Source organism: Epinephelus lanceolatus, chromosome 2 (assembly GCF_041903045.1).
Source record: "Epinephelus lanceolatus isolate andai-2023 chromosome 2, ASM4190304v1, whole genome shotgun sequence".
Lineage (NCBI taxonomy): Eukaryota > Metazoa > Chordata > Actinopteri > Perciformes > Serranidae > Epinephelus > Epinephelus lanceolatus.
Window position 1 is genome coordinate 49,157,094 of NC_135735.1, and position 124,564 is coordinate 49,281,657.

Consider the following 124,564-nt stretch of genomic DNA (forward strand, 5'->3'; position numbering starts at 1 on the left):
TCTCTCTGTCTATGTAAAGGAGGAGCTGGTTTCCTATGACCTGCCCACCTCCCTGGATGGCATTATAGAGTTGGCTTCCCGCATTGATTGCTGCATCCAAGCCAGACAGAGGGAGACGCCGTCACCTGCCCTGACGATCCCCTTGACCAGCCAGTCCCAGAGAGTCTGAGCCCATGCAGGTTAGCCGTAACAGCCTCACCTCAGAATTAATGTGAATTAATGATATCACCTCCTGTTGTTTGTAACCCAATACATCTGCTTTCAGAACGTTTTATTATGAACCTTAAAGCCATGGTCTAGTTTAGAAAGATGATGAGAAAGATTTGAAAAAAAGCATCCCCAGCCTGAGTGTGTCAACATCACGCAGCTAGTGCAGCTAACTCAGGTGAGGCAGCTAACGCAGCTAGCCCAGCATATTATAACAACAAATAGCACGCAAATCAGCTCAACTGCCCTCATCTTACCATCCTTGGTGTTCCCATGAAATCCGACAACAGGAGCAGGGATGCGCCGAAGCTCCACAGTGGGCTAGCAGCTCCAGGGAGGCTAACAACAACAGCGCCCCGCCCACCGTCCACCTGGAGCGGGGATGCGCCGAAGCTCCACAGTGAGCTAGCAGCTCCAGGGAGGCTAACAACAGCTGAAGTGAAGCTACGGTTTTGACCGCTTCTGTCTCTCCGCCATTACGTCTTCTTTGTTGTTGAACGGGCTGCTGACTGACGAGCATAGATTCGGCATAATGAAAAGAATCGATAAGTGAATCGTTAAGCATAAAGGCTAATGATGTCGATGAATTGGACCAGTTGGAACCGGTTCTTAACAGGAACCGGTTCTCGATTCCCATCCCTAATCCACACACAGTCCCTCCCTCTCTCATACTCCACACACATCCACACAGTCTCTCCCTCTCTCATACGCTCTCCACACAGTCTCTCCGTCTCTCATACTCCACACACATCCACACACAGTCTCTCCTCTCTCCACACACAGTCTGTCCCTCTCTCATACTCTCTCCGCACACATCCACACAGTCTCTCCCACTCTCATACTTTCTCCACACAGTCTCTCCCACTCTCATACTTTCTCCACACACAGTCTCTCCCTCTCTCATACTCTCTCCACACAGTCTCTCCCTCTCTCATACTCTCTCCTCACAGTCTCTCCCTCTCTCATACTCTCTCCACAGTCTCTCTCTCTCATACTCTCTCCACACAATCTCTCCCTCTCTCATACTCCACACACATCCACACAGTCCCCCTCTCTCTAACACAGTCTCTCCCTCCCTCTCTCTCTATTCCCCTTTTCTGTCTTCTCTCTTCCCAAAATATAACTACAATACTTAACAATAGCATGTGTCATAATAACAGAGTATGAAATGTTTTTGTCTTACTGATGCTTCTTTTTGCCTCAGTGGGACTTCTGGCACTCCTTGTGTACCGTGCTTTGCATTGAAATGCCGCTTGAGATTTGAAACTTTGAAATGTCCCAACGGTGTCTGGCATATCAGACAGAACGGCTTTCCATTATGTTCAACAAAGAAAAAATCACTCTCCCACTCTGCTAAAAATGTCCTTTGTTCGTCTTCATACTTTCGCTTAGCCAAGCATTTCTTTCCTGCCATTTTTTGTTGTTGCCACCGCGCTTTCGTCCTGTATTCCTCCCGAACTCCACGCGCTCTCACCTGCCCATGTGCACTCCTCTCTCTCTCACTCACCCCTGCCGTCTTCCAGGCCCTGGTCAATGATGTGCTCCGAGACATGCTTAACAAGTTTGTTCCTCTACAAATGATAGACGCTTATTTCATGTTGCAAATCTCACTCAGTTAATCAATGAACCTACTAAAGTCGATCCTCGGTCTTCATTTTTATTAGATTGGATACTCCTTACAAATCCTTAAAGGATAATTAAATCTGGTATAATGTCTGACTGCTTTAGTGATCATTGTTTTATATATTGTGTCTGGAAAATTAAAATTCCCCGATCTCCCCCTAAGTACATTCAATTTAGGCAGTGTAAAAAGATGAACATAGACTTCTTCATTCATGATCTAATCAATATTAATTGGGACAGATTTGAATTAATTCCCTATGTTGATGATGCTAGGACTTCTTCTGTTGTGAAGTGGCTAATGTCATAAATAAACATGCTCCCATGAGAACCATTAGAGTTAAAGGTTCACATTTACCCTGGATCAACTCCGATCTTATAATTCTTCTTGCCCAGGCCAAACTCCTCAATGGTTAACAGCATGTACTTCCACTCCACCTGATCAAATGCCTTGTGTGCATCAAGTGCGAGGACTCCACGTTTTGACTCATTTTGTTTACTATATACAATGTTTAATAATCTACAAACATTAAAGAAAGGAAAATCTTCTGGGAATAAAACCGACCTGGTCTGGGTGTATTATGGTTGATATATGCTTATTCAGTCTATTAGCTAAGATTTTGGTGAACACCTTTAAGTCACTACAAAGGGGGGCTATAGGTTGATATAGTGACAGGTCAGTCTCTTCTTTTTCCTTTTTCAAAATTAAAGAAATATTTGCTGTATATAAAGACTGGTAATTTTTTGTTTTTAATTGACTCTTTATACATTCTTAGGAGAAGAGGGGCCACGTCATTTGCATATGCCTTGTAAAACTCTATACCAAGGCCATCAGAGCCAGCTGCCTTACCATTTGGGAATTCTTTTATTGCCGTGAGGATTTCCTGTAACGATATTTCTGTATTAAGCTCATCTCATGCATTTGAATCTAGTTTGGGAAGTGGCAGAGAGTGCAAAAATTGAAGGGTATCTTCTTTTGCCAGATTTTGAGAATTATATAATTTCCTGAAACTGTCATTAATTTGAAAAGGGTCCACAACTAGAGAGCCTGAAGGAGCTTTAATCTTATGAATGGCCCTACTGGCTGGGGCACCCCTCTACTGTCGTGACAGCAAGGGTCCAGGTTTACCACCCGATTCGAACTGCTTATGTCTAACTTTCAGGAGCAGAATGCAAACTTATTTAGAACTATGCTATTATATTCATGTTTCAGTTTTACAATATCCTTAAGTAAGTATGAAGATGGAGCTGTTCTGTACTGCTTTTCAAGCAAGATGAGTTGCTTCTCTAATTCTAACAGCCTGTTTCTCCTTTGCTTTTTTGTATAGCTTCATATGATATCACAAATCCTCTTTTTACTACTTTAAAAGCTCCCCACAAAGCTGAGCCTGAAACATCCCCTGTATCATTGAAAGCCACATATTCCTTAATAAAAACTGAACATTTTTCAAAAAATATTTCATCATTCAGTAAGTTAGGGTTAAACTGCCAATTGTAATGGGCCTTTTTCCATCCAGCATTGATGCCAATAGTAACAGGACTATGATCTGAGATTAAGATATTGTGATATTTTGATGAAGAGATGGCTGGTGCCAATCTAGAGTCAATTAAAAAGTAGTCAATTCTTGTATAGGTGCTGTGAACTTGGGGAATAAAAGGAATATTCTTTTTCAGTGGGATGCTGAATTCTCCAGATATCAACAAGTTTAAGAGATTTCATCAAATTGTTGAGTACAACAATGGAGTCTGAAGGATTGATCGGGCGTGAGGAAGATCGATCCATAAATGTATCTAAAATAGCTACAGTTAAAGTCTCCACCAACCACGAATGAGTTGGTTGTGGATAAATCAGGAATAAGACTGAAAACACCACGGAAGAAGCCTGGTTTGTCAAAATTTGGTGCATATATATTAGTACATATAGGGTTACATTAAGTGTCAGAATAGTGCCAGTCATCATTATGAAGCGACCATTTGGGTCAGTTTTGGTGCATATGTGTCGACAAGGAATGTTCTTTTTAATTAATATGGCTACACCACGTGCTCTAGCTGAAAAAGTTGACTGAAACATATGCCCTATCCAGCTGCATCTCAGTTTCAGGGCCTCTGTATGTTTAATATGTGTCTCCTATAGGAACATAATATCAGAATGAAGGCACGTGAGAAAATACTTTACCTCTTTTAGCTGGGTCGTTTAAACCTCTAACATTCCAAGAACGTAGATTGATCATATTATTTACATTAGAACTGTTAATAATAATAATAATAATAATACATTTTATTTGTAACACACTTTACATAAAAAACAAATCTCAAAGTGCTACAGAAGGCAGTGCAGATCAGTCAATCAATCAATTTTATTTATAAAGCCCAATATCACAAATCACAATTTGCCTCACAGGGCTTTACAGCATATGACATCCCTCTGTCCTTAAGACCCTCGCAGCAGATAAGGAAAAACTCCCCAAAAAACCCTTCAGTGGGGGAAAAATCGGTAGAAACCTCAGGAAGAGCAACTGAGGAGGGATCCCTCTTCCAGGACGGACAGCTGTGCAGTAGATGTCGTACAGAACAGATCAGCATGACAGATACGCTATGTTATGCTATGCTGTTGTTAGGACCACTCATGATACCTCCACACAACAAAAATGCAGGATACTATGGTAGACAAATAAGGTATTGTGAGTACAGTACATACGACTAAAACAAAAAAAAAAACTATACCCTCCCCTCCCTATTCCCGCTTTCCCAAATAAAGGGGAATAATGAGCTAGCTCATACGGCAAGCTGTCACCCTCGCTCCCCGCAGGGCTGCCTTGTCTTTTGAGTCTGTCTTCTGCTTTTAACCATCACTGAGACCTTTATGAGTTACTTGCCAGCGTCAGTACGGGTAAAAAGTGAGCATCTATTATCTAAAATTAACGAGGGTGGAAGAGCGGAGTAAAAAACACGACCTACTCCATGGCCTGCTCACTAGTGTAGGGATTTAAATTCGGGCTTCACACAGAGGCACCAAATATGTTGTGGTAAACAATATTAGGGCATCACACGGAGGCACCAATTATGTTGTAAACATAAATTAGGGCTTCACGTGGAGGTACCAATTATGTCAGGGTCAATTGGCTATTGGAAATAATTAATAATTATTAATAATAATTATGTTAAATAATGTGACTTAATTAACATTAAATCACCTCGTGGGGCACCATTCCCATAAAGGGAAAATGATAGCCAGTTAAAGATATCAGTCTCATGAAATATACTAAACTATTAATTTGGAGTTTTGATTAATAATTAAATTAATGACAATAACCAAAATTAACAGTAAAGCCTGAAGGATTTCGGAGTTCTTGAGGCAGCAGAGGTTGACTGTTCATTTACTCTTGTGCAACATTAAACAGACAGCAGGTATGATTCCAAAGAATTATATTTATATATGTATTCCCAAACTAGCAAAGCAAACGAAAACACACAAATTCTAACTATATACAAGCTTGGTGTGTGTATATATGTGTGTGTGTGTGTGTGTGTGTGTGTGTGTGTGTGTGAGGGAGAGAGAGAGAGAGAGAGAGAGAGAGACAAAGGCTGGTGTGGTGATCAAAGAGCCATTTGGCCTACAAAACAAAATGGCTGACAACAGAGAACTACAAGATGGTCGAATCAGGTCGGGGGAGGTGTTTGTCCGACCGTGTGGTCAGGACTAAGACAAAGGAAAAGAAGCGGGAACTTTGAGATGCCTGTTTGGGTGTAGCTCTGTTGAAAGCCTATTTGTTTATGAGTCTATGTGAATGTGATTTGTGTTGCAAACAGTCTGGATTAGTGCAGAGATTGTTTAGTTGTGTGCAAGAATCTGTTGTGAACAGTATTAGCAAACTAAACACTTAGCTTTGGCAAATCCAACTAATCAATGACCTAACTGCCAACAATCACAACAATAACTCAATGAACAGCATCAAATCACATACAACAAATCAGACAGTCTTGCTTAGCCTGTAAAGCTGTGATAAGCTATGCCCAGTTGTTACTTTACCGATCCTTGAGTGGATGGGAGAAAGAGTCATTTGGTGGTGTACTGCTTTGTTAGTCAGCAGAAGAAGGCTGGGAAGAGCTGTGATTCCAGCTGCAGTTTTTACTGTGTCCTTACTCCAAAGGTTCTGATCCGAGGAAGCCAGTCGCTCGGGGTCCTTGCAGAGTTAGATGCTGGATGCTAACTCACTTAGTTCCTTGTTGCTGGAAAGCTAGTTGCAAACCTTGTCCTTGCAGGTCTAACTTCTCTGGTTCAGGTTTGCCTCAGCCTTGAGCGTGGGCAAGTCATGGTCCAAGAAAAAGAGAGTCTGTGAGCAATTGCCCCACCTTTGATGGTTCAGGGCAAGGAGCAAGGGCCTGAGCATCTGGGCTGTTCCAGGCCCAGCAGGAAAGAGGTGTGGGCTGCTCCACAGTTCCCGAGTAAGACAGCAGGACTGTCTGAAGGGAGCAGACCTTCTACAGATGCCTGTGACATCACAGAGTCACATGTCACTGTAAAAGTCCAGTTTAATCAAGTTGTGAGACTTGTGTCTCACTGAGGTGTGAGGTGAGACATCCTGGAGATGCCGCCTCCGACCAGAAGCTGCACCCCTGCGCCTTCTTCTCCAGATGCCTGACCCCGACTGAGAGGAATTATGACATCGGAACAGGGAGCTTCTGGCCGTCAGGCTGGCTTTGGAGGAGTGGTGCCATTGGCTTGAGGGGACCAAGCTACTGTTCTTGGTGTGGACCGACCACAAGAACCTTGAGTACATCCAGTCCGCCAAAAGACTGAACTCCCACCAGGCTTGGTGGTCATTGTTCTCTTATCGGCTGGGGTACTGCAATATCAAGCCCAATGCCCTGTCCGGCAGTTTAAGAAGAATGAGGGAGATGCAGTTGACCCTGACACCATTCTGCCGTCCTCCCGGCTGGTTGCCACACTTACCTGGGAGGTGGAGGAGAGAGTCAGGGCTGCCACTCAAGATCAGCCAGGGCCCAGCTCCTGCCTTCCTGACCGCCTGTTCGTCCCGCCTGGTCTCCGGTCTGAAGTTCTCCATTGGGCCCACAGTTCTCGGCTTATTTGTCATCCAGGTATCCAGCATACCAAGGAGGTCATCCAACAGTACTTTTGGTGGGCCTCCCTGGATGAGGACACCCGGGAGTTTGTCAATGCCTGCGGTCTCCAACTGGGGCCCCAGTTTGCCTCTATCTTCTGGATAGAGTTCTGCTCACTCCTGGGGGCCACCGTTCCTCGGGATTCCACCCTCAATCCAATGGCCAGAATGAGCACATGAACCAGGAAATGGAAACAACCCTCCTCTGCATGACATCACATCACCTGTCATTCTGGTCCAAACAGCTCCTGTGGTTAGAATATGCCCATAATACCCTGACCAGCTCTGCCACAGCCCTCCTTCCCTTTCAATACGCCTATGGGTTCCAGCTGCTCCTGTTGAGAGAGCCCTTGAGAGAGAGGCCTCCTGCCCATCCATCCAGGCTTTCATCCACCATTGCCACAGGACCTGGACCCGAGCCAGAGCTGTCCTCCTCCGAGCCGCAGGTCACTATGCCACTGCATCCAACCACCACTGCTCCAAGGCTCCGGAGTACCAGCCTGGACAGACGGTCTGGCTCTCTACCCATGATCTTCCCCTGCAGGTGGAGTCCAAGAAGCTTGCTCCCCAGTTCATCGGCCCTTTTGAGATCATCATCATCATCAGAAGGTCATAAACCCTGCAGCTGTTCGGCTCAAGCTCCCCAGATTCATGTGCATTCATCTCACATTCCATGTTTCCAAGGTAAAGCCAGTCCAAGAGAACGCCCTGGTCCCTGCTGCTCCACCTCCTCCCAGACTCATTGACGGGGGTGCTTACTCAGCCCGCCGTCTCCTGCGGTCCTGCCGGCGCGGGAGAGACCTCCAGTACTTGGTGGACTGGGAGGGCTACAGTCCTGAGGAGAGGTCCTGAGTCCCTGCAAGGCACATCTTGGACCCCTGCCTCATCCGGGAGTTTCACCAGTGCCACCGTGATCAGCCGTCCAGAACCAGCCCATCCTCTAGACCGCAGACACTGCCCTCCCAGCCACCCCTCCTGTCTGAATCCTCTCACGGTCCTCCTGGTTCTCGTCTGCTTGGCTCTGTTGCTGCATGGTGCTACGCCAATCCTACTTACCTCAGCTCTCCAGGTTCAGCTATCTACTTCAGTCTTCACTCCACTATCAGCCTCACGAGAAAGCCACCTGCACTCTCAGCACAGTCCCCAGCTCTCAGACTGCTCTCAAGTGTTGAATGCCTGCATTCGTCACACTGCTTAAACTACAATCAAGCTAAACCCAAAGACCCCAGAACTGTTGCATATTTGTGTGAGCAATAAACGTCATTACCAACTGTCTGCCTGCCTCAGTGTGCTGAATTTGGTCTGCACTTGACCCTTGACAAATGTGGGTGCAAGGCACTTTTATCCAAAAACAGATTTTAAAATTATACGATGCTTTGTAGATATCAGGGGTGTAAATCACCAGTTTCCTCAAGATGTATCAATTCTTTGGACAATGATATGATATTTGCTGATATCACAAAGTCTGATACGATTTCAATAAAATGCAATTCAAGGGCCTGCGATCGATATGAGGTGATATTATATGCCCATTTAACATAATATGTTACAGAAGAAGCTGCCACCCCTTTCTTTTTTACTTTTGGTCATAAAAGAAAAGAAAACCATAAATAATATAAATAACTGTAACTGCTTAAGTGCAGCAAAGTTTATACTGACTCCACTAACACATATAAAACAGCACATGGGATAAGTTAACCTTCAGTCTTTCTGCCAGAAAGTCCTCTCTGAAAGAAATCATTTCATTTTAACCCAAACCATCATCTATTTCATAAGACTTCAGAGCTATCTGGCTTTAAACCCTGAAGACAAACTTCTCCCAACAGCCATAAAAGATGGACTGTTAAAAAGGCCAATGCCTCATGTAATCTCTTGTTTTTGGTTAGCAGTTCTCTTATTTGTTAACACAGCTGTCAGTCAGTTATCACAGTCAACCAATCACGTTGCACTCCTAGCTGTCTGTCCCCGCCCACCGCTGCTGCCATTTCTTATCTTAATCACAGAGACACAGACGGCCTTTCGCAGTCATCAGGAGTGCAGAAAGTTTCCTAAAGTGTTGTGCGTGCATGAAAACTGTGAGTAGTCAACTGTGGACATTGTGTGCAATGTGACTGCAGCTTTATGTCATGTAACATGCAGGATTTGCAGTTATTAGTGATAGTCACGTTTTTGCTAGCTTGATTGTGATGTTAGCTCTATTGTAATGTTGATTGCATGCTGATGGCTGCTACTGCTAACATTAGGTGTAAATGGGACTGGTAATTGCTGTATGTGGGTCCTATTAAGTGAAGTTTTATTTGTTAGTTCATTTATTACGTTTCTGGAGCCTGTCACTCAGTTTCTTAATATTGTGTGGAAGTTTTTATACTTTTCTATCTCGATGCATCCACATGCACAGTTTATGTTTGATATCAGGTAGATCAAGATTTCTTATTTTTGGATGTTATATCATTGGCTTAACATTGCTCTAATGTAAATATGCATATGGGTGAATTTGTAGTTATTATGCATATTCATAAGTAATTACCCAGACAGCAGCTGACACTGAACCAGATCCGCCTACAAGTCGTGAGATCCGCGTAGCAGTCACACCACCAAGCGCCTCTGACCCAGCTTTGTGCCAAGTCTGGGTGGAGAGACTACGCTGACAGTCGTAATGATACATTCAGCTCCAATCCGTTTCAGCAGCGCAGCCCAGACGCGCCGAAATTCAAATTTTAACTGTCCTTTTTTTAACCACTTCGGCGGTAGGGAGCGGAGCACAGCACAGAGCAGAGCGACAGGACACCGGCAGAGCGTCTGTCATTGGAGTTCTTGGTAAGTACATAACACAATATTAAAATGATTGTAACAGCGTTGTTGTATTTTTTTTTAAATCAAGCAGTAGTTTGCAGCGTTTGTACATAACGTCCTCATTCGTTTCTGTGATAATATTCTAGCCAAACATGGTAATGTAGCAAGTTTAGCTAATAGCCTAGTCGTAGTCGGCAGTGTTTTAATCTAGACAAAGTAAATAATGTTGAATGTAGACTGTAACATAATAAGCTGATATATGATCACCCGACAGGAGAAACATGTGCCCACATTAAGCACAAACACGGATATAAACCTGTAAGCGGAGCTGCTGCTGCTGCTGCTGCTAGCACTGCTAACATTAGCCAGACTGTGTAGCAGACTTGCAGCTAACGTCAGCACCGGGTCGTTACCTGCAGACGCTGTGATCCTCTTCAGTCTGAAACGGTGAAGCATTTAGTGAGTTGCTGTAATGTTTTGTAAGTTAATGTGTACGGTTTGAATTGCATATTTAGCACGCATAGCGCACATTTCAGCGGCATTTAAAGTACGATTTGGCGATTGTTGACTGTGATTAACGGCTTCAGATGGCTTTAAACACGCACAGTATTTTTTCCGGACAGTGTTTAACATTTTAAATTATTATTATTATTTATTTATTTATCACATATTTATTTCCAGAACATAAAAACATTTTTTTAGTTTTTCAGATTGTGTCAAAATAGTCAAACAGATCCATTTTTTTTGTTTTTCTGTTTTTCTGAATAATATTTTTGCCCTTAATACATAGATTATAGTGGTTGCCATATGGTTTAATTTCTTAAAATCCATCGTGGAGTTTTAAAAAGTCCTATTTCATGATTTGCTCTCTTTTCAGTGTTTCCTCTCTTTGTCAGATTCTGTGAACCTGACACAAAATTAGTCAATAAATAGAAATTATGCACTTTATCATGGGTAATGTTGCATATTGTACATTGTGAAATACTGATTCCCACTCCTACTATGAAGTTATTTTTGTCTGTCACTCTGTGACCTAATATTGAAGATATACTTAATACATGGGCACCTTCTGCGTGGAGACTTGAAACATCATCCAGCAGAAATAATAGAACTCTCCCCTTCCCTCCTCTCTTCTCTTCTCTAGTGCTAATCACACTACTACTTCCTGCTCCACCACTTCTCCTCTGACCACCCAAACTGTCACGTAAGTTAACTGGTTTTAATTCTGTTACACTTTGTTTAACCAAGTAAATTCCTTAAAGCTTTGTTAAAATATTGTCCCTCTTATTTTCCTTACAATTTAACAGCTTGGCTGGAAGAATATAAGTGGGGATGGATTTGGGGGTACTCTCTGATGCCACCATTAGATGGAGAGTGCGTAGAGATGTTGAGAGACGACTCAAGGAAATCAGGACCATGCACACTGAAAAATTTGCTTCCCAGTGTTGCAGTCAGGAAAGACAGACTGAATGTAGTGATAGAGTAGCTGAGGCAGTCATAGAAAATATTGGGAGTGACAGAGAGGAGGCTGGAGGGTTGTTGGAGGAGGACATAGTAGAGATGTACACATCACATTTTGACCAGCAGTCCTTTTCGATGGATGTGCCTGAGGAGGAGAGTGACTCGGACCAGGATACTGATGAGACAGTGGATCAGTCATGTAATCTAGGGGCCAGTCTTCATAACTGGGCATTAACATTTGGAGTTTCCCTAGTGGCTCTCACGGCTCTTCTTGGTTTGTTAAGATTGTACCATCCTGATCTTCCGAAGGATGCAAGAACCCTCCTTAAGACAAAGATTACTCACAACATACAGGAAAGATGTGGAGGACTATATTATTACATTGGCATCCTGTCATCTTTCAAACAGAAACTGCACCAGGCATGTGAGTCAATCACTAATGGCTGTACCTTAAAACTACAGATCAACATTGATGGGTTGCCTTTGTTCAAAAGTAGTGGGATTCAGGTGTGGCCTATTTTAGGACTCCTCGTAAGTGTTCCAATTAAGGAACCAGCTGTGATTGCATTGTTCTGTGGACCACATAAACTAAAGCCAGCAGATATATTTTTGAGAGACTTTGTTGTCTTCTGAATACCTTTGTCAAAGCCTCTAGCAAGCTTTGTACAGACATTGGGATCTGACGTGCTGACGTACTGCGGTAAGCGAGTTGTGTCATTTCCGGTGTTTCTGTGACAGCATCTCTGTACTGCTCTGGTGAATTCTGCTAGCCTGCTTTCTCACTTCAGTTGCTTTAACGTCTACTTCAAGTCTTAACCCACAGTGGTTCTGTTTAAGCACTTATAGCTCTCCTCCTTTCTACGACTTTCTCGCTAATGTCTTAGCTGTTGTTTGCACGTTACTAGCCTTGGTAGCTACATTAGCTTTACAGTTAGCGATGGCTTCTCCTTCTGCTCTTTCTTGCTCGGTGTGCCAAATGTTCAGTTATGCCTCTGCCTCCTTTAGCGACAGTGGTAATTGTAATAAGTGTAGCTTATTTGCTGTGTTGGAGGCGAGGCTTAATGAATTAGAAGCGCGGCTCCACACCATGGAAAACCATTCAGTAGCGGTGCGGAGCCACATAGCATAGCCTTAGCCTCTGCTAACTGTCCTCCGGCAACTCCCGTGCAGCCGGGAGGCTGGGTAACTGTTCATGAGAGGCACAGCTCCAAGCCGAAGCCCACGGCTCACCACCAGCCTGTTCACGTTTCCAACCGCTTTTCCCCACTCAGCGACACACCCGCTGAGGATAAAACTCTGGTTATTGGCAGCTCTATTCTGAGGAACGTGAAGTTAGCAACACCAGCAGCCATAGTCAAATGTATCACTGGGGCCAGAGCGGGCGACACTGAGTCAAATTTAAAACTGCTGGCTAAAGCTAAACGTAGATTCAGTAAGATTGTTATTCACGTCGGCGGCAATGACACCCGGTTACGCCAATCGGAGGTCACTAAAATTAATATTGCCTCGGTGTGTGAATATGCAAAAACGATGTCGGATTCCGTAGTTTTCTCTGGACCCCTCCCAAATCTGACCAGTGATGACATGTTTAGCCGCATGTCATCATTTAATCGCTGGCTGTCCAGGTGGTGTCCAGCAAACGATGTGGGTTTCGTTAATAACTGGCAAACTTTCTGGGGAAAACCTGGTCTTATTAGGAGAGACGGCATTCATCCCACTTTGGATGGAGCTGCTCTCATTTCTAGGAACCTGGCAAACTTTATTAGTAAATCAAATCCCTGACAACCCAGAGTTGAGACCAGGACTCGGAGACACAGTCCTATACGCCTCTCTGAGCTTCTAGTTCAGTTACCCAGCCATAGTTTCCATAGTTTTATACAAACGGTGTCTGTCCCCCGACCACCTAAATTATTTAAATCTAAAATTAAACAAAGAGGAGTTGTGCATAACAACCTCATAAAAATTAAAACCTCTTCTGTGACAGAAAGACAAAACAGGAGAATTAAATGCGGACTGTTAAATATCAAGTCTCTATCGTCTAAAGCAGTGTTAGTAAACGAATTAATATCAAATAATCATATTGATTTACTCAGTCTCACAGAAACCTGGCTGTGTCAAGATGAATATGTCAGTCTCAATGAATCCACTCCTCCCAGTCATAATAATAACCACATTCCTCGAGGCAGCGGCCGAGGAGGGGGAGTTGCAGCCATTTTTAACTCTAGTCTGTTAATCAGCCCTAAACCTAAACTAGATTATAATTCATTTGAAAGCCTCGTTCTTAGTCTTTTACATCCGACCTGGAAAACCTCGCAGCCACTTCTATTTGTTATAGTGTACCGTGCTCCTGGCCCGTATTCTGAATTTGTATCTGAATTCTCAGAGTTTTTATCCAGTTTAGTTCTTAAATCAGATAAAGTTATTATTGTAGGCGATTTTAACATTCATGTCGACGTTGATAATGACTCCCTGGCTACCGCGTTTATCTCATTATTAGACTCCATTGGCTTCAGTCAGGGTGTACATGAACCCACTCATTGTTTTAACCATACCCTCGATCTAGTTCTGACGTATGGAATTGAAATTGATAACCTAAAAGTCTTTCCACAGAATCCCTCTCTATCGGATCATTATCTGATTACTTTTGATTTCTTTTTACCCGATTACACGCCACTCAGCAACAGTTACTATACTAGATGTTTATCAGATAGTGCTGTCGCAAAATTTAAGGAAAAGATTACTCCGTCGTGAAATTCAATACCAAGTCCCTCAGTAACAGAGGTTTCCTGTACCGACTTTGATCATTTTGTCGATAGCGCCGTAGGCTCGCTGCGAACAGCACTTGACTCTGTAGCTCCTCTTAAAAAGAAGTTAAAAAAGCAAAGAAAGTTCGCTCCTTGGTATAACTCTCAAACCCGTAAGTTAAAACAAATATCACGAAAATTTGAAAGGAATTGGCGATTGACCAAACTGGAAGAATCTCGTTTAATCTGGGCAGACAGTCTCAAAACTTATAAGAGGGGCCTCCGCAATGCCAGAGCAAACTATTACTCAGCATTAATAGAAGAAAACAAGAACAACCCCAGGTTTCTTTTCAGCACTGTAGCCAGGCTGACTGAGAGTCACAGCTCTATTGAGCCTTGTATTCCTTTAGCCCTTAGCAGTAATGATTTAATGAGCTTTTTTAATGACAAAATTCTAACTATTAGAGGCAAAATTCATGACCTCCTGTCCTCAGATAGTACCTATCTAACCTCAAACACAGCTGTAAGACCTAATATATATTTAGATTGCTTCTCCCCAATTTCTCTTCAAGAATTGACAACAGTGATTTCTTCATCTAAATCATCAACGTGTCTCTTAGACCCCATCCCAACTAGGCTACTTAAGGAGGTCTTTCCTTTAGTTAACACTCATATATTAGATATGATCAATATATCCTTATTAACAGGCTATGTACCACAGTCTTTTAAGGTAGCTGTAATTAAACCTCTACTAAAAAAGCCCACCCTGGATCCAGAGGTGTTAGCCAACTATAGACCAATATCTAATCTTCCCTTTATATCAAAGATCCTTGAGAAAGTAGTCGCAGACCAGCTGTGTGATTTTCTCCATGATAATAATTTATTTGAGGAATTTCAGTCAGGATTTAGAGTGCATCATAGCACTGAGACAGCACTAGTTAAAATTACAAATGACCTTCTGATTGCTTCAGACAAAGGACTTGTCTCTGTACTTGTTTTATTAGATCTTAGTGCGGCATTTGACACAATTGACCATCAAATTCTACTGCAGAGACTGGATCACTTAATTGGCCTAAAAGGTTCTGCACTAAGCTGGTTTAAATCTTATTTATCTGATCGTTTTCAGTTTGTTGACTCAGTTGTATTTATCGATGAAGCCAGAAGAAAGTAATCAATTAACTAAACTCCATAACTGCCTTAAAGACATAAAAACTTGGATGAGCACCAATTTCCTGATGTTAAATTCAGACAAAACTGAAGTTATTGTTCTTGGCCCCAAACAACTCAGAGACTCTTTATCTGATGACATAGTTTCTCTAGATGGCATTGCTCTGGCCTCTAGCACTACCGTAAGAAACCTCGGAGTAACATTTGATCAAGATTTGTCTTTTAATTCTCATTTAAAACAAACCTCACGGACTGCATTTTTTCATCTGCGTAATATTGCGAAAATTAGGCCTATCCTGACCCGAAAAGATGCAGAAAAATTGGTCCACGCTTTTGTTACCTCTAGGCTGGATTACTGTAACTCTCTATTATCAGGTAGCTCTAGTAAGTCCTTAAAAACTCTCCAGCTAATTCAGAATGCAGCAGCACGTGTACTAACAGGAACTAAGAAACGAGATCATATTTCTCCTGTTTTAGCTTCTCTGCACTGGCTCCCTGTAAAATCCAGAATTGAATTTAAAATCCTACTGTTAACTTATAAAGCTCTAAATGGTCAAGCTCCATCATATCTTAGTGAGCTCATAGTGCCATATTATCCCACCAGAACACTGCACTCTGAGAACGCAGGGTTACTCGTGGTCCCTAAAGTCTCCGAAAGTAGATCAGGAGCTAGAGCCTTCAGCTATCAGGCTCCTCTCCTGTGGAATCATCTTCCTGTTACGGTCCGGGAGGGAGACACCCTCTCCACATTTAAGACTAGACTTAAGATTTTCCTCTTTGATAAAGCTTATAGTTAGGGCTGGCTCAGGCTTGCCCTGTACCAGCCCCTAGTTAGGCTGACTTAGGCCTAGTCTGCCGGAGGACCCCCCCCCCCCATAATACACCGGGCACCTTCTCTCCTTCTCTCTCTCTCTCTCTCGTATTCTATTACTGCATCTTGCTAACTCGGCCATTCTGGATGTCACTAACTCGGCTTCTTCTCCGGAGCCTTTGTGCTCCACTGTCTCTCAGATTAACTCATATCGCAGCGGTGCCTGGACAGCGTGACGTGTGTGGTTGTGCTGCTGCCGTGGTCCTGCCAGATGCCTCCTGCTGCTACTGCCATCATTAGTCATTAGTCATACTTCTACTGTTATTATACACATACACCTGCATCTCTCTCTCTCTCTCTGTCTCTCTCTCTGTCTCATTGTGTCATGCGGATTACTGTTAATTTATTATGCTGATCTGTTCTGTACGACATCTATTGCACGTCTGTCCGTCCTGGAAGAGGGATCCCTCCTCAGTTGCTCTTCCTGAGATTTCTACCGTTTTTTTTCCCCGTTAAAGGGTTTTTTTTGGGGAGTTTTTCCTTATCCGCTGCGAGGGTCATAAGGACAGAGGGATGTCGTATGCTGTAAAGCCCTGTGAGGCAAATTGTGATTTGTGATATTGGGCTTTATAAATAAAATTGATTGATTGATTGATTGATTGAGTTGAAAGAGTTACAGAATGGCATTGATTTCGAAGGCAAAAGGATTTTCTTTAAATTGGATTCTGTAATCTGTGATGCCCCTGTCTGGGCTTTTATAAAAAATATTAAGCCTCACAATGGCTATTTTGGATGCGACAAATGTGTGCAGAAAGGACAGTATGTGGGAAGAATGACATTTCCTTTAATCACTTGTCCACTGAGGACAGATGAATCATTTGCAGAAAAACACGATGAAGAACATCACCTAGATGGCCCTAACACTTTCCATGACTTAAGTATAAGGATGGTATCTCAGTTCCCAGGTGATTATATGCATTCTGTGTGTTTGGGTGTTGTAAGGAAACTTCTGAACATTTGGCTTAGGGGGCCTCTCAAATTCCGCTTACCCGCCAGCATTGTCAACCAGATGTCTGATTGTTTGACAGGTTTACGCAATCATATTCCAGTGGAATTTGCCAGGAAGCCCAGAACACTGAGGGACCTTGATAGGTGGAAAGCAACAGAATTTAGGATGTTTTTATTGTACATTGGGCCTGTCATTCTGCCTTCCTACCTGGACACAAACATTTACAATAATTTCATGCTGCTGTTTTCTGGCATTGCCATTTTAGTCAGCCCAACACTGTCTTCATTGTACTGTCAGTATTCTGAGACATTGTTGCAGATGTTTGTGACCCATTTTGGCCAAATATATGGCAAGGACTCACTTGTGTACAACGTTCACTCATTAGTTCATCTTGCTCAGGATGTAAGGCTGCATGGTTGTCTGGATAACATTGCAGCCTTTCCCTATGGGAACCACCTTCAAATGCTCAAAAAACTTGTCCGAAAGCCTGAACGTCCACTTGCACAAATTATACGTCGGTTGTCTGAGAAAACTACTTGTCAGACTGATCAGATGTCATACTCTTTAAAAAGGCCTCACTTTGTTGGACCTGTTCCTGATGAACTTGCCTTTAGAGGGGTTCGAGGGCAATACAGCCAAATGATTACTGACCAATGGACTATCAAAGTTTCAACAGGGGATAATGTGTTCATCATTGCAGATGAAATTTGTATGATTGTTAATATTGTTGAGTGTCATGATGGAATCTATGTTGTATATAGAAACTTTTCAGATAAGTCCACCTTTTTTACATATCCCTTTAACTCTGACTTCCTAAATATTTATAGCGTCTCACAAGTGTCAGAACAGTGCATGTATGCCAAAGTTTGTACAGTTAAGCAAAAATGTGTCCTAGTCCCCCACAGAAGAGGTTTTGTAACCATACCAATTCTGCATAGCCTAAAGAAGTAGATGAACTGGTTTGCTATAGTGGGGTAAGTTGTGGTTAGTTGAGTCGTCTTGAAACATCATTCTACGCTGAACATCGATGTACTAAGTACAAGTAAGTTTATTTCTTTTTGTCGATACTAAAAAATCTTGGTGGAAAAAATAGCAATACAAATTACTCTTTTCTTTTATTTCTCTTTTTTTCTAGGATGTTTCATGTTGTTCAGTACTTTGATGCAGCAAAGTCTGTGGCAGTAGTACCTCAGTCATGGTACAGTGCTGGTTTCACCCTCTGGCCAAATTACACAAGTGATGAGCGGATCAATAAAGCTGTGCGGTGTGCAGAGGCACCTGGACAGAACTGGACAAGGCATCCTGTCAGAGTTTTGAAGACATATGGTAAAAAAAAAAATATTTAAACATCTGGTTATTGTTAAAACTTAATATCTTCCAGAATTTAGCTGTAATTGTGTTTGTCTCTCAAATTAAGATTATGACCTGTAATTTACTAATGTCAATTTTGTTTTCGATGACTACATGTCAGCTTGGCGTGGTATGAAAAAGTCTTTGACCTGTGACACATCTGAGTTGGATTCACATGATGAGGATTCACCGGTTGGCCATGTTAGGAGAACACCTAAACCAATGTAAGAGGGATTCGATGTATTTGTTATGTTTAAATGCATGCGATTTGAACATGATGTAAAATGTATTTTTGTGTTTGTGTTTATCCAGCCACTATTATGGTGATACAGAACAGGAGAGTGACACTGAGTGTGTTCCTAAAAAAAATCCATAAGCCATATCCCAAAAAGGCTCAACTCCAATAACACACCCTCAGCAGTCATCAGCATCCCCATTGTCATCACGAAGGTAAATATAACCACTGTCTGATTTATCATATTAGATTAGGGTGTTTTCTAATCCTGCAAACCAATCTTTTGTGTGCATTTAAAAAAAAGATTTCTAAACTGCTGAGCTGTTAATTTTTGTTTTTTTCTCTGCACTGCATGATATGACACTAATATAATAGGTAGGAAAATGTACACAACGCCATTTATTTTTGTCCTTTCAGCAATGCACCCTCTACAAGGCCATCTTCCTTTGCTGCACCTCCACTTCCACCACAGCCACCTCCAGGGCTATTTTCCATTGCTGCTCCTCCACCACCACCTCCAAGGCTATCTTCCACTGCTGCACCTCCACCATCACCATCTCCTCCAGGGCCATCCGCTCATGCTGCACCTCCTGAGCTCCCTCCTCCTGAGCCGACACTCACAGAGCTGACCTCCTTCGTGACTTCTTATACATCATCCTTCCATCCATCACCTCCTGGGCTGTCCTCGTTTGCACCACAACCTCCACTGCCATCTTTTGAACATTTCCATTCATCTCAGTCCACAAATCCTTTGGAAACCGCCTCGGAAGTGTTCATGCCCACTTTAAGAGCTGGCCGGTCTGGGAGGGAGCCAATTCCCTGCACACGTAAGTGTTAACTAATCCCTCACCTGATGCAATATTGAACTGATCATTTAAACTCATACAATTCTGAATCCTATCAACAAAAATGTCATAGATGAATTAAACACTGAAAAAATAACTTCAAATTTAAAAAAAAAAACATTCAAAAACTGATTCTAAAAGAAACAGCCTAACTCAAAATTAAGTCAGTGAGATTTTTGTCTATAATTTAAAATGACTTGTTTTCCATAGAATTGTTTTGTTTTGCTCTTAGTATCCTCATCGTGACCTCTCTAAATTTTGATGTTCTTTTTGTAGCTGCCGAGCTCCACATGCTCACTCTTTTGGAGAACCTAAAACACCAGCTTAACCAACAAAGTTCTGTGATGAATCTCCTCATGTCACGACTGAACGCTGCACGTGAACCAGCATCAGAGATGCCAGACGACATCTCCTTTCCTTTGAGTTCACTGGCTGAGGTGGACTGTTTTGAGGACTGGCTCAATGACCCAGCGAATGCTATGAAGAAGAAACAAATGGTATATATCTTGCAAACACCACATTAGTTTATATTATGTACTCTCTCAGTGATTACTTTCTTACTGTTTTTTTCTTCGTTGCTAATTCAGTGCCTTATTTTTACAGGTCGCTGTGCTGGCCTCTTTTGGGGGACGTGACATAAAGCATGTCACCTGGAATATCCTGGCACACATTTTTTCATCTAGTGTTGCCAAACAGATAAATTGGAAGGGAGTTAATAATAAAAAGAAGTTCAGTGAGATGGCAACCAAGGCTCTCCTTGCACGTAAGTGTGAATTATATACATATTGCTCCTCAAAATGTCAAATGTCCTCAGCAAATCTAGCCCTGTGTCTTTAGTGGACTTGAGACCAGAAAAAATTAATTCTGTTATTGTCTAAGTAAGGTATAATGTATGTAGTGAGCCAGTGATTACTAAAAAAATAACTCCCAACAGGGAAATGGAACCCCGATGCATATGCATTGTCTGTTTTCCATAATTTTACCCAGAGTGTCATTGACAAAGGTGTGATTGGTGTGAATGGTAATGACTCAGGCTATATCATATGAGAATACTGAGCAGCTTGAGTTGTCTGCCTGAACCAGCTTGCGGGGGTTGCCTGGTTTCTAATACAGAGCTTTTAACTTCTCCTAAAGTCACAAGATATTTGTGTAGTTTACTATTTCATACAAAACTGCATTGTGGGATAAAGTGACAGAAATCAAAATGTTGAGTTGGTCGTTTCTGGACCATAACCTTTTGTTTGCTCTGTGTGTTTTTCTTATTTTAATGTACTGTAGGGGCTGTGCGCAAGAACCATCAGGGGGAAAAGGCAACGGACATGGAAATAAACCACCATTCCATCAGGTGGTTTAATTTGGCTTCTGACCGTGGGGGTGGCCGTAGACAACGGTCACAACAAACTATGTCCCAATGAACTATTCCTAAGTGCCCATTCTGGACTGTTTGACTGTTTGACACCCTTGTGACTAAGTGCCGGTGGACTGTTCCTAATGGTAATGTTTCCTCTGTGGTTCGTGCTCAGCCTCAGCTTGCATGCATGCATGCATATGTGTGGGTAATTCTGACAAAGAGAGCTGTTTGGTGTTTTCATGTACATGTAAGTTTGACAAAGAGCTGTTTGGGTTTTAAATGTACATGTAAGTCTGATGGAGAGAGCTGTTTTGTGTTTTCATGTACATGTAATTCTGACAAAGAGTGGTTTGGTGTTTTTATGTACATGTTCTGACAGAGAGCTATTTGGTGTTTTACATGTAAGTCTGACAGAGCTGTTAGGGTTTTAAATGTACATGCAAGTCTGACAAAGAGAGTAGTTTGGGTTTTAAATGTACATTTAAGTCTGACAGAGAGAGCTGTTTGGTGTTTTCATGTACATGTAATTATGAAAAAGACCCTGTTGAGTTTTACAAGTACATGTAATTCTGACAAAGAGAGGTTTGATGTTTTTATGTACATGTAAGTCTGACAAAGAGAGCTATTTGGTTGGGGTAAATGTAAACCTATAAATAAACATTTTTTGAAGACAAATGTGCATTTCTTTGTGCTGTATGTGTACACATTTGGCCCAGATGTAAAATAACGGATCTGTGCCAGATCCGAACCAAATGTCATAGAGCTTTATTAATTATGCAGGGCCACAACTGGCCCAAGTCCGTTCCAGATCAGTAATCCGTATCTGCGCTGGTATCGGGCCATTGTGAATAAAGACCCCGGTGCAGACCCGTTTGGCGGATCTGCACCGAATGTTATCCACAGTCTGGCGCAGATCTGCCACAGTGTCATTTTGCTGTCTGGGTATGTACATATTCAGCAATGTTTATTATTTTATTTCAGAACCACATTAAGGCACCTTTGGAAATTGCTGTGGGTGATTGTGTGTGGATGTGCTGTAAATGGTGACGAAGCCTCTATATAAAGTTCTTAAAGTCAGCTTCAACTGCATCTGTCTTTTACTGGACATCCTGCAGCGTGTTTGAATCCTGTACTAACCAGCATTAGTTATAACGGGTGAGGGCTACATCAGCCAACCATTCAGACGGGCAAGAGCTAACCGTATTTTTCACGGATGACAACATGATCATTTAAAAAAGTAGCAAATTCAGCTCAATAATAACTGTCAAGTTGCAAGTCACCCATTATTAGCTTGAGCATGTTTACATTGCAAAAATTAGCCTAGCGGCTAGTGGACTTTTTCTGTACTCATAGCTTAACAAATGACATCTAACATTATACTTTTTCTTACTGTGGCAGAATGGCTCATAGATCAAGTAAAGCAGCGTGCACCTGATGGTTTACTTAACGCAGGGGTCCTACTTCGCGACCAATTCATGGAGCATGTCCTCGACAGCAGAGTTGGGTACTTTGATTACTTTTTGCAGTAACGAGTAACCTAACGCATTAGTTTACTGTTTGAGTAATCAAATACTTAAGTACATTTTCAAACAAGACATCAGTTACTTGCGTTACTTTTATATGTGCACTTGTATATGTTTTCAACTCTGTTGATTAAAAAATAATAATAATTATCTGTGTTGATTAAAAAATGATAATAATTTAAAAAAAACAATCTATTTCCTCTTCCTCCGCTCCGGCTACGCTATTCCGGTGGCGGTCAGTTACTTACCAACATGAGTGCCGTTGACGAGGCTGCGAAAGGTGCGTTTCAGGCTTGGAAATATTCCCATTACTTTACTGTAGTCGGGGAAAAGACAAGAACTTGATGGTAAAATGTAAGCTGTGTGCTGGGAATAATACCCTCTCGACGGCAAAAAACTCCAATTCGAATCTAACCAAGCACCTTAAAGCGAAACGCAGCGCGACCACATTGGTAGCCGCCAGGCCTCCCCCTGAGCAGAATGCGGGTCCTTCAGCTCCCAAACAGCAAAGAATGTCTTTTGCTTCTAAAAACAGAGAAAACATCAGTTCAAAAGAAGTCATGAAGCTTGTCACTAGCTATGTGGTAGAAGAAATGCTGCCAATGTCTACGGTAGAGTCCAAAACTTTCCACAAGATCGTCAGTAAAATCCCCACAACTCAAAAGATGGAGGGCAAGGACTTGCTGACAGACAGGTGAGGTCAGACTCAGGACTTGCATTATGCCTGGTACACACTACAGGACTTTTCTGCCCGTTCTGAAAGTCACTATGTCACATTACACGATAAAATCATGCCGTGACTTGGCCGGCAGACATGACACACTACACAATGGTCCATATCAATTATCCCCGGTCGTCTTTCACAGTGTGTGTGTTGTCATCAGGTTATTCTTGCTCTATTTTTATTACTTTTACTATTATTTCAGTCACTGTGTCTCCCCACGTGCCAGCCGACATGTTGTTGTAGTCACCTAAAAGCGTCAACAGATGGCAGGAGCTACATTTGAAGCACCGTATGTAAACATTCAAGCTACTGTCTGTATCCTCCACAACCAAGTTCATACAAATGTTTCAGAATAAAAGCCTAATTAGAAAATGGAGGGATTCTCTCAGCGGAGGTTATAAGCTTTTAATTTGAAGGAAATCAGGAAGTGTTTAGTTTGAAATGGCAGCGCGATGCATTCACTTTATGAAGACAACGGGAGCAGATAAAAAGTAAATATATAAAGATACAGAGGAAATAATAAATAACGGACCGTCTATAATGTAGTCTGTTTCACATAGTTGGTAGCCTCTGCAGTTGTGGTGAGTAAAAGCCACTATTTGTTAATGTTATTATTACACTCATTGTCCTTTATTCATTCTGATATCATGTAGTGTGTACCAGGCATCACCTATTCTAGAATGGACTCTGAGATTTGTTTCACTTGTGAAGTGTAGTACTAGTAACATACCAATAAATTTCATTATTATAATTCTTTACAGGAAAACATTTGCTAAGTACCTGGAACGAGAAACAAGAACTATGATTACCCGCTGGATTGACCCCTCCACTCTGCAGCACAAGAAAGCTGCTCTAGCGTGCAGAATAGTGAAAGGGAGACATACGTATGGCAAAATTGCCACTGAGATTGAGCAGATACACCATTCATATGGCCTGGGCGGTAAAGTGACAGCTACTGTCACTGACAACGGTTCCAACTTCGTTAAGGCCTTCCAGGAGTTCCGAAAACCAGATTCCAACTCAGATGAGGAGTACGAGGAGGTCGCTGATGAAGATGTGACATTTGCAGACCTAGACAACTTGCTTTCCACCAATGACGACGACACATGTACGTGTGTTCTCCCTCCACACCACAGATGTGCGTCGCACACACACTGAACCTAATATGCGTTGCAGACATAGAAAACTGGTCATCAAATGGTGAAGCCAAAGCAGTGTACCGAAGTGCAATCGCCAAATGCTCTACAGTCTGGACCAAAGCCAGTAGGTCAACTGTGGCAGCAGAGATCACGGAGTTTAGCAAGCGGTCGCTGCTGGTGCCATGTAAAACCCGGTGGAACTCTTTCTATAATGCCGTGCGCAGGGTCACCAACATGTCCCTACCAGACCTGAACAGCCTGTGCACCCGGCTAGGCATCAGGTGCGTCACAGATAAAGAGTACCAGTTTTTGAAGGAGTACTGCATAGTCCTTCAGCCACTCTCTAGAGTCTTGGATATTCTCCAAGGGGAGAACAACTGTTACTTTGGAACCATCCTGCCAGCTCTCGAGTCCCTGATGACCAAAACCCAAAAGCTGAAGGACAGCCTCTCCCGCATGGCATCAGGCCTGGCTGATACCATCATCAAGGTAGGCTAAATAATTTTGATCATGCTTGCCAGATGGCAGCTATATTCTAAAAATAAAATGTATGATTTATAACCTGTTTTCATAATACTACTGCCATTTAAATTTTAGGTTTAGAAGCCTATGCAGTATAAAAATACACAAATATAGGCTAGCCTAAATAAATAAATAAACATGCATACACTTTTTTGAAGTTTTAGCCTAACAATATACTATTGATATATTTTGTAGGCAGTCAAGAAATGGTTCGCCTCCACGCTGGAGAGTGAGGAGGCCTTGCTTGCTGCTGTGACCCGTCCCAAGTTCAAGTTGCGCTGGATCAGGGACCAGGAGCAAAAAGACAAGGCCAAAGCGCTGCTCGCTGCTGAATGTCATGCCCACCTCTCGGGGGAACTACTGCCGTCAGCTGCACCCACTGCGTCCGTGAGAGACCCAGAGGATGACTTTTTCACATTTCCAGAAGACACACAGCAGGTTTCTGCCTCAGAGGACATTGAGATAGCGGAGTATCTGCATTCTGGGCATGATATAGACGTGTTAAACAACCATCCAATGATCAAGAGGATTTTTCTCAAATTAAACACCCCAACTCCGTCCAGTGCGCCCGTAGAAAGGCTTTTTTTTGTCAGATAAACGCTTTCAAATCCTCCTTCTCATGCACTATAACCACTACTTTATCAAAGAAGGCCAGTAGGCTTAAATAAGATCACTGTGATAGCCTACTATCAATAGGCTCTAATAGTTGGTTGGTGAAAGTTTTGTTTTATTTTGGTAGGCCCAATCAATAAGGACTGTATTAGAAGAAAGTCAAAGTAGCCCACCATTATTTGTGTGTTTTAGGCTTTAAGTAGCCTAGGCTGTCTTTTTATTTTATTTTAAGGACTTCTGAATTTGATGCATTTTGGCATAATTTGTAGGCATATTTTTGCGATTGCAAATGTATGTGTTTTTAGGCCTAGTTGAGAGACATCCGTGACCTCTAATAGACAGTTTGATTTTTCATTTTCTTAGGCCTATATTCAATAGGAACGTTTGGGAAAATTGAAGTTTGGCTGTTCTGAAATGCCATCTTGTTTCTGCACTTTACACATGTGCACTCAGTCACTCACTGCACAGCAGCACTGAGTTTGCCTTGAATGTTTAAAAAATGTAGGCCTAGGCTACGCCTGAGCCTTGCATCCTTTTAGAGGCAGCTGTGATTTAGCCCCTTTATCAAGCTTTTGGCATGTCTGTCAAATGTTTATGCCACTTTTTATTATTTAGAATAATAAACGTAAAGGGGGTATCATATTGTGTCAGTGAGTCAGTCTTTCTTTCATGGTATTCATTGTTATGCTTCCCCTGGAACCTTTGGCCAGCAAGTTTTTCCGCCCGGATTCATTTGAATGAAGGACAACAATATCACGGTGAACGGGAATGAAACGTGATTTAACAGCAGAATGCCCTTTTCACGGCGAAAATAATAAGGTAAGAGAGAGATGGAAAAGATTTCTGTTGTCTTTGGGCTGTAGCTCTCTGATGCTTTGTGGTACAGTGCTTTGGCGCATATGTGTGGAAAAAGCGGAGTCTCAGCTTTCATCTGAGAAGAACGGCGTGTGTTTTGCATAACGTCCGGTCGAGTTAGGCCCGAAATATACCGAGTGGGTCGGGATATTGTAGCTGTATGGAGTTGGATTTGTTGTTGTTTATTTAGTTGTTGTTTGAGCTGTGTTTGGAGCATATTTTTACAGTCTTGTAGCCCAGGTTCTGCTGTTTAATTTGATGTGCAACATCAGTATATTCGTCGTGATCAGTGTATTGTTTCACACTGTGCTTGCAAAGTCGCTCTCAAAGTTCCTCAATTGGGTGACTTTCAGACTCAACAGGTTAAAAGTACTTGAGTTACTTTTCTCAGAGAGTAACGTTGGAAGTACTTTTAAAGTAACTGAGTTACTTTACTCAGGGTGTAGTAACCGGTTACTTTATTTGAAAGTAACGCAGTAACGTACTTTGATTATTTTTAAAGTAACCCTTACCCAACACTGCTCGACAGTGCTCTTTGCAGAGAGTTAAAGCGGTTGGTTCATTGCCAGCCCTCTGCTACCTTGTTGGAGTTGCGTACCGAAGCTATTAGATGGGAACGAGAGGGTCTTCCAGGGGGTCCAAGAGAGCGTAGCCATTCTCTCCCAGCCGTGTATGGTCTACAGTATGGGGTGCAAAGCGGTCCTCGCCCAGCTCCTCCCACCACCTCAAAGGGGTCAGAACAGACTGTGGTTTCCTTACAACCCCTCTCACTGCAGTTTCGGCCCAATTGCAAGGGCCCTGTGATTTGTCGAAGGTGCCAACGGCTGGGTCATTTTGCTATGGAGTGTGATGGGGAACGGGCATTCCCCCAACTCACGCTAGCTCCGCCCTTGGTCTGAGCTCTCAGGTGGCTAGGCCTTCCCATTCTTCTGGTCAGTCGGAAAACTGAAGCCCACTGAGCTATTGAGCCACAGCTCAGGTGGGGAGTCGACGGGCTCACAGGAAGGGACTATGGATAAGTTAATGTCATCTTGCCCACACCTCGATGTCTCAATGGGTGGTGTCACAGTCCCGTGCTTGGTGGACACTGGATCCATGGGCAGTAGTCCCTGCACCTCCCCGATTGTCTTGGTCAGGAAGAAGGATGGCAGCCTACGCATGTGCGTGGACTATCGCCTTCTTAACAGCAAGGCTAGGAAGGATGCCTTTGCCCTACCTCGTATTGAGGAGAGCCTCGATGCCCTTTCTGATACCTGCTGATTCTCCACTCTGGATTTGGCCAGCGGGTACAACCAAGTTCCTGTAACTGAACAAGACAAGCCCAAAATGGCTTTCTGCACGCCTTTCGGTCTTTTTGAATGGAACTGGATGCCGTTTGGGCTATGCAATGCGCCAAGCACCTTTCACTGGTTGATGCAAAGGATGTTTGGGGACCAGCAGTGTCAGTCTTTGCTCCTCTACTTCGACGACATCATTGTGTTCTCTTCTTCCATCGCCCAGCACTTGCAGCGACTGGAAGTGGTTCTTGCCCGGCTTCAGAAAGAAGGTTTGAAAGTGAAATTGGAAAAGTGTGCTTTCTTTCAGAAAGAGGTCAGTTACCTTGGGCATGTCATCTCAGGTGAGGGTGTGTCCACCAACCCCACAAAGATCGAGGCGGTTGCCAAGGGGAGCGTCCCCACCAGATGACTGAGCTGCGTCCATTCTTGGGGTTCGCCAGCTACTACAGGCGCTTTGTGGAGGGGTTTGCCCAGCTGGCTGGCCCTCTGCATAAGCTGGTGGCAAAGCTTGCAGGCAGCCAGTCCAAACGAGGGCAGAAACAAGATCTGGGTTCTGCATGGACACCGCAGTGTGAAGACAGCTTTGAGGCCTTGAAGGCAAGGTTGGTTTCTGCCCCAGTGCTGGGGAGACTGACGCTAGTCATAGTGTCGCGAAAGGTTCGGGACCATTGTCACACAGCTTTATGGGCCACCTGCTTGCATCTAGGCCAAACGAAATTGTTGCACTTGATTTCACCATGTTGGAGCCCTCCCGGAACGGGCTAGAAAACGTTCTGGTGATGACAGACGTGTTCAGCAAGTACACTGTAGCTGTCCCAACTCGGGATCAGCGTGCTTCTACTGAGGCTCAGGTTCTGCTGAATGGTTTTTCAGGTTTGGTGTTCCGAGTTGTATTCACTCGGACCAGGGTCGGTGTTTTGAGAGCTCTTTAATCCAACAGGTCTGTTGTTTGTATGCCGTAGAGAAATCTTGCACCACCCTGTACCACCCTGCAGGCAATGGACAGTGCGAGCGGTTCAATCGGACCCTCCACAACCTTCTACGCACACTGCCAACGTCACGGAAACAGGATTGGGCCTCCTTTCTTCCACAAGTGCTGTTCTGCTATAACACCACACAGCATCAGGTCACACGGGAGTGTCCATTCTTTCTGATGTTTGGTTGCAAACCTAGTTTACACGATTGCCCCAGTGAGTGACTTGCAGAAAGTACGCCATGTGCATCATGACATGTTGAAGGCCCAAGTTGGGCCCACGCCTGCTGCTCCGCCTGTTACGGATCTGCCGCCATCACCAGCTCCTATGGGTAACTCATCCAGTGATGATGATTTATGGCTGCTAGTTCCTGAAACTCCTTTGCCATCTGCTGTGGCTAGAACTCCTGGTCCCATGGAGCCCCCTGCTGTGACTCCAGTCGGAGACACACCTATTCCTGCTACCCCCTTGGCACAGGGCAGACCCCCCTCAATGGATCCTTCCCTGCCCTCAGCAGGTCCACCCTGTGATAGCCAGCCAGCTGTGCATCGGACAGGACAAATCACAGCTGGTCAACATTCTAGTGTTCATCATCTTCCCCGGCCAGTTGGCAACGAAGCTGCTGGACCGTCAAGGGCTGTGTCTAATGTCCAGTCTGCCTTCTACCGGCCCTGGTGCTAGCTCACTGTTCTGCCCTCAGTCCATTGTCGGGGTGGCGATGCAAAAGTGCGGGGTAGATGTGGCAGAATGGCTCATTTCAGCCTCTTAATTGTGTGGCAGGATAGGTTTTTACTGTCACTTTCTGCCCTGCCCACTGAGTGCCACCAGCTGGAGGCAATTACTCAATTGCACGTTGATTGCAGGCCACACCGTGCCTTGCTATATGTAGGCAGACCTCCCCTTTCCTCGGGTTGGATCTTCCTAATCTGCACTGGAGCCGGTGTCCACGGCAGTGGCGTGGTTTGGCATGGTCTGGTGTGGCTGTTCTGATGCCATTTGGATCGTGTCTCCTCTGTGGTGTTAAGCGGAGCTGGCCTGTCTGCTGGCTGGAAATCTGTGGCTGGAGTGTGTGATGCGGCCTGTGCGCTGCCTGGGCGTAACGAGCCCACGGTCACAGTTGCTGTGCTGAGTGAGTGAACATAGCGTTCCCCTCCCTTCACCTGGGAGACTTTACCTCAACATACCTGCCAGGCTGCCCACCACTGTGGGCGGCTCGCTCTCCAAACCGGGCCTCCGCTCTGACATCTATTGCTGTTCTGTCTCCAACTAGTGTCACTGTCTCCAACTGGTGTTGCTGTCTCCAATTGGTGTCGCTGTCTCCCATTGCCTTCGCTGTCTCCGCTGTTTCCAGTGTGTCGGCTGTTTCCACTTGTTTTCCAGTTTGAACCCACTTTCTCTACGCTGGCCTGTGACGGACAGGTTTCAGCACAAATTAATGAGACACCCACCCAGCAAAGTTAATTTGATTTAAATTATTTTTGTTATTTCTTTTTGTGTGTTGCGTTTAGGGTTTGTGTAGATTTATATAACGTTGTTTTGTTTTGCAATTATCGTGTCTGTATTTAATCTAATTTGATCATTATTTAGGGCTTAGCATAGGATTTGTTTATTTTGGGGTAATTCTGAGTCATCTTTTTGGGTTGCTAGCCCTGCATTGAATTTTATGAGATAATTAGTGTTTAATTTTGGGTTTGTGTATCTGTACTATTGAGTTACTGCTTTTTCATTGTTAATTCTTGTTTATTGTTTTTGTTTTCTTCATTTCTGGTTGGGTTAACTGGGATAGGAGTAATTCTTTGAGCACTGCTCACCCTAACCGTAGTAGTATTGGCTTAGTACATGCCTGGTGAACAGTCCATTTTTTGCCCCCCCCCCAGTATTTGTTTGGTTGACGGTCTGCCTTCTCTGCCGCAGAATAGGAGCTGCTGGGTCCAAGCTGGTGACGGACGGTTTCCCCTGGTGGTGGCCCCTCATTTTTCCTTTGCAGTGGTGCATTTACGGTATTATTTGGTGTGTGGTTGTTTTCACGTGAGGTGTGTATCATTATGGTCCCTGCCCTTTACCTTAGTCCGTCCCACTTGCTAATAACCCTCAGTGCAGCAAATTGTATGTGAGTGGCTGGCAAACCTTAGTTTAAAGGGGCCCTTGGGACTGTGCAATATATTTTCATATACTGCTATTTCAGATTTTATTGTATTTGTTGTTTTTACTATCATTGTTGTTAATAAAGTCTGTCTATTTTTGGAAATACACGTCTCTGCTCAGCGTTTGTTTGAACTTGCGTGACCTTTTCCTGTTTAGTATCAGAGGTGGTACTTACTAATAATTTCCTGGGGGGGAAGTTCCTCTAGGTGGCGTTGTCGGATTCTAGCAGAACTAAATTATCTAAATTTAACCCTCGCTGCCTTGCCACATTACTCACCATTGGTTTAAGTCACTGTATCTCCCTACAGAAAAGTTCAGGTAACATTGCGTCGTGTTTATCTGGTAATGGCATTGTTAACATATGGCATATGCTTTGTCCACTGACCATATTTTCTCCCTAATCGAAAAATATTTCCATTCTGCTGATTTAATAATAATTTAATAATTGTTATCCTCATCGTCTTTCTATCAGCTGCTTGCTGTCTGCCTGCCGCCTTGACTGTGACATACAATTTCAAAATAAAGACGTAACCTAAAGATGGATGATATGAATTGATGTTTTTACTTTGCAGCAATGATATGGGATTGTTGATCGTTGGATCGATGGATCATTACACCCCTAGTAGACATATTCATAGTCAACCCTTCAATGCATGGGTGTTTTTTCAAACATTCCCACATACCTTGGGTCTCCAGCAACCGGCTTTTATGCAGATTGAGGCATATATTACAATCAAGTATTTTCACCATTTATAAATGTCAGAAAAATAGTTTTTTTTTTCACTTATTCATATATTCATATATATAATCATCTTAACCCCTTACATTTCATATTTCTACTGTATTATCTGACACATAGGCCACTGTAACTTCTCATACACTGACATCTACCAAACCCAAATTAGTCAGCACAGTAATGACAATTTATATTGTGGTCATTGTAACATAGTTGTGCGTGCTGCATACACTGCTACACTATTTTGCCATCAGATTAGCATTTTCAGATTTTTGTGGAGATTAAATGGTTCTGACTGCCTGTTAGAGCATCCATCAGCATTTGGAAGTCTGTGATGTATCACTGCACTATAGGTTTACTGTGTGAGAACAGAGCATGAGTGGAGCGGGTGAAAATTTCCGCTCCTAGCTCGCAGACCTGTCACTTTGCGCCGCTCGTCCGCTCCCCTTGGTTCTGCGCATTCTTCGCTCCGCTCTGCTCCATCATAAATTTTATCCCGCTCCACTCGCTCACCACTCCGCTCAAAAAAACTGCGTCGTACTACCCTAACCTGTAATCTTCTATTCACAAATAAAACGGGGTCTGCCCATTTTTCCAACAGCCCATTGGTCCGACATCCCATTGTTCCGACCATATTAAACCCATTGTTCCGAAGTCCCGTTGTTCCGAAATCATCATGATGCCCTGTGGTTAAGGTCTGGTTAGGTTTAGGCACAAAAACCACTTGGTTAGGGTTTGGAAAAGATCATGGTGTGGGTTAAAATGAAAAAGAAAGTGGCAAACACATAAGCTGTGAGCCTACTTCGCCTCAAGCCTTTCCCAGCTGACCCAGAGCCGGTCGCAGCGCACCATCAAGGCAGAAATACGCCCGCCGGGAGCTGTTCAGCACCGCGGAGAGCTCCCCACACAACCCCGACCCCAGAGTTAATAACAGGAGGTTATGGTGTTTCATTCTCTCCTCTCTATGACGCTTGTATCCTGACCAGTAGCCTACTTTTGTTGCGTTGCTGATCCTCTATGGTACACAAATAGGCTACAGTAATAATCACATATCGGAACAATGGGACGTCAGACTAATGAGAGGTCGGAACAATGAGAGGTCGGAATAATGCTACGGCACCAATAAAACATGAGCTTGGTCGATTCTCCGGGGAAGCCCTCTCCCCGCAGTTAGGGACCGTTCTACACGGTACCGCTGGCAGGGTGGAAATAAGTCAAAATCTAGAGGAGACGGACCAGGTTAAGCGGCCGACCTCCGAAGCCCTCTCGCCTCTCCCCGCAGTTAGGGACCGTTCTCCAAGATACCGCTGCTTCTCTTCTCAGTTTCTTTTCTGAAGTACACAGTAAACTCCATAGTTTTGAAAGAAAATAGTGTGGGTGTGCGCAGGTGCAAAGATGCATTCTGGGTGGGGCATGAGCGACTGGAGCGAAATTGGAGCGAGAGATAAGGCTCCACTCCACCTTTTAAAAAAACACATGCTGTGTGAGAATAAACAATCCAGTCACCAATCGTTGGAAGCTTAACTAAGATCATTCGCCTGTATGCAGTTACACTGAAATAGAATAAAGATATTTATACCCATAGAAGACCATCCACAAATATGTACCACAAAATAACTTAATACAAACTTGTATTTTAAAATTATACAAACAAAAATATGGTGATTTGCAAATACACATAACATACGCTGTAAACACAAATTTTAATTTCACATAACAGTGTTATAGGTTTTTTAAATGTAAATGACGGTGGGCCTAAGTGCTCAACGCACTACAAATAGCCATAAAGCCACACCTCTGTGCGATTTAGCCAACCACTTATAGACTCTGGGATTCCCATGTTTGATGAAGCTTTGTCATGGAAACATTCTTTGGGTTTAACAATTTTGACATGGGTTCTATGCACATTCAGTTTCTTTTGTTAAGAGTTGCTATGACTTAACAAATTCCAATACTATAAAACTTCAATTAGTAGCCTGCATTATTATTGCTTGAATCACTGAACTTATAATTGGGGCAGACATCTATATGGGGCACGCCTTTCATTCCTTTTACATAAAACTGTTGCTTAGCAAAGATGGGAAATATGAACTTGTATGAAACTTAGGCTTCGAATAGCCACACCACTTTCTCTTGTTTAAACAAAGTTCATAATTTGGATTAATTTTTTAGAAACGTTTTTATGAATACAAATAACTTACAAGGTAATTGACGACTGGACACATGTTCTGACTTAATCACAGCTTCAGAGGAAGAGAGTCACCACCTGTTTTTTTTTTTTGTCATGCTTCTCTGGTGCTCTTGGTTTTAGTAAGAGAAAATGAAGTGGGCTAAGGATGTGTAGCATCTCCACACTGACAAAAGTTCAAACATTTATATTTGTATGTGTGATCTAAACAGTTAACTAATGTTAGCTCAAGTGGGTAGTCAACAATCCACTTTTATACATCCAAAGAACTTCTATAAGGGCTAGTAAAAGGGACTAGGCGTTTTACTGGGACTAGGCTTTTAATTGAAGTTTCATGGCATTTAAATGTAGCTCTTAAAGCTCTGGCTTCTCATTGTGTTTGCCATGCCAGTGGTGCTAGCTGGAAATGAACTGGGTTAGTCTGGTATAGTGCAAATTGAGACTTGCTTAATTGACAATAAGAAAAGAGTCAACTTTGTCTTGGCACACATGACTGAAGGAAAGATGACGTGAGTGTGCAACTTTATTTTAACTAAACTTTTTTTTTTTTTTTTTTTAGATACTGAGAAGTTATGTTTTGTTTTTGATACATGATAGGGTAAATTCTAGTACAACGTGCACAAACCTGGCAACCTACTAGGTCACAATCATGGAGGGGGCAGTCTAAATATAACAACATTTGGATTCAAGGATGTGATGTGATGATCACCTTATACTCATTCCAAAGTCCTCAAATACCAACAGTTTGTCAGTGTTTCAGCATTAGACACTGACGCCAAAGCTACCTTTCGCAATGTTATGATTTGCCATTGGTCAGCTGGACAGCACCTGTCACGGCAGTATGATATGAGTCAGTTTGAAACGTTGCCAGTAGCAAGGTAATATAAGGAGTTAAAAAGGACCTATATGGTGGATGGGAATGGTGGTGGATGGATACAACAAACCTGGACTTTTACCAAGGAGGCTAGTGTTCGCCTCCAGTATGAATGTAGAGCTAAACCATGATGTTTTTTGTCAACCTAACCACATACCGATGTTGCAGTATCTGGAAATATCAACAGCACATGGATAACTAGTGGATAATATGTAAACATGAAAGACCACTGAAAAAGCAGCGATATGTGATGACTCAGAGTCAACGAAGGATCCTCAAACAGCTGAATTTCAAGGAGGCTATGTCATCGAACCCTGTGGAAGGACTGTTCCAATGTCAAGGATCCTTCCGAATTTCACCGAGGACAGAGTACTCCTTTCAGAGAAATTCCAAGGATGCATATGTGTATCCTCAGCGGGTATAAAATCCTCACAATGCTTTGCACACGATTTGCTGGAAGTGAAGGTGGGGCCTCTTCAATGACACTTGCTCGGCAGAATTTAGGTAAATATGTAATTTATTTGGATTAATATCGCTAGGAATTTTTATCATAAAGCATGAAAATACTGACAGAAACCTCATAATGCACACTTTCCAATGTGTCCACTGCCAAATAATGAGATTTTTAAAATAATGTGATTTAGATAAATCAAAAAAGTTTTTAAATAAATCATTTACAGCAGAGATGGAGCGTCCATCTCCCCTCTTCCCCCACTATTCACATGATAACGACATGATAATTGCTTTCATTCTGTCAGCTTCAATTAGTGTATTTTTCGGGGGAATCGTGGTGAGAACAGCCACAGTAAAGACATTAGAATATCCTGCAGGTCAAAGCATCACTCATTTGTTTTGAGGTGAACATATTTCAGAAGATTACACATCGGTATCATGTATAGGCAGCGGGTCAGCTGTTTCAGAGCAGCTCGGCTCATCAGATCAGATCCACTATTCATATTACTGTAGCAGAGAGTGTGGTGATACACCCATAAAATAAGAAACACTTTCTGATTCTGCATCTATGTAAGTATTGTAAATGATAATTTAGCACTTTTTTCAGCTGCTGTCTTTACTTCATTACTCCACTTACTCTTAAGTGTAATCCAGAAATATATTCTCCCCAAATGTGACCCTGATAATACTGTTTACATTTGTTCAAAAGTGCCAAAATTATTACAGTACCCTGAAACCTCCTCAGTCTGCTGTGGGTTAGTGACACACATCTGGGGACACTTGTTAGCCTGTTCCAATGTGTGTTCACTGAATGCTAGGAAAGACAATTGCCTTGCCTATAGAGGATACTTTCTTGGAAGGACTCATCCTACCAAGGAAGGATCCTTGATTTTGAGAGACAGAAGAGAAAAGGAGTACGCAAGGTCTGCAAAAATCAGTGGCATGACCACCACAATATCCAACTTCATGCAACACTACAAACCTGCAAAGGAAGGTACATGAATGTGTCTTCTCACCACAGTAACTTGCTTGAGACCTGAACAACAACAACTGATACACTGTCAAAGCTTTCTGGGTCCTTTCATTCTGAATTTATGGTCCAGTGTATTGAGTGTAATTAGACTGTGATAGACTAATAACACTGTAATTATTTGGTTCATCAAGTGAAACAAACCAAACACCTTGTGCTGAAAGGTCACACATAACCCCGTGCTTTGTATACATTCATATTGCCACTATATCTCCTCACACCCCCAGGCTAAAATATACAATGTGGCATTCATAACATTTTGTATAAAGAACCAGGGCATGATTTTTTTCTCTTGCTTTGGTGAACAGAGTTGTAGAAGCAGGGAGATGACAGAGGGCTGTTTTTCCTCTCTTCTTACATACATTGGACCCTTTTACATTTGACATTTGTGGGAAATCACCAGATTCCCAGAGATACACATTCATGTGAATGTGGCCTCAGGCATGTTGGACATTTTCAGTGTGTCGCAAATCACATACTTCTGTACTAAACACTTAATATTTTAAGTGCACAAGTATGCCAAGTGTATTCACACTGCATGGGAAAATGCAGTGTAGTACTGGCGCACTCAACAGTCCAAATGTTGTGTGGAATGACGGACACTACCTTCAGTGGTTGCAATCTTTGTGACATAGTTTCCACTACATAACAAATTTCTCAACTTTTGACAAGGTGGCTGGGGACAACAAGGAGCCTGTTAGTTATACATGGTAATTGCACTATATACCAATACTGTTGAGAAGCCATCAGTAATGTTTGTTGGGTCTGTAATGATTTGGTACAATAATGCATGCTAATGTTAGCTTGCTAGTTAACGTTAGCTTTCGCTAGCTGCCCAACTTGCCTCTAGCTATGGTGGCACATTTTAATCAGCATTGATGTTGTAGCATAAGTTTGTGGGCGGAGATAGCGGTCAAATGTTGGCAGTATTGCTCCATCATCTGTTTTAAAAGAAGACAAAAAAGAAGAGATGGTTAAAAAAAGAAAAGAAAAAGCTTTTGTCACTTCCAGTGAGTGCTGAACAACAGAGCATGATTTGAGGCAACACTGCCCTGTTAAAATTAGTGCACAATGCAAGAAGTACATAGTGCACATACAGAGTGTACTATACTGAAGTGTACTAACGAAAGTGTGTTTGAGTTTGAGACACACTCTTTGTGATGGCTTTTGTGAGGATGTCATGGCTTTAGTCCCTCAGTCATCTACATGACTCAACATATGTATCTTCTTCCTCTCTCTGTGTATCTCCAGTCAGATTTACAGGATGGCAGCAGGGTGTGTAGGCGTGTCTGAGGACAGCAGCAGCAGACAACAGCAGTCATGGAGGTGGAGGCCACTGAAGAGCCAGCCTCTGTGGACGTGGACCAGGGCTTGACTCTGGCCTGCATTGCCTTCCTCTGCCTGCTGCTGGTAGCCATGATCATCCGCTGCGCCAAGGTCATCATGGACCCCTACAGTGCAATCCCCACGTCTACATGGGAGGAACAGCACCTGGACGACTGACATGACAGACACTAAACATACATATGCACACTATGTATATGTTTTTCTCTATGATAAACCAGCAGTCTCTGCCCAGAAAAGGAGGGTGCTTCAAGGGTTTTGTAATGTGGCAGTGCCTCTGTTATGACTCCATAGTGCATTTCATTTCCAAATTACGGCAACAAGTAAACAACAAACAAACTGGTAAATAAAACATAAATATGATGTATTTTCTTTAAATAATCTGTTTGAATACACATTTTCAAATGGTTCTTTTCTGGTGCCAACCTAGAATAACCTTTTCCTGATACTTAGTGAAGCTGTTTTTAAGTCTATGTATGCCAAAAGGGTTCTTTGAAGCACCACAGAGCATTCTGCAGTGGTTATGGTAGAGAAACCGTCTTTGGTACTATGTAGAACATTTTTGTCAAAGAAGAGAAACGGAAACAAACCAGGCATGAACATGAAATCTACACATCCAGTAAAATGTTTAAGGGAGGAATAAGCATAAAGATTGCTTTATCAATGCATGGAGCACATACTGTAGGAGGAGAAAGAAAGTGTGGAGCTGCTGGTATCCTGTCTGTTAACAAAGCCACAATAGAGTAACACTCTTACAATGACAGAGTAAAGCACATGAACCTGGCTTTTTGTATCTACCCACAGATGTCTCCTGGAGCCCCGGGGCTACCTTACACTCCTTTTGGACTAACAAACGAATTCAGTAAAGGCAAGTGGATGCCACACTTGACTGACCGCACTTTCCCTTTACATCTGTACAGACTGGAATGATGAATAAGAGGAAGATCAACACAAAGAGGAAAAGTCACATAACTTGCAAAGTAATAGTCTGAAATAGTTGGCATCACTTGTTAGCCTAATTTAAAGCATAATTCGGGTTTATTACTCACTCACTCACTTCATTATAGTTTTGGTCATCATCACTCTGCTCAGATATATTATACACATCAAGTTAACTGCTGACTATCTGGCAACACAGCAAATCACGATAAAGAATAATAAAACGGTCTGATGTTTAAACATTTATCACAAGTTATAAACTGACTTCTCGTTTCCATTTACAGTACCATACTGATCTTATTGGTTTTGATAATCGGGTTAAACTATTAGCTTGTCTAAAAGCTGACTGATTGTCTGACTGCTTGTGTTTCTTGTTATGTCATGGTGTCCCACGACAAAGGGACAATGTCCCATGACAATTTATAATAGAAACAGTGGCCAAAGTTGTGATAAACCAGAATCATCCTATAGGGAACACATATACGTTTTGAGGAGATTATGTGCTCACAATATACTGTATACATTAGCACGACTGTGTAACACACATGAGCATAATACTATGTTGAGGTTGACCAGGTTAGGGTAAATGTAAAATTGGACACTGTGTTTTTGCTGTGTTACCACTGACCCTCTAGGGTGCTGCACAACTTAAAAGAAACAGAGGCAACAATCACAATCATTTAAATATGTCATATTGTCATCCTGTAATGGTTAAGTCAAACTCCAATTTCACACGTGAGCTGGCTGCTGTTTCACTAGCCTCTGTAACTCAATGCATTAAGTAATGCCGGGTTCAGACTAGGCTTGTGCCGATTTCCAGTTTAACTGGTTTGGTCCGCATTGCATTGTAACATGTATTATGACAACTTAATAAGGTTTATGTTTGTTTATAAATAAAGTGGAGGAGCCTACAAGTGTTTTGTTTAGTTTGTCTCAGAGGCTGCAGAGGGACTCAGCAGCTCCGCTCAGCTGTTTGCTGCTGCTGCTGCGAGAGATCAAATTTCATTAGGGGCGGGGAAAAGTGCGAGGGAGTCAGCAGTCATTCAGTTTGTTGCCCTAACCAAAGATACTGGATTACTACTGTACTATACAGTATTCTATACTGTACTATTACTACTATTATAACTGGTTTATCCACCGTCTTTGCCCTAATGTCTTGTGCTGTGTTCGAAACCGCATACTACATACTACATACTGCCATACTACATACTACATACTCAATCAACAGACAGTATGCAGACCGTTTACACTGTAGCATACTACATGATAACCCACAATGCATTTCGCTCCTGCCCGAGCCGAAATCAGCCGGCCTTAAGCTGATTTCGCTTAAGCTCTAAACTCTGTAAATATATAACTTTAGCAACATTTGAAAAATTTTTAGGCGAGAAAGTAGCTGTTTAGATCCACAATGTGTTGAAAATCTGACCAAATACCAGCTGTTTACAATTTTGTTCGGACGATTTCGGAGATTTCGGCGCTACTCAAGCTAGCCGTAGTGAGCAACGCACTTCCGGTTATTTTCACAAAATAAAACACCCGTTGCCCTTTCTTATCAAGAAAACCATAATGATAAAATTTGTGCTTTTACTTTGAAAACGAGAGGCGAACCTACCCTTGATGTAGCTAGCTTGAAACCGCCGTTTTGACCGATCTCGTCCCGTTAACGGAATTTGACCGTTCAAAATGCCTCACCGGAGAGTCTTGTCAGCTCTGAGACGAAGATCAGCCCGCCGTCTTTGGTACATCATGCTCGCAATCAACTTGGGATTGTTCTCAGATGTAAGTTTCCTTTTTAATCAACTATAAATCTAATCATAATATACAACGCAATATAACATACCTCAAAGCCTGAAAACTGGAGGGAAAAATGTACATCATTGAACAACAAAGTCGTTGTGAATTGAATGATTTCATAAAGTTTCATAAGTTATAATATACAGTAGTAATAAATATAAATAAATAAATAACTTCTTCTTCTTTTTTCTTTTGTCCTGTTCACGGCAAGGAAGTGACGATCGATGACGTCACGTTAAATTGCATCTTGGGTAATTTGAGTGTGAGTAGTAAGCTCATGATGTATACTCATTTCTGGCGAATCTAGTATGCATCCGGGAACTTCTCGCATACTCAAAATCGCATACTGCGCAGTGTAAACACACTACATACTCAAAGAGTTAGTATGAGTAGTAGGTAAGTATGCGGTTTCGAACAGACCCTTGGTGTCCTGCTTCTTCTTCTTCTTGTGTAACCTTGCGTATTGGCGGTTAATACAGCATCACCGCCACCTAGTGGATTGGAAGCGCATCACACCTATAATGGGCTTTTATTGGGAAAAATAGCTCAAATGCGACCCCCAGTGGTAAAATTAGATATATAATTCGATCTATTGGTTCGGTTAGATATTTGGCTTTAAATCAAATGGGCTGTAAAATTTTCAAACCGGCACAAGCCTAGTTCCGACTACAAGGTATCGGTACAATTATAGCCCAACGCAGCCGTCCTACAGTGTCGGCTCGGATCATGAACGACAGTGAGTGTCATGCGTGTTAATCAGTCGTTTTATCCCGTGTAGTGTGTCATAGCAGATGACAACGCTGCGTCAGGGATGCCTCGCAACATTTTTTTAAAAAGACTAGCATGCTTGATTTTATTTATTTGTTTTTTACCATCACTTTGACTCATATGAACACAGAGTGATCTGCTGCGCAGACAACTGTATGATAACACCACAACCTTTCTGATATTTTTGCTAAGCACTACCACGACAGAATGCAAAAAGAAAAATGCTGGCATGAAACAGCAGAGGCACTTGAGCAACCTGGTCAATTCTGCAATTAGCATCAAGCTAGCAGAAAATGTTCTTCATACTGGAGAAGGATATAAAGGAATACAATTTACAAATAGGGGCTGGGTCTTTACTTAACACAACTACAGAGGGTGCCAGCTTCATTTGAAACAAACAACATTAAGCACAGGCCTATATTTTTTCTCATTCCCTCTATTTTTCGTTGTTATCTGCTCCTGTTTGTCCTGTTAAATTTAATGCATGATGCAGCCATTTCAAAATTAAAAGCCTCTTATCATTGCGGCGGAGAGAATCCCTTCATATTCTACAAAAGGCCTTTATTGCGAAACATTTGCAGGAAGTTGTTGTGGAGGATTCAGTGACTTGACTCCTACTATCTGGTGGTGCTCATTACATTAATACAATAACAGTTTGTCTGGGACATGAACAGCCACAGTGAGTGAATTAATAATAGTAATTATAATAACAATACAAAAAGATGATTGGTCATGGACCAGTATGTAGTCTGTGATGTCTGTTGGTCAAGTAACGCAAGATTTTATGACTCCACAATGGCCTATTCAGACATACTGACTGTCAGAAGAGATGTTGTGTACTCTGAACCTGGCATGAATCGTTTTTTTTTTTTGTTTGTTTGTTTGTTTTATGCATTATTTTCTGAGAAAGTGAAAACGCTGTTAAAAACTGAAATATGAAATAAATGATATTGTGGGATTTTTAGGGTTCAAGCCCTGAAGGGAAGAACCCTACTGAGTTAGTGCTGGTTTGTTCTTCGGGTTCAAGCTCTGTTGTCACGATTGATGTTTTTGGAGCTTGAGCTATATTAGGGATAAAAAGTAAGGATATGAGCCTCTGCTGCTGTTTATGGAAATGTAATATCAAATAACTGGAGTGTCCCTTTAAATCACAAAAGATCAATAAAATGTAGGGAGGCCTTTGTCTAATGGTGCTATGCTAAGCCACACAGGCAGGGTTTGTATGTTTATGAAGAATTAGGACTTTTTTTTACAAGACTTGATTGGCTTGTGATATTCAGGGCTCTAGTTTCGGAGACCAGGCGAGGCGGGGGCACAGCGCACCTGCGCTTCGCCAGCTGTGTGTGGCCAGGCGGATTTTGCAAGTTTGGCACACTGTGCGCCTAGCGCAGCTACTCCTCTATCCCACCTCCATCCCTCCTACCTGCGCAAGTCGGAAAGAGGGAGGAGAGAAGGCGTGGAGTGGGTTTTACACACATCACACCAATCAAATGAGCCCCTCTCCTCACCCTTAAATGCGCCGCGCAAAGGCCTAATGAGAGTTTACTCAATTCGCCATGGCAGAAGAGAGCAGATACATTTATGTGCTGATTGCAGATAGTTGCATTGAATAGTGTTTTTTTGGGGTATTTATTGCATTGTTAATGTGCCTGACATTCTGGAAACCTGCCTGTGCGGTTTTGGTGACGTGTGCGCACTGTCCGCTGGTCAGCCAAACTTCGGCTTACACCGGCTGCGCTCCGGCTGCGCTCCACCTGTGCTGACAGTAGACCTGGTTTCAGCTGGCGAGCTTTTAGCCTTTTGGCATGAAACTGTCAATGCGCCAAGCTGGATCTGTCGACACCTCCCCCTGCTACGCCGCCACACCCATGTCAGCGCACCTCGGTCTGCCAAACTACCAAACTGAGCGCGCCTCGCGTTGCCCTGCTCAAAACTAGCTCTGCGCGGGGTTCGCCACCCTGCGCTGCGCCGGGAAACTAGAGCCCTCAGTGTCTGAGTATACATAATGAGCAGCCATGCTCAGACAATCTGTAGCCATTCAGCCTTTACAGTAGCAGCTTGATTGTATGTTACTGTGACAGCATGTCTTCACACACATACATGCACACACATTTTATGTCACGACTCATGGCAATATGAACTATAACATCCAGACACCATTGCCTCTATTCATTAATGGGCCTTGTTTGCTTTGCCATTCTCAACCATTAGTTTGGAACAAACTGAGGTGTTCTTGTTGCTGTTCATTGAAACCATCATGTATCTGCATAGACAGCATTATAATCTCACGATTGTCAGTTGCATGTTATGATGTGCCTATGCTTAAAGTAAACCACAGAAGAGCCATTTAGCACAATGCTGAGTTCTACATCAGCCCCCCAGTTCTCTTTACCTTAGATTTTTGGGACAAATGAACACTTTATAGATGGGAAAATGGCACAGTATGCTTCTCTAGAGGCAGCAGGGTTAAATAACTGTGCTTATTCCTTTTCACTGATTCACCGTTTCTCTGGTTTGCTATAGGACAAACAGTAAAGGTGGTGGCAGGGGTCACTGTGTTAGTCTACAGATGACTGACATGTTTGACTCCAAATCTAGTGAAATAACCTTGGGTTTAATATGCTGTATAACAGTGAGGTGAAGTAAAGGAAACGGTTCACACCACAAAGTAGAGAAGAGTGAAACTTCCTACACTACCACTCCTCCTACCTGTTCACAGTATTTGACTAAAAAAATATATGCATCTTAAAATCAGTTTGGACCACTCTAGCTAGTAGCTACTTTATAGTAGGCTGTACATAATCCTATACAGTGAGGTGATAGTTTTTCTATGGCAGGCTACTACTAGGTTTAGTACAACAATAATGATCTTATGAGAAAGAGAGGAGGGAGAGAGATTTTCTATTATAAGGACTCTAGAAACTCATTTTCACTGAGACATATTGAGGTGAGAGGTAAAAAACATGCATACTCATTGTCACATGGCTGAGATTTTTTTTAAACAAATGAATCTAATGTTTTCTGGAGAAAATGTTTTCTTTTTGACATCTTTCTTTCCCTCATCTGTGACTTTCTGACTTGCTTTTTCTGTAGGGGGGGGATCAAGGAGGTTGATTAGACCTTATTGATTACATTACATTATAATGCTTGAAGATAATTTGGAATGAAGGTTTTGAATTACTGCATGTGATTATTATCAAATTCTAGGCTAGCAAAAGTAATGCAACAACAACAAATAAATTAGTAGATGACACAAACATGTGAGGTCATGTACTCTTCAAATAAGTGAATAAAGCACTGCATAATGTAACAACATACAACACATTATTTTGATATTTAATCTCTCATTTCTGTGCCCCGGAAGTTATTCAGCCTAGCACGTACTTAATTTACTGTCTAATACTGATCGTAGGCTGTTGTTTATTATGGCTGCCTTGGAGTCCCAAGGATTATGCACTTGTTGCCGCAACGTAAAACATAACTTTGACTCCGTAACATCACCATTGCTCTGGAAAGCTCTGGTAGATCTGCAGTGATCCCATTCACAGCTTCCGATTGGAATTTCTTGGTCCACCTTAAATGTCGCATAACGCCTGTAGATGGCGGTATTCAGTCATTTTCAAGCTAATTCATGAACTGAAAAATTGAACAAATACAGGGAAAATTTAATGAGAATGATCAGTAGAGTGCAATTGTCCTAAATTTCGAGCATTTTAACTGTAGCATATTTTTCTTATTGTCCTTACTCATGGTAAACTGCTTTTCAGTCTTGCTATTTCTGCCTATTTGCTGTGGTCTTGATTGCTCTGTATTAAAAAGTCTTATGAAACTAACACTCCAGTATGACAGGAGATGTCAAAGGTTATCATAATCCTGATTTTTATTAATTTTACTGTGGTATTTCTTCTTAATGATCTCAATGTCAATTGAGATCATTAAGAATTGATCTGAATTGAATGGTCCAGATCACAAACCACTATACTTAGACCTGTCAAATCTGGACTAGATTAACATAGAGACTCCAGAGACTTGTTAAAACACAGTTTCAGATTCGTGAAACCTTTACTCTATTTGTCAAAATGGCAGTGTTAATTATTTATAGTATTGCCACAACCCAGCCTTTGTTATCTGAAATTTAAAGTTTAAAGTAGAAGAGGCTGACATGAATGGGTTTTCCCACTTGCTGCTCGTGATTGTGGTTTCACCAGTTTATCTATAGTGGTTTGTGATCTTGTGACGACCCTCTCTGCCCTGCCTGCCTTGTAGTGTTGTCCCTTGCAGGTAGCAGTGGATGTGGCCAAGGGTAATCAGGGAAGTGGCAACACTTGAGCTCAGTGAGCCTTTAAAAGCGCTGGCTGCTCACTGCTCTTTCTCTTCTCCTTCCTGAGGCAGCATTTGGTTTTGGGTTTGGTTTTGTCTTAGTTTCTACACCCTACAACATCACACACATACATTGTTTCACTCATGCCCTCACCTGCACCACTGGCTTTACTGATTGCACACGCCATGTTTAGTTAGGTTGTTTTTCTTATGTTTATTCTTTAGTAAATAAAATCCTTCGATTGGCTTTCGTTGTATATGCGTCTCCCTCTGTGTCATGGCCATGCGGCCCGGTCCGTGACAAGTGGGGGCTCAGATTTGATTGGTTTGAGGCTTTTGTTTGGTGCCCTTATTGATTTAGGGTTTTGTTTGTTGGTGCATGGGGTTGCCTCAGGCATAGGGTATAGTGATAGTGATATCCATTGTACCTTGTGTTTGGGAGATGCATTTTGAATAGGAAAGTTCATTTTGTTTTTTGGTTTGGTTGTTGATTCGGTTTGAGGAGTTTGATCCTGCGCTCAGCGTGTTGACTGAGAGGGCAGGTGTGGGCTATCAGCAGTGTGGCAGGGTCCTCTAGTGTATTGAGTGTTGTTTTTGTAGAGTTTCCCTTGATGGGTATAGCAACGTGGTCCTTTTGGGCTCGTTGGTTTGTTTTTTTAGTTTCACGCTACACATCCGTAGCTGTTGGGTGAGTTACCAGCTTGGCTGGGCTAGGGTTCAGTGAGATTAGGTTAGTTTGGTATAGGCAGTCTAGATAGAGGGGAACTTCACATTAACTTGGGGGGACACTAGTAGTGTCTCTTTTGTGCACTAGTTGGCCTGGGCAGCACTGTGTGTGGCTCTGTTGTCCTGTTTTCTTTTGCTGGGCTTAAGACAGTGTTTACTGTAGGATGGCAGGGATAGAGGAATTTGTTGCTCCCCCAAATGATGGTTTTTTGGATCGCTGCACTAAGGATCAGCTGACGAAAATTGCATTAGAGTATGAAACTGATCAGAGTGATCTTAGTGATAAACATAAGGACAGTGTGAAGGCTATGCTTAAAGCCTCAGTGTGTAAAAATGGTGAGTAACAGTGACATCAGCGGTCAAATTCTAGATTGCAGCGCTCACTTGCTCGCTCACCCCTCCCGTCGGGTAAGTGACGGTGGCCTCATAGGACAAAAAGTCTTGCACTAGTTTTTCAGGAGTATCTAGCAACGAGGTGAATATTTATTTAGGAATCTAAATCATGTTACGATATGTTATAGCTTACCAGTGAGATATATGTTAGGAGTGTTTTATTTCTAATTGTTTTGGTAACACAAGCAAACATTAGCACAGTAATGCTAAAACTAGAGTAGCAATTTCTGAAGAAATTGCGGGTGTGAATGCTGCGAGCTGAAGCCACACTGCAATGCTGTCTTGAATACAATGAAGTTTGAATGATCTGAATGTTTGAAAGTTTGTTGAAAAGCTGACTCCACACTGAATAGCTGCCTTTAATAAAATAAAGTTGGAATGATTAGAATATTTGAATGTTTTACTGAGATTTATGAAATCCAATATGGCCGCCGCCTAGTGACGCCACAATATGCAAATTAGATGAGTTAATTTACTCCCATCACAAACTTTGGGTCATGATGAATAGTTTTCTCATTTACAGTATGCCTTTATCTCTCACCACTTTCAAGCGAAAGCCTTTTGAAATGTTGAAATGAATATTTTCCTCAAATAACTCTACAACTAACTAACAACTAAAGGGTTAAAATGGAGATTCTACCCCTGTCATATCTGCATGTAAGATGTAGACACACACACACACATCATGTTTCTGTGAGTTTGTATGGCACAGCGGTTGCCATGGTAATAAACTAGGTGCACCTGGCAGAAGAGCAGAGAAAGACAGACAGAACACAGAGAAGAGAGCTCTTTTAGAGGAGATTTAACTCCTCAAACAAATTCTTCCCATACCCAAACCGTTGGTCCAATAATGAAAATAAAGTGATTGTGAGAGAGAGCCACTTCTCGTGAACGCACGTGTCATGTTTTATATTTCTACAGTCAAAAATGGGGTCACCAGAGCGAGTTACAAATGTGTTGCACCTCAGCTGTTTCCAGAAATTTGTCCTCTCAGTTTACATGGGAGTGAATGAGAAAAAAATCGGCGCTCCCTTCGCTTTGGAGCCACTCAGCAAAAATGTGTACGTGTCACAGATTCCATGTCAACATTTCTGTGACCAGGACAAATTTTCCTACGTTTTGTGGTATAAATTGTGTATGTACAGTGAAAATTGTGGCCGTATGAGCGAGTTGAAGAGAAAATTTCTTGATGAGTTTACAGCTGCTCTTCACTCTAGTGATGACATCACCCACTCTATCTCACGCAATACACACCCATTATAAAGTCTGAGAAGGGCTGAAAACTTCATGTATTTTAAACTGACTTTGTAGAAAAACTAAAAGAGATATTGAAAATTTGAATTAGTTCCTGAAAGTCGACGGGAGCGTCAACGTTTGAGAGTTGGAATGGAGTTTCTACGTCAATGTATGAATTCATGATGTGTGGGTGAAGATGAGTGAGTTTGAAGGATTTTCTCATTGACTTCCATTATAACAAAGTTTCAGAAAATGCTGAATATTTTTGAAAGTTTGAATGGGATTGAAAAGTTGAATCATATGTAAAATGTCAGCAAAATGATGAATATTTTCCATTTTGAATGGAGTTTCTAGCTGAAAGTATGAATGGGTAGTCACAGTTTGAAAAAAGGTGAAATTTTTAGATTTTTGAGGATTCCGTAATGCATTCCCAATGGGAAAAGGATTTGGGAAAAATCGGAAAAATCTCGGAAAGTATGAATGTTAGGAAAAAAGTGAATACATCCGTGAATGTCCTAATTCAGCTGAACGTTTTCATGTTTGAATGGTTTGAATCGGTTGAAGTTTGTGGAACTAGTAGCGGTCCAACCGTTTTCGCTCCATCCGCTTTAATAGAAGTCGGAATTTTAACGTTGAATTCCCGGGAAAATATTAACGTTATGGAAAAATCTGAAAGTTTCCGATAATGTCCTAATGAAGCCGAATCAGAAGAAGTTTGAATGGTTTGAATCGGTTGAAGTATGTTGAAGATAATTGATGTTGAAAAACGCGGCGGAAGAATAATAATAAGAAGAAGAAAAATAAAGAATTTTGGTAGTAGAAGAACATAGGTTGCGAATGCTTGCAGCATTCACACCCAATAACACATATTATGTGATAGTCATGGCACAGTGCGGCAAATATAGGTTGGTACGATTATAATATATGTGTTTCCAGAGTGTTCTTCCACAGGACACAGGTAGAGGAGGAAGAGGGAGAGGGAGAGGAGGAAGACCAGGGAGAGGAAGGGGGCGAGGGGGTAGAGGCGGTGCAGGAACGGCCTGGCGAGGAGTTAAAGTTAAAGTCCCACTGATTGTCGCACACCTGAGTGTGTGAAATTTGCTCTCCGCATTTGACCCATCCCCTGAGGGAGCATTGAGCAGCAGCGGTGCCGCGCTCGGGAATAGCATAGAGAAGGTAGTGTCTCGGCTACCCAGAGGGAAGAGGAGGAGGAGAAGGTGGCAGCCTTTGCAGCAGCGCGAGAGGAATCAACAGATTAGGCTGTAGGCTAGGCTAACCATTTAGCTGTAGCTCTGGGATAACGTTAGCCAAGGCTAGGATAACGTTAGCACGTAAACGTAGCCGTCACTTGAACTTAGACGAGAGGGAAAAGTAGTTGCAAACATGAAGCCAAAATGATTTTAAAATATCAGATTGAATTACCTGTCTAGCAGAAAGCAGGCAACCTTTGCATCCCTTGTGAAATCCTTCTCCTTCAGGAGTTCTTTCCACCACTGGAATAAGCAATGCCGTTATTCACTCGCTCTTTGTCCTGTCCTCACCCTCTAAAGCACTATTCGGACGGGATTAGTTTTACATGGGCACGTGGGGTAATGTCACTTTACCACAAGACGTCAGTAATATTAATGGCCGATTCGCACGGGATAAGAAATATCAGTAAAACTACCACAAGTGGGAGGGGTAAATCTATTCACGCACTGCCGTGCCCTCCTGCCATCATGAGCGTATGATAGGACTGTCAAAAGCACCATGAAATTGAGTTCGAATATTTTCTAATTCATTTAGTACAGTTCGAATAATATTAGAATTTATTATTATTATTATTATTATTTATTTATTTTTACAAAAAAACCCACAAAAAATAAGATGCTTATTGCTGACGCAATATGAACGTGACACTCGGATGAAAACACCCGTTCTGACCTCACTGAAGTGCCAGGTATGATCAACTTCTGTCTCGCTATCTGAGCAATGTTTGGATACTTTAGTGCGTAGTTTTCCACCACAAGAGTGGATCCTGGTCGGCTCGTAGTGGTGTCTCATTCTGGTAATGTTTCATCTTTTCTTCAGAAAGGGTAGGCAGGGAGGCAGCAGGTGCAACACTCTCCCTGTATGTCTCCCCCAACAGGTAACACATCACCGACAGCGCAGTGGGTGGTGTTGGTGCAGCGGGCTCCTCCGTGCTCAGCGGCATATACCGATCCCCAGACTGGCATAAAGATCCCTAGACTGGTATATACCGATCCCCAGACTGGTATAAAGATCCCTAGACTGGTATATACCGATCCCCAGACTGGCATAAAGATCCCTAGACTGGTATATACCGATCCCCAGACTGGTATAAAGATCCCTAGACTGGTATATACCGATCCCCAGACTGGTATAAAGATCCCTAGACTGGTATATACCGATCCCCAGACTGGCATACAGATTCTCGGAGTGGTATGCTGCTATTATGCCGCTGTTACTCCACCGACACACGACGGTATGTGCCGTTTGAAATTGTTATGGCACTGAGAGACGGTTGGATGGGTACCGCCCCCTGATGAATATGCAAATATAATGCCACTGGGCTGGTTTGACAAGTACTGCCGTAAATGTATACATTTTTTTTTGTCTTTATTGACAATGCTAACATGACACTTTACCGCAAGTAAAGGAACGTATGTATGTTATGTTGTTGGGATGTACGCATATAGACAGTAATTACACGTGGGACTCTTACTATATGATAGTAAAGTAATAGGCCTATGTCTAAATGTCCGCCTATAAACTACTTAAAGCTAATGAAAGCGCTAGCCTTAGCTAACATGGCTAATGTTAGCCCAGCCACCGTAGCCAGTCTGACTAATCGATAGCAGAAACTTTGAGCCAGCCAACAAAACAATACTTAGTGACAGGTTTTCATTATTAGGAGAACACAATAATACATTACTTCATATAAAATTTCCAGTCCAAATTATTGTGTCAAACAACTATTATATTAATATATTGGGGTATTTTTTTATGGTCCATCTTTGGATAGTCTGAAATGACAATCCACATATAAAACACTCACCAAAACTCACCTTTTTAAAATTGCTTTTAATGTATAATTTATCTCTTTCTTTATATTTTCAGTGTGTTTTTACATTTCTGTTTTTAACTTGTAAATTGTCTTTGTGTACCTGAAAAGTGCTATATAAAAATAAATGTATTATTTATTGATTACACCACATATAGTTTTACTATAAATTCCAGAGAGTGAAGATATAGTTACATAGACATAGGCAGTATTTCCATTACTCGTATATGAAATGTGTTTCTATGAGTATTTTAGGCTAAGTGGTATTTGACAGGGGTGAAATACATAACAAACATTATAGGGTGAAGTCATTTTTTATTTTCTAAATATTCTCTACATGACTCAAAACAGATAACCATAGTTTAAAAAAAAAAAAAGAAAAGAACGAGGCACCATCAGGCAGGAAAGAGGTGTTCCTGGACGGGCAGTGGTCCAGCAGAGAGACCTGGTGAAAAGAAGAGGAGGAAGAGGAGAGAAATGAGAGAGTGAGAGGGGCAGTCTTGCTAGGTACTACACTAGGGTTAAGAGATTCATTAAGCCTGACAATGAACTGAAAGGATAATGATAACAGATGTGAGGCATATTAAAAACAGTGCCTTCAAACTGCAAAAATGTAGTGTAGAAATGGTTGTTTTGGTGTTAGAGGGTTATTGACACTGTGACTGATCTAACTATTCATCACAGTCATGGCCTGTGAGAAGTTTCGGGCCAATGAAAACCCTGACATGTGGACAAACAAAAAATTCTGCTGCAAGCACAGGTTTGGAGAGGTGACCATGACCACTGGGCTGAATAGTGCAGAAGTAATTTAGACTTAACATTTTGAGAAACACAAACCCTGCTATTGATAATGCATGAAACATCAACAGCTAAAAAGGTAACTCATACTGAGTAGCATTTGAGAAGAATGCATAGTACTTCTACTCAAGTATGATTTTAATACCAGTAGTTTTACTTGTAATTGAGTAATATTTTAGTAATGGGACTGTACTCATACTTTAATACAGATTATCAGTATTTCTACCACTGGGTTTCTCGTACAGAGCACATAGCACTTACCAGAGGGGAGGAGTTTGAACAGGTTGTTTCCAGTTGTGCACAAATGCTTCCTACCTGTTTGAATCATCTGGTTACTCTGTTGGAGCGCAGATTTGGCTGCAGTAACCTGGGTGAGGTGGCTCACTGTAGCATCCTCGTTTCTCTCCTCTCTTCCCTTGTCCAGTATATCCTTGAACAAGAAGAGAGATATGAATATTTTAGGTTTACATTACAACACAAATGTTTGCTGATAGAAAATTTATCTCAACAAGAATTAATGTACCAAAGGCCATAAAACTGCAACTGAGCACACTGTTATGAATCAGAAAACTGTCTTTTATTCCTCCAGGGAAGGATTTGTAAAGTGAACCACAGGCATTACAAAGTTCTATTGTATACATGTGTTTCAGCTCCTCCTGAAAAGCACTGGAGAACTTTTCAAGTTTCACAACACCTTTTGGAAAGAAAAACAATACATTAATACATAATTAAAACACACACAAATACAGTGACTCATTGAGCATCCCCAGAAGTTCAGTTACATTCATCATTAAGAAATGGAAGGAATCTGATCTGCCTAGAGCAGCCTGCTCTCACAAAGTGAGTGGCCGTGCAAGAAGGAGACTAGTGAGGGAGGCCACCAAGACACCTATGACTACTCTGAAGGAGTTAAAAGCATCAGCAGCTGAGATGGGAGACTCTGCAAACAACTGTTGCCCGGGTTCCTCACCAGTCAAAGCTTTATGGGAATACTTTTTATAGGCACTGCATATACATTTGCTTATGTTATGATTACTTACTGTTTAGCCATCGATAATGTGCTCTCTTTCGGAACCTTTCCGTTGACACAATGTCTTTGAACCTTTTGCATACAAGTGCAATCTTTGTAATTGCCTTGTCTCCTTCCACGAGGACGGTTTCAACAAATATTTCCTCAAGAAGGTCATCACCGAGCTGTGCAGACAAATTAAAAAAAAACAAAAAACATTACTGCACCAAAACGTTACTTGATTATTTCTCCGAATTGTAACAATGATGTATTTTGTACCTTTTAGCATGTATGTGGATGTGTTGGGTTGCACACAATGTGAGTGAATGACCATGATCTCTTATGACTGGTATTTACTATGCATGTAAAAATTGTAGTTATCATTGAATAATAAAGTACCTCCTCAATCTGTGTTGTTGGAGATGCTTTGGTTGTCTGCACATATCTTTGGTCTGGGGCAGTTCCACTTTCTGACCTGCCAAGTCATGGAAAAGGCATTAAGTTTATATGTGGAAGCTTGAATATGTAAATGCAATACTTGAACTCTTAAGTGATTAGTGGAGAAACATGACATGTACACTAGTGGTGTGATGATACACTCAGCTCATGAGAGAGACAATACATGATATTGGGTTCACAGGAATGATACATTTTTTAAACACTTTTTGTAAAGAGAACTTCTATGATGAAATATGTGACTGGAAAATTAGTGTTTTCACAAAATGCAAAACAATGCATTGTGAAATGTTTGAACTAGTTATTATCTTGTAATGAATGTCATTTCAGTTCTAATTTGTGACTGAGTTTGAATTATTATGTGCAGTAAAAGACACAAGCAATATTGTAACGTGTTGGGGAAAGCCCATGGATGTTCGACTCCAAAGTGGGCGTGGTTTGTGTGTGGTTCTCGCACCGTCAGTGAGGTGGTAAATCACCCCAATTATATGGTGAATTGTTATAAATGTTAATAAACGGTAGAGCTCGAACCTGGAGCTTGCCAACGTTACCTCTGCCTACTCCTTATTCCTGCCGCTCGATACAATATGTAAGAACTGTAAAAGTCTTTGCCACATTCTCAACTGCCTGGCTTGTTTCCTGTATATCTCATGATTTTTCTTCAGACCTTATGAGTGTGCACAAACTATGTGTGAGCTTCTAAAGTCTAATTTAAGTTGTGTGTGACGTTGTTATTGAACTTTCCATAAATTCAAAGTAAAAAATAAAAAGCAAGTAACATACAAAAGTTGTTTAGTCTTTTTTTTTTTTTTTTAGTGCAAACCGTAATAATGCAGTAGTCTCTCAATACTTTAAGTGCAAATAAAGACTGAAAATTTTTGTTCAAGCATGTTAAAGACAGCTGGCTACAAATACACTGGCCAGTATTTCTCAGTCGCAGTAGCGACACAATGGTTTGGCCTTGGAAGCTCGCAGTCACTCGCAGATGCTTGTAAAACTTTGTCTATGTTTGCACCCATAGACATATATACAAGTATGTTTGCACCTGTATAGGACTCTGTCTGCAGTAAAACATTTACCATTTTCCTGTCATTTGTCAGCGTTGTCTGGACTTTCAATGTTTTCTTTTAATGGTAGAGAGCTATGGTGGCTCTGTGAGTGTCTTAGCATAGTGCTCGTGTTAGCCGCAGTGTACGGGACTATTTTTTACCGCTTATAATGTGCTTTAATAGTGCTTACATCTTGTTCCTGCCTTTTCTGTCACTCTGTCGCCGCTTAGTGTTTCCACCAAGTACCCTGAATGCTGCCAGTTGAACGTCAGACTCCGCTATGCTGGCTGCAGCTCTGCGTTTGTTCTGTACTGATATCGCGAGACGGCTTTTAACTTCATATAGTCACAATTTTATATTGCGATATCTTGTGGCACAAGATGATTGTTGATCACGATATTGATTTGTGACATTTATGATGCTGCAATAATGTCATTGCTAAATCTATTAGAAAATGACATACACTTTATTTTCTTCAAAATTGCTCTAGGGGCTTCTGTTAGAATTTTTTTTTTTTTTTTTTTGAGATGTGTAGTTTTGTGGCATTTTTAGACGTTCTACTATTTTACAAATATTGACACTTTTACACAGTAAATGTATTTCTACAAAAAGATAAGATAAGATAAGATACACCTTTATTGATCCCACAATTGAGAAATTCCAGTCTTACAGCAGTCAAGGGGAAAGAGTCAGATTAAAGATTTCAAAATTTAAAAATGTAAAAACAAACTAGGCATGCAAAAAGAACAGCAATAAATAATAATAATAATAATAGTAATAATGAGCAGTGAATAAAAAGTGAGCAGTGGATTAAAGTGAACATATTTAGTGCAAAGTGAATATTGTATGTGCAAATAAACAACAACAACATGGGGGACAGTTATGCTTATTATGGTGTCCATAAAGTGTCCATAGTGTCCCTAAAGTGTCTATGGTGCAGTTTACTGTGAGCAGTGCTGGTTATGTAGTCTGACAGCAGCAGGCAGGAAGGACCTGCAATAGCGTTCCTTCACACACTTTGGGTGAATCAGTCTATCCCTGAAGGAGCTCTCCAGAGCTTTTATCTCCTCCTGCAGAGGATGGGAGTCATTAGTCCTCAGAGATGACAGCTTGGCTGTCATCCTCCTTTCTCCCACCAACTGCACAGAGTCCAGAGAGCATCCCACGACAGAGCTGGCCTTCTTGATCAGCTTGTCCAGTCTCTTCCTATCTGCAGCCGAGACGCTGCTGCCCCAGCAGACCACTCGGTAAAAGATGGCTGATGCCACCACAGTGTCAAAGAAGGTCTTCAGGAGCGCCCCCTGCACTCCAAAAGACCTGAGCCACCTCAGCAGGTAGAGTCTGCTTTGGCCTTTCCTGTATAGTGCTGTTATGTGATTAGTCCAGTCCAGTTTATTGTTAAGATGAACACCCAGGTACTTATAAGATGTCACCATCTCAATGTCCTTTCCCTGGATGTTCACCGGTGTTGGGGGGAGGAGTCTGCACCTGCGGAAATCCACCACCAGCTCTTTGGTTTTCCCTGCGTTGATCTGAAGGTGGTTCCTCAAGCACCAGTCCACAAAGTCCTGGTTCAGTTCTCTGTACTCCCTGTCGTCCCCATCTGTGATGAGGCCGACGATGGCAGAGTCATCAGAGAACTTCTGCAGATGACAGGTGGAGGTGTCATATGAAAAGTCTGCAGTGTAGAGGGTGAAGAGGAAAGGTGCTAGCACCATCCCCTGCGGGGCCCCCGTACTGCAGACAACCAAGTCCGATACACAATCCTGGGTCCTGACATACTGCGGCCAGTCCGTGAGATAGTCCAGGATCCAGGATGTGAGGTGATTAGCCACCCCTATGTGCTCCAGTTTGTCCCTCAGAAGTGCAGGCTGTATGGTGTTGAAAGCACTGGAGAAATCAAAGAACATGACTCTCACAGAGCTTCTGGGCTTCTCCAGGAGGGAAAAAGATCTATACAGGAGGAAGATGACAGCGTCGTCCACCCCAATGCCAGGCTAGTAGGCAAACTGCAGCGGGTCCATTGAAGGGCCTACTGTTATCAAATATCCACTTGACTTGACAAATTTGGATAGGTAAGGCTACATAAATGGAAGACAGATTTGAAATATTGCCCACCTATGCTTTACCACTCACTAGAATCTTTGTTTCACTGACTTACAAATACTGCTTCTTTATGCTAATACATTACCATTCCATCTTGTTTGACCAGAAGGTGGTGCTTAGCAGAATACATTCTGCTTCATACCGGCAGATGCTGAACCGCTGTGTCAGCCACCTGATGTTTACCTGGAACAATTTTTTTAAAATTTGTTGGTTGGTTTTAATATGTCACAATTCAATTTAATCCACGGGCAAGAAATAATTAACTTTTTTTATTTGTCTAATTTGGAAACAAAAGTATATGTTCTACTTACCTCTGGCAAAATGACTTCATTTAAGTAGGCATCTCTATCAGCAACAGCCACTTGTTTGGCAACAAGCCCTTCTAATCTGTCAGTGAGTTCTCCTGTCTGAAATATTGATAATGACAACATTAATATTTGCCTTTATTTTCAGATCGTATGTATTTCATTTGTAGAGACACTGTGAACTTGTATTTTTACTTTTCAGGTGCTTATTAACATATTAGCATTAAATGCATGCATAATCTTTACCTTTATGTCGTCAAAAACAGACAGGTGCTCAGCATAGTATGCTTTTAGTGTCGGGTCAAATCCTGTGTTTCTGAACAGGTACACTCTGTTTGACAGAATGACAGCTGACAGAAGATCTATCTCCAAACACTGAGAATACAACATAGTTTAATCAGTCCAAATACCTTTAAAAAACAACTCTGAATCTCTTTGTCAGTCAAAATGCTGTCTGCCTGGGTGGATTCCACAATATCCCTGCAAGAATTAAAAGCATGAACTATGAGGTCAGCTTTTACAGCAAAGACATTTATCTGAAAAAATGTTCCTAATTGACTTTTGAGCTGGGGGAAAGGAATTTCTTTGAAATTCCGTACTACTAACACAATTAAAAAACATCACTGTTAGACAAATTATGGACTGTCATGTTTCATACAGTAATGAAAGAGAACGATAAAATTATAGCAAGTTCTTTGAGAGTATTCTTTAGTTTTATTTCTATTTTTTTTAGGTTACTTAACAGAACAGGAGCATGTGTCATATACTTACAGATATGTACCCATGTCTCGATCACAACCACAATGGAACTCTGTGGTGGTCACGTCTCCTTGCACACCTGCACATTCAAAGTGGATCCAACCTCCACAGCCTTTACACTCGAGCCAAGAATAGGTTTTAACTTGACTGTGTAGTGTTCTACAAGACAAATTGAAACTGTCTTATCAGCTTATTTGACTATATTTACCATAAAATTGGAGAGACCTTAATTATGCTCTACTTTTGTAACAAACACATGGCATGCATCATTACACAAATGCTGCATATTGCTGTTCGATTTCTTTCTTCAATACCTCTTTGTGCCAGTTACCCTCTGAAACACACAGGCTTGTTTTTCCCAGGCCAAGCAATGACAGTTGGAGTCACTTTCTTTTTTTTCCTGTTGATGAATCCTGGCCTCCTCATATTGTATTATTTTGGAGGTCTTCTTTGGGGAGTGGGAAAGTCTTTGTGAATGACAAAGAAAACAAAAACAAACAAAAAAACATTACTCAGAATTCTCTTTGTGTAAACATTGGCTTTAAGCCAAAAGTGTAATATATCTGACCTGAACACTCAGGCCTCTTATCATCTCAGCCGCATTGTGTCTCCTTAGAGTTCGACACTGGTTGAGGGAGAGATCGTCATTGCTGACATCTCTGTTTTGGACCTCATTCTCAGCTGCCTTTTTTGGGATAAAAACATAGTCACAAAATGCATACAAGACAGTTATTTCTTGTTGTTATCCAGTTTGTGTGTTTTACAAATGATGAAATCTCCTAACAAAGCTTAAAGAGTTTACTTACTGAGCACACAAAGATCCCGCAGTTATCATGGTCTCTCTGCCTCCACTGCTTTGGGAACGTGACCATCCATCCCTTAAGTCCTCCGTGGTTTCTGAAAACATTACTTTCATACATTACTTTCATAACAAAACATAAGGGGTCACATTTCTATGACAGTAATTCCCTTGCCTAAATTTTTGAACCACCCTCAGAATTATGTGTCTTAACTTCTCACCTCAAAAAAGCCATGCCGTCATCTGTCATTGTTGTGTGAATCCTCAAAGAATCGTACAATCTGAATTCTTTGTCTGAAAAGTCTAGTACCTAAGTCATAAAGATACCAGAAGCAGATATATCTGCAGTTACATCTTTAGTTTTGTCTAACAGAGAAAAGGTAATGCTTTTAATAGCCACAATGATAACTTTCTGAGCCGAGTTATCGTTATGCATTTATATATCGTCCATCACTCTGTCTTATTACACCATTAAGGCTATACAAAATAACATATCAATTATACAGTAAAGCATTACAAATGAAACCACATGTTCTATGACTTTTTTATTGAAGTATGTCCTTTGCGTGAGAATTATATTTCTATGCTGGTAAATATCAATGTCCTTCAAAACATAAAAATGCATATTTGCATGTCAAATATGAGCTCAACTACCATGGGGGGATGCAACACTACCCTTTAGTAACTGATCAATTTAAAAATTACACTTATTATTCGTGTTATTTATTAATATTAGTGTTAAAAATGTCTTGCATAATATTTGAAATATAGCATCACATGTTTCTTGCAGTCTTCATTCTGAGTGCATCTTTGGGTGGTAATTTTGACACCACTTTGGCTACTGCTTACCTGCTGTTCACTTTAATTCTTGGAGGTACACAAAGTAAAATAACACACAAACTGAACATGTTGCTAAAACTGTGCTTCAGCAGACATAGTCCAACCATTTCTTTTGAATAATTACAGTGATATACAGTACAGGCCAAAAGTTTGGACACACCTTCTCATTCAATGCGTTTTCTTTATTTTCATGACTATTTACATTGTAGATTCTCACTGAAGGCATCAAAATTATGAATGAACACATGTGGAGTTATGTACTTAACAAAAAAAGGTGAAATAACTGAAAACATGTTTTATATTCTAGTTTCTTCAAAATAGCCACCCTTTGCTCTGATTACTGCTTTGCACACTCTTGGCATTCTCTCCATGAGCTTCAAGAGGTAGTCACCTGAAATGGTTTCCACTTCACAGGTGTGCCTTATCAGGGTTAATTAGTGGAATTTCTTGCTTTATCAATGGGGTTGGGACCATCAGTTGTGTTGTGCAGAAGTCAGGTTAATACACAGCCGACAGCCCTATTGGACAACTGTTAAAATTCATATTATGGCAAGAACCAATCAGCTAACTAAAGAAAAACGAGTGGCCATCATTACTTTAAGAAATGAAGGTCAGTCAGTCCGGAAAATTGCAAAAACTTTAAATGTGTCCCCAAGTGGAGTCGCAAAAACCATCAAGCGCTACAACGAAACTGGCACACATGAGGACCGACCCAGGAAAGGAAGACCAAGAGTCACCTCTGCTTCTGAGGATAAGTTCATCTGAGTCACCAGCCTCAGAAATGGCAAGTTAACAGCAGCTCAGATCAGAGACCAGATGAATGCCACACAGAGTTCTAGCAGCAGACCCATCTCTAGAACAACTGTTAAGAGGAGACTGCGCCAATCAGGCCTTCATGGTCAAATAGCTGCTAGGAAACCACTGCTAAGGAGAGGCAACAAGCAGAAGAGATTTGTTTGGGCCAAGAAACACACCAGTGGAAATCTGTGCTTTGGTCTGATGAGTCCAAATTTGAGATCTTTGGTTCCAACCGCCGTGTCTTTGTGAGACGCAGAAAAGGTGAACGGATGGATTCCACATGCCTGGTTCCCACTGTGAAGCATGGAGGAGGAGGTGTGATGGTGTGGGGGTGTTTTGCTGGTGACACTGTTGGGGATTTATTCAAAATTGAAGGCACACTGAACCAGCATGGCTACCACAGCATCCTGCAGCGACATGCCATCCCATCCGGTTTGCGTTTAGTTGGACGATCATTTATTTTTCAACAGGACAATGACCCCAAACACACCTCCAGGCTGTGTAAGGGCTATTTGACCAAGAAGGAGAGTGATGGAGTGCTGCGGCAGATGACCTGGCCTCCACAGTCACCGGACCTGAACCCAATCGAGATGGTTTGGGGTGAGCTGGACCGCAGAGTGAAGGCAAAGGGGCCAACAAGTGCTAAACACCTCTGGGAACTCCTTCAAGACTGTTGGAAAACCATTTCAGGTGACTACCTCTTGAAGCTCATCGAGAGAATGCCAAGAGTGTGCAAAGCAGTAATCAGAGCAAAGGGTGGCTATTTTGAAGAAACTAGAATATAAAACATGTTTTCAGTTATTTCACCTTTTTTTGTTAAGTACATAACTCCACGTGTTCATTCATAGTTTTGATGCCTTCAGTGAGAATCTACAATGTAAATAGTCATGAAAATAAAGAAAACGCATTGAATGAGAAGATGTGTCCAAACTTTTGGCCTGTACTGTACATGTGTTTAACAACATTTTTATAACATTGTTGATGTGCTGTAAGGTTGGCCTACCCAAAGGATAAAATGATTTCCAGTCTCAGGAGTGCTGTGACCAACAAGCCTTGGCAGTAATATTCGGTCTGCGATCTAGTGCAGTGGAGACAATATTGATTTCAGTATTAAATGTCCATGATAAAAAGACAGATTGTAAAGACAACGTATCTTTCAAGAATGGCAAAACACACCTTTAAATGTTTGAGAGTCTTGTCCCGGACATGGCCATGTCTTATCCAGTCCTGACTCCACAGAATATAATCAAAGTGAGCCAAACTCACAGACTGTGCAGTGGGGATAAAGATTTATAAGTATTACTGTCTCCTAGTTTTATTGAGGATGTTGTGTTTGTTCAGAATTAACCAAAAACATACACACAAGTACTACATATTACCTTACTGCAGCCCTGTGTAATTTGTGCCACTCTGAAATTGACAGCCTGAATAAAAAAAATGGTGATATAACTTTTTGCAGGATTTAGCACACAAAAATTGGCACCATAAACGTGAGTAAACATATACATCTTAATAGATTTAATAATGTTAACAGTACTGTCATACTCACATGATCTGTCAGCCATGGCATCATCAATGAGGTGTCCTCCAGTAGATCCAGAGGGCAAACACTCTTAATGTCCTTAACTGAAATCTGGAACTTTCTCCCGATTTTTGTCAAAACTTGATTTTCGTCCCGAGATCCAGTTAGAAGAGTTTTCAAAGTTCTCTACAAACAGCAGTGCTTTCTATTAGCTTATACAGTTCATAGTGATTATGGAAGTACAAAAGGACAAAAGTTATGTTCACATTGTACTTATTTTCAAACTGGATTTTTGTGAAAAACATCAGATGCAGCTACTAACCTTGTCCTCTTCAGAAATGCTATAGTTGCTGGCCTGAAAACTGCTGCCTGGGACCTTGTCTGCTGGAACAGCAGTAGGTGGCGGTGGAGGTGGCACTGCCACACTGCCAGATGTCTTCACTGAAAATATATATATATTGAAAGGCATATATTTACTGTCTTTTGTCTTTACACAGGTAAAAAGGCACTATTCCTTAACACCAGTGTTATTTATAATGTAAAGGGTCTATTGCATGCCCTCGGTTGTTAAATAATGGAAGAGCAATGCAATAGTGTGCATCCTGTGTGCTGTGATAACAAAAATACAGATACTTTTAAGTTGTGTGACATAGTGTCACAATACTTTGTGTAATACAACTCCTATATTTCTACTCACATATACTAAACACACCACTGTCGAAAAAATGTAAACAAACCTGAAGACGAGTGTGCCCAGCGGACCCAATGTCAGGGGCACGGATGACTGTTTTGTGATGTCATCAAGGAATTTCTTGTTGATGCTGCAGTTGTGCATTTCCAAAAGAATCCTGATAGTTTGTTTGAAATGTACTTTGCTCATTTGAGTAAGCGAGTACTTGGTAGCTGCTAACTCGCGGTTCATCTGTTCCGCAACGGATGAATTGATTTTGGAGCGTAAACTGGGGCACAAGTTTAAACTCCTTAGGCTCTCCTCAGGTCTCTTCTGGTTCTTCTGGTGAAAACGGTCGTACAGTGCATATCTCTCAGTTGTTTTGGTAACTGGATGAGGCAATATCCATGGATTATATTTTTCTGCTGGTAGTTTTAAGGGGGGATGTGTATTTATGTTTTTTACCCAGGCCATTTCAATTTTGAGTTTCTTCTCTGCTGCTGTTGCCAAATTCTCCTTGGTTGGTTCACACAATCGCCCGTCATTTTGGCTGGAAGAACAGTTGTTGGCTTCGATTGTTCATGTGTCTGGCAACTTGACCTGACACATCCGAGATAAAGCATGTCGGGAATGCTTTAAAGCTCAGCAAACCATCAACATGGTCCCTGGCAGATTCAGTCCAAAAAAGAAATTCAAATAGTAAACCACTCCTTGAGGGCGAGAAATGCAATACACCACCTGTAAATAATAAAAGAAAGCATAAGCAGAGAAAAAAGACCAACAAGACATAATCATTTCATAAAGACATCTCATTTTGAAGTCTAACCTCCAGTCTTTTGCAGCTTCAAAAAGCTTTGGATACAGTTCCTTGAAGTTGAGGAGCTCCTCCAACCTATTCACGAGGTCAGTGATGGATCCCTCATCACTGACACCAAGTGCATGACAGGCCTCCTGCAGGTCTTTCTTTTGAGGCTGTGGGTGTTTTGGACAGTATGGGCCAGATCCTCAAAAGGATTGCACTGCTTTTGCAACCGCTAAACCTGTGCAAATGAGAGAAAAAAATAGCGTGCAATCCACAAAGCACACGCAAAGGGTGAAATGCACGCAAACTGAACACAAACTGCACTGCCACTCCTAGCTGCGCCGGTCCAATTTGCATGCATGTAAATTAGGGAATATTCATAAATTCTGCGCAAAATTGCCCCCTTCTTATGCAAATAATCCTCATTGCAAATACCACCTAATCCACAAAGACCAAGCGGTGCTATTTAACGCCAGTGAGACCCGTGTATTAAATCCGCGCAATTTCTCTTTCTCCCTCTCTCACTCTCTCTCTCTCTCTCTCTCTCTCACGCAAAATGATTGCAAATTTCACTCAGTTGGTGGTAACTGTGGAGCATAGCCTATGTAAGGGCTGTCATGCCAGGACTCCGGTAATCATGGCAGCAGTGATTGTAGCCAGGCGAAGGCACCCTTATGGCAGGCGCGCACCAGAAAGGATTTATCGGAAGAGAGTATCACTTTTTGATTTAAGTGACAATGAAATCATTTGCAGATACCGGTCGCCAGGCCGCATGATCCTTGCGCTACTAGATGACATCAAGGATGACACTGAGCCTGCCACCCAGAGGTCCCATGCTTTACCTGGCATTGTCAAATTAGTGTCTACTAGTGATGCGCGGATGGGCTCTGACGGCACCCGAATCTGCATCTATCCATCAATCATCCATCCACCACCCATCCGAGCAAATTAATTTTCTGTAATTACAGACCCACATCCACCCGCACCCGCATGTTTATATTATCAGGAAAGATTAGATCCTGACCGATCCCGTCAGCTGACTGACATTAAAATAATCAACAAAATGGCGCCGTTACTCCGTGCGTAAAGGCGCACATTGGCACTCTTAATGAGGAGACACTCATTTCTGCTGCTGCGGGGATCACTGTGTTAAATAAACCCTTCCACATGACACATTTAAAGAGTATGCTTGCCCAGCCAATCATACATTATTTATCAGCGGGATATAAGCATGATGATATAGAGGGCCTATTGTATTGTACACGACACAAGTAGGTTCATTTCACATTTTAGAGCATGCAATACATTTTCCCCTCATTAATGTTTGTCAAAACAATTTGTAAACTTTGTTTTTAAAGGGTGCGATTTAAATAAAAGTTATTATTAGGCTATTATTTTCACCCGCCCATAACCCATCCGCCATTAATCAGATTGTTCATTTTTATCACCCGATCGACCTGGCGGTTATAACTGCCATCCGCGCATCTCTAGTGTCTACACTACAGGTTCTTGCATCTGGCTCTTTCCAGAACCCCACTGCAGGCGTCTCAGGGCTCTCACAGTCATCCATCAGCAGGGCCATGTGCCGCAAATTGCGCTCAGCTGCCAAACTTTGCGGGCGTGTTAGCGCCGGCATATGATTAGAGCAAATTCTTTTGAGGATAAGGCGCTAAAACAGGGCAGATTGCGTGAGCTAATTCTGCGCAAATAATGGCGCTATTAGCAGGAGCAATCCATTCTTTGTGGATCTGGCCCTATGTTTTTTGAATGAAAATCTTTAGACAATATAAATGACAACAATAACTACTAACATTTTCAATATAACACACCTTCTTCAACTCAAGCAGGGTCAGAATGGTGTCTTCATCCAACTGTCTGGCTGGCACTTTTGAGTCTTCTTTACTTTTTTTCATGCCTTTCTTTACCTCTGTTTTGGGAAGTGTGTCCTCCTTTCTCACATCCTCCCCCATCCAAGGAGCCAATGTCGAGTACGATGTCTTGGACTCATATGGGTTTCTAGTTGATGTACCTGGGGATATTTTTAAATGATAAACATAAGTTTCATTAACATTAATGTCATACTCTATCTAATTTACAGATATGCAGGCCTGTGTAATGCGCGTGATATGTAAAACCAAACTGCCAAAACAAAAAAAATCATACTGTTTTCCTGGTTACTCTGAATAACGCATTTTTTCTGTAGCTTACTCACAGTCCTGGCTACAAAATATGAAATTGGGCTGATTTTAAATGACCATTTATAGCAAAAACTGTACTGGAAGCATTCATGATCGGAATTGTAGGGCTTCATTGCTGTGGACTGATGACTGTGATCTGTATCCACTTTTTATATCAAATGAATTATGTGGAAAAAAAGTTTACTCTACACAGAACTGCTTACTTAAGGGTATACTCTCTATTGTGGCATAAGTGAGCAACATTGTGGCGCCTTAAACTTTAATAACAGGTATGCATGTTCCTGTCTAGCTTTAATTATAATTTTGGCCACAGGACAGGCAAGTGATGACAGATCAGTGTCAATTTTCTGTGCAGGCCATTCAGTTCTTATGGATGCAGACTTACAATAAAAATGAAGGTTGTGGGTGAAAAGTCAAAAAATCGAGTCTTACCCTACAAAATCTATTTTGTATTTTGTGAAAATGCGTGGATATCCCCAAATCATATTGGTGACAAACCGTAATTAAAAGAACACCCTTTTTTCCAGATTTCATTTCAGAATAGGCAATTGATAGTTTTGAAGGTACACAGATTAGCAATTAATTACATTACAAAAAAGCACTTTTCAAGTTCATTTGGAGCTTACAAAACCATATCAAAGTTATGCCAGAAGTGTTTTCAAATTTCTATACAAGAACAACTTAAATGTAGTTTGACAAATCAATCCCCTTTCCATGGGCCACTTTTGTCTTGTCATTCTTTGTTGAAATAAAACTTTAAGCATGGACAGGCAAGATTGTTTTTCTTTTCAATACAGCTAGGGTCAATCTGCTCCTAAACATTAATATTTACATTGAAATTTCCTATCAAAGTGGATAATGTTACGGATTTCCTTTCATCAGTAGTGTTTGCAAGGCCACAAACCACATTTACATTTTTAAATAGTATGGATTTAAGTCCTCCAAAGACTAAATGCAAAAGTATGTGTGGAGTAGTAGTTTGTAAAACCTTTTTACTGTAATTGTGAAGCCAAGCTCGTGGAAATGTGGTTATGGGGCCTAGGATAGGAACTTTAAATTTCTAAAGCAATATACAAACCTGATATAAACCCCTCAGCTATCATTTCGTTGTCTAGCATAATTGCAGACATCACTAAGTGTAGTTAGATGTTCATGTATATGTTGTAGGCTCACCTGGTATGTCAAAGGCTACCTTCCAGTTTGCATCTGCAATTATAACTGGAGGGCAGCCACCACACTGGTCGCAACTGAACTTGAATGTGAAGTCTGTCAATGACAGAAAGTGATGAAAAGCTCTTCTGACCATTTGGTGGTGGAAACGGCTGTCATTGAAGAATGACAGGGTTGAGAGCATTCGTCCAGGAGCGGTTTTGTTCTGAGAAATACATAAAAACCTGAGTCAAAAAAATATGTGTAATTGCTCTTGTCACACACGACAGTCCTGACACATTACTTTTCTGTTACCATTAACCTCAACAACCAATTAAAATAGTGATTGTGGGTAGGAAAAACTATACAACCTACATCTCCCAGAAAATTACATGCAAACAAAACACTATTTAGTTGTTTTATCAATGTAGCACTACAGACATACAGAAGATATGCGGCCTAACCACTTATTTGATGTATTATCTACAAAATCCATATCATCAAGCAATATTATAATCAAGACATGCAAAATTAGTTATATTCTTTGGAAGAAAAAATAATGATTGATACCTAGAGTGCATTAAGTTGTCAAGTAATTTCATTTTCATGTACATTTAATTACAGTTTTGCACCGTATCAGTTTTTATTTTCTCATTTAAATTGAATATGTACACATCATCATTACATTAAATGTCAAAAATTTCTTGGCCTTATATGAGAGCATCACAAGACTCAAAACTGAAGCCAGTACTGTACCTGGAGTCAGAGTTCATTTCAAAATCCCATCCCAAAAATGACATTAATTCAAACTGAGTTACAGTAACACAAATGTTAACTAGTTATAGACATACAGTCACCATTATTATTTTAGTTTTTTTGAGCAGTGTTGTTGTGTTTATATATAGGCAGGCTAATAAAACTATTTTTCTGATGTCATACCCCTTTTTCAACTGATGTGCAACAATTTATAGTTTTTAAAATTATGTTTACAATGATAACACAGTTTGACTGAAATAAGTAAATAATTTCTTACCCGTTATCACCTGCATAAATACATGTAATTATTTATCGTGGTGTATTCCACGGGTACACCACATAGAGGTTTGATCCAAAGAGGTTCACATGCAAATTTTAAAAAATGTTTTCATAACAGTAACAATATTATATGTATTGCCATACCCTTCTTTTTTTCTGCAGCAATCCCTGTGAATATAGAGGGAAGAAATATCACGTCATGTTTTTTATTTTACATTTACAATGTACAATGGGGAATGCAGCTGCCAGGGCTCGTTCAATGAGCATTTACTTACTTTAATTAACCAGACCATTCACAGTCACTGAAAATCAGCAGGGGAGGCATGCAGAAACACCTATTTGCATTGGTCTACCTCTCTCTCTCTTGTCCCATGTCCTCCTTCCTTCCTTCCTTTCTGTCAATTTTTTACACTGGGGGCAAATGTAATTTGGGCAGAAAGTGTATTTACAACCACCCAAAGCAAGCACACTTAGAGACCAAACTAAATGGTATGCTTGGTGTGTGTGCCTCTCCCATCTACACAGGCATCCTCTTATCAAGCCACATTAACGTCAGGCTTATTTTCTTAAGCGGGAAACAGTTATCATTAGCCAAAAAACACCAAATATTAACATGCAAGCGCACATCGTGTAACTTGCACAAAACTCAACACACAAAACAGAGGCTTCAGTTGTCACTACATGACCTGAAGGCTCCCTCTCTCTTTCTAATTTTTAATCAGATTTTAAATGCATCCAAAATAGCTTCCAATAATGATATACCAGCAACTTCAATGGGAAATAAAAGAGAAAAATATGTAACAATAAAGATAATTCAATATGTATTGTGGCTACATATATGGTAGCGGAAAAATAAATTCTGTATCCAATCATTTGAAAAGGTCCCAGGATTAAGCCCTGGGTGTATATTTCAATGTGCCAGGGCTCAGCCCAGGCCCAATTTAACCCTTGAATACAGGCTATAGGCCTAAGTGTCTTACCATGAATCTGTTGCAAGTGGTACTTGAAACTGAAGTCCCTGGTAAAGGGCTGATATCCGCAGAAGGGGCAGTGGTAATGGCTTCTTTTAGAATCTGCAGATTTATCCTTGCAGAAGCATGCCACCACAAACTTTTCTGTAAATAAAAGAAGAAAATCACTTGGCTGACTCTTGTTTTTTTTTTTTTTTTTTTACATACCCTTCATAACCACAGACGTACGTCAATGTGTCATGATACCTGTGGTTTGATCCAAGAAATAGATAGCCTCTTTGAGGTGCTTTTTTCGGAGGTGGTCCTCATTGGCCAGTTGTTTGGTCCGACAGAACATACACTCCTCAGCAGTGCAAGAAAAAAATGTGTTCAGGTCCGTAAAAGCCTGATGGGAATCTGCAAAAGGCACACCTGTTGTTATTATTATTGACGACTAGGCTAGAACACGGATAAAGGCTGTCAGCGCAAATTTAGTAGCTATCTATCTATTTGACGATAAGGAATAAATGTTTACATATAGACCACATTTCTCCAGGAGTTGCTGGCTTACATGTGAAATGGTGGAAACGTATATTGCTTGCTGGGTTGGTACAGTTGCAAGAAAAAAGCGTCGTAACCGCCATTAGGCGTTTTTACGATGGCGCAGCAATTTCTAAAAATGTTGAGGGGCCACAACAGTACAACCGGACACATGTTTTAAGGCTTTTATGAAAAAGTGAACGGTTCCACTCAACTTGGTAAAACTTTTCTGCTCTTCAAGAAATTCCAACTCGAACACAGCAACTACAACTTGGCCGTAATCTTCGGTAATGGCTTCACGTAAAAGTGCTTAGGCCTACATTTCATTACAACAAGGTGATTCGGACTTTTTCATTTAAAGTCATTTTATTGCCAGTCTAGCATAATACTTCAATATTCTAAGAAATAGGCTACTGTAAAATCATGTAAACCACTTGTTTATTTTCCTTGTGAGAACTGGTATGCTAGCAAAACTTACCAGCCATGTCCTCAAGTCGTCAGGTAAAAACTGTCGCTTGTATCAGAGACTGGTAGGCATACTGACCCACCCACGCAACACACTTGAACTGTGGGTAATCTGTTAGCGCTGAGCTACTTTGCTATAGGCTACATTCACATCGTATGTCGTATGACGTAAGGCAATTGATATTGGGGGGCACATAGAGGCGGTGGGTGAGCTGTAGACACTACCCAGAAAGCAACTTTCTGTGTAATAAACGTCTAATAGCCGTCAATATATAAACCTAACGACTAGGCTAGAACGAGGCTAAATTTGGGGAATACGACCTATTTGAGGATGTTGATTAAATGTTCACATATAGACCACATTTCACCAGGATTTGCAATACTGGCTTACATCTGATAAATTAGAGAAATGAACTCAACTCAACTCAACTCAACTTTATTTATATAGCCCTTTAAAACAGCCACGGCTGAAACAAAGTGCTGTACATAAATGAAGATAAGATCTTATTTGCACATTTTAAAAGATAAAAGGTGTGTTTGTGGCACAAAAGAAAGAGAAGGTTGAAAAAGGTAGCCCCTTCGGATCAACGGATCTCGTGCCTAGTAAAGTATTCTCCTGGGCGGGCGGTAACGCTACTACGCAACAGTACCCCTAGTCGGGTCGAGAAGTGGAAATCATTATAATTTTTTCGCTCGTGTATTTTGTTTCACAAGTACGGTCTCTGGCAATAAGTGTCCGTGTTTACAGTGTCTGCGCATGCGCTTTCCAGCTGTAAAGTGTAATTTGTTGTTTTACATTAATGTATGAACATAATACTGTAAACCATTTCTGGTCGAGTACTTTTATTTTGAAGGGACATAACGGAAATGTGTGTGGTCTGAATGTTTTTTGATTGTTCAAGGCAAAAGCGCTGAAGACTGAAGTGCGACCCATTCAGTGAATAGAGTTTCCCTATCTTTATTTTATTATCCCTAAGTAGCCTATAGGCGCAATTACACCCGCTCGGTTACACTACCATGATCTCCGGGAAATGTGTTGCCGGCTGCACACAGTCACTTATCAATATCACATCTCAGCCTAAAGAAATGATCAAAATGAATAAACAAATTTAATGGTGACTTGTGACACATTCATTTTATAACCGCATCTTCAAATCAACATTTGCATCCCAGTTGGTGGCCACTGGCATCATATAGGCTAAACGACATATTCCTCTGGCTCATCAGTGGTATGTCCATGCCTAAAGGCTTATGCCGCTGGAAGTAAAGGCTTATGCCGCTGGAAGAGTAGTGGTATGTCCATGCCTAAAGACTTATACCGCTGGATCAATTGCTATATCGATGCCCAAAGGCTTATGCGCTGGATCAGTGTGTCGATGCAGGACATCATATGGTGCTGAAGCAGGAGTGGTATATGTAACATATGCTGCTGCATAGACATGTGTAGAATAGCATGATCCAAGACCTAGATGAAACATAGGAGTAACAATTAAATTGAGACACTACATTTTCAACTTTCTTATCACAATTAGCCAGACTGTAAACAGGTCTGGGTTCAGTAGCTGTTAGACCATGAATTAAAACAAGTCATCAAATATCTACAGTGCCACCTCCTGGCAGATATAGGAACCTGCGTCTGTACATTGACAGCAGTGAACTACTTCAGGTGTAGTCAATACATTTACACATCCTCATTTCTTAAGCTCATGAGCAAAAAAACCCCAGATGTTTACAACAATCCTCAAGACAGCATTTTTCTGTTAAATAGAAATCACTAGCAACACGACGTTCAACTGGCTCAGACGTGCAAATGTTTTATTGAGTATATGAGGACAACAATGGAATGTTCACATTTAGAACATTTTTCCACCAGGATTTGCAATACTGGCTTTTTTATAAGACATTTCAATGTGTTTTTTAGTCAAGCTCCAAAATTAAGACATTCTCTTATTTGCACATTGTAGTGGATAAAGGATGTCTTCATTGCAAAAAAGAAAAAAAAACAATGGATAAATAACGTTCACATGATCAGTTAAAACTTCCACAGTTCTCCTGACTGTAAGGCCGCTGCACTACTTACTGCATCATAACAATGTTACTTGCCACAAAGGTGGAAAGCATCATATAGCTACATGTGTTTAGCTTGTGCCTTACACACAGTCACTTATCAATATCACGTCTCAGCCTAAAGAAATGATCAAAATGAGTGAACAAATTTAATGGTGACTTGTGACACATTCATTTTATAACCGCATCTTAAAATCAACGTTTGCATCCCAGTTGGTGGCCACTGGCATCATATAAACGACTATATTCCTCTGGCTCATCAGTGGTATGTCCATGCCTAAAGGCTTATACCGCTGGAAGTGTCCATGCCTAACGGCTTATACCCCTGGAAGAGTAGCGGTATGTCCATGCCTAAAGGCTTATACCGCTAGAGGTGTCCATGCCTAAAGGCCTATACCACTGGAAGTGTCCATGCCTAACGGCTTATACCGCTGGAAGAGTAGCGGTATATCCATGCCTAAAGACTTATACCGCTGGATCAATTGGTATATCGATGCCCAAAGGCTTATACACTGGATCAGTGTGTCGATGCAGGACATCATATGGTGCTGAAGCAGGAGTGGTGTGTTGGTAGTAGGGGAGCAGTGTTGGCTGAATGAGACTTGTGATATTCAAGGACATATGCTGCTGCATAGACTTGAGTAGAATAGCATGATCCAAGACCTAGATGAAACATAGAAGTAACAATTAAATTGAGACACAAAATTTCTTATCACAATAAGTATACAGTAAAACTACCAGGTGATTATTTAACTACCAGGTGATTATTTATTTTTTATATGTGTGTATATATACATACACACATATAAAAATAAATAATCACCTGGTAGTTTTACTGTAACAAGCACATGCACACACACACACATACATACATACATACATACATACATACACACACGCACACTCACACACATTGATTGACAATAGTTAGAAAATATCTCAATGTATAGTAAACATGATACATAATATGCCACAATGGTTAATGTTCTGCGAAGTAGATTTTATATGAAGTAATGTATTATTGTGTTCTCCTAATAATGAAAACCTGTCACTAAGTATTGTTTTGTTGGCTGGCTCAAAGTTTCTGCTATCGATTAGTCAGACTGGCTACAGTGGCTGGGCTAACATTAGCCATGTTAGCTAAGGCTAGCACTTTCATTAGCTTTAAGTAGTTTATAGGCGGACATTTAGACATAGGCCTATTACTTTACTATCATATAGTAAGAGTCCCACGTGTAATTACTGTCTATATGCGTACACCCCAACAACATAACATACATACATTCCTTTACTTGCGGTAAAGTGTCATGTTAGCATTGTCAATAAAGACAAAAAAAAAATGTATACATTTACGGCAGTACTTGTCGTCAAACCAGCCCAGTGGCATTATATTTGCATATTCATCAGGGGGCGGTACCCATCCAACCGTCTCTCAGTGCCATAACAATCTCAAACGGCACATACCGTCGTGTGTCGGTGGAGTAACAGCGGCATAATAGCAGCATACCACTCCGAGAATCTGTATGCCAGTCTGGGGATCGGTATATACCAGTCTAGGGATCTTTATACCAGTCTGGGGATCGGTATATACCAGTCTAGGGATCTTTATGCCAGTCTGGGGATCGGTATATACCAGTCTAGGGATCTTTATGCCAGTCTGGGGATCGGTATATACCAGTCTAGGGATCTTTATGCCAGTCTGGGGATCGGTATATGCCGCTGAGCAGCAATCGACATACCCTCAGCCACTTTTCGATCTCGGCATCACTCTCTCCCTCCCGCTGCGTCCCTCTCTGGCCCGGCTCGTGCGCGAGCCATCTCCGCCCGAACGGGATTTGCCGTGATATACAACATTATTGATAGTATTAATTAATTATTAATGATATTCAAATGATCAAATTTAGGTTCGAACTTATAAAAAAATAAATAGATTTGAATATATTTCTAACTTCGATTTTTTTTTGACAGCCCTAACACACATGTTTACTGCTGGTCTATTCGCACGGGATTAGTATTACCTGAGGTAATTGTCCTGGACCCTTTTACAGAAGGTAAAAGTCGCGGTAATCTTTACTAACATCGTGCGGTAATGATTACTGACATGGCACATTCGGACGGGACTAAAATCTCTGGTAATTATTACTTTACCCCTCGTCCCTATGTAAAACTAATCCCGTCCGAATAGGGCTTTAGGGGGCAAAACATATGTGTGGTCCTCCATTTAAAGTGCAACAGAATCATAAAAGTACAAAGCAGGTTCACGCAGAAGTGCCCCGGATTGATCTTCACCTTAACCGTCTCCAGTGATGGCAAGTTCTAGGTAAACGCGAAAGGCGAAGCGCGTATATCCCTTTTGGCCACTATATTCAAATATGGCGACGCAAGAGGGCAGCCTCCAGCAGACTGCACCCTGCCTGTGTATATATAGAGAAATCATTCTAAGCCTATGAGAAAGCTTCCATTTGTATGTGAATTGCATTACACTTTAGTAAATATATATTTATGAAAGCAATAGTTGATATTTGCTAATAAACAACCACGTAAATTACACATTGTAACTTTAAGCTGCAGTTAGTTGAGAAAGGGGTGTTGGGTGCAAAGAAAGAGGGACTTGGTCATGCACTAGCAGCACAGTCACTTTAAGTTCCAGTGGGAATTTTGACTTTTGAGCAGCAAAAAGAGTCGCTTTTGTTGCAACTGTCTCATGAGAAGGAGAGGCAAAAGGCTGAGACAGAAAGGCATAGACTGGAGGTGGAAAAGCAGGTCACAATTGGACGGTTGCGGCGTGAGACAGAGCAGGCAAAGATAGCACTGCAGACTGCTAGGTTGGGTTTAGTCAGAGATGGTAAGCTTTCTGGGGATGTCTTGCAAGGGGAGGAAGGTTCATCTTTGCTCTCTGGGGCTCCTGATGTTGTGAGGAATTTGCAGCTTTTGCCAAAGATCAATGAGAAGGATCCAGATGTTTTTTTCTCTCTGTTTGAGCGGGTTGCACAGGCAGGGGGTTGGTCAGACTCTGAGCAAATGTTGCTGTTGCAGTGTGTGTTGTCTGTGAAGGCACAGGAGGCTTATGCATCTTTAAGTAATGACAGTCTAACTTATAAGTCAGTCAAGGCTGCTGTACTAAAGGTGTATGAGTTAGTCCTGGAAGCCTATTGCCAGCGTTTTAGGACGTGGGGAAAAAAGGGTTAACCAGTCGCATTTGGAGTTTGCGAGGGAGCTGACTACCCATTTCAATCATTGGTGTATGTCCTCTGATGTTGAAGATTTTGAGAGTTTGTGTGATTTGATCATCTTGGAGCAGTTTAAGAACTCTCTGCCCAGTCTGGTGGCTACACATCTTACTGAGTGTAAGGTTAAAACTGTGGCTGAGGCTGCAGAACTGGCGGATGAATATGTCCTCATTCATAAAAGCCAGTACAGTGAGCCTGTGCGGGAGCCTGTGAGGCACAAGGATGCTAGTGGTAGGTCGTCTGTTCGCTTTGGGGGTTCTTCGGGTAAGGGGGGAAAAGGTGAGAATTTGTGCACTTACTGCCATGAGCCAGGCCACTGGAAGTCAGACTGCCCAATGCTTAGGGCTAGGAAGCAGCACGCAGGAAGCGGCCGTCTAAAACCTGCTGCCCTGGCTGCAAGTGTTCCTGGTCCTGTGGATGTGGGACTGTGTCAAGTTGGGCAGGCAGAATTTGGTGTGGCTGATGACCCCAGTGTGTCATATCGGCCTTTTGTCTCTGATGGGTTTGTAACACAGGCTGGTAGTGAAACTAAGATTCCCGTTTAGATCTTGAGAGATACTGTGCTGTTAATTCTTATGTTGTGGAATCTGTTTTGCCATTTTCAGAGAAAACTGATACTGGGGGTAGGATCCTTATGTGAGGAATGGGGTTGGGGTTGGTACCTGTCCCAGTACATAAGATGACCTTAGACTGTGGCTTGGTGCAGGGCAAGGTGCCTATTGCTGTGAGACCAGCATTACCAGTTGAAGGGATTGATATCATTCTGGGTAATGATTTGGCTGGCAGTCGTGTTTGGGTGAGTGAGTCACCGCCTCTAGTGGTCACTACTTCTCCTTTGAGTTCAGAGCAGCTTGATAAAAGTGCTGTGTGTTTTCCTAAAGTTTTTCCAGCATGTGCGGTTACACAGGCAATGAGTCAGGCTGAGTCGAAGGAGGGGGAAGGGGAGGTGGAGACTGCGTTGCCATGTTTGCCTGATTTCCCTTTGTCTGTGTCTCACAGTGACCTGCAGAGTGAGCAGAGAGCTGATCCGTATTTGAAAGAGCTGTTTGGGTCTGTGTTGTCAGCCAGTGAGGTGAAAAATGTTGCCAGTGGTTACTTTATTCAGGATGGTATTTTGCTGAGGACGTGGTTGCCCCATGGTGAGGATTTTGTTGGTGACCCCATTTTTCAAGTAGTTCCATCCAAGTTGCGTAGCCATGTGTTGGAGCTTGCTCATGACAGGTCGGGGCACTTTGGGGTCCCGAAGACCTATGACATGATTTTACGACTTTTTTTTTTTTTTTGGCCTCAACTGAAGAAGGACGTTTCTCTGCACATTAAGAACTGTGGTTCTTTTCAGCTAACTGGTAAGCCAAACCAGGTCATTGAACCAGCTCAGTTACAGCTGATTCCAGCTGTTAGTCAACCATTTGAGTACTTAATCAGGGATCCAACTTTTCTTCCCATCTGATGGCCTAAGTGTTGAAACTGTTAGGGATCAGGCATAATCAGTCAACAGCTTATCATGCTCAGAGTCAAGGGGCTCTGGAGCGTTTCCACCAAACTCAAGTCTCTTTTGGAGGCATATTGTGTTGAGCTGGTTGGGGACTGGGAGGAGGGGCTACCCTGGTTGCTTTTGACTGTGCGGGGGGTAGTGCAAAAAGTACAGGGTTTAATCCAAATGATTTAGTGTTTGGCCACACTGTCCTTCCTGAGGCAGCATTTGGTTTTGGGTTTGGTTTTGTCTTAGCTTCCTACACCCTAAAACATCACACACAATACATTGTTTCACTCATGCCCTCACCTACACCACTGACATTACTGATTGCACACGTAATGTTTAGTTACTGTATATTTCCAAATAGTCGCCCGGTGGCAAATAGCCGCCGGGCACCTAATAGCCGCCGGGGGTTTGACCCCATTTTGCGTGTTAAACGCTGGTCCGATTAAATGCCCGGGCGATTATTTCCTCATTCGTTGCCTCATGGCTGTCCCTCCTTGAGGGACTGTTTGCGCTTTTACACATGGGTCGGTGGTGAAGTGGTGCACATGACTCATGCTATGGACGGACGGAGGGACAGACGGACGAACAGAAAGCCACGTATCTAAAACAGGTAATACATCTGGCTACATCTTTCCCACATCAAATATCTGTGATCGCTTTGACCCACGTGCGTAAAAGCGCACACAATTCTGTGTCCTCTCACCGCGGATGCTGTGATTTGATGGCCTGGTACTCATTGTAGCCCACTCTTATAAGACCCAATAATAATAATAATAATAATAATAAGTTACTGCGGACCTATATGCCATGCTTTTTAATAAAATTACCAGAAGAGTTCGCTGAAAAACAGGTAATGTCAGCCTGAATTACTCACGTGAAAATCACTGACATGCATGGGGAATACGGCTTCTACAGGTTCGCCATAGCTTACTGTCAGGACTCAGGGACCAGAATTCGGGATGGCGGACCGTCGGGATGGCGATATTTCGGTGTGGCGGCCTCTAACTGTTGGTTAAATGGCCCGTTCGGTTGGTATTCGGATAACTGGGGCTTTACTGGTATAATGCAATAGCACCACCCAGCGGTGAAACCCGTGTACATGTGTACACGAAAAAAATGACCCACTCTAAATGTTTAGAGATTTTTGTACACGAAGTCACCCCTACATTATACAGTATTTTTGCACTAAAAAACATAGTGGACAGGAACTGTAACCAAATAACGGCCTGGTGCAGGTCAGTGCAAAAAAAATAAAAGCCTTGAGCAAATAGCCGCCTGGTTCTTTTAAAAGCCTGGGGTCAAAATCGATTTTGTGAAATAAACGCCCGGGCTGCTATTTGGAAAAATACGGTAGGTTCTTTTTCTTATGTTTATTCTTTAGTAAATAAAATCCATTAATTGGCTTTCCTTGTGTATGCATCTCCCTCTTTGTCATGGCCGTGCAGCCCAGTTCGTGACAATTTGGACCTAGTCTAATGTGGTCTGGATGAAAAAAAAAAGCAGTGAAATCACCCTTTTTTGCATTTTCACAAATAGAGTAAAGGTTTCACAAATCAGAAGCTGTATTTTAATGAGTCTCTGGATTCTCCATGATAATCTAGTCCAGATTATTTTCCCACTATGGTGTAACCTGCTGCTATTTTACACATTTGTGCATTTGTGTGCGGGTGGGTGTGTTTTGTCAGGGAGGGATGGGAAGATGTTAGACAGTTGTGTGTGTGTGTGTGTGTGTGTGTGTGTGAAAAAGAGAGAGTGAAGTGTATGTAGGGGAAGGGGGGGTGTCACATATTTATTATTACTATTTATTCTTTTTAAAGCACTGATCAGGAGTGGCACCTTGAATTTCGTTGTGTTAATACACTGTATTCAATGCAATGACAAATAAAGCTTCTATTCTATTCTATTCTATTCTATTCTATTCGACTAGTCTAAGTATAGTGGCTTGTGATCTGGACCATTTCATTGAGATCATTAAGAAAAATACTACAGTAAAATGAATAAAACTCAGGATTATGATAACCTTTGACATCTCCTGTCTTCTTGGAGTATTGGTTTCTTAAGAGTTTTTAATACAGAGCAAACAAGACCACAGCAAATAGGCAGAAATAGCAAGACTGAAAAGCAGTTTACCATGAGTAAGGACAATAAGAAAGATATGCTACAGTTAAAATGCTCAAAATTTAGGACAATTGCACTCTACTGATCATTCTCATTAAATTTTCCCTGTATTTGCTCAATTTTTCAGTTCATGAATTAGCTTGAAAATGACTGACCGCCATCTACAGGCATTATGCGACATTTAAGGTGGACCGAGAAATTCCAATAGGAAGCTGTGAATGGGATCACTGCAGATCTACCAGAGCTTTCGAGAGCAATGGTGATGTTACGGAGTCAAAGTTATGTTTTACGTCGCGGCAACAAGCGCATAATCCTTGGGACTCCAAGGCAGCCATAATAAACAACAGCCTACGATCAGTATTAGACAGTAAATTAAGTATGTGCTAGGCTGAATAACTTCCGGGGTACAGAAATGAGAGTGATTAAATAATTAAACTTGGTGATTGATGGGATCGAGGAATCACCCGGGGAAACCTGGGCTGAGACGGAGGAGAAAATCAAGAGGGTCCTAGCCGAAAAGCTACAACTTCGGCAAGAGATCAAGATGGAGAGAGCCCATCGCTCAGGGAAACCTGGAGGCGATAGACCAAGGCCCATTGTTGTGAAGTTCCTCAGGTACAAGGACAGAACAACCATACTGCAACGCACCAAATCTCTTAAAGGAACCAAAATTTACATTAACGAGGACTACACTGAGTCAGTAAGAAGAAAGAGGAAGGAGCTGTTGCCAGAGTTGAGAGCTGCCAGAGCCAGAGGAGATATTGCCTATCTGCGACATGACAAACTGATTATTCATCCCTGCATCAGTACACCAAAAACTACCTAGAAACATTAATCTCCGACCACTGTATTCTGAACCTTAAAACTCTCATATGACTATAAACACAACACATACACATCCCGTAGCCAATCATATATTACAAAGGATTGATGAACTTGATCACCTGAAGATAAACACTCTTCAATACACTGAACACCAGCCACATGATATTGAAATGGACATTGATCCAGAAAACAATTTTTTCCTGAATGTCAACAACTGCCACTACTATACAGATGAACAGTTCAACAACACAGTTAATACTGAAAACAAACTTTCAATAATCCACTTTAACAGCAGAAGTTTATATGCCAATTTCTACAACATTAAAGATTATTTAAGTCACTTCACACGGCCATTCAATATAATTGCAATATCTGAAACTTGGTTCAACAATGAAAAAGGCATGGACTGTGAAATTGAAGGATATGATTTGATTTGTATGAACAGAAAAAACAAAAACGGTGGTGGTGTAGCCTTGTTTGTTGATATGAGCTGCAATTATAAGGTGGTGGAAAAACTGTCAACAGTGGTGGATAATGTTCTTGAAAGTCTCACAATAGAAATTTGTGTGGAAAAAAAGAAAAATCTCATTGTGAGTTGCATATACAGAACACCAGGATCTGATATTGGTTCAACAATGAAAAAGGCATGGACTGTGAAATTGAAGGATATGATTTGATTTGTATGAACAGAAAAAACAAAAACGGTGGTGGTGTAGCCTTGTTTGTTGATATGAGCTGCAATTATAAGGTGGTGGAAAAACTGTCAACAGTGGTGGATAATGTTCTTGAAAGTCTCACAATAGAAATTTGTGTGGAAAAAAAGAAAAATCTCATTGTGAGTTGCATATACAGAACACCAGGATCTGATATTGATATATTTAAAAACTGGATGGAGGAACACTTTTCTAAAACAAGCCATAAAGTTATGTTTGTCTGTGGTGACTTAAATATTGACTTACTAAATCCCAATAATAATATAAAGACAGAACAATTCATCAACACGCTGTACAGCATTGGTCTACATCCCAAAATCACCAAACCAAGATGGATAACTTCTCATAGTGCTACATTAATTGACAATATATTTACAAATGACATTGATAATGATACAGTAAGCGGGCTATTAATAAATGACATCAGCGACCACCTTCCAGTTTTTACGGTATACAAGAGCAACTACACAAAAAAACAGCAGGACAATAAACCACATTACAGACGGGTTAGGACGGACGAGGCCATGATTGCTTTAAAAAATGATCGATTAGCTCAGAACTGGGAATCAGTGCATAATGAAGTGGATACTGACAAAGCTTATGATGAATTTTTAAGAATATTCAAACAGTTATATGATAAAAATTGTCCAATTAAACGTTACTACAGAAAACAAAAGTATAGAGATAAGCAGTGGATCACCAAGGGTTTACAGAATACCTGCAATAAAAAATACACTATACAGAGAATTTGTTAAACATAGAACCAAAGAAGCAGAAGATAAGTATAAGATATACAAAAACAAGTTAACCAACATCATGAGAATCTGTAAGAGGGATTATTATAATACACTACTAGACAAGAATAAGAAGGATATCAAGGGAATATGGAATATATTAAATGGCATAATTAGAAATGGCTCAAAACAATCTAAATATCCAAGCTACTTTATTGATAATGATAGGGAGATCAATAACATGGATGAGGTGGTCAACAACTTCAATCACTTTTTTGTAAATGTAGGACCCAATTTAGCTAAAAAAAAATCCAGCTCCAGTGAACAACAATAGTGATACTCTTATAGCAATAAACCCAAGTTCAATGTATCTCAAACCGGTAGAAGAAAAAGAGATTATAGACATTGTCAAGAAATGCAAAAATAAAGTATCCACTGATTATAATGACACTGATACCAAACTAGTCAGAATGGTAATAGACGGGATATCCAAACCACTAAACCACATTTTCAATTTGTCTTTCCAAACTGGTCAATTTCCTGACAGCATGAAAATAGCCAAAGTCATCCCATTGTACAAAACTGGAGATAAGCACATCTTCACAAACTACAGGCCTGTTTCTCTTCTCCCACAATTTTCAAAAATTCTAGAAAAACTCTTCAACAACAGATTAGACAGTTTCATAGATACACACAAATTACTCTCGGACAGTCAGTATGGATTCAGGTCAAACCGGTCAACTTCTCTAGCTCTAACAGAATTCATTGAAGAAATCACAAACACCATTGACAATAAGAAATATGTGTTCATTGATTTAAAAAAAAACATTTGACACCATAAATCATGAAATACTTATCAATAAATTGGAACATTATGGGATTAGGGGTGTGGTATCAGAGTGGGTCAGAAACTATTTAAAAAACAGAAAACAGTTTGTGAAGATGGGGGAATCTCAGTCATCGTGTTTGGACATTGTGTGTGGTGTACCTGAGGGATCAGTGCTAGGACCAAAACTATTCATCATATACATAAATGACATATGCAGGACATCACAGCTATTGAAATTTATATTGTTTGCTGATGACACAAATATACTGGGGTGTGGTGAGAATTTGCAGCAACTTTTGGACTTAATCACATTAGAACTAAGCAAAATAAAAATATGGTTTGACATAAACAAGCTTTCACTAAACTTGAGTAAAACAAAAATAATGGTATTTGGAAACAGAAAAATCAACAATCAAGCACGGGTGCATATAGAGGGTGTTAGTATAGAAAGGGTACACAAAATCAAATTCCTTGGGGTGATTATAGATGATAAAATTTGCTGGAAACCTCACATCAAACATATCCACACTAAACTGTCTAGAAGCATCTCAGTCCTAGGCAAGGCAAAGCACTTTCTGAACCACAGGTCACTCCACATTCTGTACTGCTCACTAGTATTACCGTATTTGAATTATTGCACAGAGGTTGGGGAAACTCATACATAAGTTCTTTACAGCCACTCAGCCACCTCAGTCTACAAAAACGAGCTATTAGAATAATTCACAATGTCGGATTTCGGGAACACACCAATTCATTATTCATAAAATCTAAAATAATTAAACTTTATGACATGGTGCAATATCAAACAGCAGTATTCATGTATAAAGCAAGAAATAATCTTCTACCACATAACATACAGGAAATATTTCAGGAAAGAGAGGGTGGGTATAATTTAAGGGGGGGGGTTAAACTTCAAAACTCCATAGTCTCACCTGCTGGGGTGAGACTATGGAACAGTCTGAATGTGGAGTTACAACAGTGTCCAAACATGAATCACTTTAAAAACAGGTATAAACACATGGTTTTCACTAAATACAGGGAGGAGGGATTACAACAGTCATAATTAATATGTTATATGTAAGTGAGTGTATCTATATGTTGTTTTCGTTGTTACTGTTGTTGTCGTATGTCGTTGTCATTATTGTAGTCGTTATTGTTGTTGTTGTTTGTTGTTGTTTCTTGTTCTTGTTGTTATTATTAGCATTACTATTGTTGTTGTTATTACAGTATTATTATTATTATTATTGATATGAATATTGAGTGAACAAGGGGTAGGACCAGATAAGTTTATACTTCTTCCTACTCCTTTTGAACATGTAAATGAGATGTGAATATATTGTTTTCTTCTCTTTCTAATTGTTTTAATCAATTGCTTATTTTTATTTAATTTTTTTTTTACATGTTCAAATAAATAAATAAATAAAAATAAATAAAATAAAAATAAAAAAATATCAAAATAAAAAAAGGGATTGAGACCTTCTATTTCTGACCTGCACACTAAATGAAATATTTGAAAAAGAAGTCAATCTGTTTTTTTGTTGGACATTGAAAAACAAATAATGAAATAACAAATAGTTTTTCCATTTTATTTTTTTTTTTAGTTCTTAATTGAAATTCAAATGAACAAACGGTACACGGATCAGTTTAGAAAAAAATATTCTTTGGTTTTTGGTTTGTTTGACCTATCCACCACTTCTCCTACCTGCCCTATAATGACTTTCAGCTCCTTATATTTCCTCGTTACTAGCAGTGTTTCAAACTGATGCCTCCAGTGGCATATCATAACACTGCAAAAGGTGCTGTCCGGCCTTGTTACCAACTGATGCTGCCCGTCACAAACAGATGGCTTATGGCGTCAGTGTCTGATGTCGAAATCACTTACAAAGAGATTAAAGATTAAAGTTCCACTGATTGTCACACACCTGAGTGTGTGAAATTTGTTCCCTGTGTTTGACCCATTCCCTGAGGGGGCGGTGAGCAGCGGTGGTGCGTGATCTAACCCCCCAATTCCAACCCCTGATGCTGAGTGCCAAGCAGAGAGGCAATGGGTCCCATTTTTATGGTCTTTAGTATGACCCGGCCGGGGATTGAGCCCACGACCTCCCAGTCTCAGGGCGGACACTCTACCACTAGGCCACTGAGCTGGCACTATTTGATGACTGCGGAATGAGAATAGGCTGAATAAAACAATGTTGTACCTGGGGTAGCCAGGTACAACCTAAAAATGTCTATGCATCTGAATAAGTTGCAAACATGTGCTATGCTAGGTAGTGCTATATGCTTGCTAGATACATGTCTGCTGAAGAACAAACACTGATATTGGAACACTTGCAATGGACATTGAAACTGACACTGAGCTGCATCATATCATAAACAAAACACAGCCAGATTCAATGGATGTAAGAACACAAGAGCCTTTATTCAGTGTTGCATCTATAGACTTTGCTAAGCCTCTGAACAACCACCAGTGAGTGAGGACTCTTTTGGATCCTTGAAGTGCCTCACATTTAAAAAAGACTGGACGGCAGCACAATAAAGATGATTGTGACTTAGAAAACTACCATTAGTAACTGTCTTTTGTTTGCTTTATCGTTGAACACAAATGAAACTGGAAGCTAATCTCACATTATTTTAGACATATTAATTGGGTTACACCAAAAGCCTGATGAAATTTCATTTACCACTTCTCCATGGGGAAGCATCTGCCAGCCCAAAGCCCTTTTTCATCAACTTCCGTCTCACATAATAGGCTAAATGGTACAGAGATGAAAATCTCTAATCATGCTTAGAGTCAAGGGCATATTCTGCACATTCAACCATCCACAGGGCTTTGAAGGTCAAGTTCAAGGTACATCAGTATATTATGATAATGAGGCTGGCTCTACATTGTGAGAATGTCAAACAGTGATTTAATTTGCCTTGACAGTTAAATTGTGTCTTGTTTCTCACTTGCTGTTAACCTTGGCTCTGTGCTGGCAGCCTCCTGTCTGCTTCAGCCCTGTTTCTATATAAAGGTCAGCCTGCCTCTCATGTTGAGGATGTCTATGGGGGCACAGGGCACTGTTTAAGACATTAAGTATGCAACTGGGTGTGTGAGCGCCTCCTGCTAATATTTCTCTGCCGGGGGGGGGGGGCATATGGAGGGGGTATTGAAAATATTTCTCAATACTCATCTGTGTGAAGGAGTGAACATCCAACGTCAGAGTTAATTACTAACGAGCAGAACCTTAGGGCCGGGCTCCACCGGCTGCAAACGTAAGCGTCACATCAGCGTAGCATCGCGGCATATTCATTTGGGCTCCACTGACTAAGCGACACGTAGAGAAGCCAGTGGGGTTGTTTACCGTTTGCTGAGCCGAGAGGCTGCATGAAATGTTAAAGCATTTTCCACCTAAGTTATTACATATATTTGAGTTATCTACAAGTTTACTGTACTGTTTGTCACCTACTCGCTTTCAAATGTCCGCCACAGACATTTACACAATGTCATGGATAAACATGGGTAAATGCATGAAAAAAAATCATCACATATCACCTCTGATAATGGTTTATTCATTTAAAAACACATTATGCTCGTTTAGCACACTATTTCATGTAGTTTTTATCTGCTGGAGGGTCGCGTAGGGGAGCGTAGCCCGACAAAAATATAAGAGCCGCGTAAAATAGAGAGTTGTCACACGACAGACGGTGGTTGTCGCGCCGCTCCCGTTGCCGGTGCAGCCGCTGTAATTGATTAACGGGGGGGTGAGCTGCTACGGGACTTGCGCTGCAGTTAACACTACTAACAGCATGAGATAATGTCTCTGCACATGTTGAGCTTCCAGCTATGTTAATACAGACACAGGCTAATATAACATGATGAGTTAGAGTTGTTCGGACCAGTTTTGGACTTGTTTGCCCACATATTTGTACCGAGAGGTCTTACTTTCGTCTTTGGATCCGTTCTGCTACTACGTCTGCTTCTTCTTCTTCTTCTTCTGGCGGACCAGGTGCGTTAAGTGCGTCTTTACAATGCATACCGCCACCTATTGCACCGAAATTGTAATGACAAGCTACATTCACAGATAGTGAGTCCCATTATAATGTGTTTATGAGCGAGGTCGAAAAAAAAAATCTATATGTGGCAGAGATAATTTATTCGTCGCGCACCGCCACAGATAAATGAATGTATGGGAAACACTGGCATTCAGACGGCAACAGATGATACACTTGGCTAGCACTCTCCTGATGGCTGAACTCACACCAGCTATCCAGTGTCTCTCTCTCAGCTTAGACAGCATATGGTTATGGCCACCATGTCCCACTTCCCGATGTACATGTCTAAGTAAGAACGCTGAGATGTGGAGATCTTTTGTTAGGATTATAGGATGTTTCTCTTCCACAGGCATAGACGATCTACTGAGCCGACCACCAACTCTCAGGATTCCATCTTGCAGCTGTGGACAGAGCTTATGGAGGTGACTGGACCTTTTAACAGGCTGTCCTTTCCCCAGACTGGTTAGCTCATCAGGAAATCTCTTTCCCTGGCAGAACTTGATGATAGCTAGCTCAGCCTGGTCCAGGTCTTTCACTGTGAGGCTCCTGTGCACCGCTGTCCTCATCTTTCATCTGCCTTTCCATAGATGATTCCTGTTGTTTCTTGTTGATGTTAGACTGCGCAAAGGTCAGATGTAATTGTCTTCCCTTCTTTACACAGGACATGAGCCAGCTTTTAACCCTATGGGCCCTAGGCCTGTTTCTGGGGTATTTTTTACTGCTTTTACTGTTAAGCTCATATCACAGTCATGATAAAGGCTACATACACATCTGGGCTATCCAGATTGGCCATCATTCCATGTCCTTCTATGTGCCTGTATTTTCTATTATTTTTTATATCAATGAAAAAAACAAATCTGTGTTACTAAATTCTTGCATTTTTACATGTATCTCACCATAGCAAGTTGGATGTTGACATATTCTGCCATATATGAAGAGGGGAGACTCTCTGGAATCTGGCAATATAAGAACCATGATGGTGGGACATTCTGTCACTTCACAGTTGTCCAAAACATGTGGTTTGTGCCAGGCGGACATGATTGCCAGTATTTTTTCATTATTGCAAGAAATTCCATTGACTCATTCACAAGTCAAAAAATGTGTTTTATCTGAAAGAAACATGCAATATTTACATTTAAGATAATAGAAAAAGAGTCAACCAAGTGCAATGATGTCCTCCAAGATAATATTTGCCACTTTGTTTGCTCCGTGCTGGTCTTGTCATACAAAGTTTGACGAGTGTCAACTGGACAATATGGAGATATTTGCATGTTGAAAGCTGGACTACAAATGTGGATAGACAGGGAGAAACACACGCACACACAAGCCTAAGACGTGGTAAGATACGATATTCCTCACTATATGAAGTGACTGATAACAAGATCTGTATCATGGATTATAAAGAAATTCGTCAGGTTTTTATTTTGTGGGCAATTGATCTGTATTTACAACGTGATGGGATGACAGTATCACTGGAAAGCTCTGGTCCTACGCTTTCACGTGATATGCATCGCATTTCTGTGCGAGCCTGCGTTTGCGAGTAATCCATCCAAGAGTAATGTGTGTGCAAAGCTGTATGAAAGCTCTGTTATACATAATTTTAGTGTAACTTTTTCATTTTTTTCCGCTGTGAAAACATTGGACTACCGACAAGTGCGTGGTCTTGTCGGAAAGCTACGGTTCCGCTTCTGGCTATGACACACGGTCGCGGAGAAAATCCATAGAGAAGAACAGGTGTGACGCACAATGCATTGTTTGGGCCCATAGGGTTAATCCTCAAGAGCCACGCCACTGATTTCTTTAGACTTGTCCAAGAGGAAAAGTACTCGATCAGACGGGTTACAGGTTCTTCCCTGGCCTGGACAACATTCACTGCAACTCTTCTGACTTCAGGGTCGCCAAGTGAAAGGTAATTGAGGTCTTCCTGGTCAACAAGAAAGTTAGGCCCTGACACCCATGTAGCATCTGCGATGAACGCATCAACTTTCACACGTCTGGAGGCTCTATCTGTTCGATTGCTGCTGGTGTCCACGTACCTCCATTGAGCAGAACAGGAAACCTGGAGAATTTGTGAGACCCGGTTTGCAACAAAGACTTTAAACCATGAAGTCTCAATCCTAATGTATTTCAGAACAGATGTGCTGTCTGTCCAGAACACCGAGTCCAAAAGATCCATCTGTAACTCTTTCCTCCACAGCATGTCAATGCGGCTGGCCATAGTTGCAACAATAAGCTCTATCCTGGTGATTCTAACACATTTCAAAGGAGCTACTCGAGCCTTTCCCATCACAAAAGCACTTTGTACTTCCGAGTTCTTGGTTTTCAACAGCAGGTAAGTCACTGTTCCATATCCATGTTCGCTGGCATCACAGAAATGATGTAACTGGGCTGAAGTAACTTCTCCAAAGCCTGGTGGCTTAATAAATCTTTCCAACAGATGCAGCTGCTGCAGCCACTCCAACCATTCTTTAGAGACTGACTCAGGCACAGTATCATATCAGCCTATCCCTCTCCTGCACAGGTCTCTCAGGATCTTCTTTGCTGTTAAAACTACAGGGCTCAGAATTCCAAGGAGATCGTAGATGGAGCTGACAGTCGAGAGGATTCCTCTTCTGGTAAGTGGTCTATCTTTAAGTACCATTTTGAACTTAAAGGAGTCCAATTTAATGTTCCATTCCACACCCAGCACTCTCTCTACAGGTAGCGAGTCCAGCTCCATGTCCAATCCTTCAATGCCTTTTGCTCTGTGATTCTCTGGGATGACTTCCAGCACTCCAGACCTGTAACTCAACCAGTTTGTAAGAGAAAATCCACCCTTGGGACACAAAGAGACCAGGTTCCTGTAAGCAACACTGCTTCCTTCTCTGTGGCCACCAACACGAGGCAATCATCTACATAAAAGCAGCGCAATAGTTTGTCCACTGTTTCCTTACGGTAGCGATGCCCATGGTCCTCTGCACACTTTCTGAGAGCGAAATTAGCACAACTGGGAGATGATGTTGCCCCAAACAAATGCACCTTCATCCGATGCTCAGCAGGTAGTTGCTGCATATCCCCCTTTGGCCACCAGAGGAACCTGAGGAGGTCTCTGTCGTCAGGAGGGACCTGGACCTGGTGGAACATGGATTCAATGTCAGCCATGATCACAATTGGTTCCTTCCTAAATCGGGTCACCACTCCAATCAGAGAGGTGGTAAGATCAGGGCCCTGTAGAAGTTAAGCAGTCAGTGATGTTCCTTGATATCTTGCTCCACAGTCAAACACAACTCTGATCTTTCTTTTGGTGGTGATGGTAAACTCTTTGGTGTGATATGTACCATACTTTTCCATCGCCATGGTCCAGTTCCTCTTCGGGCACCTTCTCAGCATAGCCTTTAGCCAGAAGGTCATTTATAAAGGTGTTATATTCAGTATGAAACGTTGAGTCCTTCTTAAACCTTCTTTTCAAATAACACAAGCATTTCTCAACAATTCTCTTGTTATTTGGCATGCTGATGTCAATGTTCCTTAAAGGTAATGCAATCTGGTAATGCCCCTCCACCTGTTTTGCTGAGTTGGTGACAAACTCCAGGACCCTTTGATCTTCCCTTGACATTCCTGGTTGCTCATCAATGCTGCTTTCAGGGAAGTCATTCTTAAACTGTTGCTACCAGAGGTCCTCTAGGTTTACAACTGAAACTCTGTTGACAGTTATTTGTGGATGCCCCCAGTTAACAGTCTCTCCACTGTCTCCTGTCAGTGGACCATTAACAGTCCAGCCCAGCAAGGTTCAGATGACATATGGTTCATCATTCACACTACATACCACTTCCAGTGGTTCCAGTGCTTTGATGTCACCATTGTTTAATATCTCTTTCAGTTGGAATATTTCCTCTGTGCACGGGTATGGACTCTTGCGTGTAAGCTCTTGTAAGCTCGAGAAAATTGTCCCCCTCCATTGCGTCAACCTCAAGTCCTGACACGATGTTGCTGCTTACAACTTTCTCCTGGGCCATGGTTCGAAGGAGAATGCACCCCTTTCTCCCTGTGAGGTGGAGCTTGTGCATTAAGCTCTCAGTGCAAAACACTGCAGTACTCCCCTGGTCTAAGGAAGTGTAAGTGAAGACAGTTTTGGTTCCTTTGTTAGATTTAACCTGGACCGGAACGATGGGCAGTTTGCAGTCCTGGTCTCCAGCCCCTGTAAGACCACTTGACACCAGTGTGTTGTCAACATGCAACTATGGGCTCCTCTCCGTCTGCTCAGAATCATTAATGGGTTCCTTGTGAAGTATAGTGGGATGTTTAAGGCTGCACAATGAGCAGGAAATCCTTTTCTGGCAATCTTTACTGATGTGCCCTGTGCACGAGCAGCCAAAATAGATGCCATTTTCCTTTAAGAAGCCTATCTTCCTCTCATGAGGCATTCTTCCCATCTGTACACATACATCTAATGCGTGTCCCCCTACACAGCAGATGCATGCTTTCCTTCCCGTTTGTTTAATTTTCTTTTCTTTCCTAGCAGTCAGAGCTACAGGCTACAATGAGGCTAAAAACAGAGTTCATATGACGTTTTTCGAAACAACTTTTTATGTCGCAGCTGCAGCACACTTGGATCACTATGGTTGAGCAGTATGGAGATACTCTGTGGATTCAATTTTGTGTTCTTGGACGTTAGTCTGGGGCGCCGTCTGCCATTAGGTGTGCTAGCCGCTCCCCCCCGCTGATCTCCGCAAGGGATGTGAGGACACTAAAACTTCATCAGGGCCTCCATCGGCATATGGGTGAGTAGATAATGGCTGAATTTTCATTTTTGGGTGCACTATCCCTTTAACCCTATGGGCCCGAACGACGCATAGTACGTCCAAATTCACACCCGTTCTTCTCTGTGGATTTTCTCCGCAACCGTTTGTCATAGCGAGAAGCCACGCATATCACATGAAACAGCGGAATTGTTGCTTTCCGAGAAGACCAAGCACTCGGTAGTCCAATGTTTTCACAGCGAAAAAAAATGATAAAGTTACACTAAAATTATGTATAACAGAGCTTTCATACAGCTTTGCACACACATTACTCTTGGAAGGATTACTTGCGAATGCAGGGTCGCACAGAAATGCCACACATATCACATGAAAGCGGAGGAGCAGAGCTTTCCAGGGATGCCACACACATCATTGTGCTGTCATCCCATCACGCTATAAATACAGATCAAGTGTCTACAAAATAAAAACCTGACAAATTTCTTTACAATCCATTATACAGATCTTGTTATCAGTCACTTCATATAGTGAGGAATATCGTATCTTACCACGTCTTAGGCTTGCGTGTGTTTCTCCCTGTCTATCCACATTTGTAGTCCGGCTTTCAAGATGCAAATATCTCCATATTGTCCAGTTGACACTCCATCAAACCTTGCATGACAAGACAAGCGCACTTCACCTTTACGCACCCAGACAATTGTAGCCTAATTATGCATGCCTGACAGGGCCGTAGTCACCATATACATTGAGGGGGACATGTGTCCCCCACCAAGGCCCAAAATGTCCCCCCGATATATAACTGAAACTGAAAAACAAATATTATCTTGGAGGGCATCATTGCACTTGGTTGACTCTTTTTCTATTATCTTAGATGTAAAAATTGCATGTTTCTTTCAGATAAAACACATTTTTGACTTGTGAATGAGTCAATGGAATTTCTTGCAATAATGAAAAAATACTGGCAATCATGTCCGCCTGGCACAAACCACATGTTTTGGACAACTGTGAAGTGACAGAATGTCCCACCATCATGGTTCTTATATTGCCAGATTCCAGAGAGTCTCCCCTCTTCATATATGGCAGAATATGTCATTTTCCAACTTGCTATGGTGAGATACATGTCAAAATGTAAGAATTTAGTCATACGGATTTGTTTTTTTCATTGATATAAAAATTAATATAAAATACAGGCACATAGAAGTCTGGTTAGCCCAGCTTAAAAGTAAAGGCAGTAAAAATACCCCAAAAAGGCCTAGGACCCAAAGGGTTAAAGTATACCTGGGAAATACACTTAAAGTTTACTTAAGTATACTTGAGAAAATGAACTTCAAGTATACTTATTTTTGGTAACTCTTCTCAGCAGCAGAGGGAGGAGCGGAGAGGACAGGAGAACTGATACTGAGTGATGTTTGTGTAGTAACTCACGGGAGGCTTCTTAATGAACATGAGATAGTTTATTTTGTTCCCAACAGGCACAGTGTGCAGCTCGACCACCTCATTTCTCACAGTACACAGCATTGACTGTTTCTTGTTTTCTCTCTGTATTAACTCCCAACAGGTAACAACTGAAATCATCGCACCACCTAGTGGACCTAAGGAGTAACATATATTTCTCTCAATTCACACAGTTACAACATCCCTCCCTCCTTAAGCAGGTTCTCACAGAAACATTATAACTGTTTTTGTTTTTTGTTTTTTCTTTAATGTGCCAGCCAACACTATTAGTGAGTCTGTCTTAGTTCAACTGAAAGTGTTTAAGGTAACTGGACAACTTAGTTTCCCTTTTTGACTGTCTCCTCACTGGAGTTGTATTTGTTACAGTTCTTTGTTCAGTCTCTGAGCCTACAGCTTCAGTAGCTGCTGGCTCCTCCAACTTGTCACCACTGAGTACCACCTCCTCAGCTTTCAGCCATGCTTCGTTTTTTGTGTCGGCCTGACTCAACTGAGTAGAGGCAGCTTGTTGGTTCTTGTTGCATTTTTCTTGTCTCTGGTGTTGAGTGTGAATCTGGTCCACATATCTCCTCACTACTCTCCCATCACCCAGCATCACTTTGTATGACACTGGTCCTGTCACCAACTCAACGATTTCCGGGATCCACTTGGGTCCTAGACTGAAGTTCTGGGTCAACATTGAGTCTCCTGTTTTGAACCAGCATCCTTTTGCCTTTTTGTTGTGCTATTTTATTTGTCTTTCTTGTTTTTCCTTCACTTTCCTGCTTAGGTCTGGGTGGATTGAATCCAGGGTGCAACGTAGCTTCCTCCCGAGAAGCAACTCTGCTGGGGATAGACCTGTTGTAGTGTGAGGACTCACTCTGTAGCTAAATAACACTCTGGCTACCTTAGCTGTCAGCGTGCCCTCTGGACATTTTTTCATCATTCTCTTGAATGTTTGTACCCCTCTCTCTGCTAACCTGTTACTGGCGGCATGGTAGGGTGCAGAGGTCACATGACGGATTCCATTTTTGCTCAGGAAGTCTTTGAACTCTGTGCTGGTGAAACAAGTGCCATTATCAGACGCCCACAACTCAGGCAGTCCATGGTTACTGAAATTGGTACGCAGGCACTCAATTGTGGTGGCTGAAGTGGCAGACTTCACTGGATACACGTCCATCCATTTTGAATGTACATCAATGAGCACAAAAAAAACATTTTTTCCATAAGTGGTCCGGCATAATCCACATGGATACGGCTCCAAGGCTTGTCAGGCCAGTCCCAGGGGTGTAATGGAGCTGGTGCAGGGATGTTGCGGTGCTCTTGACATGTTGTACAGCCCTTTACAGTATCGTCAACCTCTTTGTCCAACTTTGGCCACCTTACATAACTCCTAGCCAGTGCCTTCGTTCTGAACACTCCTGGGTGGCACTGATGAAGCTGTCTCATTTTCAACATTTTCTCGGCCTGGTTCTGGCACAATCACTCTTGAGCCCCATAACACACACCCATTCTGGATACCGAGTTCAGGGAGGAGTTTGCCCCCTATGAGGTGAGGAATCACCTCATAGGGGGCAAACTCCTCCCCTTTAAGTTTAGATGACCAGCCATTGCGTACTCTCTCCCGCACTGTTGAGAATACTGGGTCTTTGTCTGTCCATGCTTCCACTTGATCAGCTGTCACCAGTGTGATGTCTGAGCTCTCCAGCATGAGAACCCTCTCTTCCAGCCTCTCCAATTCAGCTTTCTCTGGTAAAGGAAGGCAGCTCAAGGCATCTGCATTGCAGTGGTACTTCCCTTCTTTATACACTATTGTGTATTCGTAGGCTCTCAAAGTTACTGCCCACCTTTGGACTCTGGGTGAGACCATTTGTGGTACGGCTTGCATCTCACTGAAAAGTGACAACAAGGGCTTGTGATCTGTCACTATAGTGAATTTCCGTCCGTAAATGTATTTGTGGAAATGTTTTATTCCAAACATCACTGCCAGTCCTTCCTTATCCAGTTGTGAATAGTTCTTCTCGGCAGCATTTAATGTTAGTGAGGTGAATCCTATGGGTCTCTCAGTTCCATCTGGCATGTGATGTGACAGCACGGCACCTACTCCATATAGTGATGCGTCACATGACAGCACAATGCCCTTCTCTGGGTTGTAATGCACAAGCACTTCAGCAGACTGCATCATTTCTTTCGATTTGTCAAAGGCAGCTTGATGTGCCTCTCCCCACTGCCACTTTGTCTCTTTTTGTAGCAGTTTGTGCACTGGGGCAAGAACAGTTGACAGATTTGGCAGGAACTTGTTATAATGGTTTAACAGTCCTAGGTATGCCTTCAACTCTGTCACATTTGAAGGTGTGGGTGCCTCCTGGATCGCTTGCACCTTCTCATGGACTGAGTGCAGTCCTGTTGCATCCACTTTATGACCCAGGAGCATCACTTCCTCATTCATGAATAAGCACTTGGCCCTCTTGACCCTGAGACAGGCTTCCTGTTGCCGTTTCAGCACCATGGCCAGAGTCTGCAGGTGCTCTTGGTCGTCATTCCCCATCAGGAAGATGTCATTGAGGAAGATGGCCACACGAGGGATGCCCTGCAGCAGTCCCTCCATGGTCCGTTGGAATATCGCTGGGCTTGATGAAACGCCAAAAGGTAGCACTCTGTACGTGAACAAACCTTTATGAGTATTTATGGTCACATACTTCTTTGCTTCCTCGTCCAAGGGAATCTGGTGATAGGCATGACTCAGATCTAATTTCGTGAACTTCTGTCCACCTGAAAGCGTGGCAAACAGGTCCTCAATTCTGGGAATTGGGTACTGTACCAGTTTTGAGATCTGATTTACAGTTAATTTGTAATCTCTGCACAGTCTTGCTGTGTCATTGGGTTTTAACATAGGGACCACAGGTGCTGCCCACTCAGCATGTTTTACTGGTTCAATAATCTTGTGGGTGAGGGGACAATTGAGTTCAGCCTCAATTCTTTCTCTCATGCCGTATGGGACAGGCCTGGCTTTAAAAAACCTGGGGGCTGCTTCCTTGTCCACATATATTTTCGCTGGGGGGCCTTTGAATATCCAGAGTTTGTCTTTGAAGACCTCCCCATACTCCCCCAGTACCTCCTCCAAGGTCTCTTCCTGGACATGGTGGACCTGGGGTGCTGGTCCCCACTGTAACCCTAGCCTCCTAATCCAGTACCTGCCTACCAGACTGGGGCCTGAACCTGCTACAACTACCACAGGTAAGTCTTGCACTAGCCCTTTATGCTGCACCTTAACCACAGCTGCTCCCAAGACTTTTACTCTGCCCTGTGTATGTTCTTAGTGGGTCCATGTCATTGGTCCGACAGCCCATTGGTTCGACATCCCATTAGTCCGACTGTCCGCGGTGCTGAACGGCTCGCGGCGGGCGTATGGTGCACCGCGACCGACTCTGGGTCAGCTGGGAAAGGCTTGAGGCGGAGCAGGCTCACGGCTTATGTGTTTGTCACTTTCTTTTTCATTTTAACCCATACCATGATCTTTTCCTGACCCTAACCAAGTGTTTTTTGTGCCTAAACCTAACCAGACCTTAACCACAGGGCATCATGATGATTTCGAAATGGACTTCGGAACAATGGGTTTAATATGGTCGGAACAATGGGATGTCAAACCAATGGGCTGTCGGACCAATGGGCAGTTCCCGTTCTTAGTCTCACTCTACATGGGCGTAGCTTTGGTGCCTCTTTTCCCCCTAAAGTTTTGAACACTGAGTAGTTCATTACTGTTACCCCACAACCTGAGTCAAATCTCAAACTGTGTGTCTATCTAATTAACTGTCAATGTCTCTACAAATGGCTCTTCTGCTGGTACGTCAAGTTCATCTATTTTGTACAGTGTGAACATGACTTCATCTGTATCAATGCCACCTTTTTCATCCTCCCCCTGGCTGACATAATTTGCTCCCTGAGTTCTCCCCTGCTTGCCTGCCTGTACTCCCCCCCTTTTAGCCTTTGAATCTCCCACTGAGCCTTTGGACCTACACACTTTCTTAATGTGGCCAACTTTACCACACTTGTGACAGGTTTCTTTAATGAAGAAAAAGTCTGATGAAGAGCCTGACGCTCGAAACGTTACTTACCTGAATAAATTACGACTGAGCATTGGAGCCCTGCAGTGTGCAAGCTGTTTGATTTTTCTGTTGTTTGCATCGTTTTCGGCTCAGCACCTGCCCTTCTTCCAGTTTGGATGTGCATGTGTTTTTCTTTGTTTAGGTTTCTTTAATGAACCTACAGTTCCCAGCCCTGTGCTGCTCACCGCCTCACCTGTAGCAAGCCTTATGCTGGTGCTGCTGCTTACTGGGGGTCTGCTTTATTGACATTTTGTGCACTGCTTGAGGTGCCCTCATGTGTGAGGGTGCAAACTCAAGCGACTGTAAGCCCTTTACATCCTTTCTGGCTGTCCCACTGGCCTGGGCCAGCTTCAGTGCCTTGTCAAAGGTCAAATCCAGCTTTGACAACAGTTGGCGCTGTATGCAGTCATCTCCGATCCCACAAACAAGTCTGTCACATATCATCTCTGATAACTTGTCTCCGTAGTTGCAGTCTTGAGCTAATTTACTCAGCACAGCAACATATTGATGATGATGATGAGTTTAGTTTATTTCGAAAATGTATGCAAAATAAGACAAAACAAAACAAAACAAACAAACAAAAAATAGAACAAAAGTTCGTATATAGAATGTTACACAAAGCAAGTTGTATTACAAAATTTAAAAATGATCATTTACCATGCACATTCGAAAAGGAGTGAGAAGAAGCAACGCTTATTAAATCTCATCCCTTCTCCATTAATCATCGATATATCGATCATCATGTATCCTGCTTCCTTAATTACATAAACATCAATCCAACATAAAAAAATAAATACATAAATAGATATCTTTATCCATAACATAACTTAAATAATGAATACACTTTATGATAAATATATATTTATATAGATATACATCTGTGAGTAGGTACCACTTGCATAATGTATGATATGTAATAATAATAGTAATAATCATAATATTGATAATATATTTAAGGAAAAAACAAAATATATATATATATATATATATATATATATATATATACACATATAAACACATACATACATATGAAAAATATAAAGTCAAATCAAAATGTAATCTATACGCTATCTATCTTGAGACTTTTGACTGTACATGTTTTATGTGAGGTTTCCAATTAAGATTTTCATCCATTATAACTCCAAGAAATCTGTTCTCAGTAACCCTTTCAATGTCCACCCCATCTATTTGAATTTTTGTTTGTGTAGTTTTTCTGCAATTCCCAAATAACATTATTTTTGTTTTGCTCAGATTTAGTGATAACTTGTTTATGTTAAACCATGACTTTAATTTGCTCATTTCTGAGTTAATTAGTTCTATTAAAGCATTTAAATCATGTCCTGAACAAAAGATATTTGTATCATCTGTGAACAAAACAGTTTTGAAACACTGCATATGTTATTAACATATAAAATGAACAATTGGGGCCCAGCACTGACCCCTGGGGGACACCACAAGCAATGTCCAAACATGCAGAGCAGCTTTCACCTAATTTGACAAACTATTACTCAAGTAACTAATAACCCAGTCCAAAACTACCCCCCTGATACCATAAAGTTCAAGTTTTTTTTATTAATATTTTATGATCTATTGTGTCTAAGGCTTTTTTTAAATCAATGAATAATCCAGCTGCACACTTTTTCTGATCTATGGAGTTTATATGTTCAACTGAATCTAATATTGCGAGTGATGTTGACCTTTTTTCTCTAAATCCATACTGACTGTCTGTGAGTAGTTGGTGTTTATTTATAAATTTTTCAAGTCTATTATTGAAAAGTTTTTGTCAGTGTGAACATGACTTCATCTGTATCAATGCCACCTTTTTCATCCTCCCCCTGGCTGACATAATTTGCTCCCTGAGTTCTCCCCTGCTTGCCTGCCTGTACTCCCCCCCTTTTAGCCTTTGAATCTCCCACTGAGCCTTTGGACCTACACACTTTCTTAATGTGGCCAACTTTACCACACTTGTGACAGGTTTCTTTAATGAAGAAAAAGTCTGATGAAGAGCCTGACGCTCGAAACGTTACTTACCTGAATAAATTACGACTGAGCATTGGAGCCCTGCAGTGTGCAAGCTGTTTGATTTTTCTGTTGTTTGCATCGTTTTCGGCTCAGCACCTGCCCTTCTTCCAGTTTGGATGTGCATGTGTTTTTCTTTGTTTAGGTTTCTTTAATGAACCTACAGTTCCCAGCCCTGTGCTGCTCACCGCCTCACCTGTAGCAAGCCTTATGCTGGTGCTGCTGCTTACTGGGGGTCTGCTTTATTGACATTTTGTGCACTGCTTGAGGTGCCCTCATGTGTGAGGGTGCAAACTCAAGCGACTGTAAGCCCTTTACATCCTTTCTGGCTGTCCCACTGGCCTGGGCCAGCTTCAGTGCCTTGTCAAAGGTCAAATCCAGCTCTGACAACAGTTGGCGCTGTATGCAGTCATCTCCGATCCCACAAACAAGTCTGTCACATATCATCTCTGATAACTTGTCTCCGTAGTTGCAGTCTTGAGCTAATTTACTCAGCACAGCAACATATTGATGATGATGATGAGTTTAGTTTATTTCGAAAATGTATGCAAAATAAGACAAAACAAAACAAAACAAACAAACAAAAAATAGAACAAAAGTTCGTATATAGAATGTTACACAAAGCAAGTTGTATTACAAAATTTAAAAATGATCATTTACCATGCACATTCGAAAAGGAGTGAGAAGAAGCAACGCTTATTAAATCTCATCCCTTCTCCATTAATCATCGATATATCGATCATCATGTATCCTGCTTCCTTAATTACATAAACATCAATCCAACATAAAAAAATAAATACATAAATAGATATCTTTATCCATAACATAACTTAAATAATGAATACACTTTATGATAAATATATATTTATATAGATATACATCTGTGAGTAGGTACCACTTGCATAATGTATGATATGTAATAATAATAGTAATAATCATAATATCTCTATATCTATATATATATATATACACATATAAACACATACATACATATGAAAAATATAAAGTCAAATCAAAATGTAATCTATACGCTATCTATCTTGAGACTTTTGACTGTACATGTTTTATGTGAGGTTTCCAATTAAGATTTTCATCCATTATAACTCCAAGAAATCTGTTCTCAGTAACCCTTTCAATGTCCACCCCATCTATTTGAATTTTTGTTTGTGTAGTTTTTCTGCAATTCCCAAATAACATTATTTTTGTTTTGCTCAGATTTAGTGATAACTTGTTTATGTTAAACCATGACTTTAATTTGCTCATTTCTGAGTTAATTAGTTCTATTAAAGCATTTAAATCATGTCCTGAACAAAAGATATTTGTATCATCTGTGAACAAAACAGTTTTGAAACACTGCATATGTTATTAACATATAAAATGAACAATTGGGGCCCAGCACTGACCCCTGGGGGACACCACAAGCAATGTCCAAACATGCAGAGCAGCTTTCACCTAATTTGACAAACTATTACTCAAGTAACTAATAACCCAGTCCAAAACTACCCCCCTGATACCATAAAGTTCAAGTTTTTTTTATTAATATTTTATGATCTATTGTGTCTAAGGCTTTTTTTTAAATCAATGAATAATCCAGCTGCACACTTTTTCTGATCTATGGAGTTTATATGTTCAACTGAATCTAATATTGCGAGTGATGTTGACCTTTTTTCTCTAAATCCATACTGACTGTCTGTGAGTAGTTGGTGTTTATTTATAAATTTTTCAAGTCTATTATTGAAAAGTTTTTCAAGAATCTTTGAGAACTGTAGGGCGTTGGTGGCTTGGTGGTGGAGCAGGCGCCCCATGTACAAGGCTGTTGCTGCAGTGGCCCGGGTTTGACTCCAGTCTGTGGCCCTTTGCTGCATGTCACTCCCCCTCTCTCTCTCCCCCTTTCCTGTCCTATCAATTAAAGGCCAAAAAGCCCCAAAAAATATCTTTAAAAAAAAAAAAAAAAAAAGAATCTTTGAGAATTGTGGAAGTAATGAGACCGGTCTGTAGTTTGTGAATAAGTGCTTGTTGCCAGATTTGTATAAAGGTATGACTTTTGCTATTTTAATTTTATGAGGAAATGTACCGGTTTGAAATGATAAGTTACAGATATATGGATATAGTGGTTTTGCAATGCCTACAATGACCTTTTTTACTGTTGTCATATCGATATCTTCACAATCAGTAGACCTTTTATTATTACATTTCATGGTTATTGCAATACTTTCCCTTTAGTCTACTGCTGTGAGGAACATTGAGCGCGGATTTCTTTTAATAAACCTTCCCACATCCTCATCTGGTCTGCCTTAATCAGGAATTTTCCTTGCAGGGTCAAGCCCTACATTTACAAAGAAATTATTTATGTTGTTTGCTACCACATCCATATCGTGTTCCTCTTTATCATTGTCAATAAAGTAGCTGGGATAACTTGCCTTTACAGACCCATTTTTTATTATACCATTCAATATATTCCATATTTCTTTAATATTATTTCTATTATTATCTAACATTTTCTTATAATATTCTTTTTTACTGGCTCTTACAATATTAGTTAATCTATTTATATAGTTTATATTTATTATCTGCGTCTTTAGTTTTCTTTCTTCTGAAATCTCTAATGAATTTTTCTTTTTGCATGCATTCAGAATCAGAATCAGAATCAGAAAACCTTTATTGTCCCTTCCAAGAAGCATTGGAAATTCGTCTTTGATGTGCTCACAAATGTACATAGAATTGCGGATGAAATGAATGATTTTTTTTACTAAGTTTGTTATTGCTGGTGGGACCCTGTATCTACGGCCTGAAGGAAGGAGTTGAAATGAGTTGTGGAGCGGATGTGAAGGGTCGTGTATGATGGTGGTGGCTTTCCGTCTGACTGCCTGAGTGTGGAGGTCTGAGAGAGAGGACTGTGTGATGCCTGTTATTTTACTCGCGTGTTTGATGACCTGTGACAGTTTGGATTTGTCCTTTACAGAAAGAAATGTGTACCAGGTTGAGATGTTGTAAGTGAGGACTGATTCAATGAGTGATCTGTAGACAACTGTTAAAATGTCTTTGCTCACATTAAAACCTCAGCAAAAAGAGCCGTTGTTGTGCCTTTAATAGATTTGTTCAGAATGAACAGAGAAGGACAGTGTTCTATCCACCTCAATGCCCAAATACGTGAAGGCCTCCACCTGCTCCACCTCCTGCCCTTTGATCATCAGGTGTCACTCTCCTGCAGCAGCACAGCTCCTTAGTTGTTAAGCTCTAAGAAGATCTCCTCAATAAGAGTAACAATTGAAGCTACCTGCTGGTGATAAGCTGTTAGGCTGTTAGAGTCCGTCAGGTGAGCTACCAAGGCCATGTCATCCGCATATTTGAAAAGTGTCATGTTGTCCATGTTGCAGGTTATTTTGTTTGTGTAGATGGAAAACAGGATGGGAGATAAGACAACAGCCTTGGGGGACCCCTGTGTTTATGACAGTGTTAGTGGATCTTTTGCCATTGACCATTACATGTTGTGATCTGTCCTGTAAAAAGTCTGTGATCCATTTAACCAGTGTTAGGTTGACCTGTAGTTCGGTGAGGCGGTCTGATAAGGTGTTTATGTTGACTATGTTAAAAGCTGAGGAGAAGTCCATAAACAAAATCCTGGAACATGAGTGAGAGTGGTCCATGTTTTTAGTAACAGTGTCCAAAAGTGTCAGGCAGGCGTCTTCCACCCCTCGCTTTGGATTCTTTCCATGTATGAGGAACAAAACCGGAGTCCAAAAGCAGCTGGAAGAGCTGGGTCATGACATCCCCGAGTTGAGTGGCACATTCCCTCAGAATTCGACCGTTTAGGTTGTCTGGGCCTGATGATTTCCTTGGGTTCACTCTGGACAGAAAGTGTGTGTGGGGGGCTTGGGGTGCTGGGGTCTCATCTCTCACCGGGTGCTGTGTGTTATCGAACCTGCTGTAGAATGTGTTTAGCTGCTCTGCAAATGAGGTGGGGTCAGGGCATTTGATATGGGCAGGTTTCTGCTCTCTGCCCGTCATGGCATTGAGCCCTTGCCAGGCCTCCCTGACATTCCCTGTTGTAAATTTCAGCAAGCCTTTTGTAATCCATGGACATTCTGTATGTTGACATTTTTTACTATAATGTTTTATATGACAGTTTTTATTGTATAGTAATGTAAATATTCTAAGAAATTCATTATATGCACTATCTATGACATTTTCCCTGTATATGCCATCCCAGTCCTGTGCTATCAAATCATTCTTAAGAGCTTCTATACATTCTTCAGTTTTCACTCATCTGTACTCTGTTCTCTTTAGTATTATAATTTTTATAATTACCATCATAGACAGTAAATACTGGTAGGTGGTCCCTGATATCATTTATAAGTATCCCACTTACTGTATAGTTATTTATGTCATTGGTGTTTATTGGGGTTTAGTAAATCAATGTTGAAATCCCCACAGACATAAACTGTTTTGTTGTTAACCCTTGTAAATATTACGTCCATCCAGTCTTTAAAAATCTCATTATTAGAGCCAGGGGCTCTATATATACAACTAATGATTACATTTTTAATTTTTTCTTTGCGGATTTGTAACACATTCCAACACATTATCAACCACTGTTGTCATATTGTCTAGCACTCTGAATTTTAGATTTTTGTCCAAATACAAGGCCACTCCTCCACCACCTTTGTTTTTTCTGTTCATATACCTGAGTTCATACCCCTCAAGCTCAAAGTTCGCCCATTTATCCATACTGAACCAGGTTTCAGATATTGAAATTACACTGAATGATTTTGAAAATTGTTGTAAATATTCCTTGACACGATTAAAATTTGTACACAGACTTCTGCCATTTAAATGGATAATTGACAATTTCCTATCTGTATTAATGCTTCCATTGAACTGTTCTGTAGTTAAGTAGCGACAATTGTTTCTGATAGAAAAGAAGAAATTGTTGTCCAGGTCTATTTCGTATTCCAAGTCCTGCGAATTATGATCAGTATACTGAAATGTTTTTAGTTCCAGGTGACTGTGGTCGTTAATCCTATGAGTCACATTATTGTCTCCAATTGTAGACGAATGAGTATTTTCAGTGTGTCAGTTTTTTGAGTAGTTGTTACCTTATGGTGCGTTCAGGCGGGTCACTGATATTTCTCCAGCTCCTCCATACTCCTGACAACCAACACTTTGGCTTCCTCCGGTGTTCCGTTTAATTTTATAAAGATTCTGCAGTTTGCAGTCCAAGTATTTTGGATTTTTTTCTGTTTCTTCTGATATCGTGCTCTCCTGGCAATTTCGGCATTGTTTTTAGTGAGGTGTTCATTGATGAAGACATCGGACCCCCTCAACTTTTTCCCTTGTTTGAGTAGTGCGTTCTTGTGTTTCCTGTTTACGAACCTGATGATGACGGCCGGTTTGTTTGTTGGATTTCTCCTGGGCAGTAGATGGCATGCTTTGATGTTATCGCAGTTCAGGTCTATCCCCTTGGACTGCAGGAAAGCAGCCACCTGTTGCTCTGTGGAGCTAACATCCAGCTCACCTGGCTCACCCTCGGTGTCAGCGGTCAGCGCCCGAGCGTATGACCAGGGTTTTATTTGGAGACCGGTGACAATCACATCATTCAGTCTGGTGTACTGTTCCAGTTCCCGAGACTCTATTCTCCAGGTAGGCGAGCCGTATATCCGTTTCTGCATTCTGTATCCGCAGGGCTCTCACCTCCTCCACCAGGTCAGTAATACTTTTCTGCTGAAGTCTGACAGCAGAAACATCCTCAGCGAGTAATTCAAGCGACTTCTTTATGTCGTCGATTTCCTCGCTTCTTCGACCCCATAACAGGTTACCTGGATACGCAGAATATTTACAGCTATGACAGCTGTTAGCCGATCAGCTGTTAGCCGTTCACCTAGCAGCTAGGTTGCTAGTTGGCAACTAGCTCTGTCACCTTTTTTTTTTTTTCTTAATCAGTCCGTTGTCCACTGTTCAAATCCTTACCAGGCTGGGTCGCACCAGAATTCTAGAGGCCAGTCCAAAGTCCGTGTTCATAATCAGTGGTCGAAAAATCCGGAAAAAATGTCAAAAACAAAGCACCAAACACACGAAGTAACAACAATCGGTCAGACAGGAAGCAGGAAGCATAACATTCACATTTTAAAGTACTTCCAACGTTACTCCATAACTGTTTCTCCAGGCTTCCTGTTTCTGGAATTAAACTTGAAGCGCTGCACAATATCCCTGGGTTTGGGGTTGAAATGGTCCTTTAATAATTTGACAAGTTCATCAAATGTCTTGTCTCCTGGCCTGGCGGGGCTGACTAGGTTCCTCATGAGGCTGTAAGTCTGACTGCCCACTGAACTGAGCAATATAGCTTTCTGTCGACTGGCATCGTCGATCTCATTAGCTTCAAAAAAGTGGTGGAGCACTTCACAATATTCCTCCCACGTCTAGGTTTGGCTATTAAAAGGGGCAGTGCTTCCTACCATAGCCGCCACCATGCTTTTGCTCCACAGAAAATTCCGGTTTGTTATGCTAACTTAGCAGCTTAGCAGAGAATCTTACTCATTCGTCTGCATTCCCAGGAGGCATCCACTGTAACTTTATCCTTGTCGCCATTTATGTAGTAACTCACGGGAGGCTTCTTAATGAACATGAGATAGTTTATTTTGTTCCCAGCAGGCACAGTGTGCAGCTCGACCACCTCATTTCTCACAGTACACAGCATTGATTGTTTCTTGTTTTCTCTCTGTGTTAACTCCCAACAGGTAACAACTGAAATCATTGTGCCACCTAGTGGACCTAAGGAGTAACATATTCACACAGTTAAAACAGTCTGTGTTCTTTATTCTTTCTAAACTTTACTCAGTATTGTGATGTCAGGAATATAATTTATTTTTATATATATATATTATTTATTTTTTTTGTTTCCAGTGAGATATTAAGTTTATATTGTGACTTTGCTGTTTTAATATTACTACTGCTGCTCTAGAAACAACATTTAATTAGAAAATATTCAGTTTTATTTATGTTGTGAATTCATTCTTTTAAAAAATAGTTCCTTGTAAATGTTACACTATTAGTTCTCTGAGAATCTTTTTTTCATACTAGCAAAAATTAGTATCATAATGAAAATTCTCCAATCAAATCGATATCGGATTGAATCAAATCAATTCAGGAAATCAGTGGCAATACCCAGCCCTAATAAATATTGCCATGAGTAATGTTGACATTGCAGTTAAGGAGGGGAGGAGGAGGGGTCAAGTTTGAAATTTGTGTTTACAATAACTATGTTTGTGTGTTTTCAGAGTGGCAGTGAGACACACTGAAGACAGGCTGTCCCTTCAGTTTGTCTGCAGAGCAGCACAGTCCTCTACTCTGTAATCTGTTCACGTCCGCATCAGGGAGAAGAGCAAGACTTAAGATTTGACAAGGTATCAGCAGGCCCTACAGCCCGTCCCTGAGCACAGAGTTGACATCGTTGTTGTTTAGACAACATGAAATGTCAGGTCTTCCATAATTCAGTGTAGCGATGCACCATTGTAGTTATAATGCATAGACTTTAGATTGTGATTTTCTCACAATTTGTTAGCACATTTTTTTCTTATTTTATTTATTTTTCTTTAATTAAAGGTCATATGTAAAGCTGTTTCATCAAAACGAATATTTTAAAAAATAAAATACATCCACAGAACGTCTAGAAAGGTGTAGAATAAAAATCTATATTTTCCTGAAATAAATAATAACAGTAGAGAAATAATTGTTTTAGAAATTTTTACGGGCCCAAAATATGTAAATTTTTTGATTTGGTTTCATGGCAACCTGTAGAATTGTGGAGAGTGGAGCAAGAGTGGAGTGAGAGTGGAGCGAGAGTGGAGTGAGAGCGGGCGAGTGTGAGTGCGACACCTACTGGCCTGGAAGTATGAATCCTGTATCTATCTATTTTTTTTATTTGTTTTATTTATTTATTTATTTGACTTTTGCCTTTATCCTAATAGAGACAGTCAAACAGATGACAGGAAAACAAATTATTTGGGCCCAGGGTTACAAATGCTCAACTATTCCTTTGATCATAGATTATGCAGTGTTTCCCACTTGTTTCTACTTAATTCTTCGCCTTACTTTACTGTTTAGCCACTACTACTTCTTCAGTACTTACCTTTAATCTGCTTACCTGTTTTTTCTCTCCACACGCACACCTACACCTCTCTCTTACATTCACACCAGGCCTCACCTGCCACTTTTTTAATCTTTCACTGTTCTAATCTCTTCACGTTCTTCATGAACAGGATGTTTTATAAAATTGCCCAAAAAAGCAAAATAATAATAATAATAATAATAATATTTTTCTTTCACTTTCAATTTTGTTTACAGCAGCATTTGAGCCTTGTGAAGGAGGTTTGTTGTTAATGACGTCACCAATTAAAACTACTGAAACCAATGTGGTACTGAATGACATCAACCTTAAACAGGCTGGCTGGCCCCATTCAAATTTTTTTGCCAAGATATTAGCTAACAAATAGGCAGCAGTGTCTAAAAGTTGAACATATATGTATAGTGTTACAATACAATCAATGAAAGGGCTAGCATATTAAGAAATTGCTCACCACACACATTGTTTAGTATATCTGTTTTTTGTTTTAGAGGCTGTAAGAAAATGTGGCCTCCAGCCAAGTCTTCTGGATTCCAGAGTGAAGGAGGAGATTAAGGTGTGAGCGCTACCAACGTCTCATTCTCGGAACCCATCGGCTGTATTCGGCATCTGACTTCCGGCAGACGGCGATACAGCCTCTGGGGGCAGACCCCTGATTTTTTGGTATTCCGATTTGAGGAGGCGAATTTCCGTTTCCGACTTCCATTTATATATAAGTAAATATGCTGAACCATTGCGATGGATTCAGAGTTTGCGGTGACGCCAATTATGTTCCGCCTTGTTAGTTAACCGCATGGAGCGTTTAACCTGGCAACAACTGCAGCCGGCTCAAACGTGATTGATCAGTATCACGCGGACTACAAACAGCCTAGCACCGGAAACCAAAGCTCTTTCGCTCTTCTTCCGGAGGCAAGATCTCCGGGGTTTGCCTACAGACTGTATGTATATTGAGACTACCAACGTCTTCTACAATCCACAGAAACCTCAGGGGAAGTCCATTCCCCCCCATCACCACGTCCCCCCTTCGCCACATACCCCCACTTGCCTCATCCCCATCCCCGTCCACACACACACACACACACACACTTATTAGGGATTGAGTAGGCCAATATTTTAAACCCCCAAATGCCTCGTCCCCGTCCCCATCCACACACACACACACACACAAACACACACACACACACACACACACACATTAGGGATTGAGTTGGGCAGTATTTTAAAAGTTTACGCCCAACCCTATTAGGGATGCTTTCAATATCATTTTATCGCCCCAGCATAGTTTCTCTCCTGTGTCACTGTTTTGGCATTTACGTATTTGTTGTATTATCCTGTCATGTTTGTTTTTTAACTGTATAGGTTGCTGGTTTGCTGCTTCATAATAAAAGCTAATGACACAATAACACAGGACTTTCATTGTGAAGAATTTATTGGAAGTTCAGTGTTTGCTAAGCTAAGTTACTCGTCTTTAGTTAGACACACCTTCAAGCAAGTAGGGCTATTGTAATGGAAATGCAAATCCCTGTCGTGCTTGGTCATGCTGAGTCAAACTGAGTCAAGCCAAACTGGCTCACGGATATAGAAAGGGGTAGAACATATATAATAAGGTAATTGTTAGTATATTGATTTATTGTTAAAAGTGATATATAATGCTCATTTTCAGGTTCATTCTTTCACTTTAGGTGTCTACTAGAATAGGTTTACATGCTTTGTAACTTTACAGACCTTGTACATGCACAAAAAAGCCACACACACTACACACACTAAAAATAAGGGGGGAAAAAAACAAAAGCACATTATGTCCCATTTAAAATCATTGTTGATTAAGCTAGTTCTTACTTGATGTAGAAAATCTATTTTTCCCAGAGGAACTTCAGTTACAATTGTCAGTGTGAAATAGCATATCCACTGTGTAGCAAAATATATTATGTATACATGAACTAAAGCTAAATGTAAATTTTGGGGGTTATATGAGGAGTATGAGCTAGTCATCAGTGCTGGCCTTGTCTGGGCCCAGTGGGGACGGCCCACACTGCATTTGGGCTTATTGAGGGCCAATGTTTTGCCAGTGAGCAAATTCTGAGGGGCCCTGTGCGGGCAGCCCACTTGGGGCCCTCAGGCCAGCCCTAAGTGGGCCTGTGCAGGACCAGTTCAGGCTTGTTTGCTGGGAGGGCTGGTTATGCAGCATGTACCAACTGACCGTCCAAGACACCAGTGCTCCAGTTTATCGGTAAGTGACATTCTATTATCATTGTTTTTAAATGTTAGTGCTAATTAGCATGTTCGTTGTTTGTCTGGCTTGTTAGCTTAGCTTGTTATCTATGTTAGCTATCTAGCCGCTAATCTGCAAGCACTGAAGTCCAAATGTAATACAGAAGTGTTAGAATTTAAGGTGATAATACTTTACAATAAAGGGCATCTGTTTGAGGTTGGAAAATAATTTTTACTGTCTATGAGTGTAACGCAAGCAACTCTATTTGCCCAGGATATTTGCTAAGCACTTTTTATTGTAAATGTACCACACTTCAATTTCAAACAGTGTATGTGTGTATGTGTGTGTGTGTGTGTGTGTGTGTGTGTGTGTGGGCTACTCTAAATAAAAGGAGATTCCATTTAGGCTACTGTAAGCTAGTAAGCCAGACATGCTAACTTTGTTGGCAAACTTCACCTTCCAAACTCATTGTTTGTATGCTTAAAATTGTTCTTCCTCTGATCCTTTTCTGGTGCTTTCTGTGGTGCTGGTGCAACAAATTTAATTCTGCCACTTAAAACATCCTTTCAGGATATTCATAGCTCCTTTGTAGCTAGATATCTTAAATAAGATAAAATAATCCCTTATTTGTCCCACAGCACAAATTTGGATTTAAATAGAACTCGTTAATTTCTTATAACCCCAGTTTCATGTATTTACAATTGGTAATAATAAAGCCGATGTCTAATAATAAAAGTCAAAAAATATAATTGAAATGTCTTGAAATTTTAAGTAAAAATCTGACAAAACAGAAGTGCAGATATCTTGAATTTGAGTTTCCCATGAGTCATAATTGAGCGCATGCGCAAGATGGCAGCCACCACATCTGCCACATCTTTTATTCATTTTAACCCACTGTTTTAAATGGGATTTTAATTGTTCTTGTTGTTTTAAGTTTGTTTTTATCAACACAGAGACTGAATGGTAGCTTTCACCATGGCACCACCCACCTCTCCATCTGCTCCCTGCGAGAGCTGCCTTCGACTGAACCAGAAAGTCACCGAATTGGAGGGAAAAATCTCTCTCCTTCACCAGTTTGGTGATAATAGCTAATTAACACCATGCTAGCGCAGTGTCACAGCACCAGGCAGCTGAGGGTGATGCCGCTGGGTGAGAACTGGAGGTCACAATACCATGGCTCAATACGGCCCAGCTCCTGACTGAAGACCAGTGGGCTCGGACTGGAGCCAGACCCAAGACTCTGCTGTGCTCCACCCAGGGGCAGTCAGCACAGTAGACGGTGGTTCACCACTGCACAAAACATGGTGGTAAACTGAGGAAATCATCTCCCCCTTCTCCTCTTCCAGCTCAGGATCTCAGCCTCTCCAAGTTTCCTCCACTTGCAGGATCCACGCAGCGTAGCTCCGGACACAGACAGGCTGCTCCCTGCACCATCTGCACAGACACGGCTGGGTTCTCGCCCTCCTGCCCGCCGTAGGGCTGCGGCTCTCTCCTTCACTCCCTGCACTAATCCTCCTATGCTGGTTCACCTGCTTGCCATGACTCAAACCCCCGGTGACCGGAGATCCACAGCATTGTCAGAGCCCTCGGCGGCCCCCACTGAATCCTGGTCCAGCTTCATACTCATAAGCATTAGAATTTTTAAATTTACTTAACTGTATGAATTTTATCCAACATGTTACCCAGACACACAACAGAGGTCACACAGACATAGACATGGTAATAACCGATAGCTTCTTTGCACAAATTTTTTCAGTTGTGGATGCAGGCATTTCTGATCATTTTTGTGTCTTTTTTTACTGTAAATGATTTTATACAAGAGGATATTCCAGAACGCACTGTAAGAAAACGCTATCTTAAAGCTGAAGTGGCTGCAAATTTTATTAAGCTTTTAAGGGAGAATTCTGCAGAGTTTTTGCCCTTGTCTTGTGATTTTATTGTAGGTAGTTTTAACAGTAAACTCAGATCTACTGCTGAGTTGAGTGGCCCCTGTGCTGCCTTTAAAAAGTGTCAGAATGAGCGCTCTGTTTTTTGGTTTCAGAAGTAGCCTCAGAGTGAGCGCTCTTACTTTCATTTTCAGCTCTGCTACTCTTTGTAGTAATGCCGCATTCGTTTGGCAATCCAGGCCGGTCATTCCTTGTCGGATTTTTATGACCGTATGACACGTCTGATCTGAAAGCGTTTCATTGCAACAGTCCGGAAAACATGGCGGCACGCCATAAGTTTGTTTTTGTTTGTATGGTTGCTGAGCACCAGAGAAGGACACTGATTACCTAGCTACATCAAATATTTGAGTCCAAGGGATGAAGAAAGACATCGCATCATGCTGTAAGGCCAAAGTTTTCCAATAACCACTCAGCTAAAAAGTGTGTAGGCTGTCAGAAAGGTGTTGAGATAGCCTTATCAGTGTTTTGCATGACATGCATAAAGCACTTTGAATGACCATGTATGATATTGTAACTTACAGCACAAGGACTCTAACATCTTTCCTGTGAATGTGTTAAACAATGCATTCCTAGTTAGCTCTACTGTATGTGCTAGCACAAAGGATCTATGAATATCTGTTCCTGTGTATTGAAACCCGTGCTTAATGAACTGACTTTGGTCTGCACTTTCCGTTTCATTACGAAAAGACCTCCAAACTGCACTTTTAATAAAGACAGCAAGTGCAAAAATATTAGCCCTATTATTATTATTATAAAAAGTAGCCCTATTATTATTATTATTAGTAGTAGTAGTAGTAGTAGAAGTAGGAGAGAGAGAGAGAGAACATTACTTTTCTCATGAACATCTTTGTTGCCTTGCAGGTATGTGCTGTCCCAGTTATCCATCAGACACTCTGTATTAAAGACGGGTAGAGAATGGGAAATCTTTCTGGAAATGGATGAACATTCATTCTGCCGGCATCTTAGGGTGACCTGGGCCCAATTTAATTTCCTACTGGACCAGCTACACCAACAACAACAACAACAGAGTCAACAACACCAGGCCCCTCATTTTGGAGGCCGACCTGCAGTTCCCCTTCACCACAGACTTATAATGTTTTTGTGGTATATGGGGAACCAAAATTCATTCAGAGAAATCTCTGATAAGTTTAATGTGTCACAGAGTAAAGCTCATCAGTGCATTGTTGAGCTACTCAGCACACTCTGTTCCCTTACCCCCTCCTTCATCTCCTGGCCCAGTGAGTGTGAGAAGAGATTGTCTGCTGCTGCATTTTCCAGGGTCTGTGACATCCCTGGCATTATTGGTGCCATCGATGGGTGCCACATTAAAATACAGAGGCCCATCCTCCGGGGCAGCGACTACCTCAACAGGAAAGGGTTTTACTCGGTCCTCCTACAGGGGATTATGAATGAAAGGGGAAGGTTTGTAGACATATTTGTCGGACCACCAGGTAGGGTGCATGATGCACGAATGCTTCGCTCTTCCACCATTTATACAACTTGGGAGGAGAATATGGGAGAGTACCAGCTGCTGGGGGATAGTGCTTACTGCGGGAATGCCTACTCCTTTGTTTGTTCACCTCAAAGAGATAATGGGGCTCTGTCAGCCGTGGATATAGCAAGGAACTTTCCAATCGGCAGGGGCAGAGTGATTGTGGAGCAGACCTTTGGTAGGATGAAGTGTCGGTGGAGAAGAGTCCGAAAACTCCAGAATTACTGCCTTGACATAATTATAATGATAATTATGTCAGCCTGTATCCTCCGCAATCTCTGTGCAGACCCCACAGAAGTGTGTGAAGACCATCCACACGGCTGCCCAAGAGATGGCGATGATAATGAATAGCTAAATTATGATTTTCGTTATTAAATTTTTGTATTCATGAATTGTTTTGTCACAATGAGCCAGCAATGTGTTGTGGTTGTGTGATTTGTGTTGCCCAAAATTATGTTGCCTTTTGAAAAAACAGGAAAACAGAGCACTCCTGATAAATATATAAAAAGTCATTTATATTGTTTTGAAAAGCACCCTGTATTTTTGGATCAAAAGAATTGTTCCTTCATTTTCTTCTCACAAAAAATGGAATAAAAGATTGTCTGATGAATGTTGATGAACTGAAGTATTTTATTAAATAAAAAACAGCACACGTGGTTAGAAATAAGATAGTTCTTGAAAAAAGCAGAGTAAAAAGTAAAATATCTTAAATAAATTAGGATGATTAACACACTGTGTACCAGACAAATACTTTTTATAATGAGGATTCTTCCTGGGTTCAGTCTTTGTCAAGAAAATGACCCATGAGATTTTCAAATGATTCATTGGAGCGCGTCAACAGGGCCATGAGCTCCAAATGTCTTTGTTGGCTTGCAGCCTCCACTTCTCGAATGACTCCAGCGAGGGGAATTTCCTCTGGCCGGCAACGTCTATAGGGGTGACGGCTGGAGGAGCCTGGCAGGCTGGTGGAAGAGCCTGGCAGAGTGGTGGAGGAGCCTGGGGGGCAGCTGAAGAAGACTGGCAGAGTGGTGGAGGCGCCTGGCAGAGTGGTGGAGGAGCCTGGGGGGCGGCTGAAGGAGACTGGCAGAGTGGTGGAGGCGCCTGGCAAAGTGGTGGAGGAGCCTGGCAGACTGGTGGAGGAGCCTGGGGGACAGCTGGACAGGTCTGGGAGACGCAGATCTTCAGGTCTCCTGATTTCTAATCCTTGAGCTGTACCCACAGCAGGATAAGTAACGTCATGGTGGCCGCCCAACAGTTCCTCCATCTGCGCGTAAAACTGGAACCGCATTGTCCCCTGGCCCGTTGTGCGGTTGTTGTCTTTGATCCGTTTATAGCTCTCCTCCAAGGTCCCCCATTTTCTGGCAACCTTGTCAGGCCCAAAAACAACACCGAAATGGTTGGTAAGTTTGGCAGCCATTTCTTGCCACATTTGCTTCTTGGACCTTTTTCCCAGCCTCACCCTGGCATTGAGCTCCTTCAAGGACCTCGGTAAGTCCCCCCCATCCTCTTCCATCCTGTGCCTCATCAAATCTATGAGGAACAAAGTTAGGTCCCTAGTGAACACTTCATTCACCTGCATGGGTACATTTGGAACCTCTGTGGACAGGTCACTTTGCTCCTCCATTGCCTCCTTATTGGACTCTTCATTGTTCTGCATTGTTTCATTTGGAGGCTCTGTGGGACTTGTCGGGTCACTTTGCGCCTCCATTGCCTCCCCACTGGCACCGTCAGCAGCATTTTGCAGCCCTAAACATGTAACATTTGATCAGATGACAGTGATGGTACCATAGCCTTCTACAGTATACAATGACAAATATGCCTATGATTAATATGTGTGTTTACACATGATGATACATGAATGACAGCATTACATTACAAGAAGTGAAAAGGGATTGTCAATATTTCACTCACCAGGTAAATGTATTTCAAGCCGAACAGTCATTTGCTCATCCAGAAAGAGGGTATGGGGGTCTGAAGCTGTTCGATAAGGGAGGCGGTTCAGGGGCTTGCTCAGCGCTCGATCAAGAAATAGAGTAGAGTTTTCATCTGCGTATACTGTAACAACAGAGGTAAAGAAAGACACATTCCATTTTAGCCTGGTCCTTGCATGTATATCTATCCACCTCATCCATTTTACACTTGTTTCAACCTACTAGGCTGACTTTACAAGACATGTACACAAGCTCTGGAAACGAACACTGGTGATCAACACCTGAACATGCATTTTAAATGCTTAAGATGATCATAGGTGCAATGAAAAATGAAGCTATTCTACATAGGAGCAGAAAGAGAATAGCCTACAATGTAGTCTAGCCATAGACATTGCTGGTTCATATGACTTTAGGCTACAACGGGCTTGCACAGACTTTTTTTCCAACACTAATCAACAGTGGAAATAGAAATGCCATTGCAAAGTACTTGTATGATTTTTACAACACAAACGCTTAATTAAACAGCATATACGAGGACAAATAACTTTGTTTACCATTCACAATGTGCGCAGCCATCTTCGTCGTGACGTCAATTCTACTGACTCGGTCTACCTGGACCTTGCCCGAGTTTGATGATGAGACCTCCGGGTAGAACGGGTGTTCTTTTGTACCTTTCCGGACTGGAAACCGTATCAATCCCAGTTCCGAGTTTGGCCTGCATCTTGCTGGAGCTCACACAGGCCAGGCAGACAGCCACATTCATGTTATGCTGAGAGTTTTCTGTGCTTCAGCCTTGAATATTTATCTGTAAGTATTCTGTGAATTATTCTGTAATACTCTGTACATTAGTAGACGTTTGTGTTTTTATTTTAAATAGCAGAGTGGAGATTAATGTGATTATTTTTGTAGAACATGTGCTCCGCTAGCTAGCAACAGGCTGTAGCTCTGTTCAGTTATTGATTGATGACTCAGTGATGTGTTTTATGTAATGCAAATCTATGTTCTTGTTTCTGCTATGTTTCTCAGTTTTAAAAAGGAAAAAGCAAAAAGCAAACAAACAAAGAAGACCGGTAAAACACAAGAAAAGTCAAGCCTTGTAGTTTTTATTGGGGGACTTTGTCTGTTAACTGGCTGTCTAGCTGGGCATAAGTACATGTGCTGCAAGGGCAGTTCAGCCCCACTAAAATCCCCCGGAGAAACAAAGAAGTCAAACAATTAAAGAGGAAACTATCAGATAGCAGAAAGAAGATTGAGAATTGTTACAACCCCGGCTCTTGGGAAGCAACATAGAGGAGTCAGACAACATGTGTAGCAATTAAAGTAACATTTATTGCACAAAAGGAAACAAAGGATAACCAAAAGCTGAAAATGGAGGCTGGTGACAATGCAGCTGGCCCAGGCTGCATGGTTGAAGAGAGAGAGTGGGTGGAGCTTGGTTGGGCTTTTAAAGACCTCCCAGCAGGTGTCAGAGATTAAGAGGGAAACTATAGGGGAGGAGTTTGATTACCTGAAAAACAAAAAGAATCAGATTTGGACATAACACCCCCTCCCATAAGCAGGTTGCTTAAATGCAACCTTACAGTTAGACTACCACATAGGCCGCAAAATACACCGGGCACCTTCTCTCCTTCTCTCTCTCTCTCTCTCTCTCTCTCTCTCTCTCTCTCATATTCTATTACTGCATCTTGCTAACTTGGCCATTCTGGATGTCACTAACTCGGCTTCTTCTCCGGAGCCTTTGTACTCCACTGTCTCTCAGATTAACTCATATCGCAGCGGTGCCTGGACAGCATGACGTGTGTGGTTGTGCTGCTGCCGTGGTCCTGCCAGATGCCTCCTGCTGCTGCTGCCATCATTAGTCATTAGTCATACTTCTACTGTTATTATACACATATGACTATTGTCACACATGTATACTGCCAGATATTAATACATACTTTCAACATATTGTACCACAGTAGCCAGAACTATAACTATAATATTATTACTTTCAATAATGTTGTTGTAAGCTACTGTTATTACCTGCATCTCTCTCTCTGTCTCTCTCTCTGTCTCATTGTGTCATACGGATTACTGCTAATTTATTATGCTGATCTGTTCTGTAAGACATCTATTGCACGTCTGTCCGTCCTGGAAGAGGGATCCCTCCTCAGTTGCTCTTCCTGAGGTTTCTACCGTTTTTTTTTCCCCGTTAAAGGGTTTTTTTGGGGGAGTTCTTCCTTATCCACTGCGAGGGTCATAAGGACAGAGGGATGTCGTATGCTGTAAAGCCCTGTGAGGCAAATCGTGATTTGTGATATTGGACTTTATAAATAAAATTGAAAATTGAAATTGAAAAATGTGCAAACTAATGTGAATACACTTACGACCTTGAAAGGGCATCTGCGAGAACATTATCCTTCCCACGCACATGCTGGATGTCCAGGTTAAACCCCTGCAAGATCAAGCTCCATCGCATTAAACGGTTGTTGGAGTTTTTCATCCTGTTAAGGAAAACCAAGGGGTTATGATCGGTGTAGACCACTAGGGTCTGGCTGGAAGAAACATAAACACCAAAATGAACCAGAGCTAGAATAAGGGCTAACGCCTCCTTCTCTATAGTGGAGTAGTGTTTTTGATGCAAGTTAAACTTTTTCGAAAAGTAGCACACAGGATGCTCTACCCCTGATGGATCCTCTTGGAGGAGAACAGCCCCAACAGCAGCATCACTTGCATCAATAGCTAGTTTAAAGGGCCTGTTAAAGGCAGGGGCAGCGAGAACAGGAGCACTAGCCAACAGTGCTTTCAGGCTCTCGAAAGCAAACTGACATGTCTGTCCAAACAAAAGGGACTTTTGGGCTAAGCAGATTAGTCAAGGGGGCAGCAACAGTTGCAAAATTCTTGCAAAAATTCCTATAATAACCCGCCATACCAAGGAATCATTTCAAATCACGCCGAGAACTGGGCACACCAAAGTTCACAATGGCCTCCACTTTGGCCTCAATGGGACAGACCTTTCCACATCCAACCGTTTTTCCCAAGTATGTTACCGTGGCCTGTCCAAATTCACACTTGGCAAGATTCAAAGTCAAATTGGCAACAGCAAGCCTGTGAAACACTTCTTCCAGCTGAGCTACATGCTGAGACCAGGAGGAACTGTAAATCACCACATCGTCAAGATAGGCTTCACAATCTACAACTCCCTTCAATACCTTATTTACCAGACGCTGAAAAGTAGCCGGTGCATTCCGCATTCCAAAAGCCATAACAGTGTACTGACAGAAATCGTCTGGTGTCACAAAAGCAGAGATTTCACAGGCTCGCTGAGTAAGAGGGACTTGCCAGTAACCTTTTAAGAGGTCTAACTTGGTGACAAAAACTGCTGATCCCACCCTATCAATACAATCATCCAATCGGGGAAGAGGGTAGCAATCAGGCTTGGTGAAAGAATTGACCTTGCGAAGGTCAGTACAAAAACGGGGAGTATGATCTGACTTCTCAACAAGCAGGCATGGGGAACTCCATGAGCTAGCACTAGGTTCAGCAATACCATGTTGCAGCATATAATCTACTTCATTACGCAGAAGCTGTCGCTTAACAGGATTTGCTCTGTAAGGATGCTGCTTAATGGGAGCAGCATCACCTACATCAATGTCATGCTGAAGAACGGTTGTGCGTGTCGGCACATCAGAGAACAGGGCAGGATGTTTATTAACCAACTCAATGATGTCAGAGCATTTGGGAGAATCCTAGTAAGAAAGATGGACATCCAAGTTAGCCAGGATTTTAGAATTTGGCAACCTACCCTGAGAGGTTTCTGGATGAACGAAAGCATCCTCTGGAACATCACTGTTCTCTGAAACAACAACAACATCACTATCTTTTGGAACATCCACAACATCAGTATCCTCATGTACATGGATTGAAGTATTCAACACAGCAACAGTCTTCACATCTGAGAGCACGGGCTGGTTCCTCTCACAGTAAGGTTTCAACAGGTTCACATGACATAAGCGTGTTTTTCGCTTTCGATCTGGAGTCTTAACCAAGTAATCACACTCACCAACCTGATGGTCAATCACATATGGTCTGCTATATTGAGCTTGCAAAGCAGACCCGGTGAGTGGCAAAAGCACCAAAACTTTGTCCCCTGGTGAGAACACTCGATGCCTCGTCTTCTTATCGTACCATCCCTTCATCTTTTCTTGAGCATCCCCCAAGTTTTGCCTAGCTAGTTCACATGCCCTATTAAGCTTAGTCCGGAAGTTACACACAAAGTCCAGGAGGTTGGTAGGAGGAGACTGATTTACCAGCCACTTCTCTTTCAACATTTTCAAAGGACCCCGCACAGTATGGCCGAACACTAGCTCGGCTGGACTGAAACCAAGTGATTCTTGGGTCACTTCCCTTGCTGCAAAGAGAAGTAAAGGGGTTCCATCATCCCAATCTTTCTCAAACTCTCTGCAGTAGGCCCGCAACATTGACTTGAGAGTCTGGTGAAACCTCTCCAGGGCTCCCTGGGATTCTGGGTGATAAGCAGACAAAGTACAATGCTGGATAGACAACTGCTTGAGCACTTGAGAGAAAACACGGGACATGAAGTTTGACCCTTGGTCAGTCTGAACAACCCTGGGGAGGCCGAACACAGTGACGAACTTAATTAGAGCCTTAGAAACCACTGAAGCTGTAATTCTGCGCAGGGGAATGGCTTCAGGGAACCGAGTAGCCGTACACATGATAGTCAATAAGTACTGGTTACCTGACTTGGTGCAAGGGAGTGGACCAACACAATCAATCAGGATTCGCTCAAAAGGCTCTCCAATAGCTGGAATAGGATGTAAGAGCGCAGGTGGGATTTTCTGGTTAGGTTTACCAACAGTTTGGCACACATGACATGTTCTACAGTGTTGAGCAACATCCCTTTTCACCCCAGGCCAAAAAAAATGCCTCAACACATGGTCCAAAGTCTTTCGAACTCCCATATGTCCCGCAAGACAATGATCATGAGCCAAATGCAAGATATCAGGACGATAAGCACTCGGAACAACAACTTGAAACACACTGCTCCAGTCATCCTGACAAGACATCTTAGGAGATGTCCACTTTCTCATCAACACTCCATCATTCACAAAATACTCACATGAAACAGCTGTAATTTCATCCTCGGAAATAGCTTCACCAAACAGGGAAGACAAAGTTGCATCTTTTCCCTGTTCAAGCTTGAGTTCTTCCCGAGAGGGGAACACTTTACCAAACCCTGGTGTCTCATCCTTTAGTAGGAAGGTGTCTGAAAGGACAATCTCAGGATCAGAGGTTTTGCCTTGGTCTTTCCTTGACATGGCACGGGTAGCAACACATACAGGGAAAGTGTCTGGAAATTGCTTCTCCAGTTCATCTGGGCTTTTAATAGCTACAGGGGACAGAACTACTTCAGGGGCAACAAGTACTCTACCTCCGGCCAGGTCATTCCCTAAGATGAAGGACACACCTTCAATTGGGAGATATGGACAAATAGCCACAGCTACCTCTCCAGAGACCAGAGCTGTTTGAAGGTTAAGATTATGTAAAGGACAGAACAAATAACCCCCACCGAACCCCTCGACAAGAACGCTAGAACCCAGAGCAGATTCATCAGTAAACTGGAGGAAGTCCTCGAGGATCAAAGACTGAAAAGCTCCAGAATCTCTCCAGATCTTAATAGGCCGCTCGCTTGCAGGATCAGAACCAAGGGAAACAAAACCATCCATAAGAAAAGCTGAAGAGCCAGCTAACTCACTCTTTTGAGTTGAATGCTCCATAGCTGGGGCTACAGGAGACTCTTTTACAGTTTTTATCAAAGTTACTGGCTTACAGGACTTTTGTTTCTTACACAAGATAGGGCAATCAGCAATAAGATGGCCGGGTTTCTTACAGTAGAAACAGGCCTTTTCTGAAGAAGCGCTTCCAACGGCTGATTTACCAGTGAAGGAAGCAGAAGACATGGACACAGGCTTTGGAGAACGAGGTCTGTGAAACAAAGCTCTTCCCTTTTGCTCACCCTGTCTTTTGTCTAAATCAATCTTATGGGTCAAGAGGAACTCATCTGCCAAAACAGCAGCTTTATCCAAAGTGGACACTTTTTGCTCATTTAAATATGTACAAATGATGTCAGGCAGACAGTTTTTAAATTCTTCAAGCAAGATCAATTGTTTGAGATCTTCTTTTGTTTCTGCTTTCTGAGACTTGCAAAATCTGCTAAAGAGGGAGTCTTTTTCTCTTGCAAACTCAACATTGACCTCAGCGTTTCCTGAGACTTCTAAACTGTTGGCAGTAAGCTTCAGGGACAAGTTCGTAAGCTCTCAGAATAGCCCCGTTAATGGTCTCATAGTCCAGGCTTTCCTGGATGCTTAAAGCAGAGTAAACTTCCTGTGCTTTTCCCACCAACACACTCTGCAAAAGCAAAGTCCATGCATGTTTAGGCCATTTTGAAAGGGTGGCCACACGTTCAAAATGAGGGAAATACTTTTCAGCATCTTTCTCTACAAAAGGAGGAACCAATCTAATGTTCCTAGCTGCATCGAATGCAGACGACTCAACATTAGGGGGGGCGCAACAAAGCAGCCTGCTTTAGTTCCAGTTCTTTGAGGAAACGCTCAAGCTCTAGGTGCATTTGCTTCTCTTTTAGCAGTCGCTCCCATTGCTTATCTTGTAATTGCAACTCTTGTAAGGCTAGTTCTTTAAGCCTCAATTCAAGAGCAACGCCTGTTATTTGAGAAGGTTCAGAAATACTTTGAGAAGCTGAGGGAGGTACAGGCTTTAACACACCATTTTCAGTTAACATAGCCTTAAGAGCCTCTTTAACACTCTCCTTTAAGCGCTTCTCACTGCTAGCGATCTCAATGTCATAATAACTAGCGAGTTTTAGCAGCTGATCTTTGGTGAACTGCTCAAGCAACTCCTCTGAAGGTGTGCTAATAAAGTCATCAAGTGTTGCCATACTGGATAACTTACTTGCAAAACTGGTTAACTACACCTGGAAACTTATACTAACCAATATACACAGTGCACACAACACTAAGTGTCCCATACAACAAAAGCAGCCAAATCACAAATGCTCTAACGACCACCAAAGCCATAGTCACAAATATGTAGGCCTAGAAATAACCCATCAACTACTACTGTAGCACTGAATATTACCCAACAAGTACCATTATTCAGATGACACTTGCTGGCCATCAAACTAAGGCAACAAACTCAGGGAAAAACTAGCCTACACAAAGTCAAATCACACACCACAACCTGACAGAACAAAAACTGCATCACATAAGTTAGGATCAGGGACAAATTACCACAATGGTATCAAATAGACAGAGTACTATCCTTAACTCACCTAACTTAACAAACAGGATTACCTCGAAAATAAAAAAGGCAAAAAAAACAAATGAGTGAACCGATGGAGGAACTGATTACTCAGTCCCGCTGGCACATTCCCTACCTAACCAGGGAGATCACTGAACCTTCAGGTCAACAACACTCAGACACTATACTCACCACATACTCACCAGGAGGACAAACACAGCAGCCCACGACCGCAATGCCATACAGCACACCAAACTATTACATAGTCTAGGGGAAAACAAACAAAACACTCATCTGGACCACATCGATCCCGGACGAGCCCCCAATATGTTACAACCCCGGCTCTTGGGAAGCAACATAGAGGAGTCAGACAACGTGTGTAGCAATTAAGGTAACATTTATTGCACAAAAGGAAACAAAGGATAACCAAAAGCTGAAAATGGAGGCTGGTGACAATGCAGCTGGCCCAGGCTGCATGGTTGAAGAGAGAGAGTGGGTGGAGCTTGGTTGGGCTTTTAAAGACCTCCCAGCAGGTGTCAGAGATTAAGAGGGAAACTATAGGGGAGGAGTTTGATTACCTGAAAAACAAAAAGAATCAGATTTGGACATAACAGAATGAATAAGCTAATGATCAACTACTGTCAGAACTGAGCACAGGAGGTTGGATCCAAAAGCACGACCAGATAGACAAAGTTACACACAGTTTATTAAACACTTCAAAAAATACTGAATAGGGGTTCCTGGGGAGCTGGCAGGCCCGAAGGAAACAGGCTGGGAATCCAATGGGAGGGGTCAGACGAGAGACGTTGGTCAGGCAGGCAGAGTTAGAACCAGGAATCCAGAGAGTAATGCAGAGGTACAGACTAGAGACAGGCAGAGGATGGTTAATGAGGCAGGTAGTGTCAGAATACAGGTTAGCAGGAATCTTTGCAGAGGTACAGATGAGCAGACGAAACAGGGTTACTATGAGAGCAGGCAGGATCATACACAGGCTGAACAGGGAACTGGCGACAGTACCGACAGGGAACAGGCAGGTCTCAGGAAATGGGCCACAAACAGATCTCTAACAAGAAGGCAGGCAGAAAACACTGGTAAGTATCTCTCTCTCTCTCTCTGGAATTGATAACAAACTGGCAATCGAGACAGGGGAACACAGGGCATATATACTACAGGGAGGCAGGTTAACGAGACACAGGTGAAACACATTAGGGAGGAGGGAGGCAATCACACAGGAGGAAGTAAAGACACCAGACATGACACAGGAGGGATAATACCAAAATAAAACCAGAAATGACGAAGACAAACACAAAACACTAACATCTGGAGGCAGTTGTGACAACTACCAAATCTTCTGTGATCAACTCACTATAAAATAAAGCAGTTAAACATGCAAGACAGGCACATTTCTCGAAACTGATCACTGACAACTGGAACAACCCCAAAATTATTTTTTTCAACCATTGCTTAATTAACCCAGTTTTTATGTCCAGCAGTATGTCAACCAACTTAAAATGTGAAGAATTTGCAGTTCATTTCAGTAATAAAATAGAAACTATTAGATTTAATTTATGTCAGTCTCAGCCAATGAATTTTAACACCCCTGAGCCTTTGTTTTTATGTGAGGAAACACTAGAGAAGTTTGTCCTGGTTGATGCTGAAATGCTTCGGAAAATTAACTTCTCATTTAAAACTAGCAACCTGCCTTTTAGATCCCATTCCCACAATTATTTGCTTCAGATGGATGTTTTCCCTGCTGCTTTTTAAACTGCCATGGTTAAGCCTCTTTTGAAACAAAATAATTCAGACGCCTTGGTATTTAGCAACTATAGACCAGTGTCTAAACAGCCATTTTTAAGTACAATTGTAGACAAGCTTGTTTTTAATCAGTTAAATGATTTTATGGTATTTTTGAAAAATACCAGTCCAGTCTGACATTCAAGCCAATCAAAGCACAGAGATGGCACTGGTCAGGGTTGTTAATGACCTGAGGTCAACTATGGACATGAAAAAACCCTCTGTATTACTACTATTTGATCTTACTGCAGTCTTTGATACAGTCCACCACTCAGTCCTTTAAGCTAGACATCACAATCTGGTTGGTTCAATTTTAGGTCTAAAACTTTTTAATCTTTACATGCTGCCACTTGGGAACATCATCAGGAGGCCCTTGATGCCCTTTTTAACTGTATTTTAGATATCAAGTCCTGAAGCTCAGAGAGAGAAACTCAACGCGAAACTTCAAGAACTGGCATGAAAACCCTGTCAACAAGTGAAAAACCTTGGAATTATCTTTGATTCGAATCTTAGTAGTGAACCACATATTAGAAGTATAATAAAAAAATTAAAAAATTGGATTTTATCACCTCAAGAACAATGCCAGAGTGCAACCGTTTCCCTCCCAAGACAACACAGAGATACTAATGCATGGTTTTATCACCTATAGAATTGATTACTGTAATGCTGTACTTGCTGTTCTTTCCAAGAAAAACATTGCTCAGTTACAGGTATTACAAAACTCAGCTGCACGTGTGCTGCCCACGAGACATTTTCCAATGTTTTCTTTTTTTTACCTCTGCTTCGTCTTTTTTCTACCCAAAATGCCCTGCGCTCTACGTCCCTTCCTCTCTTTGGTTCACTTCCTCTCTTTGGTTCGCTGGATTGTCCGTTTGCATTTCTCACTGTAAGCCAACCGCATCAGGGTTCACTTGTTTGGTCTGCACCAGAGTTCGAATGAGCGTTCATACCACTCTAAACAAACCGATCTATCCGTGGAAGCGGACCAGGGTTTGTTTGAAGCAGACCAAATGGCGCCAGTGTGAATGCGTTCTTAGGAAAAGACAGCTGCTGTGCTTAGAGAATCCGACTGCATTTACACTATTCTCCATAATTATGCTACGGTGAATGTTATTGGAATTCCCAAAGCAAACCTTTGGTAAACAAATGATGTCCAGAATATGGACTATTAGACGTGCAGGTTTTAAAGGTTAGATTAAGGGAAAAGATGTGATAATCAGCCGTATACATATAATAGCTCAAGAACTACCATACAACTCAGTAAATACCTTTCATGTTGACATGACTGTGGTTTAAAAATGTAATGGCTGATACAGGCTGTGGATGTGTAGTGTATCAAAATAGATTGCCCAAAGAATGGTTGATATGGCACGTCACTTTAAATGTTGCTGCCACAAGGAATTTTGGGATGGCATGATCCTCTTTCCTTTCATAAAGGATGGTCCAGGGTATCCTATGCTAAAAGAGATTATAAAGGAAGTATTGTGAAGCACCTTTTCCTAATGTTAAAAGAATTCGAACAGCTCTTATCATGGCAGCTACTTAGATACTACATTTCACTCAGTTTGGATTCTTCTCAAGCAAAAAGGACTATTTGGGCACAGCCATTATTTAATAGTACCTACCTATTCTGGTTTAACCCTATGGGCCCGAACGACGCATAGTGCGTCCAAATTCACACCTGTTCTTCTCTATTGATTTTCTCCGCGACCATGCGTCATAGCGAGAAGCCAGCATGTCACATGAAACAGCGGAATTGTAGCTTTCTGACAAGACCAAGCACTTGTCGGTTTTCACAGCGAAAAAAAATGATAAAGTTACACTAAAATTATGTATAACAGAGCTTTCATACAGCTTTGCACACACATTACTCTTGGATGGATTACTTGCGAATGCAGGGTCGCACAGAAATGCCACGCTTATCACATGAAAGTGCAGGAGCAGAGCTTTCCAGTGATTCCACACACATCACTGTGCTGTCATCCCATCTTGCTATAAATACAGATTAATTGTCTACAAAATAAAAGCCTGACGAATTTCTTTACAACCCATTATACAGATCTTGTTATCAGTCACTTCATATAGTGAGGAATATCGTATCTTACCACGTCTTAGGCTTGCATGTGTTTCTCCCTGTCTATCAACATTTGTAGTCCGGCTTTCAAGATGCAAATATCTCCATATTATGCAGTTGACACTCCATCAAACTTTGTATGACAAGACCAGCCACTTCACCTTTACGCACCCAGACTGCAGCCTAATGCATGCTGACAGGGCCGTAGTCACCATATACATTGAGGGGGACATGTGTCCCCCCCAATGCCCAAAATGCCCCCCAATATATAACTGAAAGTGAATAACAACAACAAACTTTGTTTACTGCAAACAAAGTGGCAAATATTATCTTGGAGGACATCATTGCATTTAGTTGACTATTTCGCATGTTTCTTTCAGATAAAACACATTTTTGACTTGTGAATGAGTCAGTGGAATTTCTTGCAATAATGAAAAAATACTGGCAATCATGTCCGCCTGGCACAAACCACATGTTTTGGACAGCTGTGAAGTGACAGAATGTCCCAGCATCATGGTTTTTATATTGCCAGATTCCTAGATACATGTAAAAATGTAAGAATTTAGTAACAGATTTGTTTTTTTCATTGATATAAAAATTAATATAAAATACAGGCACATAGGAGGACATGTAATGATAGCAAATCTGGATAGCCCATTGTCCTGAAAAAAACAAGATATAGCATGTGTATGTAGCCTTTATAATGACTGTGATATGACCTTAAAAGTAAAGGCAGTAAAAATACCCC

General features: G+C 41.6%; 2 protein-coding genes and 2 long non-coding RNA genes across 6 annotated transcripts; 3 read left to right on the forward strand and 1 right to left on the reverse strand.

Annotated features, from left to right (window-relative positions):
* Positions 1–8,950: 8,950 nt before the first annotated feature.
* On the forward strand, positions 8,951–37,475 carry ctxnd1 (cortexin domain containing 1). Its single transcript, XM_033617642.2, has 2 exons — positions 8,951–9,025; positions 37,020–37,475. The coding sequence occupies exon 2, from the start codon at positions 37,089–37,091 to the stop codon at positions 37,269–37,271; it is 183 nt and encodes a 60-aa protein (XP_033473533.1). The 5' UTR covers positions 8,951–9,025; positions 37,020–37,088; the 3' UTR covers positions 37,272–37,475.
* On the forward strand, positions 10,633–21,377 carry LOC144458260 (uncharacterized). Of its 3 annotated transcripts, none has more exons than XM_078162241.1 (8): positions 10,633–10,947; positions 18,071–18,261; positions 18,407–18,509; positions 18,598–18,735; positions 18,938–19,347; positions 19,642–19,862; positions 19,969–20,128; positions 20,644–21,377. In XM_078162241.1, exons 5-8 carry the CDS (start codon positions 19,296–19,298, stop codon positions 20,778–20,780), a joined length of 570 nt encoding a protein of 189 aa, XP_078018367.1. In that variant the 5' UTR covers positions 10,633–10,947; positions 18,071–18,261; positions 18,407–18,509; positions 18,598–18,735; positions 18,938–19,295; the 3' UTR covers positions 20,781–21,377. The 3 variants fall into 3 exon arrangements, with proteins under 3 accessions (XP_078018367.1, XP_078018365.1, XP_078018368.1); XM_078162239.1 differs by lacking the exon at positions 10,633–10,947 and adding an exon at positions 16,534–17,977; XM_078162242.1 differs by lacking the exon at positions 10,633–10,947 and having other exon boundaries at positions 17,989–18,261.
* A 32,918-nt stretch (positions 37,476–70,393) lies between the features above and the next one.
* On the reverse strand, positions 70,394–102,406 carry LOC144458777 (uncharacterized). The gene is made up of 2 exons (XR_013488164.1): positions 102,028–102,406; positions 70,394–71,335 (listed from the first exon to the last, which is right to left on the reverse strand). It is a non-coding gene; the product is annotated as an uncharacterized LOC144458777 (long non-coding RNA).
* A 50-nt stretch (positions 102,407–102,456) lies between these two features.
* LOC117260952 (uncharacterized) lies at positions 102,457–106,437 on the forward strand. The gene is made up of 3 exons (XR_004501993.2): positions 102,457–102,571; positions 104,206–104,331; positions 105,542–106,437. It is a non-coding gene; the product is annotated as an uncharacterized LOC117260952 (long non-coding RNA).
* The last annotated feature ends 18,127 nt before the right edge of the window (positions 106,438–124,564 follow it).

Coding starts and splice junctions, on each gene's coding strand:
- LOC144458260 (XM_078162241.1), top strand. CDS start 19,296: ATGCCCACTTTAAGAGCTGGCCGGTCTGGGAGGGAGCCAATTCCCTGC. Junction 19,348..19,641: donor GGAGCCAATTCCCTGCACAC/GTAAGTGTTAAC, acceptor TTCTTTTTGTAG/CTGCCGAGCTCCACATGCTC. Junction 20,129..20,643: donor AACCAAGGCTCTCCTTGCAC/GTAAGTGTGAAT, acceptor AATGTACTGTAG/GGGCTGTGCGCAAGAACCAT.
- ctxnd1 (XM_033617642.2), top strand. CDS start 37,089: ATGGAGGTGGAGGCCACTGAAGAGCCAGCCTCTGTGGACGTGGACCAG.